The sequence below is a fragment of the Mustela erminea genome, chromosome 20 (assembly GCF_009829155.1).
Source record: "Mustela erminea isolate mMusErm1 chromosome 20, mMusErm1.Pri, whole genome shotgun sequence".
Taxonomy (NCBI): domain Eukaryota; kingdom Metazoa; phylum Chordata; class Mammalia; order Carnivora; family Mustelidae; genus Mustela; species Mustela erminea.
The window spans coordinates 39,639,333-39,781,144 of record NC_045633.1 but is presented as its reverse complement, the minus strand read 5'-3'; the positions used below and the strand labels follow the sequence as shown (position 1 = coordinate 39,781,144).

Sequence of the window (141,812 nt, the reverse complement as noted above, 5' to 3'; positions counted from 1 at the left end):
TTTCTCTCCACAGGACCTTTGCACATGCTCTTCTTTGCATGAAATTAACATCCCATGCCATGGTTAGATCTTTCTCCTCTCTCATGACTCAGCTCAAGCACAAGCTCTATGGAGTCTTTCTCATCCTGTCTAAAGAAGGAACTTATCCTCTTTCCCATCAATCACACTCTTATTTCCCTCAGAACAGAGGGAACTAATCTCATTGAATCACATTTAAAAAATTAGTTTGTTATTTATTTTCTAAACTTCATGTCCCCCCCCCCAGATTAGAACATAAGCACCATATGACAAGAGTTTCATCTTATTCCTTCTCAGAACCTAGCATAGTGGTTGGCATATAGTAAGCATACAATAAATGTCTTTAGAATGAGTGAGTACTGGGGGAAGGAGATTTGGGGATCTGCCACCTTTATATGAGAATCTTACCTACCATTGGAACATTTCATCTGGTGTCATTTCCTACTATTGAATTTAAACTAATTAAAAGGGAATAACCTTTTCCCTTTTTGATAATTGATAACAACTTTTCCTGGTTGTTATCAATTTCTTTCTTTCTTTATCAAGTACAAGATTCCTTCTCCCAGAAGGTAGGGTAAATAAACAATAAGCACTAAAGATATAACGTGGGGTTAGGATACGTAAGTCTATGAAGAAAAATAAAGCAGGGCAAGGGAATAGAGAGTGAGGGGCCCTGTATAAACGGAAGGATTAGGAAAGATCTCTCAGGAGGTGAACTGAGCAGAGACTTGAATGAAGCGAGAAACGGAGTCACGTGAAGATCTGGGTCTTCCAGCACGGAGAGCCGCAAGAGCCCAGTCCCTGAGAAAGGAGCCTGCCTGGCGTGTTTGAGGAATAGCAGGAAGACTAATGTGACCAGAGTTGGAGATATTGGCAGGATATGAGGACTGAGGGATAATGGGGGCCTGTCAGGAAGAGTTTCTGGACCCCTAATAAGGTCTTTGGTTTTTATTCTAAGAATATTGGAGATTGTTGGAGGGTTGAGTAACTAGTCATTGTTTTAAGAACATTCTACCTGCTTGTTGAGAAATTGGACATGGCGGGACGATAGAAGGAGAAGAACAATGGTGAGGAGCCACCCCATCAATTTCCTTTGATCATTCCAGGCCAAGTTTTGAGCAGGGCCTAAGAAAATATGACCCATCCCAAATCCTCTCATCTTCACATTCAGTGCCTGTGAAGGCCCAGTGGGGTCAGGCTCTGGAGGCTTCTTGGGAAATCATTGGCTTCTCAAATGAATATATATATATTTTTTCCATTCAGATGATTTTTATTTAGTCTTTTTAAAAAATTTTATTTCATTTTATCAGTGTTCCAAGGTTCATCGTTGACGCACGACACCCAGTGCTCCATGCAATACGTGCCGTCCTTAATACCCACGGCCAGGCTCACCCATCCCTGCACTCCCCTCCCTTCCAAAACCCCCAGTTTGTTTCTCAGAGTCCACAGTCTGTCACGCTTCATCTCCCCCTCCAATTTCCTCCAATTTCATTTTTCCTTTCCTTCTCCCAATATCCTCCATGTTATTCCTGATGTTCCACAAGTCAGTGGAACCATACGGTAATTGACTATCTCTGCTTGACTTGTTTCACTCAGCATAATCTCTTCCAGTCCTGTCCATGTTGATGCAAAAGTTGGGGATTCATCCTTTCTGATGGAGGCATAATACTCCATAGGTATAAGGACCATATCTTCCTTATCCATTCGTCCGTGGAAGGGCATCTTGGTTCTTTCTACAGTCTGGTGACTGTGGACATTGCTCCTATGAACATTGGGGTACAGATGGCCCTTCTTTTCACTGCATTTGAATCTTTGGGGTAAATACCCAGTAGCACAATCACAGGGTCATAGGGAAGCTCTATTTTCAATTTCTTCAGGAATCTCCACACTGTTTTCCAAAGCCGCTGCACCAACTTGCATTCCCACCAACAGTGTAAGAGGGTTCCCCTTTCTCCACATCCTCTCCAACACATGCTGTTTACTGTGTTGTTGATTTTGGCCATTCTAACTGGTGTAAGGTGTTATCTCAATGTGGTTTTGATTTGAATCTCCCTGATGGCTAGTGATGATGAACATTTTTTCATGTGTCTATTAGCCATTTGTATGTCTTCTTTGGAAAAGTGTCTCTTCATGTCTTTTGCCCATTTTTTAACATGATTATCTGTTTTTTGGTTGTTGAGTTTGAGGAGTTCTTTATAGATTTTGAATACCAGCCCTTTCTCTGTAGTGTCATTTGCTAATATCTTCTCCCATTCTGTGCGTTGCCTCTTTGTTTCGTGGACTGTTTCCTTTGCTGTGCAGAAGTTTTGATCTTGATGAAGTCCCAAAAGTTCATTTTTGCTTTTGTTTCCTTTGCCTTTGGAGACATGTCTTGAAAGAAGTTGCGTGGCTGATGTCGAAGAGATTACTGCCTATGTTCTCCTCTAGGATTTTGATAGATTCCTGCCTCACGTGAAGGTCTTTTATCCATTTCGAGTTTATCTTTGTGTATAGTGTAAGAGAATGGTCGAGTTTCATTCTCCCATATATAGCTGTCCAATTTTCCCAGCACTGTTTATAGACGAGATTGTCTTTTTTCCACAGGATATTTTTTCCTGCTTTGTCAAAGATTATTTGACGATAGAATTGCAGGTCCATATCTGGGCTCTACTCTGTTCTACTGCTCTATGTGTCTGTTTTTGTGCCAGTACCACGCTGTCTTGGTGATCACAGCTTTGTAGTAAAGCTTGAAATCAGGCAACATGATGTCCCCAGGTCTGTTTTTCTTTTTCAGCATTTCCTTAGCAATTCTTTTCTTAGTCTTAGGACTGTTTGTTCCAGCACTTTGAAAAATGTCAGTGGAATTTTGATTGGGATGGCATTGAAAGTGTAGATTGCTCTGGGCAGTATAGACATTTTAACAATGTTTATCCTTCCGATCCATGAGCATGGAGTGGTCTTCCATATTTTTGTGTCTTCTTTAGTTTCTTTCATGAGTGTTCTGTAGTTCCTCGAGTACAGATCCTTTACCTCTTTGGTTAGGGTTATTCCAAGGTATCTTATGGTTCTTGGTGTTATAGTAAATGGGATCAATTCTCTAATTTGCCTTTCTATATTTTCACTGTTCGTGTATAAGAAAGCAACTGGGGGTGCCTGGGTGGCTCAGTGGGTTAAAGCCTCTGCCTTCGGCTCAGGTTATGATCTCAGGGTCCTGGGATCGAGCTCCGCATCAGGCTCTCTGCTCAGAGAGGAGCCTGCTTCCCCCTTTCTCTCTGCCTGCCTCTCTGCCTACTTGTGATCTCTGTCTGTCAAACAAGTAAAATTTATTAAAAATTTAAAAAAAGAAAGAGAGCAACTGATTTCTGTACATTGATTTTGTATCCTGCCACATTGCTGAATTGCTGTATGAATTCTACTAGTTTGGGGGTGGAGTCTTTCAAACAAGACTATCTTCATTCATTCCTTTGATGCTGGAAACAATGGCCTGTCCTCAACACACATCCAATTGCAAACTGACTGGAATGTGTTTTAGCTCAGGAGTGTATGTTGCTCAAGAGTTCACACAAAGAGAAATCATTGTTACAGGCTCCCAGGTGAAGTACATCAATTATGACTCAGAACTCCCCTTGGGCAGCTGTGGGTTTCTAAATAATGAGTGTTCCCCCAACACCTCTTTTCCCAAGTTTGTCAATGAAACCCACACTTTGAGAGGGAGAAAAAAATTGGAAAGAAAGAAGGACAAGAAACCAATCAGACTGATTTGTATGAACACTGAGTTCCTTAAAATTGTTTTCTTACTTTCTCTAATAACTTTGGATTGGACTTTTTCTCAGTTTCTTGGTTATGTGTTTTTTAGAAGTTTCCAAATGAAAAAAGTTTCCAATTAAAGTTTCCACTTTAATTGCCATTACTCTCAGTAGATTTGAACATTGAGTGCCTATTCTGTCACTGAATGAAGCAAATATCGTACACGTGGGAAACCATTTTTAAATTACTGGATTATAGAAAGGGAGGTACCAAGACTGGAGACAACGCAGAGGAGGGTGTCACTCTGGCTGCATCCCTCTGTTCCTGTCACCTCCTTCGGCTCCTATCCTCCGTGTCATCTCCCCCACCCCACCAAGGACCGCTCTCCCAGCACGCTTGTTACGTGGCCTAGTATGTACGGTAAGGGATTACCAAATGGGATACCCAAAAGGCATAATTCTTGGTTTCACAGAGTTCATTTTATGTAACTGGTCTACTCATAAAATCCACGAAGTGTGTGCATCATCTGAGGGCTTCTGAATATCGACACTAACTGCTAAACACAATGATGTTATGAGAATATTGAAACAAGCGTCGTTTTGTAACTGTGAGGATAGGCAGCCAGGATGAGTGAGTTGTCCATAATCCGGCAGGAGTCTGTCACCCAACTGGAGAACACACAGCCCTCTGCAGGTGCGTGGTTAGAGCACCTAACCAGGGTGTCAGTCCACCTAACCGGCTAGGTGCACGGTGGACCAGCTGCACGGTGGCATGAATTCCTCCTCTGTCGCCTGCAAGCTCAGCGACTGATGCCGCGTGTCACACTGGCCATCTAACCTGGGGACCTGGGCCTGCTTTGGCTCTCCTTTCATGCTCCCCACGAGGTCTGCTTGCTCTCCAAGTCCTATTTGATGTACCCCAAGATCACCTCTCCCGTCTGCCTCCCCTCTCCTTCAGCCCATGGCCACTGTATCAATATTGCTATCATTTCTGGGCTAGAGCTCTCCTACTTAGTGTCTTTTAAACTCCTTCTAATCAGAGAGCTCTTTACAAAATAGCTACATTTAGACACTTAGTATTACCATGCACTGCCTCGAAAGTGATCCACATAGCATTTCTGTATGTTTAGAATGTTTAAGCTTTCTAATTACCACATGATCCCAAAAGGACATGATTTGACTCCTAAACTCATTGAGCGGTATGCATTAAATATGCACAGCTTTTTATATGTCATTCACACCTCAACAAAGTGGGGCTAAAAAAAGACACACTTTAAAGAAAACAAACTATGTAGGCACCTTTTTCATTAACTTTAATCATCATTAATGTACTTCAACGGTGATCTCATCAGGCCATCATGAAACTGATCACTTGTAACTCATTGGGTTTTCTTAGACCCCAAAGCTATTGCTAACGTATTTCACTACATCTAGAAGTGGAAAACCATTTTCTCTTTCCACTTCGCTTAAGTTGCTCCCCAGCTTATTTGGTTAAGCTTCATTCTGGTTCACCAGAACAGAGGCATCCCTGGAGTGAATGCTTGCATTGTCTGACTTTATTGTGTCCTATTTCTGTGGGGAAAATTCCAGAGGTGGTGGGGGACCAGATTTTACTAGCTCACAGCTCTCCTTCCTAACTAAATACTTGAGGAACAGGCATGGATTTAAGGATATAAGAGATAAGCCAAAGTGGGCCTTGGAATCCTTTCTTGTGCTAATTATAGAATTGGAAGGGAGAGCAGAGAACCAAAAGCACGGGCTTTCCCCCCAACTTTCTTGGGGGTTTCTCCAGTTCTCACCCAAGTCCATTTCCTCTCGTTCATCTCCTTTCTTCCTTTCCCCTCCTTTTTTGGTGTTCTGTGAACCAAAGAGACAAAATGTTGATCTTACTTCCATAGACAATATTTTAATGGATGGGAGTCCAATAAACACTATTTAGGATTTAAAAACAAACAAACCTGCTCAGCTTTCAGCATGTTGCTTTCTTCACACTCTGTGTTTTCCTTTCTTTATCTCTTAGCATCCGACTTCATGGAACACCTCTGGATACACCTTTCCTCCTTTGACTCTTGGGTCTTTTTAATGTGCTGTCTTGCATTTCTATGTTGTTTATTTTGCATTTGGAATGAAAAGCTAAGTTTCAGGGACACCCGGGTAACTGCTGGATGAACATCCAAGTGTTGGTTTTAGCTTAGGTCATGATCTTGAGGGTCCTGGGACCAAGGCCCGAGTCAGGCTCCACACCCAGTGCAGAGTCTGCTTGAGATTTTCTCTTTCCCTTTTCCTCTGCCCTTCCCCTGTGCTCTCTCTCTCTAAAACAGACAAATAAATCTTTTTAAAAAGAGAGTAAAGCATCTTGGGAAAATGCAGGATGCTTACTCTGAAATTAATAAATAAATAAATAAATAAATAAAAGGTAAATTTAATTTGGGCTGAGAGAAAGCAGATAGAAAAGCAGATGTTGCAACTGATGAATCACTAAACACTACCTCTGAAACTTAAAAGAAGGAAGAAAAGAAAAGAAAGAAAAGCAGTTGAATTACTTCCATCTCCGCTAGCATAGACATGAAATACATTTCCAGGTTTCTCCTTTGTCCCACCTGTTCCCTGACAGTCTACCAGTTGTAAAGTCTCACCACGCGGAACCGTGGATGCTCTCCTCCAGTCTGAATGCTTTTCTTTACTTCCTAAAGTAACTCTCACTCTTACTTGATGAGCCTGGTCTTTATTCACCTAACTGGGAAAAATACATGTGTTTTTTCTGTCCCCTCAGGCCTCTGTGGAAGGAGTTTGGAGCAGCGCCAAGCCTTCCCAGCCTTTGCCCTCAATTGCACACCAAGTGGAGAGTCTCTTAGTCCAGGAGTCTGTGCTGCTCAAGAGTTTGCATAAGCACAACGTTGAGAAATAACTCTTGCTGGAGTGACTGCACAAGGCAAAGGACGAACTGTTCCTCTGGGATGGAGACATTACCAAGTTGGCTGTAGCTGTTCCACTGGAGCCCTAGTGGGAATAGCTTGTCTAAGTGTCAGTCTTCTCCCACTACTTGGTGTGTTACTCAGCCTCTTTGGGACCCAACTTCCTCATCTTCAAAATTAGGGGTGAGACCACATGTTCCCTAAAATCTTTTCATCTTGGCTGTTTTATGAGTTAATTAGTGAGATTTGTTTTGCAATAAACACTCACCCAAAATAGTTCTGTGGTCCTCAATATAGGCCGTATGTATGTTCCCATAATCTTGTAATCACCCAAAATAAGAGGGGTTATTCGAAGCAAAGTTCTTCCTTCTTTCCTCCCTCCCACCTCCTTTCCAACCTGACTTTATTGCTTTCTGATAAGCTTAATTGTCTTTTGAGACTAGAGTTGACATTTACAAATAGCCATTTGAGGTAGGTCTTGTAGATAAGTGAGTGGTCAAGCCTGATGTCCCCACCTTGGCTACAGTAGTTTCCCAAAACCCACGCCGTGAACTCTGAAGTGCTCCCTGCCAGTCATGGGGCCACAGTTCACACTTCTTGCCAAATTCAGAATTCCATATGAAAAAATATTCCTAATGTCAAATGATTAAAGCACTAGGGCCTTCTCTTTTGTTTGATCTGTTTATTTTCTTGGTTCTGGAATTTTTAACTGCTGACTTTGGTTTTGGTAATACTAGATACTCCCACTACTTTTTTCTTTAAAACGTGCTGATTCATTCAGTTTCTTAGAGAGATCTTTTGTGTTTCATATGTCAAATTATGTAAACTAATGGTTGCAGAAACATTCTACATTCCAGGTTACTTTAAAAATTAGACCAAAAAAAATTTTTTTTTCAAAGTAAGGATCCATGCCCTGTATAGAGCCCAATGCAGGGCTTGAACTCACAATCCTCAGATCAAGACCTGAGCTGAGACCAAGAGTGGACACCTCACTGTGGCCACCCAGGCACCCTGAGAACCAATCTTTACTTACAATTTACTTTTTAGCTTTCATCAAAGCAGTTGGCCATCACTGAAAGAGAATAAACACTTCTGAGCTTTCTACCATTCTCACAGGTTATAGGATGCCTTCATGGGCATGAATGAATGTTACAGGCAGGTGGTTCCTAGCCAGGTATAACAAGGATACCACTTCTAACCACATCATTGTACAGATGTAGAATAAAAAGCTACTTGGCATGGAGCTGTATTAGGAATTCAGGCAGCACATGGATGGCTAGATCTAAAGAGCCTTTTCAATTCAGTCAGAAAATTCTACATTTCTATCATGCTGATCCCTTTCTTACCGTCTAGATATGTCTGTTGCAGGCAGCTGTCGATAAGGCTCCCAATAATCTTGCCTCTGGGTATTCACTCCTTCATATAATGCCTTCCTCTTAAGTGTGGGTTGGACCTGGTGACCTGCTTCTAAGAAATGGAATACACGAAGCGATGGGATATCATTTCCATGACTCGGTTACAAAAGATTGGGACTTCCGTCTCACCAGCATGCTGTCACTCTTTCTGCTTCTCACTCTGATAAAACAAGTTGCCATATGGATGGCAAGGAACAGAGGTAGCCTGTGGGCCGTCAGAGAATGGAGGCCTCACAACCAGTGAGGAAGTGAACCTGCCAAAACCACGTAAGGGAGCTTTGAGGCAGATCCTTCCGCAGTCAAGCCTTCGGATAAGACTGCAGCCTTGGCTGACAACTAGATGCAGTCTTGTAAGAACCCGGAGAAAGAGGACTTAGCCAGGCTGTGGATTCCTGGAAGCCTGACTCTTGGCTGAGAGAAAGTGTGAGATGATAAGTATTGTCATTTTAAGACACTGAAGAGTCTAAGGATGGGGGGTAATTTGTGCCGCAGTAAATAATCAACACATCACCCAAGATGGTCAAGAATCCTCACTCTCTTAACACTGTTTCCTCTTCCAGAACTCCTTCACATGTGTCAAGTGTTTCGTTTACAGATTTAATTTTACTGAATTTGCTATTAAATGGGTTGGACTCAGTCCTTTCAAAGTCCCCCTCAACTGTAAATCTCAGAGTCAAATTCTTTGCTCCTCCCACCAAAAAATCACTCACCTTTTCACCCTCATGAAATAAGAAGGGTGAACTGGCCACAGTTGCAGGTATGAGACCATCTGGCTGTGCAGGGGCTGCTGCTGTGAGCTGATTCAAGAGCAGGGTGTGCCACCTGATCCCTGCAAGCTCCTTTCCCCTCTCCACTCTGGAGAAGCTCGGGGTCCTCACTGCCAGCCTCCCATCTGGGAGGGCTCTGACTCAAACACTTACTATTTGTTCCTATTGTGGCTCCTGTCTTGTAGCATTAGTTTATATATATCTGTGATGCCTTTCTTGCTTCTTTTGAAAGAGCATTTGAACTTATAGTAAAAGAGTGCCTGAATTCTCCCTTCTGTTCTTCTTTTGAGGGCATTGAGACAAAGACACGTTAAGTGGTGGCCAAACCCTGGACTTCCTTCCTTCAAATGGTAGGGCGTCCTTAACCCTGAACTAGCTTCATTGGCAAATGAACTTTAGGCCTCCTAAGCTTAGGAAGGTGGCGCTCAGACAGACCCCATGCTAAGCATGGAGCCTGACTTGGGGCTTGAGGCTGGACCCCAAGACCCTGAGATCATGACCTGAGCTGAAATCAAGAGTTGGCCACTTAACTGACTGTGCCACCCAGGCACTCCAACTTGGGCTAATTTAAAAAGGACAGGAGCTTCTTATTAAAATGATATTAGATATTGGATAGTTTTCAACATTCCGGAATGGCCAGGGAAAACATAATGGGAAGCTCTGTAGATAGCAACAAATGTCCAGGTCCTATCTGGGAGCTATTATAATGAAGAAACTGCTCTCCAGGATGGCCTGGCAGAACACCTGGCCTGTCCCCACTGACGCTAGAACCCTGTCACTGTCACCTCCAGGAGAAACTAGATGGAGATGCTGCCACGCATCTACCCTCCCTGATACGAGGCCTGTGGGTCTCCCTATACCTCACCCCCAGCAACGCTGGGGAAAGCAAGTGTCTGATGTTTTCAGCTCTTTCAGTGGGAGGTGAGCTCTGCCTCCTTAGGTGGGAGATTGCCCACTGTAGGAGCAGTTTAGATCCTGGGTACCTGCGAGAGAACCAGCCGTCCACGCAGTGAGACCAGACCCCCTGCCCCACTTGACACCCCAGCCTTCTCTGAGCCACGCGACACTTGGGCACCCAAGTGCATGGTGTGGACCCCAGAGCCCATAGGATCATGTGTGAGAACTGCCCCTTCAGCCTGAGCTGTGGCCCCTCATTCGCCAGGACAAAGTCGGACTCTTGTTGCTGTCTTCATGCCTCCTTCCTGACCTCCTCCAAGACACCTGCTGAAGATCTGCTCCTGGGGCAGCCATCTCAGCCACCCAGGCAACAACTCCTCCACCATCCCGGAAGTCAAGGAAAGCATGAAAACTTTTGCCTACATGGAGCATTTCCCCTGTTTTCTGAACAAGCAAGTGGACGAGGGGGTCCTCGCAGGTGTGACAGAGGGTAGAGGGAGGCAGAGCTTGTACTGAAATGTCTTCTGGGTCTGGGTTGAAATGGCTCTCTCCCTCCCAAGTTTCCATCTGCATCTACTGACGTATACAGGGGGGCTCCGGGGAAAAAGCAACTTCAGTTTTGTTCACAACTTAGACTATATAAATCTGTAGGAAGGGCTTGTTGGGACCAGTAGAAGCAGACTATGGAAACTATCAAATTCTTAATGGCTCCGGTATGATAACCAGATGTTTAAATGGGTTCACGCTAAAGAGGAAAGAGCAGGTGGACTTGGGAAACAGACTTGCCTCTGATGTAAGAAACCATCGTAGGACTGTTTCTGCTCCAGGGGAACAATCATGTCTGTCAGTTAAGAAGACAGTTTTACTACTACCCATCAGTTTGGGGCCCAAATAATAGTGTCCCAGCCTCCACAAGTGAGCATGGTATCAAGGGGGAGTTGTTTGCTTATTTGATTCTGTGACTTGCTTTTCCTTGGGCATTTGTGGCTGGGGGAATCAGCAGGTACCCTCAGGGATGGGGTGACAGCAGGAGACAGGCAGCAGGTCAACTCAGAGGTGACTCCTCTGTTGGGCTGCCTGCTAGAATTTGGGATTGGTGGCAATAATTATGCTGAGGCAGCAGCAGCAAGTTGCAGCCAGTCGGTGTGGGGTCTGCACACGGGCATCTCTGCGAAGGTGTGGGGAGCAGTGGCTGCAGGGTCTTAGCTCAGCCAGCATGCCACTAGCAATGGTGGAAGAGTTACAGATAGCGAAGGTGACTCAGGGAAAGAGGGGCCAGAGGCAGTTGTGTACTTGGCCTCAGAGAGGGACTTCTGAGGACCCATGGGGATCACGACAGCATGGTTCCTTGTTCAGTGCGTGATGACAGTAACGGTGATGATAACAGCACGCCAGAGTCTACTCTAAGCGCCTTCCACGGGTTTATTCACGTTGTTCTCACAACCCTATTTTTAAAAAAGATTTTATTTATTTATTTGAGAGAGAGAGAACATGCACAAGAGTGAGGGGGAGTGGGAGAGGGAGAGGGAGAAGCAAGCGGAGAGTCTGGCTGGGACTCCACCCCAGGACCCAGATCAGGACTGGAGCTGAAATCAAGAGTTGGTGGCTTAGCTGACAGAGCCACCCAGGCGCCCCCTCACAACCCTACTAAGTAGGTATTATTATCATCTTCCTTCTACGGCTCGGCCTCGGACAGGACATGTGGCAGGTTGTGTTTTCCAAAGATGGCCACAACCACACGTCCTAACCCACATGTTATTCTGCAGTGTGACTGAAAGATGGGGTCTGGGCCCCTCCACTGGCATCGGAGCAGACTTCTCAATCTGTTGTAGTCTAGAGAATGCCGCAGCAATGAGGCGATGTGACGTCCAAGGCTAGGTCAGAAAGGGGATGAACTTTCCACCTTGCTAAAGAAATACTTGTCCTGCAGCCTTGAGCTGCCATGAGGCCGCCATGCTGTGAGGAAGCTCAAACTAATCCACATGCAGTGACCACATGGAGAGGTCCCCAAACCACAGGAAGAAGGAGGAAGAGGTACCCCGCGAACCCAGCTGCTCCATTCCAAGCCCTGTCTGACTGCAACCACATGAAGGACACTGAGCCAACCAAGCCCTTCTGAAAGTCGCAACCACAGAAACCATGAGAAATAATACACTGATCATTGTTGCTTTAAACCACCAAGTTTGGGGATAATTTATAATGCAGCAACAGAAAAGTAACAACTTGCCCAAGGCTTGTAGGTGGTAAGGCTGAAATTTGAACCATCAGTCTGGCGAACAAAAAGGTAACACATACATACACGAAAGCACTTTTTTTTTGAGATCTCCAGATACACCTGGGGAGGGAAACTGATTCTTGCATAACCATCTGGTGTTCAAAATTCACAAGACCCAGTTATAATTTTATTGTGACCTTATTTGTACCTACAAGTTGATGAGGTCTGAGATATTCAAATTACATGGGAAAGTCAGACCTTTTTCAGAAAAAAAAGTATGCCTGGCTTCTCTCTAGCATGTGAACAGCAAGAGTCAAAACTGCTTTTCTGGGGCACCTGAGTGGCTCAGTTCGCAGGACACTGTCTTGGGGTCATGGGATCTGTGCTCAGCAAACGAGCCTGGGGATTTTCTCTTTTCCTCTCCCTCTGCCCCTCCACTCACCCCTTCCTCTGCGTACTCGCTCACACCCGTGCTCATGACCTCTGTCTCTCAAATAAATAAATACACCTTTAAAAAAGTGCTTCTCAATGACTCACCCTAGAGGGGAAGGGCTGGTTGAAAATTGCAGATTCCCAAGTGTCACTTGAATCTCTGAATCTGCATCTCTTAGAGGTCGGACCTGGAATCTGGATTTTTAGCAACTCTCTTAAGCACCATTAGAATTTGAAAACAACTGCTCTGTGACCATTATTATTTAACCTAGAGAATATTCAAGGTAGGGCTTGTAAAACTGAGCTCCCCAGGGAAATCGTGCACTCACCAGCCCTTCCATCCATGTTGCTGTCTGAATTTGCCTGATCAGAAGGATCACCTGGAGGCTTGACAAAAGTTTACCTTCCTAATAAAAGTGCGCCTTCCTGGGCTCCTGCTCTGCTGGGAATCAGTATGAAGCAAAGCCCAGGAATCTGCATTTTACATTAGGTTGTTAAATGTTCTTTAAGGAACTACACAATCTGATGTGTTTCATGTAGTTACTGGAATACAGATCAGTTCAATTTGGGATAGCATTTACTCAATATGATAATCTTCGCCTTCAAATAGCAGCTTATTTTAGGCCATTGCTTTTGGAAAAACTTAAGTTCACGGAATGCTGCATTTTTCTTTTCTCTGTAGAGGCCAAGATTAAGGTAACAGTAGTCCACATTTGCTGAGCACATACTATATGCCTGGCATGGTGTATTTAACCCTCCTCCAACCTTCCGAGGCAGGTACTCTCCCCATTTGACAGATGCAGATTCTGAGGCGGAGGGAGGCCGACCACCTTCCCGGGTGAACGCAAGTAGTGAAGAGGTGGAGACGCAACCTGCGCTCTTCACCGCCACAACCGGCCTCTCCGCCCTGCTCCAGACCGACCCTCTGATGCCAGCCTGTGCCTTCGTTCAGCGTGCTTTCGTGCAGTGCGTTTCTAGTATCAAAGAGGTTTATCTCGTGCTGTGTGCAACTCACGACCAAAAGGTTACGAGGAGGGGCCTCATTCCTTCTAAAACATACGTTCTATACCAGCAAGGAAAGATCACCAACAAAATTGCTAAAGACAATAAAGCCTTTTGTTAATGATTTTTGAATTATTTATTCTGGGGCTTCCTGTGAATTATGGAGAAGTTCATCGAGTAACAAATAAACAAAATGATAAAATTGCACAGGAGTTGGGTTTGCAGACAACTGCTTTCAACACATGGCCCCACTAGGAAGTCAGCATTGTGCAGGGGGTTGTTTATTTCGTGTTTTGCTTTAAACAGAAAGTACACACATTGATTAACTCGAAAGTGTCCTTGTCTTCACAGAGTGAGGAAAGTGCACGCAGGAAAAGAAAGTGACAAGCAGGGACAGCCGGTGGGCATATGGCTTCCTGCTGGCTGGGATATGGACTGTGGGCAAACTAACTCACCTCTTTGGGAGGCGTATGAGCCTCCTCAGTCTCAGAAATCCTCAGGGAGAAAACCCTCTAAAAACAGGGCTTGTGCACCGCACCACTGTGCAGCCACACAGATTGAATATTCTTGGTGGTAGAATGCGGGAGAAGGCACAGACATTTAGGTAGCTCAGCAGGATGAAAAATGGTCTGGAAACGGCCCGGAAGAGCAAAAAGATGCCCCAACCTACCTCCTGCTGGGACTGTGGGGGAAACACTGATTAGGTCACAGCAGGTCTCCAGCAAGAGACCAGTCTGGCGAGAGTGAGAACCGGGGAACTGGACGCAGGAGTGTGTCTCAGTTACTGTTGTGGCACAGTGTATAACCCCAAGCCTCAGAGGCTTAAAAAACAATTTTTTTTTCCCCATGGTTCTGGGAGTTGACTGGATTCAGCACAGTGGTTTTCACTTGGGTTCCTCAGGCTGTTGCTATGGCTGGGGCTGGAGTTACCGCAAAGCTTTCTTCAGTCCCTGTCTGGTGACTAATGTCGGTTCTCGGTGAGACCTGGGGCTGTTGGCTGAGGGATCTAAACACAGCCTCTCTGTGCTGGCTTCCTCACTGCCCGGTGGCTGGGTTCGGACAGCTAACGTCCCAAGACCATGAGGAAGGAGTATCACCTTTTATGATCTAGCTTCAGAAGGTACAGAGGGTCACTTCTGCCACGGCCACATGGCAGAAGTAACCCTCTTGGACTCACGGACCCTCTTGGACTCAAAGGCACACAGACACCCCTCTTACCCCGACAGGAGCAGGGTCAGCACCGCAGTGTAGAAGAGCCCATGGCCTGGGGGATCTCGTCGCCCCCATCTTAGAAAATGCAATGTGCCATAGAGGGTGAGTACAAAATGCAGAGTATTGGATCGTAAGAATTCAGAGATCTGGCCATTCAAAAGGATTACAAGGGCCGCCCCCATGGGCAACTCCAGTGGAATGAAAGTAAAGGTCATCAGACATGAGGAAGATATGGGGCAATGAGTCAGGGACATTGCACGGCCGTCACGTGGACGCTCAGGAAAGCTGAGGACTTGAGAGAGGTGTGGGGAAGGCAGAGAGGGCAAACACGATTGTAAAAGCTGCAAGTTTTGCCTTTGGTTCTGGGGTGGTAAAAAAAGGAATCCCTGTGGGGAGGGCTTCTCTTTTATTTAGGAAAAGATATTGCTGTAGGCTATTGTTTGTGCAAAGATACTAATATTTAACATTTTTTAGAGTGCTCATTCATTCGTTCAAAATGTATTTGCTAGGTGCCTGCTCTGGCCAGGTCTGTTCTATTTTTTAATTTAATCAATTAATTTATTATTATTATTATTTTTAAAGATTGTGTTTATTTATTTGACAGAGAGAGAGCGAACACAAAAGGGGGAGCAGCAGGCAGCGGGAGAGGGAGAGGGAGAAGCAGGCTGCTTGCTAAGCTGGGAGCCCGATGCCGGGCTCGATCCCAGGACCCAGGGTAATTTACTTATTTATTATTTTTTTAAAAGATTTTATTTACTTATTTTGAGAAAGAATGATAGAGCAGGAGCAGGGCCGAGGGGCCGAGGGTGAGGGAGAAGCAGACTCCCCACTGAGCAGGGAGCCTGATCTCACAACCCTGAGATCTTGACCTGAGCCAAAATCAAGTGTCGGAAGGTTAGCCGGGGCCTCCCAGGGGCCCCTGGGCAGGTCTGGCCTAGATGCTGATCTAGATGTTGATACAGTAGTGAACAAAGCAGACAAGTATCTCTATCCCTGGGAGGTGCATATTTAAATGGAAGAGACACACATAAAAGAGGTGGTTTTTTTCAAGTATAATGCCTATTGTGTTATATGATGGTAAATACTAAGGGAAAAAATCCAGATTCTCTCTGCATTTTAGATCACAGCCCAGGAGCTGAGAGCATGGGAGCCAGACTGCTAGAGCTCGCGTCTCCGTTCTGCAGCTTCATAGCTGTGCGGTGTTTGGCGTCTCTGAGCCTCAGTTTGCTAATCTGTAAACCGTAGAAAACAATAGTTCTTACATCACCAGGTGTTGTCTGGATTAAATGAGTTAATACAGGTAAAGAATTTACAACAGGATGACAGAGACATGAGGCCTGGTGGGGGACGTCACGGGCTTTGGAGTTCCTACTGCCCCTTTGGGATCAAGCTTAGGCTATCCGTTAGGATTCCTGTGCAGGGGTTCATGGGTCTTGGGAGGAAAGGCTCTCTGTGAAGACATATCAAAGGGTCCTCAGGCTGCCCCAGGCTAGTATCTGGGATGGCAGTGTGCAGATGAATTCTCAGCAGACTTCGGGTTTTTGTTTTTTTTTTTTTTTAAGATTTTTTTTTCTTTATTTATCTGACAGAGATCACAAGTAGGCAGAGAGGCAGGCAGAGAGAGAGGAGGAAGCAGGCTCCCTGCAGCGCAGAGAGCCCAATGTGGGGCTCGATCCCAGGACCCTGGGATCATGACCTGAGCCAAAGGCAGAGGCTTAACCCACTGAGCCACCCAGGTGCCCCCAGACTTCGAGGTTTAACCCTGGCTTCAGCCTACTGCAAACCACACGAAAACTATCTGCTTTTACCTTGACACAGGAACAGGACCTTGATACTTACCTTATACAGATCTTAGGAAGTTTAAGTACACCATATCAAGACACTGACACCGTGCCTAGCATTTAGATGTGTGCTCAGTGGATGGCCTCTTCTCCTGGTGGGTCCGCGGGTTGTGAACGTAGGACGTATACTGGCCCACTCCTCATCAGTATTTATAAACGAGCATTTCCTCTGTACTGGTAGTTATGAAATGATATCAGACTCCACTATCCCTTGACTGAGAAAATGATATGTCATTTACCTTGAGTGGTATTTTACTGAAGGGCCCTGGGAGACCTGGGCTTTCACAGAGTCTGCTGTAGAGAGATCTGGCCAGCTGCTTCCCAGACTGTCCTGCTGTATCCTTGCTGTGACCTTTCCCCAAACAAAAAATGTAGAGGATAGCATTCTAACTCAGCAAAGGAAGTCTGGGGTCATGAACAAGCTTATGGAAACATTTTTGGATTTCTGGTTCCGGCATGGTAGATTAAGCCAACACAGAAAATACAAAAATACGAATATAGAAATCTGGGATAAAATGTTTTTGGAAAGAAAAAAAGAAACTTTGCCGTAGAGCCAAGCTTGGCAGAAGAAAGGCACCTCTCCAGATGTTGATGAAAGTTAGACCTTAAAGCCAGCACAGGGAACGGATAGAGTTATAGCTGCACGGCCCAGGGGGACGTGGCCATGGCTGCCGGCCCCGGAAACCAAGGCGATGGGCTAGAGCAGAGATCCCTGCCAGAGTGAACCTGGCCCTCCAATGAATGGGAGTGGGGGGGGGTCTTGGGGAGCACAGAGTGGGGGGTTTCCTGAATGAGGTGGCATTCAAGCTGGTCTCATGCATCCATTCTCCCATTCACTCAGTGCTGTGCCAGGCACTGCACCAGCCACTGGGAATACAAAAGACCCAGCCGCTGGCCTCACGGAGACAGACATTAAGTGAGCAATTACAATGCAGAAGCTCTCTGTGCACACTTTTTAAACAGCTTTATTGAGATACGATTCAAATATGGTAAAATACTTTTTAAAGTGGTTTCAGTATATTCATATAGTTGTGCTTCTACCACCACTATTAAATTCCAGAACATTAAATGACCTCCAAAAGAAAGTCCATACCCATTAGCAGTCACTCCACATTTCCCGTCACCCCAGCCCCTGGTTACCACTAACTTGTCTCTCTCTCTAGCGGTCTGCCTATTCTGGACATCTCATTTAGAGGGACTCGTACAATAGGTAGCCTTTCATGTCTACTCTCACCATGTTTTCAAGGTTCTTCTATGTTGTGAAGCGTGTCAGTATTTAGCTCCTCCCTACGGCTGACCAGTAACATTCCTCTGTATACATACACCACATCTTCTTTATCCATTTGTCAGTTAATGGACGTTTTTGGCCATTAGGAATAATGCTCCTGTGAACACTCATGTGTAAATTTTTGTGTGGACACATGTTTTCAATTCTTTTAGATGCAAACCTAGAAGTGGAATTGCTGGGTCATATGGTAATTCTGTGTTTAACATTTTGAGGAATTGCCAAATTGTTTTCCAAGTGACTGCACCATTTTACATTCCCCATCAGCAATGTATGAAGTTTCCATCTGTGCATAAATTTTGATGTTTACATTCTTGAATTGGAAATCAACCTCCCAGAGTTGTGACCACTAGCAGAAGACCTTGGTTCCCTGTTGAGAGGAAGAAAGGCTGATGAGCGGCTCTGTCCGTCTGGGAGCAGAGTGGCTTCTCTACAACAGGGGTTCTCCTCTGTGAGCCCCCGGCAGGCACAGCCTCCCCTAGCTTCTCCCACAATGAGAGCTCTGTGAGGCAAGGGCTGTTGTTTGTCTTCTCCACTATGGCTCCAACTTTTAAAGTTGTTCCTGCACATAGTAGGTGCTCAATAAATATTTGTGGAATAAATAAATGGACGAGCCTCCTGCTTTGTCTGCACAATCACCTCTTCCTCCTTCTGGGAATAGCAATTTTTTTGTTTGGGAGGACTGCTCCTTCGTAGACTCTCCTATGCGTGTGTGAGGCTGCCATCCCTAGCACTCTTTCTAGCTACAGGGCCCATGAGTGACCTAAGGCTGGTCAACCCGGAATTCTTAATCAGGACTTTAAAAAAATTGGATTGAAGGGACGATAGGCAGTTCCTTTCTGGTAGGAGAAAATGGAGATGCAAGATGGAGGAACTATAGCGGTTACTTTTGCTTCTGGATACACAAAGCTGTCCTGAGAGGACAAAATCAACACACAGAGGTGGGAGATGGGCAGAGAGAGTCCTGATGGGTTTGAGTCCCTGGCCTGGTGAATAGGGTGTGTGTTACCAGAGTCCTCAGTACCACAGATTTTATCTATTTATTTGACGGAGAGATAGAACCAGAGAGCACAAGGTGGGAGGGATGACAGAGGCAGAGAGAGAAGCAGGCTCCTCACTGACCAGGGAACCCCATGCAGGGCTCAGTTTCAGGCCCCTTGGATCATGACCTAAGCAGAAGGCAGATGCCCAACTGACTGAGCCACCCAGGCGGCCCAGAATCCTCACTAGTACAACAGAGGTGGGAAAGCCTTCTAGAAGAACTGGACAGGTAAGCTGTGAATAAGGAGGAGGCTGAAGTCTCCAAGTTGAGAGGTAGTGGAATGAATGTGCAGAATTCAAAGTCTCTTCTGTTGTTCAGCAAAAAACATCAGCAAGAGAGGGAAAAGGCAAGACACAGTGTGGGAGAAGATGTCTGCAATACATGTATTGACAAAGGGTTTGTATCCAGAATATATAAAGAACTTCTATAATCCAATAAGACAGACAACCTGTACCACAAAGCATTGTTGAGGATTTAGAGTATGAGGAAATCTCATACATTGCTAGTGGGAGTTTAAATCGGTATAAGCACTTTGGAAAGCTGCTTGGTGGTATGGTGGACCTGGTGGTACACCACGCAGATCTCCCTTCAAGACAGCCAGCTGCAAGGGGCTGCCAGTCAGCCAGTAGCCTCCAGCTGCCAGTAACCCTCCAGTTGCCATACCTTTGGGCCCACTCCAGTGTTCATGCTGAGGCCATGCCATTTCGAGGCTGCTCCCAGTCAGAACTGCGCATGGCAGACCTACTAGTTCCAGGCTGTCGTGCAGACAGCTCCTGTGACAGACACCTGTAGCCTGGGCCCCCTGTCAGCCTGGCTGAAATCGCAGAGCTTTCACAGTGGTCAGACCCGCACTGTGGTCTGGAGGTTCCCCATGTCCCCATGCTCCCTCTCTCCTTTATCCTTCCCAGACGTCGCCCCCTGTAAAGCTCTTGCCATCCAGTTCCATCTGCTTTGTGGAAGACCTGAACCCACAGAGGGAATATCTGTCTATTCCCACTCCTGAATGTGTTTCCCAATAGAAATGAGTGCTTATGTCCACCAAAAGACATTTATAGGATGTTCATAGCAACGTCATTCATAATAGCTAAAACGGATCAATGTCTGCCAAAAGTGAAGAGAACGGAGAGATAAAATTGTGGTTATGGCCAGGAATGAGACAGGGATATCCACCATTGTTATTTAACATAGTACCGGAAGTCTTAGCCTAAGCAATCAGACAACAAAAAGAAACAAAAGGCATCTAAATCAGCAAAGGAGAAGTTACACTTTCACTATCTGCAGATGACATGATGCTGTATGTTGAAAACCTGAAAGACTCCACCCCAAAATTGCTAGAACTAATACATGAATTCAGCAAATTCGCAAGATACAAAATCAACATATAGAAATCTGTTGCATTTCTGTACACTAATAATGAAGCAGCAAAAAAAGGAATCAAGGAATCAGGATCAGTTCCATTCACAGTTGCACCAAAATAATAACATACCTAGGAATAAACCTAACCAAAGATAGTAAAAGAACTGTACCCTGAAAATTTAGGAATGAAACTGAAGAAGACACAAAGAAATGGAAAAACGTTCATGCTAATGGATTGGAAGAATAAACATTGGTAAAATGTCTATACTACCCAAAGCAATCTATACATTTGATGCAATTCCTGTTAAAATACCACCAGCATTTTTCACAGAGCTAGAACAAACAATCTAAAAATTTGTATGGAACCAAAAAAGACCCCAAATAGAGCAATCCTGAAAACGAAAAAAAAAGTAAGAAGCATCACAGTTTCAGACTTCAAGCTTTAATACAAAGCTGTAGTCATCAAGACAGTATGGTACTGGCATAAAAACAGACACATAGGTCAATGGAACAGAATAGAGAACCAGAAATGGACCCACGGCTATGTGGAGAATTAATCTTTGACAAAGCAGGGAGGAATATCCTACAGAAAAAAGACAGTCTCTTCAACAAATGGTTCTGGGAAAACTGGACAGCAACATTCAGAAGAGTAAAACTGGGCCACTTTCTTACACCACACACAAAAATAAATTCAAAATGGATTAAATACCTAGATGTAAGGCTTGAATCTATAAAAATCCTAGAGGAAAACACAGATGGCAACCTCTTCGACCTCAGCGGTAGCAACTTTTTACTAGACACATCTCTAGAGGAGAAGGAAACAAAAGCAAAAATGAACTAGGGGGGGGGGGGGGCGCCTGGGTGGCTCAGTGGGTTAAGCCTCTGCCTCCGGCTCAGGTCATGATCTCAGGGTCCTGGGACTGAGCCCCGCATCGGGCTCTCTGCTCGGCAGCGAGCCTGCTTCCTCCTCTCTCTGCCTGCCTGTCTGCTTACTTGTGATCTCTGTCAAATAAATAAATAAAACCTTTTAAAAAAATGAACTATGGACACTTCATCAAGATAGGAAACTTCTGCACAATGAAAGAAACAAACAAGACTAAAAGGCAGCCTCTGGGATGGGAGAAGATATTCACAAATGACAGATCTGATAAAGGGTTAATATCCAAAATGTATAAAGAGTTTCTTAAACTCAACACCCCCAAAACAAATAATCCAGTCAAGAAATGGGCAGAAGACATGAATAGTTATTTTGTTCAAAGAAGACATCCAGATGGCCAACAGACACATAAAAAAGTGCTCCCCATCACTCGGCATCAGGGAAACACAAATCAAAACCACAGTGAGATGCCACCTCGCACCTGTCAGAATGGCTAAAACTAACAAGTCAGGAAACAACAGATGCTGGTGAGGATGTGGAGAAAGGGGAACCCTCCTACACTGTTGGTGGGAATGCCAGCTGGTGCAGCCACTCTGGAAAACAGCATGGAGGTTCCTCAAAAAGTTGAAAATAGAGCTACCCTATGACCCAACAACCCTATTACTAGATATTTACCCAAAGGATACAAAAATACTGATTCAAAGGGACCCATGCACCATGACGTTTACAGCAGTATTATCCCAACAGCCAAATTATGGGAAAAGCCCAAATGTTCCTCAACTGATGAATGGATGAAGAAGGTGTGGTACACACACACACACACACACAGAATGGAATATTATTCAATGATTAAGAGGAATGAAATCTTGCCATTTGCAATGATGTGGATGGAATTAGAGTGTGTTATACTGAGTGAAATAAGTTAGTCAGAGAAAGACACCATGTGATTTCACTCATTATGTGGAATTTAAGAAACAAAACAGATAAACATTTGGGAAGGGGTAAGAAAAGAAAAGAGGAGAGAAGGAAGCAAACCATGTAAGACTCTTAACTACAGAGAACAAACTGAGGGTTGATGGAGGGAGGTGGGTAGGGGGATGGGCTGGTGGGTGATGAGTATTGAGGAGGACACTTGTTATCATGGGCACTGGGTGTTATACAAGTGATGAATCACTACATTCTATTCTTTTTTTTTTTTTTTAAAGATTTTATTTATTTATTTGACAGAGAGAGATCACAAGTAGGCAGAGAAGCAGGCAGAGAGAGAGAGAGGAGGAAGCAGGCTCCCTGCTGAGCAGAGAGCCCCATGCGGGACTCGATCCCAGGACCCTGAGATCATGACCTGAGCCGAAGGCAGCGGCTTAACCCACTGAGCCACCCAGGCGCCCAGTACATTCTATTCTTGAAACTATATGTCAACTAACTAGAATTTAATAAAAATTGAAACAAAAAATAAGATAAAAGTATAATAGTGGTTATGCATATAATGGATTATAACACAGCAATGAAAAGTAACAACTGCTGTGTACAATAGCATGGATCAACCTTACAGACATAGTGATAAGTGCAAGAAGCCAGATGATCAATGGCTCTGTCAATATGGAAGGAGGGGGTTGCAGGAGAATGACCTCACTCGGATTTATGGCAACCACTAGAGAATTAGAGTGGTGATCTTTCGAGGACTTTAAGATAACTCCGGGTGATCCCCTCTCCTGGTTTCCATGCTTTTGTGTAATCCCTTCCCTTTCAGTGCAAACTGGACCCAGAGACTAGCTTCTTTTTTCCCCTCTGGCTTTATTGAGAAATAATTCTTATGGAGAGGTCCCAGGGGCCAGAACTAATGAAGGACCTGAGGGCTTGCAGTGGTGTTTGAGTGAGCCTGGAAGAGGCCTCCTGCCTTGAGATGCCTGGCCTGGCTGAGTTGAATGCAGCTTTGTAAGAGACCCTGAGCCAGAGGACCCAGCAGAATGACACCCACATCCCGGACCCACAGAAACTGTGAGAAAATAAGGGATTTTTGTTTTAAGCTGCTGAAGTTGGGGTAATCTGTTACCCAACAATAGATAATGCAAGGACATTGCTTCTTACTCAGAATCACTATATAAAGCTCCTGAAATCTCTGTGAGAGCTGCAACCAGGGAAAAGCTGGCCATCTCCAAGAATGGTGTGTTTCTTTCTTCTCAGAGATGGTGACAATCACACGTTTTGTTGTTGTTGTTGTTGTTTTTAAATCGTGACCATCAGGAAACTCAGAGCCAAATTTATGGTTGAATTTTAATAATTATGCAAGACCTTATGATCTGCTTATCTGTATTCTTACTCCCGGTGTTTCCTTTTATTCTGACTTGTCGTTTTCTTTGTCCTGGTTTTTCAGTTCATTTTTACATTTTTCTGTATCACATTAATTATGTTAAGCCATCTCAAGTTCACCTTACAGAGAAGCAAGGCATTATAAATAATTTTTTTGTCTTCTCATAAATAATTTTTAAGAATATTTAAGTTTGGGGGCGCCTGGGTGGCTCAGTGGGTTAAAGCCGCTGCCTTCGGCTCGGGTCATGATCCCAGGGTCCTAGGATCGAGCCCCGCATTGGGCTCTCTGCTCAGTGGGGAGCCTGCTTCCTCCTCTCTCTCTCTGCCTGCCTCTCTCCCTACTTGTGATCTGTCAAATAAATAAATAAAAATCTTAAAAAAAAAAAAAAAGAATATTTAAGTTTGCACCTGTTGAACGCGGAGGTGTTGGAGGTCGTGGTGGGGCGTATCCGGTAATGAGCTCTGGCGTTGCCAGGGTTAATTTGGATTGGGTCAAAAATATCAAATGATAATGACAAAAAAGGAAAATACGGTGGCAATTGATCGCCATCCCCAGGGGAAGGGGCCAAGGGCTCACTTAGTCACACAGGGTGGTATTTTGGAAATTTATTATTCATCGCACCCAGGCCCCGAAGGCCCTTAGGCGCCGCCCCGCCCCTCCGTTCCCTTCCCCGCCCCTTACTCCCAGAGCCCCGCCCCGCCCCCGGCCACGCCCCTCCTCTCGGTGCCGCCCGCTGCGTGCGCCGCGCCGCCTCCGTCTCCGCCTGGCGGCCCCGCCTCCCGGCCCCGCCTCCCGACGGTTGCGCGCTCCGCCCCCTCCCTCCGCGCCCGCGCGCGCCTTCCCCGCCCCGCCGGGCGCTCTCCTTTCGGGGCGGTTGGGCCGCGCGCCTGTGGGGGCGGGGCCCGGAGCAGGCGGGGGAGCCAATGGGGCGCGGCGGCGGCGGCGGCGGTGGCGGCGGCGGCGGAGGCGGCGGCGGCGGCGGCGGCGGCGGCTGGGTCGGACCCCGACGGGCGGCGGCGGCTGAGGTGGAGGCGGAGGGCGGCGGCGGCGGCGGCGAAGGCGGCGGCGGCGGGGGGAAGATGGCGGCGCCCGTCCTGCTGAGAGTGTCGGTGCCGCGGTGGGAGCGGGTGGCCCGGTATGCAGTGTGCGCCGCCGGGATCCTGCTCTCCATTTACGCCTACCACGTGGAGCGGGAGAAGGAGCGGGACCCCGAGCACCGGGCCCTCTGCGACCTGGGGCCCTGGGTGAAGTGCTCCGCCGCCCTTGCCTCCAGGTAGCCCGGCGCGGGGGAGCGGGGCCGGGAGCGGCCGCGCTGGGTGAGGGCGGGGGCTGGGGGCGGGGAGCGCGGCGGGAGCTCGGGCCTGGGGGCCGGCGGGGACCGGGCCGCGGAGGGACCGACGGCCGCCGCGAGCGCGGCCGGGCGTGGGGAGGCGGCCGGCGGCCCCGGCCCGAGGGGCGGCCCGAGCGCAGGCCGCCGGGGCGGGGGCGGCGGGGCCGCGAGGCCGGCGAGGAGGGATGAGGTGGCAGAGCGCCGCGGGGAGGCCGGCGCGGACCGGGAGCGGGCGGGCGGGCGGGCGGGCTGCGGCCGGGCCGGGCGGGGGCTCGCGGGCTCGCCGCGGGCGGGGGGGCGGCGGGCGCGACCGGTTTCCTGGTGGGCGCCGGGGGGCGGGTCGGGGTGCGGGACCCCGCGCCGGGCGCCGCGAGGGCACGGGGCTCGGCGGGCGCCGGGGGCGGTGCGGCCCGCGCGGACTCGGGGCGCGCAGTCCCAGGCGCCCCGGCCCGGACAGGTGCTCCGCGGTCGGCCGCCTTTGTGCTCCGGCGCCGCGCACACCCGGGCTCCCGGACCCGGTCCTCGGCGCCGGCCGGACGCCGCGTCCGGGGGGAGCCCCGGGTGCCCGAGACGGGTGCGGGGACGGCGCGGGGCCGCCTCGCGCAGGTCGCCGGTGGCCGGGGCGCCCCGAGGAGACCGAGAGCGCGCGGCTCCCGGAGCGGGGCGGTTCGGGGCTCGCGGGCCGGGGGTGCGTCTGCCGGCAGCCGCTGCCCCGGCCGTCCTGGGCGAGGTACTTTGGGGAAAGAGGAATTCGCGTCCTGAAGCGGCTCCTCTTAAAGATGCGGGGGGGGGGGGGGGCGTTGACAGTGGCCGGAGCGGGGACGCGGCTTCGGAGCTGCCGGGCGACGGCTCTCAGGCTCTACCCGCCCGCTGTGCCGCGTGTCTCAGCGGGAGCTGCTTCGGCCGCTCTCCCCCGCCGACCTGCGGCTCGCTGCGTAGACAGGAACGTGTCGCTTGCCAGTTTGTTTTGACCCGCACGTTGGGGACTGCGGGAGCGGGCCGGGCCCGGGCTGGTCGGGTGACGCTCGCGGGCTCCGGCCGCCGACTCCGCTCTCGACAGTCTGTCCCCTGGCCCCAAGGCCAGACCCTGTTGCTGCCGCGGGAGGGTAGGCGGCGATCTTGCCGCAGGCGGCCCGGGGTTCAGGGCGGTGTTACCGGTGTTACCGAGCCGCCGTGCGCGCCGGTGTCAGCCACGTTCTGGGCTGAGTGAGCCTCGTCGCAGACCTCACAGCCGAGCATCCCTGCGGGACGCGCGGAGCCACTTCTGTGGACACCTGCGTGCTGTGCGCGGCCGGCGGACTTGGAAGCGCCTGTACCCGAACTTAGTTGTGCGAATGCGCGGTGAGAAGTGTGAGGTGAAAAGACTGCCCAGCAGTTGAGTTCAGGTAATCTTTTAAAAAAGGAAATAGAAATAACTTTGATACTAGATGAGTAAGGAATTTAGGCAGAATTAGTACCAGTGTTAGAGTTGCGAACTCTGTGGTCCGTAATAGGTTTCACTGGACCTTGTACCTTGTAGGCGTGGAAGAGTGCTTTATGTTACCCAGACTGTCGGGCTCCGGTTTTAAAGTCGATTTGCCTTTAAAAAGGAGTGTTTTTGAACCGTGCAATAAGTATAGACTATAAATATTTTCAGTTGCATATCCTCTAAGATCCAGGTTTTTGTGCTCTTTTAAACATTTCTAATAAAGTACCAGAAAATAATATAAATAACATCACGTAGAATATTAGAAGTGTATATAAGTATGTAAGACTAAGAGTACCTGGATGTCTTTATAGTTTTAAATGTGAATTTAGTATGTTGTGACAGGAACTAATGTTTAAGTCTGTAGCTGTGTACATAAAATATTTTAAAATCGATGCTCTCTAAAGGAGGATAGGTAAGAAGTAAGACATGGCTAACGAGGAGTAAATAGCTTATTTGCTGTAAACACAATAACATTATTTTCAAGACACTTACTCAGTTTGATCAGCCTGTTTATAAACTACTTGCCAAGCTCCATGTATGTATATACCATATACGTGTTTATGTGTGTGTATATATACGAATATATTTACTGGAGGTACAGAAATTTGGAAATTAACATGGCTTGAGTCTGATTTATAGACCAATTTTTTCCTCTGAGTTGGTAGGATAAACATCATTAAAAGTTTTTATTTTGTCAGACTGGCTTTAAATAAAATCAGGTTAGTCGAGACCTCAAGTAATTCTTTTTATTTGACTTAAGTATTGATTGCTACTTAGCACAAGTATTAAAAAATGTGACTATCATAAGAAAAGAAAGTCTGAGCCCAGGTTAGAGTGAGTAGAATTGCAGAGGAAGTATCAGGAAAGTTACCCAATAAACAGAATCCTGAGGAAAGTCCACTACCAGAACCCGTTGTTAACTCATGTGACTTTGGGTTGCTAAAACGCACTTTATTCTCATTTCTCAATCCTTAAGTATCTTGATCCAAATAGAATAGAGATGAAAGAGAGAATTTTGAGGGTGGTGCATGTGTGTGTGTGTGTGTGTGTGTGTGTGTGAAGTCCTCTAGTATTTTGGGAGGCATCATTGTCTAAGGGAGCAGTTCCCAGACTTTGGATTTCTTTTTTCTTTTCTTTTTTTTAGATAATTTATTTAATCTCTGCACCCAGTGTGGCTCTTGAACTCACAACCCTGAGATCAGGAGTTGCATGCGTCACTGACTGAACCAGCCATGTGCGCCCCCCCTCCCCCAGACTTTGGATTTCAAAAGAAATGATTACCCCCACCCCATATTGGGAGGGTGCAATGGAGTTGCCAAATTTATTTTATTTATTTATTTATTTTTGCCAGGTATAGCCAGTGAAAACAGCAACAGTAACCCACATCACTAGCTGCTTTCATTTATAAAAAGGATATTTTAACTCAAATGATTTGAGAGGCCAGAATTTCAAAATAAAAGACTTTAAATTGAATCATTTAGCTTTATTAAAAGATTTGCTTTCTTCTCGTTATTTTTCCTCCTTTTTATATAAATCAGTAAATAGTCTGTTGCAAACCTTCACCCGCCTCCCAGCCAACATTAACCCCTGTTCCGTTCAGCGCTCAGAACCATGGATTCTGGGTGGGCGCCTAATCTGCTACTTTTAGACTGTGGCCTCAAGCTAGTCACTTATCTTTGTGGATCTTCGGTTGTTTCTTGGGTTAAACTGGGCTCTTAAAACCTGCTTTGCCAGGTGAGTGGTGGGATTAATGATGATGTAAGGATGGACCTGGATGATACCTGGAATAAATTATATATTCAGAGCTGTTATCATTGATCGGAGGTGTTACCTTTTTTTGCGGTGTCTGATAATAAACATCCTTAAGTAGTATGTTTTTTTAGGTATAGTCATTTATGTATTTTAGATGTAAATTGTTTTAGTGCACTTTATTGCTCCTCCAAGCTGTAGTATAAAGACTTAAAGTGCATTTAAAACAATCTCAGAAGTGTGGCGAGAGAAACAATATAATATGCAGAATATTCTTTTTTTTTCCCTAGAATATTCTTTATAGGAATTTTCTGCAAGTTATATTAGACCCCTTTCTACAAGGGTTCTTATGTTAAGAATAGTACAAGTGACCTTTAAAGATGAATGTAGGCTTGGGGGGCACCTGGGGTGGCTCAGTCATTAAGCATCCTCCTTCTGCTCAAGTCATGATCCCAGGGTCCTGGGATTGAGTGAACCATTGGGCTCCCTGCTCAGCGGGAAACCTGCTTCTCCCTCTCCCACTCCTCCTGCTTGTATTCCCTCTCTCGCTGTGTCTCTCTGTGTCAAATAAATAAATGAAATCTTTAAAAAAAAAAGATGAATAGGCTTGACAGTTCTACAGTTTTAAAAACTGTAAAATGGTATTCGAAAACCATCAGTTCCTCAAAAAATTGCATTCTTTTGCAAAATGTTGAACTAATACCTCTCTCACATCTTAAAAAAAGTAATAGTGCTGTCTACTTACTACTTTTGTTGAGGTTTTTTTTTTTTTTTTTTTTTTTTTTAATTAAGCTCTGCTGCTCAACATGGGGCTTGTACTCATGACCCTGAGATCAAGAGTCACATGCTGTATGGACTGAGCCGTCCAGGGACCCTGGAATCTTCCATTTTTAAAGTAGAACTAGAAATCTTTGCTACTCCTTTCTTTGTCCACCCAGACTCGGAGGTTAAACAGCTTGTCCAAGGTGACACAATTAGTAGCAGACTGGAAACCTGGCTTCTCGAGTACTTGTTTGGGGACCACCCCTGGACATTTCTTTCAGTTGAATTCTAGAGATAATGCATGGGTGTTTCACATTCGAAGATACTAAAGTGTACATGGTGAGTAATCTCTTTCATACCCTTCACCCAGACACACACTTCTCCCACTCCATAGCAGCTGTGAAACTTTGCAGAGCCATTTTATGTACAAGCATAAATATGACCATATTATTCTTCCCATTTTTAAACATAAAATTATCATATTATGTATTCTGATCTATATCCTACTTTTTGCTAGCATTCGTTCCATCACATATTTTTTAAGTGCTTATATTCGTATTTCATGCTATGTTAATACCTGTGAAAGAAAATTTGTTCTAGTAGTTAGTTCTAGTAGTTAGTTTTGACTAATACATAAAGTAAAATATTGGTTCTTATGTTCTGTTGTTTCTTGGTATGGAAATTTCAGAAGCAGTAGGAACTTAGAGTATGAAAGAAGATATCACAATTGTAACTGGACTGCTGTGGTGTTAGAGAGAACTGTTAATACTTAAGATAATGCTTACTGTGTGCAAAGCAGTGTTTTATTTATTTTTTTTAAAGATTTTATTTATTTATTAGACAGAGATCACAAGAAGGTAGAGAGGCAGGCAGAGAGGGGAGGGGGAAGCAGGCTCCCCACTGAGCAGAGAGCCCAATGTGGGACTCGATCCCAGGACCCTGGGATCATGACCTGAGCCGAAGGCAAAGGCTTTAACCCACTGAGCCACGCAGGCACCCCCAAAGCAGTGTTTTAAATGCTTACTTACTTAATTCTCTTAACAGTCCTATGAGGTGCTTTTATCACCATTTTACAGATGAGAAAACTGAGGCACATGGAATGTAAGTGAAACTTGATATAGCTAATACAGGGACAGAGGCTTGGTTCTAACCCAGGCTCTTTACTACTTTGAATTCCATTTAGATCTACTATTGATCGAGTGATGCCCATATTGGCCGAGTTTTTTAAAACTATGCAAACATTGGTGCCATTTTTTTAAGACCTCTGTTTGCCAAAAATTCTTAGAGTTTGCATTATAGCTTTTTCTTGTTTAGAACAATTTGGCGGGGGAAGGCAAGGACACTACTATGAAGGCTTGGTATTCAAGAAACAAGTTTTTGGAGTGTTTGCCTTCTAAGCCTAAACTTGTGAAGATAAGGGATTTGTCACACCTAGTTAGTGAACAGGTATGCAGTGGGATGAGCTATCAGGAAAACGTAACAGAATTGCCAAGGGAAGGAAGATAAAGGGTATCTAGGCACCTGGGGTAGGAGGAGAAAAAGTTAGTTTGAATTTGTACGAGGGTGGGGAAGCTCTTTCCGAGAAAGGTGTTGAGTCATGGATCTACTGTGCAAAGAATCTGGAGAATTGGGCCTGGGGTGTGGTGCCGGCTAAATCACCACCCGGAAGGAGGAATTTAAGAGGGATTCATTTCCTTGATGATTCGGAAGACTCCAGGGAACAGCATGAGGAAAGGCAGAAGTTGGTGGCCGTTTGGGGGGAATAGCAAGTGATCATATTTGAATGTAACTCAGACCCACCCAGGTTGGAAAAGGACTGGAATCTAGAGCTTGTCCAGAAAAATGCAAAAGCAGGCATTCTTGTAAACCACATGTTCTAGCTATGGACAAGACTTACAAGCACTGAGCTTTGGGTTTCTCTTCTATGTAGTATTTGTACTCAGTTGCACTGCACTGGTATTAGATTATCAGTTTTCAGAATTTGTTCCCCCAACTCCTAGTTGTGTGGCAGGGATTTCACAAGCATTTGACTCACATTTTAACATGTTAAACTTTAAAACATTTATAAACATTTGTATATACTCAAATGCATACCATGATAAATTTTAACACAGTAGAGACCACTGATTTATACTGCCAGGTTGTCTCAAAGGAGTTATGCCAGGTGGAAAAAAGTGCCAGTCTTAAGTTGACATCCTGTATGATTGCTTTTATATAGCATTTTTGAAATAACAAGATTATAGTAATTTATAGCCACCCAGGTACCTCCATAGGATGTTACCTTTGAGGAGGTTTGGTGAAGTGTGCTAGGGGCCATCCTGTGCATTTTTTGCAAATTCCTGTGATTTATAGTTATTTAAAGATTAAAAAGTAAAAAAGAGGGGTGCTGGGGTTGTTCAGTGGGTTAGGCCTCTGCTTTCGGCTCAGGTCATGACCCCAGGGTCCTGAGATTGAGGCCGGCCCCCCCCCCCCCCCCCCCCCCCCCCCCGCCGCCAATTGGGCTCTCTGCTCAGCGGGGAGCCTGCTTCCCAGGACCCTCACCCCCACCCCCCGCTGCTCTGCCTACTTGTGATCTCTTTCTGTTAAATAAATAAATAAAATCTTAAAAAAAGATTAAAAAGTCAAAAAGGAAAAAAATCACTGTATTTAGAGTATTTGAGGGAAAATAAAAGGAAAAAATTAAAATCACCCATAATGCCAATACTCAGGATAAAAATCCTTATAATAGAGTTTCTTTCTTTCTTTGTGTTTATACTTGAATTTTTAATTGATTAGGAATACAGCTTTATATTGGTATTTTAAAAATTCAGGTCAGTGCTTGTTTGCTTATCTAAAATGATATCAGCAAATTCACTACTGTAGAACTCTCATTGTATTACGCTATATGTGACTGCCTTGTGCATCATGTTCTAATGTCATGATTATTATATATTTTAAGATTTATTATTAGGGATTTAACTTAGAAATGTGCTTCTACATAGACTTGGGACAGGTATAATAAAGTCCTTAAATAGCATTAATGTGTTATTGAAAAAAACAACAAAACTCATCATTTGCAACTCTGTATCCGGTTGTTCTTGATGCTGCGCAATCAAAACAGAATAAGTCTGACTGCCCCAATCATCCGTAGTTTATAAAGTTTGTGTTGATCAGAAGACCTTTGTTGTAAATGTCATTGAGCTTTTAAAATACACTGATAGAGTGAAATATAGCTTAAATCTGTTTTTCATTATAGATCCACATACAATTTCATTTGGAAAAAAATTTTTTGCTAAAAAATTTTTTTAAACCATTGGATTATAAGCTATACAGTTTCTTTGGCTACTAGCATCTGTAATTTCGGGGAATTTCAAGGATGCTATTATCCTGTTGTAGGACTATTGACCTTTTTAAAAACAATCATTGTTTTTGAGAAGTAAAATGGTGGAAGATTCGTGACAAAATAAGAAAAGGGAGTATAATCAACTCCACTGTTCTTTAAAAGTTTGATTTATTTCCGCTTGCATGTTGTGCTGATAGTTAAGGTGACGTAGTATAGACCAAAGGGTACCTGCTTTGAAATTTTGGCTGCATAACTTGATCTCTCCTTTATCTGTTTCCTCCTCATAAAGGGAGGGTAACAGTAGTGTCTAGCTCAGGGTTATCTGAAGATGAATACACCAGTGCACTCGTGTCTGTACACAGCTGGAGCACAGCACCTGGCACAACAGCGAGTGCTCATAAAATGTACCTATTATTTTAAAACATGGTTGGGATAATACTGTATGTATTTTATATCTTTTTTCCTCATTTAACATGTCACAACTATTTTCTCTTGTTCTTAGAAATTCCACCAGTAATGTAAGAGAATGTCAGGAGTCCTGTACCCTTGTTGTTGAATGTTGTGTCATTATTTAGACCTTTATGAATTTGTTTTATGAAAAATGTCACATCATTTTTTTTTTTTAAGATTTTATTTATTTATTTGACAGAGAGAGATCACAAGTAGACAGAGAGGCAGGCAGAGAGAGAGAGGGAAGCAGGCTCCCCGCTGAGCAGAGAGCCCGATGCGGGACTCGATCCCAGGACCCCGAGATCACGACCTGAGCCGAAGGCAGTGGCTTAACCCACTGAGCCACCCAGGCGCCCCCACATCATTGTTTTGATGTGCATTTCCCCCAAGCGTAAACAAATTTTAGTGGGTTTTCACATTTTTATTAATTGTTTGCATTTCTTCTTTTTTTGAAAAAAAATTTTTAAAAGATTTTTATTTATTTATTTGAGAGAGAATGAGTGAGAGAGAGCATCAGAGAGGAGAAGGTCACAGGGAGAAGCAGGCTCCCCAAGGAGCTGGGAGCCTGATGCAGAACTCGAACCGGGAAGTCCGGCATCATGACCTGAACCGAAGGCAGTTGCTCAACCCACTGAACCACCCAGGCGCCCCTGCATTTCTTCTCTTGAGTCTTGCCTGTATACATCTTAGGTTTTGGTTTTTGGTTTTTTTAGATTTTATTTATTTATTTGACAGATATCACAAGTAGGCAGAGAGGCAGGCGGCGGGGGCGGGGAGCAGCCTCCCTGCTGAGCAGAGAGCCCGATGTGGGGCTCCATCCCAGGACCCTAAGATCATGACCTGAGCTGAAGGCAGAGGCTTTAATCCACTGAGCCACCCAGGCACCCCTGTTTTTTTGTTTTTTTAAGATTTTATTTATTTGACAGAGACACAGCAAGAGAGAGAACAAGCAAGCAGGGGAAGTGGGAGAGGGAGAAGCAATCTTCCTGCCAAACAGGGAGCCCGATGCAGGGGCTCAATCCCAGGACCCTGGGATCATGACCTGAGTTGGAGGCAGATGCTTAATGACAGCCATCCAAGTGTCCCTACATCTTAGGATTTTTTATGTTGATTAGGTAAATGCCTTATATATTTAAAGGATATGGATGTTTTATCATTTGTTAATATTTTTGCCATTTTCTGTTTCATTAGTTTTTATAGTACATTGCTTTTTTTGAAAGTGTATGAAAAATTAATTATTTTTCTTTGTATTTTTTTTCTATAGGTTTGAATTTAGAAGGGCATATCTCATTCTGATATCAGATGAATGGGTATTTATGGTTTCTTTCCGTTTTGAAAAAAAATCATTTATCAAGTAGAATGTAGCTTATAGGTTGGATGAATCTGTAACCTAATTTTTATATAGACGTATGTCGAATGTTTGCTTAAATTTCTTCTGGAGATTACCTTTTTATACGTTTGCCCATTTATTTCTCTTCTAGGTGTCTTTTTTTTTTTCTTACTGGATAGTGGGAGTTCTTCAGGTATCACAGAAATTTTTTGTTATATGTATTACAGGTCTTTTCTCTTTGTTTCTCTTTGTCTTTTAATCTTATTAGTGGTATCTTTATTCAGTAGAAGTTCAAACTTTTTTTTTTTAATATTTTATTTATTTATTTGACAGAGAGCACAAGCAGGCAGAGAGGCAGGCAGAGAGAGAGAGGAGGAAGCAGACTCCCTGCTGAGCAGAGAGCCCGATGCGGGGCTGGATCCCAGGACCCTGAGATCATGACCTGAGCCGAAGGCAGAGGCTTTAACCCACTGAGCCACCCAGGCGCCCTGAACTTTTTTATGTGGTCCCATCTTTGACTTCTTGGTAGCTTTTGGGCTTGGGGTTTTTTTTCTTTCTTTAATCTTGTTTAACAAAATCTCTAGCATCCCAAGATTTTTTTTTTTAACTTCCATGTATTTTGTTTGAATTTTTTTCATATTTAGCTCCTTTAGTTTGAGTGGAATTTACTTTCATGTATGGTGTGAGGTAGGGATCAAACCTCCTTCTTAGTTGGTAGGTTTTGCCTAACCCCATGTATTGACTTGACCGTGTTTGAAATGCAACAAGAATTTCCTTGTATACCAAGGGCCTCTTTCTGGATTCTCCATTCTGTTCCAGTAGTATGTTGTTTGTGTGTCCATTCATTTCCATTACTGCAGTTCCTCTCTCCCCTGTGGCTTTAAATAGTACATTTGATATCTGATAGGGCAGATACGATTTTTTTTTTTTTTTTTTTTAAGATTTTATTTATTTATTTGACAGAGAGAAATCACAAGTAGTCGGAGAGGCAGGCAGAGAGAGAGAGAGAGGGAAGCAGGCTCCCTGCTGAGCAGAGAGCCCGATGCGGGACTCGATCCCAGGACCCTGAGATCATGACCTGAGCCGAAGGCAGCGGCTTAACCCACTGAGCCACCCAGGCGCCCCAGATACGATCATTTTAAGACATTTCTTGGCTATTCTCATGCATTTACTGTTTCAGGTGAATTTTAGAATTTATTTTGAAACAATTGTTAAAAAAACAATCCCATTGAGATCTTGATTGGAATTGTACTCAATTTATAGGTGAATTTGGGAAAGAGTCAATCTTTACTCAAACTTTCCCATCAAGAAACAAACATATCTATTGATCCTGGAGTTGCTGTTGTTATGAATTTAACCTAGATGCCCACTGTAGTTTTGTTTTATATGTGATTAATGTGGTCCTGGAAATTGAGAAATCTTGTGATAGTATCCTGGACAGGGATCCCAGTAACAGAATTCTCTCCAGTTCACAGCCACTATAGGGCCCCGAGGAAGAAATCTGTATTAAATATTTGGACTTGCAAATGAAAAACTAAGATACTTTGCATTTTATTCATAACTAGGACTTGGGCATCAAACTCCCAAGGCAGAAGACTGGAATGAACCCAGCTGGGTTCACAAGGGAATGCTTCCCGCCACCATCCCAGTCCAGTTAAGCTTAAATTGTTTCAAACTAAAACAGGCTCTGAGTTGGACCCCTTTCATCTCCTCATTTCTCAAATGTGACTAGATTTTCCCCATATGATGTGAGCAAAGCCTGCCCTATCTAACTCCTTCCCATCAGTGCTTCGGGCCATGTAACCAGAGAGCACATTTGCTTTGGCTGACTGCTGATCTGGCCTTGGCCACATGCCTTAGGCCTTCTCTCCCCAGGTAGTAGGTTTGTCCCTGGCTCTCACTTAGAGAAGAGAAGGCCCTCTTGAGGTCACATGGAAGAGGCGGGAGAGTGAACCTGTACTCGTGTACTGACCTTTTAACGGTGTAGACTCAATCAGTGCTTTGAAATCTTGTCTTCTTCCTTCCTGAGAGGGAGAAAGAACAGTGAGGGGGGCCTTAATTCCTCATTTCTAAAGATAATACAAAAGCTTTTTAGCCATTCTCAGAAGTATTGGTTTTTCCTTTGGGTTTTTGCTTGTCTCAAGTCAGCCAGAAAGAGGTGGAGTGAAACTGGCTTGCTGGGTATTGCGCATAACCCAGAACCTTTCCCCTAACTGCATCAGCCTGCAGCGGTGAAGTTTCTCAGGAGACGTTCTCTTCCCCTGCTTAATGGCTCATGACACGTTCTTGATTTTCCTCCTACCGCTGGGTTCCTTGCAGCTTTCTTGACTGCCTTCATCTTCCTGCACCTTCCCATTAAGTGTGGACATACCAGGCATCAGCCCTACACCCTCTTGTCAGTCTTCTTTCCCTAAACAGTCACATCCATGTCCATGGCTTCACTCACGGATGAACCTAACACTTCTATCTCTAACCAGGAAATGTGTGTCGCCAGCCTCAAAATTTCTCTCTCTCCTTCGGTCGTCCAGATGTGCCTGTCTAATCCCTGCTGGACATCTCTACTTGGATGTCTCCAAAGTACTATAAATATAATATGTCCAAGATTTAATTAATGTTCCTCCCCTGAAAATGCTCTTTCTGATCCCAGTGAAAGGCATCGCCACCCAAGCGGTTGTGCAAGTCAGAAACCTAGGAGTTGTCCTCTTTGGTGGTTTCCCCACCCGCCTCTCTCCCCACCAAATCCAGTCAGCCACCAGGCCCAGTTGCTTTTTTCAGCCTTTTTTGTTCTGATTTGTAACCTAGATATGGAAGAGTCATTGAGCTGTGCATCTTTTTTGATGTAATAATCACAAAGCATAACCCTTGTGACCAGCATTCAGGTCATTAAATAGACTGTTGCCAGCACTGCGGAAAGCCTCTCGTTAACTCCCTCCTTGTAAAATACACTCTTCTTCCTTCTCGAGATTAACTAAAGTCTGTCCTTCCTTTTTCCTGCTGCTTTCATTCAACATTATCTTGTGAGATTCATCCGTGTTTTATGGAGCTGAAGTTTGTCATATTACTGAGTACTCTGTTACACAAGTATGTCACAGTTAACTCCCTCTTTTTTTGAATGGGCATTTAAATTGTTTTCATTTGGGGCACCTGGGTGGCTCAGTGGGTTAAAGCCTCTGCCTTGGGCTCAGGTCATGATCTCAGGGTCCTGGGGTCGAGCCCCGCATCAGGCTCTCTGTTTGGCAGGGAGCCTGCTTCCTCCTCTCTGCCTACTTGTGATCTGTCTCTGCCAAAAAAATAAATAAAATCTTTAAAAAAAAGTTGTTTTCACTCTGTAGCAATTATGAATAATGCTGCTATGAACATTTTTGTGTATTTCAATTTTTATATATATATATATATTTTAAAGATTTTATTTATTTGAGAGAGACAGAGTGAGAGAGAGCATGAGCAGGAGGGAGAGGGAGAAGCAGGCTCTCCACTAGCCGGGAGCCGGACGTGGGGCTCGATCCCAGGTTTATGACCTGAGCCCAAGGCAGACACTTAACTGACTGAGTCACGCAGGTGTCCCTGTGTCTTTTCAAAATTAGTTGGTAATGCCAGACTGTTTTCCAAAGTGATTGCAATAACTTCGATTCCTACCAACAATGTGTGAGATTTCCTGTTCTTCCACCTGTTTGCCTTGGAGTTGTCAGTCTGTTACGTGTTACTAACCGTTCGAGTATGTGCAGTGGATTTTTATGGGTAGTTGAGGTGTGTTTCATATATAATAAAATACATAAAATTTTTTAAATGTACAGCTTAGACATTTTTTTGCATTTGCATGTGCCACTCCTCAGATGAACATTCCCATCACCCCAGAAAGCTCACCTGTACTCATTTTCAGTCAGAAGCTGTTACTCTGACAACCTGGTGTTGACTTCTAGCACTATAAATTTGCTTTGCTTGTTCTCGAACTTGGTGTGAGTGGACTGATGACAGTGTGCACTCCCTTGTGTCTGGCTTCTTTTGCCCAGCATAATAATGCTTTTTGCAGTTCATCCAAGTTGTTGGTTTTATCAATTAATTCTTTTTTTATTGCTTATTGCCATTGTATGATTTTATACACACGCACACACATACAGTCATTTCTCTGGGGTGTATATTGAAGAGTGGATTTTTGGGTCCTCGGGTTGGTGTTTAATTTTATTAGAAACCATAGAACAGGGACGCCTGGGTGGCTCAGTTGGTTAAGCGGCTGCCTTCGGCTCAGGTCATGATCCCAGCGTCCTGGGATCGAGTCCCACATCGGGCTCCTTGCTTGGCAGGGAGCCTGCTTCTCCCTCTGCCTCTGCCTTCCACTCTGTCTGCCTGTGCTTGCTCTCACTTCTCTCTCTATGACAAATAAATAAAATAAAATCTTTAAAAAAAAAAAAAAAAAAAAAAAAGAAACCATAGAACAGTTTCCCAAAGTGGTGGTTCTAGTTAGTATTCCTGTTTGGTTTTAATTTGCATTTTGCTGATTACTAATGAGATTAAGCAGCCTTTTACATGTTTATTGGCCATTTGGATTATCTTCTCTTTATCTTCTCTTTGAGAAGCTCATTAAACTCTCATTGAAATCTTTTGCCCATTTTTCTGCCTGGTGTTCATCTTCATCTTACTCGCTTTAAGATATTTTAAGATATATTTGTGTATGTGTATATATGTATGTGTGTATGTATGTATATATAAGATACGTATATACCTGTATATTTTCAGATAATCTGTATCACATATATCCCCTTCCACTCTGGCGTGCCTTGCCTTTTCATTCTTTTAAAGGTGTGTTTTGATTAACAAATTATTAATTAAGAAATGATTAATTTTAACATAGTTAACCTTTATAATTAGAGCTTTTTGTCTTTGGGTGTTGAAGAGCTGTTCTGCATGAAAATATTTTCTGTTTTGCTTTTCACATCTAGATGAACAGTCTTAAGTGGAATTTTTTTAATGCTCTGAGTTGGGGTCAATTTAATTTTTTCCTGTGTGACTGTCCAATTATTATTGTGGCACCAATTTAAGATCATTTTCCCTTGCTCTGTAGAGTTATTTTTTCGTAAATCAGCTGATTGTGTACAAAAGGATTTTTCTGGGCTCTTCTATACCATTCTTTTATTTGTTTGTCCTTGTGCTAGGGCGCCGCTATCTTTACTGCCATATTTCAGCAGTTCTCCAGGGACCAGGTGGGTCCAGACCTTTTCAGAGGGTCTTTGAGGTCAAAAATATTTTCATAGTAATAATAAGATGTTATTAGCCTTATTTACTCTTACTCCCTCACAGTGGTACAGTAGGTTTTCTAGAGGCTGCATGACATGTGGTACTGAAATAGATTGAATACAGATGCAGGTATGAGAATCCAGGTGTCTCCTGTTATGCCAGATATTAAGGAGATGTATAGAAACGTAAAACACTGCCTTTCTTGGGGCGCCTGGGTGACTCGGTCATTAAGTCTGCCTTCGGCTCAGGTCATGATCCCAGGGTCTTGGGATCGAGTCCCACATCGGGCTCCCTGCTCTGCAGGAACCCTGTTTCTCCTCCCACTTCCCCTGCTTGTGTTCCCTCTCTCGCTGTGTCTCTCTGTCAAATAAGTAAATAAAATCTTTAAAAACAAAAACACTGCCTTTCTTTTCACTAAATTTTTATGTTTTAGAGAACAGTTATTTTTCATAAAGAATTTATTTCTGTTAATATATAATTGGTTTCTTGTTATTTTTATTATTTTTTCAAATTTTTATTTAAACTCTAGCTAACATACAATGTTGTTATTTTTAAGTGAACAAATATTTCACAGTTTTATTTTAATTTCAAATGCAATAAATAGACAAAATCACATAAGCCAGAGCTCTTTAGTCTCGTGTGAGAATTACTGAATAGTTTTATAAACCCTTATAACCAGTAGGTAATAAGTCTTGGTTACTTTTGTCCCCTTCCACTTAGTGTGTAAGGTTCTTAAGGAATACTCATTAGGGTTTTGATTGGAATTAGCACTGAATAAGTTTAGGGAGAGGTTTTGCACATCTTCCTAATAGAATTTTTAAGGGGGGAAAAAGGGCACATAGAAATACATTAAAAAAATTTAACAAGAAAACAAAGGGTATCTCTGAAAAACGTGAAACTTTAACAAAGGACAGAAAAGAATGAAAGCTGAAACATAACTTGTTCTTGGATAGGGTAACTCACATTGGAAAGGTGTCAGTATCCCCGCTAAATTGTTGTATTGAATATTGCTAGATACACTTTGGCATTTTGTCATTTCTAAAATTGAGATACACCTTAAAATTGAGGATATCTTCCAGGGGTGCCTGGGTGGCTTAGTTAAACGTCTGACTCTTGATTTTGGCTCAGGTCATGATCTCATGGTCTTGGGAGGGAGTCCCAGAGCCCGGCTTCGTGCTCAGCAGGGAGTCCGCTGGGGATTCTCTCTGTCTCTTGCCCAGCTTGCACGAGTGCATGCTCTTTTGGTCTCTTTCTCTCTCAAATAAATAAATAAATCTTTAAAACAAAACAAATTTAAGATACCTTCCAGTCACTTCTAGCCTTGTAGTAGTGGTGAAGGAGTTTTATTTATGAACATCTTAACAAATTTATGGTATTTCTTTTCCTTACTGTCATTATAAGCACAACTCACATGTGATATAAAGACAAAACAGTATGTAAGTCTGAAAGATCTATTTTAATAAGCCTAAAAGAATAACCCTCAATCTCCAGGCAGCATTCTGTCAGTGTGGCAATGTCCTTTTTTTTTTTTTTAAAGATTTTATTTATTTAACAGACAGAGATCACAAATAGGCAGAAAGGCAGGCAGATAGAGAGAGAGAGAGAAGGAAGCAGGCTCCGTGCTGAGCAGAGAGCCCGATGTGGGACTCGATCCCAGGACCCTGAGATCATGACCTGAGCCGAAGGCAGCGGCTTAACCCACTGAGCCACCCAGGCGCCCCGGCAATGTCCTTTTTTAAGTGCTACACAAAATTGTACATCTTACATTGGAGCTATTTTGGAGTTGATAAAATATAATTTGTAAATTCAGTGTGAATCCCAGTTAATATTTCCATAGGCTTCTCAAACTGTGATTTTAAAGTTTATATGAAAGAATAAAAATGGAATTTTTCATAAAAAATGAGAAAATATTCATGAGGAGGGAATTATTGCTGTTAAAGTCAGTTTTAAAGCTAAAGTAACTAAGAGCATCAGAGCAAAAAGGTTATGCCTGGAACAGAGTTGAGAGTAGTGACATAACCTCATTTATAGAAATGTTATAGGTAATAAAAATGAAAGCAGTGAATTCTTCAGTAAGTAGTATTGGGTCAACTGAGTTAGCCATTTGAGAAGAAGAGAAAGCTGGCTTGTCGTCTCACACACAGAAGAAAGAAAAACTTCTATTGAGATACGATTCACAGATAGGAAAGTACACATTTTAAGGAACCAGTAATACATATCACCTAGATGAAGATATAGACTATCTCCGGCACCCCCCCCAAATTTCCTTTATATGCCTCCCAGTCAGTACCAAGCCCCCTTATTGGTAGCCCCTTTTCTGACTTCTGTCCATAGTTTTGCCTGTTTTTTAACTTCAGATCAAATCAAATCATACAGTAAGTCTTCTTTTGTGTTGAGCTTTGTTTGCTTAACATTGTGTCTATGAGATTTATCTCTGCTACATGTAGCAGTTCTTTGTTTTATTGTTGTGTAGTATTGTGTTAATATACCACGCTTTATTCTACTGTTAGAAATCTTGGTTGTTTACATTTTCTTTTTCTTTCTTTCTTTCTTTTTTTTTTTTTTTGGCTAACATGAATAAAACTGCTTAGAACATTTTTGTATGTGTTTGATGGGTGTTACGTACTCATTTGTTATTGGAATTGGATTGAACTACTGGGTGCTAGGAGATAATATATGTATATGTATATACATATATATATTTAATTTTTTTAAATATTTTTATTTATTTATTTGAGAGATCACAAGTAGGCAGAGAGGCACAGAGAGGGGAAAGCAGGCCTCCCTGGTGAGCTGAGAGCCTGATGCGGGGCTCAATCCCAGGACCCTGAGGTCATGCATTACCTGAGCTGAAGGCAGAGGCTTAACCACTGAGCCACCCAGGCACCCTATATATTTAATTTTAGTATATACTGCAAACAGTTTTTTAGAGTAAGTGTACTGGGTTACACTCCCACCAGCAACATATGAGAGTTCCATTTGCTCTAAGTTTTATAAAATCCCAGAAACCATAAAGAGATATGAATTTGCATAAAGACAGACAAAATCTATGCATGCAAAAACTAGCATAAACAGAGTTGGCACTCCAAAGATAAACTGGGAAAAAAATATTTGTCATGCATCATGTTCAAGGAGCTAATTTCCTTAAAAAACACAAAAAAACCAGGAATCCTTTTAAGTAAATAGAGGAAAGATCAACAACTCAGTAGATAAGTGGGCACAGGACATTCAAAGACAGTTGAAAATAAACACAAATATCCGTAAACAGGACCTTCCAGTCATAATAAGAGAAGAGCAAATTGAAACTATATTGAAAGTGTTTTTAATATATTAGATTGGCAAAGATCAAAAATTTTGCATTGATTGATTTGACCTTGGCTAAGCTGTAGAGAAATGGTGACTTCCATAAAGTAACAGTCAGGTTCTCAACTCTGGAGAGCAGTTTGACGATATCCATTAAAACTAAGAATGTGTGTACCTCAGGAATAGTAAGGATAAATAATTTGTGTGTTTGCACAACAGTATATTATAGAGAGAAAGAATGAATGAGTTAGAATTTACACATAAAATAAATAAAATCTTTAAAAAGATGGGGAGGGTGGCTCAGTTGGTTAAGCATCCAACTCTTGGTTTCACCTCAGGTCATGATCTCAGGATCATGAGATCGAGCCACATGGGCTCGATAAATCAATAAAATCTTATAAAAAATTTACGCAAAAGAATAGTGATTTCTTATAACCATAGTGTGAGTGAAAGAGCTGGCACAAAAATACAAAGTTTGAAAACACACAAAATTGTTCTGTTCTGTTAGAAGTCGGGATAGTGTTACCTCACTGAAAAGGAACACAAGAAGAACTTTTGGGGAATTGTGATGTTCTGTATCTTAATGTGGGTCCTGGTTACACATTGTGTTTATATTGGGAAAATTCATTAAGCTATAAACTGAGGATCTGTGTACTTCTCTGAAAATATGCTATAATTCAATAACATTTTAAATAAAAATAGCAGTCATAAGGAATGCACATGCTTTGTTTAGCAATTCTTTGCTGTGCTTGTAAACACACACATACATATACTTACTCACTCTTACATGTGGGAGTTACATTGTATGAAGACATTTCTGTGCTTGTCTTAACAAAAGTTTGGACAAAACCTAGTTACCTGTCTGTGGGAAACTGATAAAATAATGGTATTGTTATATAGTGAATTATTAGTATCTCTTAAAAGGAGGGTGTTCTTTGTGAACTAATTAGAAACATCTCTTAAGATGTTTTAAATAAGAACGCCAAGCAAGGTGCATGAGTTGTGCATGCAGTGTGCTAATAGAGTTGACCCTGAACAACATGGGGGTTAGGGGCACTGACTACCTGTGTAGTCCCGTCTCGGTACAGTTGACATGCAGAGTCGTACTTAAGTCGTCCGACGTTGTGTATCCGCGACCTGTCACCATGCATTTCTGCAGTATTACTGACTATATCCCTTTTGCTGTATTTTTCATCCCTGTCTTACTTTATAACTGAAAGTTTGTACCTCTTAATTCCCTTCGCCTACTTCACCCATCGCCCCCACCAGCGACCACAAGTTTGTTCTCTGTATTTGTGGGAACTTTTCTGCTTTTGTTTGTTCATTTGTTTTATTTTTTAGATTCTACATATAAATGAAATCATGTGGTGTTTGCTTTTTCTGACTAATTTCACTTGGCATGATAACCTCTAGGTATGTCCATGTTGTTGCAAATGGCGAGATTTCATTCGTTTCTGTGGCCAAGTGATGCTGCAGTGTGTCTCTGAACCACATCTTTTTGATCCACCCATCGCTGGGCACTTACGGTGCTTCCATTTCTTGGCCCGCCGTGGTAAATTACTGCAGTAAACGGGGGTGCATACATCTTTTCAAATTACTGTTTTCATTTGGGTAGATAACTAGCAGTGGAATGGAATTACTGGATCCCTTAATATTTATAGTTTTTTAAGGAACTCCACACTTTTCCACAGTGGCTGCGCTAGTGCACGTTGTTCCCCGATCGGTGCACGGGGTTCCGTTTTCCCCACATCCTCGCCAGCACTTGTTACTCCTTGTCTTTTTGATACTAGCCATTCTGACTCGTATCAGGTCATTGTGGTTTTGATTCGCATTTCCCCATGTGTAACTTTGGTTCCCCAAAACTTAGCTGCTAATAGCCCATGTTGACTGGAAGCCTTACCGATAACATAAAGCCGTTTAACACATATTTTGTGTGTTATATGTGTACAGTATTCTTAGAATAAAGTAAGCTAGAGAAAAGATGTTAAAAAGGAAGAGAAGATACATTTACAATACTGTACTATTTTTGTAAAAAAAAAAAGTGCATATAACTAGACCTACGAAGTTCAAGCCTTTGTTCAAGGATCAACTGTATTTCCATGTTTGTGTGTTTTTTAAGTCATTTATGTAAAAAAATATAAATAGAATATTTTGGGAAAGATGGAAAAATATATTAAGAGGTGCCTGGGTGGCTCAGTCCATTAAGCATCTGCCTTTGGTTCAGGTCATGATCCCAATATCCTGGGAAAGAGCCCCATTTAGACCTCTCTGCTCAGTGGGGAGTCTGCTTTGCCCTCTCCCTCTGCCCCTTCCCCTCCTTGCACTCACTATCTTGCTCTCATAAATAAATAAAATCTTTAAAAAATATATATAAATGCTGGCTCTCTCTGAGGAGAAGTTGGTGGCTGGGGGACAAAATGATGCCCATTAAACAACTCTTAAACTTTTTTTTTTTTTAAAGATTTATTTACTTGACGGAGGGAGACAGAGCACAAGCAGACAGAGGAGCAGACAGAGGGAGAAGGAGAAGCAGACTCCCCACCAAGCAGAGAAGCCCCATGTGGGACTCGATCCCAGGACTCTGGGGTCATGACCTGAGCCAAAGGCAGACACCCAACTGACTGAGCCACCCAGGAACCCCACCGACTCTTAAACTTAAAAAAAATTTTTTTCAGAGTGACAAAAAGTACATAACAAAATTTACCATATTAAGCACTTTAAGTTTATAATTCAGTCCTGTTAAGTTTATTCACATCATTGTGTAAACCAGTGTCCAAAACTTTTTCATGCCCATGAAACAACTCCTTATTTCCTCCTCCCCTTTACCCCTGGAAGTCAGCATTCTACTTGTGTTTCTGTGAATCTGACTACTCTAGATGCCTCGTAAAAGTGGAGTCATACAGGGCGCCTGGGTGGATCAGTCCGTTACGAGTTTGCCTTCGGCTCAGGTCATGATCTCAGGGTCCTGGGATTGAACCCTGAATTGAGCCCTCTGCTCAGAGGCGAGACTGTTTCTCCCTCTGTGATCTCTCTCACTCTTTCTCAAATAAATAAAATCTTTTTTAAAAAAGTAGAGTCATACAATATTCATACGTATCCTATGTATTTTTGTGACTGACTTAATTTAATTTAGCATAATGTCCTCAAGGCTCATCCATAGTATTTTGTGATCTTTGACTCCTGTTCCTTGTTCATTTATTACTTATTTTTAAAAGAGCATTAAAATGAAACCTTTATGACCTTATTCAGAGCTGGTTAATTATACAGTAAAAAGTTAGTAGTGTGTATTAGTCACGTCAGCCACCGTTTTGCCAGTTTTAGCAACAAAACATCTTTATGCCAAAGAGCAATTTGAGGCTTTATTTTACTATGTGTTTCTCCTTGTTTTCTTGTAAAGGTGCCAGTCAGAATGGAGGGTCATTAAGTCCCCAGCTTCTTTTTTTTTTTTTTTTAAGATTTTATTTATTTATTTGACAGACAGAGATCACAGGTAGGCAGAGAGGCAGGCAGAGAGAGAGGAGGAAGCAGGCTCCCCACTGAGCAGAGAGCCCAATGCGGGGCTCGATTCCAGGACTCTGAGATCATGACCTGAGCTGAAGGCAGAGGCTTTAGCCCACTGAGCCACCCAGGCGCCGCAAGTCCCCAGCTTCTTGACCCTCAGTCTGCTCACTAGTTTTTTCCCTGCGCTTACTGTCTGACTTTGGCCCTCCTCAAAGTCCGCCTCTGGTTCTAAGCCAAGGGCATTGCTTCCTCTTTGCAGATTTCTCCTGTATCTCTGACCCGGGGGAAGGAAAACAAGGTTTTTCATTCTCTAGCTATTCACTGCTGATTGAGGTCATTATTCTGTAGCTTTCTTCATTAATATTGTTTTCCACAAATGGAAACTCATTGTTTCCATTAGGATTGTTGACTGGACGTGGGGACAGAGGAGTAAGTTGCAATGACTTGGAAATTTAGGAGTGGACTTTGTGCCATTAAATAGAATGGGACAGAGAGGGACAGGCAGACTCTAGGCTGAAGATATGTGACTGGTCTTTGAATATATTGGCTTGAGATGCTGGCCTATGAAATAGCTGAAACAGTGAGCTGGAAGTGGGGATTTAGAAAATAATTTCTTATTGTAAATTTAATGTATGACTGTGTTTGTGTAGAACATACAGAAAAGTATATAGAAGAAAAAAATTCTAAAACAATAATTCTTTTTTTTTTTTTTACGATTTTATTTATTTATTTGACAGAGATCACAAGTACGCAGAGAGGAAGGCAGAGTGGGGCGGGGAGGAGCAGGCTCCCTGCTGAGCGGAGAGCCCAATGCGGGGCTCGATCCCAGGACCTTGAGATCATGACCTGAGCCAAAGGCAGAGGCTTTAACCCACTGAGCCACCCAGACGCCCCTAAAACAATAATTCTTAACATTTTATTTGAATTAACTTGTGGGTTTGTCCATTTTGGTTACATGTTATGAAAGTACATATATAAACTATTTATTTATTTATTTTGAAGATTTAGAATGTGCAAGTGAGGGGAGGGTTTGGGGGAAGGAAGCAGACTGCCGAGCATGGACCCTGATGTGCGCTTGATCTCATGACCCTGAGATCATGACCTGAGCCGAAATAAAGAGTTGGCCACTTAACCAACTGAACCACCCAAGTTCCCCTAAACTCTCACATTTTAAAATGGAGTTGAGATTTCACATTTTGTATTCTTTTCTTCTTTGTATTCTATTCATGAATGAAAAAGTCCAAGAACCAGTTACGTATGATGCTTCTGTTGTGTTCAGAGTCAGTAGCAAAAGGGTCATAAATGACATTGTAGGGCTTATTGAAATCACACATGGTGAGATCCTGCACAGATGGAGAAGAAAATGTGGCAAGAACAGTCCTTTGGAAACGTGCCTATATTTGAGGATTCAAGAATAAGGATTCGTAGAGAATTTAGAGAGGAGAATTTAGAGTTTAGTGTCGGGGCTGGCTGGCCCCTGGATGGCTCATTGGGTTAAGCCTCTGCCTTTGGTTCAGGTCAAGAACTCAGGGTCCTGGGATTGAGCCCCGCATCAGGCTCTCTGCTCAGTGGGGATCCTGCCCCCCGCCCTGCTGCTGGGCTCTCTGCCTACATGTGATCTCTCTGTCAAATAAATAAATAAAATTTTTAAAAAAGAGTTTAGTGTCAAACTAAGAATGTAGCAAATTCCAAGAGAGAAAGAAGTAGTTAGTATTGTTAGATAGATAGATAGTGAGATGAGTACTTTGGATAGGAAATTGTGAAGTCGCTGATTGACTTACAAAATATATTCTGTGGAACAATGACGGAATAACAGGGACTGAATTTTCCTTGCTACCTTAAACTAGAAAATTAGTATATGAGATAACAATTGAGAGACATTGGGTAATGGGCAACGCAGGACTGTGACAATGAAAGAAGAGAAATGAACCTACAGGACTCAATGGTTACCCCCAATTTCTTGTCTGGAGGTAGTTTTTAGGCTGCAGAGAAAAGCAGGGAACCCAAATAGAGCCCAGTGGTTCCATTAAGAAGACAGAGATGGGGGCTTGTGGGGGCAAAGGCAGCTATAATTTGTGGGGTACAACATAAGAGAGAAGTTGCACAGAGAACTCAGAGATATGCAGGTGTGTACTCTTGAGGCTGAGAGGAAGAAACCACCTGAAGCCAGAGAAAGAGCTCCACGAGAAAATAGGCTGGAGCTTACACAATGTTAGAAATAATCTGTGTTCTCCCTCGCCAGGGTAGAGACAGGACATCAAAAAAGTATTGCCTTGATAATAGGGCTAAATTAGCCCTAATGTAAACGCTGTTCTGGACCTGCCCTAAGAAAACATAAAAGCAAGCCTTGGAGGATCCAGGTGATTCCAAGAAACTTAATTGTATGCCAGAACAAAATGATACATTATTTAAGGGAATATAGCAAAATCCAGCACCCCAAACATAAAATTCACAATGTCTCTGGCATCCAGTTAAAAAATCACTGGGCATGCAAAGAACCAGGAAAATATGACCTGTAATTAGAAAGTAATCTGAAAAATATAAAATGGAAATAGACCCAGAGATGATGGGATTAACAAATAAGTTCATTAAAGCAGCTCTTTTAAATATGCTTTATATGTTCAGGCAGGTAGAGGAAATGGTTAACATAATGGAAAGAGAAATGGAAGATACAAAAAGGACCCCAGGGTTCTTTTAAGCATGCCTTTGGTGAGGTCATGATCTCTGGGTCTTGGGATTGAGCCCTGCATCTGGCTCCCTGCCCAGTGGGGAGTCTGCTTCTCCTTCTCTCTCTGCCTCTCTGCTCATGCTCACTCTCTCTCAAATAAATAAATAAAATCTTAAAAAAAAAAAAAAAAGATCTCAATATAACTTCCAGAGATGGAAATGAAGTGGAAAAATATACTCAAGGTATTAGCAGGTGAGGCATAGCAAATCAGTGAACTTGAAGATACAACAATAGAAACTGTTCAAAATGTGGGAGATGTGAGGAAAATAAATCATCAATGTCTAGAACAGGGACCATAGTCAGGACCAAGAACAGTCTAACATACGTGTATTGGAGCCCAGAAAAGAGAGAGGAGAGCAAAAGACATTTTTAAGAATAATGACCAGAAAATTTCCAAATCTGATGAAAATTGCAAACCCAGAGATTCAAGAAGCGCAACAGATCCAAGGAGAATATATATATATAACTACATCAAGATACATCATAATCAGAGTGCTGACCACCAGTGATAGAGCAAAATCTCAAAAGCAGGCAGAGAAAAAAGACAAATGATGTAGAGTAACAAGAATGTCAGCAGATTTATCAGAAATACAACAAATCAAAAGACAATGGAGAGACATCTTTAAAGTGCTTAAAAAAAATAAAACTGTCCGCCTAGTATTATCTTGGAAAATGCTTTCCAGAAATGAGAGTGAGATAGACTTTTTTTAAAGATTTTTATTTATTTGACAGAGAGCACAAGCAAGCAGAGAGGCAGGCAGAGAGAGAGGAGGAAGCAGGCTCCCCGCTGAGCAGAGAGCCCGATGCGGGGCTCGATCCCAGGACCCTGAGATCACGACCTGAGCCAAAGGCAGAGGCTTTAACCCACTGAGCCACCCAGGCGCCCCTGAAATAGACTTTTTGTACAAACTCATGCTGAGAGGATGAGTTGCCAGCAGACGTATACAAGAATTGGTAAAGGAAGTTATTCCAGCAAAAGGAAGATTGTTTAAGATGGCTATCTGGATCTTTATAAAGGATTGAAAAGTGCTGAACGTGGTAAATGTGGGGGTAAATATTCAGGACATTCTTATTTCTTAATTCCTTTACAAGACAGTTGAATTTGATGACTATTAACAGGTATGGTGTTTCTTTTTGGAGTGATGGAAATGTTCTGGAATTAGTAGCTTAAGAAGATACTTGATTTTTAAAACAATAATGTATTGTGGGTTTCATTTATTTATTTATTTTTCAAAGATTTTATTTATTTATTTGACAGACGGAGATCACAAGCAGGCAGAGAGGCAGGCAAAGAGAGAGGAAGGGAAGCAGGCTCCCCGCTGAGCAGAGAGCCCTCCCAGGACCCTGGGATTGTGACCTGAGCCGAAGGCAGAGGCTTTAACCCACTGAGCCACCCAGGTGCCCCATAAGATTTATTTATTTGAGGGTGGGGAGAGGGAGAATCTCAAGCAGACGCTGCACTGAGCATGGTGCCTGTCACAGGCTCAATCTCATAACCCTGAGATTATAGCCTGAATGGAAACCCAAGAGTCGGCTGCTTAAGTAACTGTGTTCCCCCAATCTGTATAATTTAACATTTTTTTCATCTTATTAATATGTTTTGTCCTTTTTATCATAATTGTGGTATCACTTATCCATTTATTGTTTTACATCACTTTTTGTTTGGTAATATTTCATCTGCTGCACACTTTTTTTTTTTTAAGATTTATTTAGAGAGTGTGTGAGTGGGGGGAGGGGCAGAGGGAGAGGGAGAGCATCTCGGGCAGACTCCGTGCTGAGTAGGGAGTACTGATCTGATTATGGAGCCCACTGCAGGGCTCTCTCTCATGACCTGAGATCATGACTTGAAATCAAGAGTCGGTCGCTTAACCAACTGAGCCATCCAGGCACCCCTCTTTTCAAATATTTTATTACATGTCAAAATGCTTCCATTGTTGTTTTAAATTTGGCAAATCAGGAGTGCCTGGATAGCTTGGTCATTAAGTGTCTGCCTTTGACTCAGGTCATGATCCCAGGGTCCTGGGATCCAGCCCTGTGTCAGGCTCCCTGCTCATGGGAAGCCTGCTTCTCCCTTTAACACTCCTCTTGCTTATGTTCCCTTTCTCTCTCTCCCTCTCTCTGTCAAATAAGTAAATAAAATCTTAAAAATTTTTTTTGGTAAATCATATTTTCATCTCTGAAAATCTTTTCATCTCTGTTACTCCTTTCCTTATATGCAGAATTCTCTGAGATTCTTTTAAAACATTAAATACTATGCATTTTATTATTTTTATGTATTTATTTATTTTATTTTTATTTAATATTTTTATTCAATATTTTATTATTTTCCCCTCAATTTATACTAGCTATTTAAGGCTATCAGATTTTTATATCTGTTTTCCAGCTCTAGGGTATTTAAACCTAACTACGTAATACATTTTGAAACACATTAGGACCAGGAAATAAGAAAAAATGGAATGTTCATTTGTTTATTAGTATTGACATATGTTTCCTTACTTCACTTTGACAAAAAATGTGGTATCACAGGGTTTTTTGTAGTACAAAGTTAATTTTTATTCACAAAGATTGTTATGTGGGAGTATTATAAACATCATCTACTTCTTGACCTATTTTTTTGAGAACTCCCCCAAAGGTAGAGAACTGGATCAAGAAACAAGTATCAGGGGCGCCTGGGTGGCTCCGTGGGTTAAGCCGCTGCCTTCGGCTCAGGTCATGATCTCAGGGTCCTGGGATCGAGCCCCGCGTCGGGCTCTCTGCTCAGCGGGGAGCCTGCTTCCTGCTCTCTCTCTGCCTGCCTCTCTGCCTACTTGTGATCTCTGTCAAATAAATGAATAAAATCTTTTTTTTTTTTTAATTTGTCAGAGAGAGAGAGGGAGAGAGAGCGAGCACAGGCAGACAGAGCGGCAGGCAGAGACAGAGGGAGAAGCAGGCCCCCTGCCGAGCAAGGAGCCCGATGTGGGGCTCCATCCCAGGGCCCTGGGATCATGACCTGTGCCGAAGGCAGCTGCTTAACCAACTGAGCCACCCAGGCATCCCAATGAATAAAATCTTAAAAAAAAAAAAAAAGTAATCAAAGAAAGTTTGAATAGAAAATGCCTATTCTTTTTTTTTAATTCAATTAGCCACTATATAGTACTTCATTAGTTTTTACCATAATCCAATATATAGTACTTCATTAGTTTTTAACATAATGTTTAATGATCCTTTAGGTGCATATAGCACCCAGTGCTCATCTCATCCTTAAGTTAAAATGGAGATTTAAAATTTTTTGAGAACCCTTTATGGTAGCAGTAATTGTGATGGCCTCAGGCATCATCTTCCCATCACTGACCACTGTCGTAAAAGAGTGCTTAGGTTTGCTTTCACGAGTGACCCACACAGTACACCTCCCAGGGTTCCGTCTTGATTATTGGCAATATATGCCACTATTAATGCTACCGTTATTTTACTTTTAATTTTTTATTTAAATTCAATTTAGTTAACATATTTAAATTTTAATTTAAATTCAATTTAGTTAACATAGAGTGTACTATTAGTTTCAGGGGTAGAATTTAGTGATTCATCAATTGCTTATAACACCCAGTGTTCACTACCTCACATGCCCTCCTTAATACCCGTTACCCAGTTACCCCATCTCCCCACCCCAGGAACCTCAGTTTGTTTTCTAGAATTAAGAGTCTCTCATGGTTTGCCTCCCTCTCTTATTTCATCTCATTTTATTTTTCCTTCCCTAATTTTTTTTAAAAAGATTTTATTTACCCTTTTTGATAGAGACACAGTGAGAGAGGAAACACAAGCAGGGGGAGTGGGAGAGGGAGAACAGGCTCCCGTGGAGCAGAGAGCCCGATGCGGGGCTCCATCCCAGGACCCTGGGATCAGGACCTGAGCCAAAGGCAGATGCCTAACAACTGAGCCACCCAGGCACCCCTTTCCTTCCCCTGTTTTAAAATCATGGGGGGATGGTTAACATTTTCATTGATATTAGCTAGTATAATGATGTACAGATCTCTGAGCCAGGTGCTTAATTATTTTTCAAGTTCAAATTTACTTGAGCTTCAGGGAGTCTGAGATTACAATCAGAACATTTTGATATTTCCAAAGACAGTTTTCAGTTTATTACTCTCAGCTGGATAGGTTTGTTGTTAAGAGGATCTTCATCAGTTTCTTTTTTCCATAAAGACAATAGTTTGAATGGCTAAAATGCTGGGTTAAATATGAAAATATGTTCTAGTCCAGGTTCTCTTTATTTACTGTGAAAACAAGCAAGTAGTGGACCAGACCTGTGAACTCCTTTGATAAACGGAGTTCTGCTTTGCATATGAATACCAGCAACTGGTTAAGACCTTTTTCGCCACCCTTCAAATTTGCAAATACTTAAAAATTTAAGTTTACTCCAGGTGTTCACAATATCTCAATTAATAGAGATTTATTCAGGATTCATGTGGATTTACTCTTCCCAAATTCTCAAGATACAAGTAGCTACTTAAGGCTACCCTGTGTTTTTCAAATTGTAGTGAAAGATGAATTTTTAAAATTTCCAATCCATTATGGACTGATGGGTTTACAAAATGAATTATTAAAAAATAAATAACACAAGCTAAATACAAGCTCAAGTAGTTTACTCAAATGACAAAAATCACATTTTAATATAATCAGTAAAATAATACGAAGAATTGTAAAAACTATGCATGTATAGTCGATTATTATGGTAAATTTCTCTATTACACTCTTTTTATATGTTTTGTAATCGTAATCTTAAGCTATGAAATAGTGGGGCACCTCAGTCAGTGGAGCATGTGACTCTTGATCTTGGGGTTTGTGAATTCAAGCCTCACATTGGATGTAGAGATTACTTTTTAAATAATAAAGTTATGGGGCACCTGGGAGGCTTAGTGGGTTAAGCCTCTGCCTTTGGCTCAAGTCATGATCTCAGGGTCCTGGGATGGAGCCCCGCATCAGGCGCTCTGCTCAGGGGAGCCTGCTTCCCTCTCTCTCTCTCTGTCTGACTCTCTGCCTACTGGTGATCTCTCTGTCAAATAAAATCTTAAAAAAAAAAAAAAGTTATGAAATAGCAATTGAGTATTTTAAATACCTAGCTTACACCTTGAAAAAACATTGTCTTAATATTTAAAGTTTTAATGTGACAGATGAGCTTACATCTTGGTTATTAATTTATCTAGGTTGGGTTGAAGACAGCACTACTTTCAGATGATGACATTATAGTTAAACTCGTTATGCTTTGATTCGGTAATACTGTAGAGAAAATGTTGAGTTATATTGGTGGGACTCTAGAAGAAGAAATCTTAAAGGCAGTTTCATCAAGCTCAGGATATTTGTTTAGAATTTAACCAAAAACAAGTGGTGCCGGAGTCCCAAATGTGTCCTTTATCTTTCCGCGGTAGCCACTTCCAACAGTTTAAGCTGTAAATGGTCAAATTATCTTCAAATGAAAGAAGTGGATTCAGTTCTTTTACATTTCCTATCTGTGGTTCTCATTTGGTTGGAAAATTAAATTTGAAGGAGTTCTATTATATTTATGAATTGTATGGTGATAACTGTAGAAACTGTTCTTCCAAGCAAAGTTTTGTTTTTCCCTCTAATCTTACTCGCCTTTGAAAAACATGTTGCATTTCTTCCCTGTAAGGAAATCTTAAGAACATTAAGGTACTGAAGATATTACAGAACCTGGTTATCCAGTTAACATCTTTGAAAAGTTGGACCAAACTTGTTTTTTATCTCACAGAAGCGCTAAGAGTTTGTAATTTCGACTTCCCCTCAGGAGCCATTGTTTTAACATTAACCCACTAATAATCATTTATAAGATACGGCTTTATTATTACATAATAAAGAGAACAAACTTTACTTTTTAAACGTTTATATTTTCATGATTTTTATTGGGATACTAAACATGCTCTTGAGTTCAGCTGACTCTTTCTAACAAGAGTTTGTTAACAGCAGGAGCTGCGTGTTGATTTACTTTCGGATGCTCCTTCATCTGGGAAATTTGGTCCAGAGTATTTTCTTGTTCTGTCAGTTGTGCTGTCGGAATAGTTTTCTCCGTAAAACTCCAGACCACTGTTGTTGACAGTGCCGTTCTTCATAGTTTTATCCAGTTCAAAGCTGCTTGTTTGTTAGCTCTAAAACTGAGAACAAGAATTCTTTCTTTATATCACTATCATATTCAAATAACACATTGGCAGTATCTGTGCACTTGTCCAGGTGCAATGAAAAATACTTTGCAAGTACGGTTTTGTAAACTGGTTCTTCCGGGCCATGAGTTTCTACATGTGGAGAGTGGTGTTAGCTTTGAAAAGTACAGGTTTACCCACTATTTCTAAGCAAGTATTTTTGATGTAGTTATTCTCTTGTTTCTTAACAGTTGTATTTACCATTTTAGTATTAGCAGTACAAAATGTAAGATAGGAAGATGGATAGCTTAGCTTAGGAGGCTAAAATAGGAAGCCTGTAAAACAAATATTTAAGGGTAAAATACTGCATAGCTGTTTCTTCTAGCCTTTTAAATTCAGTGTTCTTTTTTTTTTCTAAGTAATTCTTTTGGTTTTGAACTTATTTTTGTATATATTTTGTGTATAAATACTCCTGAAATTTAGGTGGTTTTGTTGCTCCATTAACCAGTATATTCTGCAGCTGATACTGTGACGTTAGCACTTGACCATCAGTTAATGGCTGCGAAATGAACTCATTATACAGGGATCATACTGCCAAGTGAACACAGGCCTCTGTGTCCTCATGGGTTCCAAATCAGTCACACCCGCCATCCTCATCTGGTTTCCTGCTATTGTTGATTCAGAAAAGGTGTGTCTTCTCCAACAAAAAGATGCTGAAAAACCCACTGAAGCGTGTTTGTCCACGTGTAAATTAGTTTAAGTAGCATAAATTTCACTTCTCTAATTTAGTGAATTATGTTAATTTATAAAATAATAAGCAGGCTTAAGAGGAAAATGTTCATAAAATTAACTAGTTATAAAAATGAATAAGCCTGCGCGTTTTCTCAGATTCCTGTACACCTTTACGTAGCTGACAAGATAACCGTGAAATATCACATGTAACTTGATTCTGTGCCGCATGCACGGTGCACTTTGATGTCATGTTCGTGTCAGCCTTCTGTGAAAGTTTCCGAGTGCTTCCTTTCGGTCTCTGAACTGAGCGCAGCATGGATCCGTGAGAGTTCGTAGACCATCACTGCTGGAGATCCATGCTATGGATGTCGGACGATCGCGTCACCCCCATTAAAGGTGTAGGCTTTATACGCACGTACTTAAGTCTGTAGGAAATAACCAGTTTCACTGAGTCTTTAAAAGATGAATTTAAAAGGATTTGATACCTATTATATGACACAACAGAGCATATTACACACTATTGAGCTATAGTTATATAATAAGTTAATACTGAGGTTAAAAAAATGCTTTGTTAGAAAAAAGAAATATCATAACCTATATTTAATTATAACTAATTTTACTTTTCAAATGTTTGACCATGCATTCATGAAATGATGTGCAGGCATTTAGTTCTAACTAAATATCAGAATATTTGAAGTGTTCGTAAATGTTTATGAGGCGTGAATTTGCTAATGTAACTTATGAGTGGTTGTGGGGCTGTAGAGCACTGTTTCTTCGTCAAGAAGCCATCAAGAACCACACACCATGTGGTATGACTTGTGACTTCTTTCCAAGATCACAGTGCTTAGAGCTGATACTTTCCAATGCACAAGTATCCCCAGGTTTCTGAACTGACTCCACTTGGGGCTTGATTCATGTAATGGGTTGATGAGAATAACCCAACATTTTATTAGGAAAATTTGCAAACATACAAAAAAGTTCAGAGAATCATATAGAGTTCCTCTATATCTGCTACCTAGATTCTACCATTAACATTTTGCTATTTGGGCAGTATTGCATCACTATACAAATATATCCACCTCTCTATCCAACAGTCACTAAAAAAGCCCTAAATACTTTAACATGCATATCAGTAACTGGAGTTCATTATGTGTTTACAGTTTGTTTTCTTTTGAGCTAAAATGCACATACACTGGCACACACAGATAGTAAGTGTATGTTCTCTGATTTTGATATGAATGCATACACCTCTGTAAGCCACAACTCTGTGAAGATGTAGGGCAGTAGTACTCAATGAGGGGCGATTTTGCCTCCCAGGGGACATTTGATTGTTTTTGGCTATGCCAACTGGGTTTGGTAAGGGTAGGGTTGTACTGACACCTAGTGGGTAGAGTCTGGTCACAATTTTTTGTTAGTAGTGTTGTTTCCAAGAAAGTCTAATGTGGAACATTACTATAACCTCAGGAAGCTTCATGCTGCTTCTTGCCAGTCTCCCAACCTTCCAGAGGTGACCATTGTTGGGATTTTTTTTCCTACTGTAATTTTACTTGTTCTAGTGTATCATATAAATGGGATCAGACATCATGTACTTCAAGGCAGTCTTACCTAAAAAAGAAACACTGCATATAACTCTCCAGGGAAGGCAAAATTTTTCTCATTAATTATCAAAGAAAAGTCTTGTAAGTTCACACGTGAAAGGACACAGATATATAGACAATGTTTTCAGCGACACTCCTGTAGCAGACAATGTAAAGGAGCTCATACGATTGTTTCCTTTAGAAATTATCAGGATGTGGGGCGCCTGGGTGGCTCGGTTGAGCAGCCGACTCTTTTTCTTTTCTTTTTTAAGATTTTATTTATTTATTTGACAGAGAGAAAGACAGCAAGAGAGGGAACACAAGCAGGGGGAACACAAAGCAGCCACTTAACGACTGAGCCACCCAGGTGCCCAGAGCAGCTGACTCTTGATTTCAGCTCAAGCTGGGATCTCAGGGCTGTGGTACTGAGCCCCGCATCTGGCTTCCGTGCTCAGTGTGGGGTCTGCTTGAGATTCTCTCTCTTCCTCTTCCTCCACCCTACCCCCCGACTCGCACATGCTCGCTCTCTCTTAAATGAATAAATAAATAAAATCTTTAAAAAAAATTACCAAGATGTAATGCCAACATGAAACTCAGTGCAAGCAATTCTACATAGGAGAGATAGTATCCAAAGGCATAGATTTCTGATGGTCCAGGTTGATTTCCAGTTAATACCCATCAGAATGAATGGTTGGGATGATCTTCAAATACTCAACAAAGGGTACGTTTTCCCCAGGATTTCATAAGATGAGTACAGCATCCATTTCACGGTGTATATATATATATATAGAGAGAGAGAGAGAGCAGGTAACATGGTGCCAGCTAGGAAATCTACCAATTTTGGAGAAAAATAAGAGGAAACTGAGGAAACTTGCTATCCCTTAATGTTGGCTATGCATTTTTTTGCCCTTGGAGGTGCTCTTTGAGAAGATTCTTCTTTAAAAACTGAAACAAACATAGTTGTGGTTTCACTCCAACTAAAGTTCAGGTCCCCAGATCTCAACAACCCTTTTTCATCCATGACAGCTCGGATGGCTAGCAGTCCTATGTTTATTCGTCATTGATTAATGAATTGATGCATTTGTCAAAGGTTTCTTGGTGACACCATTCAACCTCATGATTTTAAATACCACCGATATGCTGACAACTCGCCAATTTCTATCTCTAGCTTACACGGAAAACTCAATCCAGTTGCCTACCTGACACCTCCACTTGGATACATAAAGGGCAGGTGAAATGATGGGTCCCAAACTGAATTCTCCGTGAATTCTCCGCCTCCCCAGAGCCTTCTCTTTCCCAGCTCAGAAAGTAACTTCTTTTTAGCTGCTCAAGTTGAAACCTTGGTATCATCTTAGACCATCTTCTTCGTCTCACACAGCACATCCAGTTTGTGCGCAAGTCCTGCATGGCTCTACCTTCAGAATTGATGCTGGGTCTAACCACTTCTCACCACCTCCACGTCTGTCATCTGGTCCAGGCCACCATTATCTTTTTCTGGGATTACCACAGTAGCCTCATAACTGGACTCCTGGTTCCCACCTTTCGCCCTCATAGACCGTTTTCAACACTAAAGCCAGAGCGATCCTTCTAGAATGGAAACCGTGGCCACACCGACAAATGAGCTTCCTATTTCATTCCGAGTAAAAGCCAAAGTCCTAATAATGGCCTAAACACCCCGTATGATCTGCTGAGACCCTAGCCCTGAGGTTTTCTGACTTTGTCTTCTGTTTCTCTCCCCTCCCTTGATCCCCTCACTTTGCTCCATCCCTGCTTTCTGATCGTTCTTCCGGCCTGCCAGGTGGGCACGGTTAACTTTCTTAGCTCAGCAGAGCCTCCCTGACCACCTGACTTTGAATTTTAAACATACAGTTTAGGTTGCAGTTTTTCGGTTCTACACTCACTTTCCTGCTTTGTCTGCTTGTCCCCATCCGACATAGTATGTATTTTGCTTGCTGGTCTCTCCTTCCATAAGAACGTAGGCTCCACGAGGCCAGAGGATTTTGTCTGTTTTGCTTATTGTATTCTGAGCACCTAGAACAGTACCAGATACATGGTGGGCGCTCAGTATTTGTTGAGTGAGTGCTTACTGAGTCCCTGCCCTCCCACATGCTGTACATTGTGCTAGACTGTGGGTAGTGACGGAGCGATTCCTCTCCTCACGGAACATAGACTCCTACTGGGAGACACAGAAGCAGGTACAGAATCAGAGAAAAGCTGGCTGACGGGAGGGGTGGGGAGGCTCTTCCTGGTCAAGGGTCAAAAGCTGGGATCTGAAAAATGAATGTTAGGGTAGCTTCTTCAGTGGAGCGCCTTTTATCGTTGTAGTTTCCCTCTTATTTAAATTAAAGATGGGTCTGAATAGGAATTGATTCTTTTTATTAATGTCTGGTTTCTGCTGTTATGCTTGTTTCTATTTCATTATTTGTATTTGTTTATTTTACTCTGGGGAGGTTTAATTTGCTGTTATTCTTCTAACTTGAGATTGATAAACAGATCACTAATGCATGTGATAATGGTTAGAAAGTACCTCCCCATAGAGTGTTAGCTAAATCCCACAAGTATTGATGGTAGAATTTTAACAGATATTTTAGTAGACCTTTCACATGGTTAGTCTAATTACTGATATATTTGGATTTAAAAAAACACCTCACAGTTTCTGTTTCTCCCACAAGTTCAGTGTTCATTTTTCTTTCTCTTCTTGCATTAATCAAACAATTACAGTTTTCGTTTTTTTAGGGTTTTTTGGCCTGGTCTATGGAATGAAACCTCCATTAAAAACCTGGGACTGGGTTAGGAGAGCTGTTGGGGCTTGCAGCTGGCCTCTGAGGCAGTCTTGTAGGACTGAGCCCTTAACCCGTGGAATCTGATGCTATCTCCAGGTAGATAGTGATGGAATTGAGTTGAATTCTCAGCTTGATGGTGTCCAAGAATTGCTTGGTTTTGTGGGGGATGGGAACCCTCTGCCCTATATTGGAATTAGGAAGACCAACATCAAAAAGACCTGCCCATTCTTTTAAGTCATGGTTCATCGCTAGCCTAACTGCCAGATCTAGAAGGTACTTTCTACTTGGCACTTTACTAATCTTTTCCTCAGGATTCGATATTGCACACTGTTCTTTCCTTGAATCTTTCTCATCCACTCCTCTTCTGCTCCCTCCTTGTTCTACTGCTCTAGCCAGTTATTAGTCACCTCCGTGGATTCCTTCTCTATAATCTTTTTTCTTAAAACTCTTCTGGAGCTGGGGTGCCTGGGAGGCTCAGTTGGTTAAGCAACTGCCTTCAGCTCAGGTCATGATCTGGAGTCCTGGGATTGAGTCCCACATCGGGCTCCCTGCTCAGCAGGGCATCTGCTTCTCCCTCTGACCTCTCCCCTCTCATGCTCTCTCTCTCAAATAAATAAGTAAAATCTTAAAAACTTCCGGAGCCATCATATTCGTGGCTGTAGTTTTTAGAATCACACTGCTGAATCCATGTTTTAGACCCATTTATAAATTTTTAGATTTTTATTTTGGGCTGCTTATTAAACATAACTATCGTTGTGGCTCCGAGATCTCTGTAAACTCCATATGTCAGAGCAACTTGGTCATCCACTCTTCTTCCTCTCAGGGGGTCTCATGAACGCTCTCACCATTTATCCCGTCACTGTCCCTTCATAATTCAGCTACCAAATCTGTTGATTTTTCTTCCTGAATATCTTTTGAGTCCATGTTTTGTGCTCTTAGCCCCAGTTCGGACCTTCACAGTTCAGCTGAACTATTACTGAGCAGCCTCCTAACTCCTATTCCTCCGATTCTGAGCGCCTCGCGCAGTCTCGGCTGTGTGCCAATACTACTGTCACTTGCTAACCCTCTGAGGCAGAAGGAAGTTCTCCACTCAGACTCCTAGGTACTTCACACCGTTTATTACTTAGTGTTTCTGAATGTGGCTTTTCCCTGTTCTTTAAAGAGGAAGTGTCTTGGGGTCGACACTCTGACCGGTGCGTTCTTAGGGCCGACTTCACAATTCCTATCTCCTGCTTCAGACACCATCAGTTTGGCACATGGGTACTTGATAAAATTTGAGAAAGTAAATTTTAGATTTCCAGATAAACATCATAGCTTTTATGCATTTGTTTATCTCTACATCCTCAGGGAACCCTAAGGAAATGAAAATAAAGGAACAAAAGAATTGTATAGAACCACAAGGTCAGAAAGAATAGAAAAGTAGACACAGCTGTAAGAACACTAGCTGGTGGCCTCTTCATGCCTATCCCTACCTCTAGCAGTGGGGGACTGGTGGCTTCTTTTTTTCTACCGAAATTTTATTTTCTAGATCAAATATGTACGGATACTGACATTCAGGGACCCTTACTGATATGATTAGCTCTCTGCCTAATTATCTACCTCTGATAACATTTAGTGTTGACAAAACTACATCCAGTAATAGAACATCCATTCTGCTTTTTGAATTTAATTGATCTAAACTTGCCTATAATGAAATTCACTATTTGGTTTACAGACTGTTGAGTTTAAACAGAGGTGCCCAGCCAGGTGACCACCAGTCCTGTCAGCGCGAGGAGAGTCCCTTCTTGATCAGCTTCCATCCGCAGTGCCTGGCAGGCACTTACCTGTCCTGTCTTTATACTCCTGCCTTTTCCAGAATGTCATTTAGGTGGGTTTTCTAGTATCCAGTCTTTGAGTCTGGCTTTGTTAACTTTTTCTAATGTGTGTGTCGTCTTGCCCGCGCTGCTGTGTGCTTCGGTGGTCTTTCCATTTTATTATTGAGTGAGGCTGCTTGGCATGTACAAGTTCGTTCATCCTTTGACCTGTTGAAGGACAATTGAGTTGTTTCCTATTTCCAGCAATAACAGATAAAGTTACTATAAACACTTGCAAACAGATTTTTGAATGAGTGTGTTTATTTCTCATGGGTAAACGGGGGATTGCTGGGTCACATAACCCATGTATTTAGTGTCATAGGAAACTGGCACTTCGTTTCCCAAACTAACTGCACCATTTTGCAGGAGCATCAATGATGTGTGAGTCCCAGTTGCTCCGCATCCTCACCAGCACTTAGATGTGCAGGTCTGGTCTTGTTCTGTTCTGCTTATTTGCCATTCTGGTAGGTACGCAGTTGTATGTCATGGGTTTTTAATTCGCATTTCTCTAATTACTGAACATCTTTCCATGTACTTAATGTACCATCTCTGTATGTGTTTATAGAAATCATTGGCTTTGTCTTTTTAAATTGAGTTTTGTTTCTTATGCTTGAGTTTTTAGTGATCTTATATATTCTGGATAAAAGTTCTTCACCTGATATGTTTTCATTTTCTTAACAATGTCTTCACAGAGCAAATATTTTAAGTTTTGAAGTCCACTTTGCTAATCTTCTCTGTTGTGAATCATGTTTGAGGTATGAGGTATGGGTCAAGTTCTTTCTTTCTTCCTTTCTTTCTTGCATATCCATGTTTAATTATTCCAATACCGTTTTGTTGAAGATGTTTTTCTTCAGTAAGTTGTTTTTGTACTTTTGTTAAAAACATCATTTGTGTCTGAGCTCTGTATTCTACTCAGGTGATCTATGGTCTGTCCTTTTGCCAATACTGTCTTGTGTACTGTAGCTCTAGAATAACTTTTTTTCCTCTTATTTTATTGTTTTTTTAGGATTTTTTTTATTTATCTGAGAGAGAGAGATCAAGTGGGGAGAAGGGGCAGAGTGAGAGAGAAACTCAGGCAGACTCTGAGCTGATTGGGGAGCCCGATGTAGGGCTCCATCTCATGGTCCTGGGGTCATGACCTGAGCCAAAACCAAGAGTCAGATGCTTAACTGACTGTACCACCCCAGTACCCCATAGAATATCTTAAAATTAGTGTGTATTTTCCAACTATATACTTTTTCAAAACTGCTTTGGCGTTTCTAGTTCCTTTACTTTTCTATATAAATTTTGTCATTATCTACAAAAAAATCCCACTGGTATTTTGATTAGAATTGCACTGAATGAGGGATGCCCGAATGGCTCCATTGGTTAAGCACTGCCCTTGCCTCAGGTCATGATCCCAGGGTCCCGGGATTGAGTCCTGCATCAGGCTCCCTGTTCAGTGAGGAGCCTGCTTCTCCCTTTGCCTCCACTCCCACTGCTTGTGCTCATGCTTCCTCTCTCTCTCTCTCTTTCTCTCTCTTTTTCTCATCTCTCTGACAAATAAACAAATAAAATCTTAAAAAAAAAAAAAGAGTTGAAGGAATCTGTAGATCAGTCTGAGGAGAGTTAATATTGTATCCATACTGAATCTTCCAGTCTATGAACACAGTATCTTTCTCCAAGTAGGTCTTCTTTGACTAATTTTGTCAATGTTTCATAATTTTCAGCATATAGATACTACATTATTTTGTTAGATTTATATCTGTTTATTTTCTTTTTGTCTGTATACATTATTATAAATGATGCTCCAGAATTTTTATTGCCAGTAATTCATTGCATGTATATGGGAATATAGGTGATTTTTATATATTGACCTTGTGTTGTGTGACCTCACTTACCTATTAATTCTAGCTTTTTTTGTAGATTTCTTGTATGGAAATTAATGAAGACCACCTAAATGAGAATAAGTAAGGCATCAGCCACCATTACATGGATTTGGCAAGGACTCAGAAGGGAATCTAAAAGGAGAATATAAAAGCTTTTTCATGAAAAAAGGGAAAGCTTCAGGTTGTCCTAATTGGAAGTTGTTGGCTTGGGGAAACTAGAAGCTGGCCTGACTAGAAGTGGGGCATCCTATGTGATTGGTTAAGGGAGCTTATTTAACTTCCTCCTGTTGGTTCTGAATTGGGAGTGGGGGCAAAAATTAAGGAAGCTGGCAGTCACTGATCAAGTCCTAGCTGTTTGGAACCAACGATCACTACAGAGGTTGTGGTTTGGCTTCCTGAGCTAGTTGCTACAGAGGTGGTAGGTTTTTGTGTATGAATTGGCTCTTGTCTCTTTGTGTATCTGTCCTCTCACTTAGGATTCTAGGTCATGTGGCCTACAGATAGAATTTTATGTCTTCCTTTCTAATCTGCATGACTTTGGTTTATTTTCTTCTTGTATTGTACTGGCTAGGACTTCTGTACTGTGTCAAATAGGAGGGGTGAGAGCAGACATCTTTGTTAAGAACTAAGGTCTTTTGTTGAATGTGATGTTAGCTGTAGGGTTTTTGTAAATAACTTTTATCAGATCAGAGAAAATCCCTTCTCTAACTAGTCTGATGAGCATTTTCAAAATCACGAGTGAGCGGTCTGTGTTAGTACATGTGCTATCTGCGTCTGTTGAGATCATCACTGAGTTGTTCTTCTTTAGTCTGTTAAAATGGTGAATCACACTGACAGACTTTTGAATGTTGAACTAGCCTTGCATTTTCAGAATTACTCCCACTTGGTCATGATACATTATCCCTTATGTATATTGCTGGATTTTATTTATAATATTTCATTGAGGATTTCTGTGTCCCTTTCCTGAGTGATTCTGGCCCATAGTGTTTTTCTTGTTCCTTTTTGTTTTTGTTTGTCTGGTAATGTTTTTATCTGGTTTTGATGTCCGGGTAATGCTTGCCTTACAAATTAATTGAGTTGAGAAGTGTTCTGTGTTCTTCTGTTTTCTGGAAGTGAATTGTGTAAAATGGATATTATTCTTTCCTTCTGTATTTGGTAGAATTTGCCAGTGAAATCATGTGGACCTGGAATTTTTGTTTTGGGGAAAGATTTTAAACTACTAGTAGGACCGTTCAGATTCTCTATTTCTTCTTGAGTAAATTTTAGTATTTGTGAATTTCTGAGTATTTAACTATTTGTAGATTGTCAAATTTATGGGCATAGAGTTGTTTGTAGTATTCTCATCCTTTTAATGTCTATGCCTGTCTGTAATAACATCCTCTCTTCCATATCTGATATTGATACTTTGTGTCTTCTCTCTCTGTGTGTGTCTCTCTCCCCCTGTCAACTGTAGCTAGTGGTTTATCAGTTTTTTTGATCAGAGAATCAGCTTTTGATTTCATTTAGTTTTTCTGTTTTAAATTTCATTGATTTTGCTCTAATCTTAGTTTTTCCCTTTCTTCTTTTAACCCTATAAATTTCCCTGTAAGCATGAGTTTAGCAGGATACCATTACATATATTTACATATGATCTCTTTCCTTTGGTCTAAAGTATTTTCTAATTTCCTTGAGACTTCTTCAATCTGCGGATTTTATGTTTTTTAGAAGTGTGTTGATTTCCAAATAATTGACATTTTTCAGGTGTTTTTCTGTACTGATTTCTACTCTAACTCCTGCTATGGTCAGAGGATATACTTTGTATGGATTCAGTTGTTTTAAATTTGTTAAGGTTTGTTTTAACATATTTATGTTTTGCTTACGATTTGGTGTATCTTGGTGAATGTTCTATGTGTATTTGAGAAGAATGTGTATTCTGTTATTGCTGGGTGGAGTGTTCTATAAATGTCAGATTAGGTTGGTTGGTTGTTCTGTTCAGATCTTCTCTACCCTTTCTCATTCTCTGTTCAATCAGTTACTGAGAGATTTGTGGAAGTCTCTATTTATGGGTTATATATCTCTCATTACAGTTCTCTGCCTCATTTGTTTTGGAGTTCTCTCTCTTTAGATGCTTACACATTGAGGGTTGATTTGTCATCTTGGCTAATTGACCCGTATATCATTATATAATGTCTCTTTTTATATCCAGATAAATTCCCTTGTTCTGAAGACTACTTTTTATCAGGTTAATACAGCCACTCGAGTTTTTCTTATTTTTCTCCCTTATGGTAAAATATACATAACACAAACTTCAACATTTTAACCATTTTCTAGCTTTCTTTTGATTAGTGTTTTTCTGATATATCTTTTTTCATCTCTTTAGTTTTAACCTATGTTATATTTAAATGGTTTTCTTGTAGGCAGCATATACTGCATCCTTTTCTGTTCTTCAGTTCACTTTGACACTGTCTGTCTTTTAATTTGGGAGGGATTTTTTTATTGAGGTATAACTGACACATACAATATTATATTAGTTCCAGATGTACAGCATAGTGACCTGTCTTTTAATTGTTGTGTTCAGGCTGTTTACTTTTAATGGAATTACTGATATGTTTAAATTTAGGTTTATCTTTTCATTTTCTTTTGTTTTTGTTTTCTTTTGTACTCTCTCCATTTTGCTCATCCATTCCCTGTTTCATATCTTATTTTGGATATATGGATTTAAAAAAAAATTTTTTTAAGACTTTTATTTATTTATTTGACAGGCAGAGAGAGAGATCACAAGTAGGCAGAGAGGCAGGGGGCGGGCAAGTGGGGGGGGGTAGCAGACTCCCTGCTGAGCAGAGAGCCTGATGCAGGGCTTGATCCCAGGACCCTGAGATCATGACCTGAGCTGAAGGCAGAGTCTTAATCCACTGAGCCACCCAGGCACCCTGGATTTTTTTTTTTTTTTTTTTTTTTTGACAGAGAGACACAGCGAGAGAAGGAACGCAAGCAGGGGGAGTGGGAGAGGAAGAAACAAGCTCCCTGCTCCCTGCTTGGGGCGCAATCCCAGGACCTTGGGATCATGACCTGAGGTGAAGGCTGCCGCTTAACAGAATGAACCACCCAGGCGCCCCTGATATCTGGATGTTTTTGTATTTCATTTTAACTTATCTATATAGACTTTATATCTCTGAGTTTTTAAAGATTTTTATTTATTTATTTATTTGACAGAGATCAGGAGCAGGCAGAGAGGCAGAGAGAGAGGGGGAAGCAGGCTCCCTGCTGAGCAGAGAGCCTGATGCGGGACTCGATCCCAGGACCCTGAGATCATGACCCGAGCTGAAGGCAGCAGCTTAACCCACTGAGCCACCCAGGCGCCCCAGTCTATATCTCTGAATTTTTAAATTTGAACTATTTTAGTGGTTCTTCTAAAGATTATGATATTCATACATAACTTTCGTTTTCTATTTAGACTTAGTATTTAATAACTTAAAGGAGAATGTGGAAATTTTACAACTATAAAGGTCCCATGTTTTAACTGCGTATGTTGAACATGTATAATATATAGTATGTCTAATATATAATTCATACTTCACCGCGTCTTCCTTTGCCTGTCTGCTCTGCCATTTGACTTCACCTGGACTTTTACCGTCAGGTGTTGTAATGTCTGGTTCTGTAATTTCCCTTTTGTTCCTTTTTAATAGTTCTTCTTTCTTTGCTGAGAACTTTCATCTGGTTACCCTCACCTTCTGGAGCGTAGATGTAAGCGTTTTCCACGTAGACTGGTAATATCGATGTCATTTTAGGATTGACATGTGTTAATTATTTTCCCCTCGAGAGTCCCTTTTTTTGGTTCTATGTATTTTGTAATTTTGGAGCGTATCTTCGATGGATTTTGAATATCAGGTTGTCAGACTCTGGGTCCAGTTAAGCGTCTCCCGGCGAATGTTCCTTTTCGTCCCGCAGTGACCTCGGTGCGACGGAGGGTTCTGTCCCCGCCGCGGGTGGTGGCTGCGGGGTCGCCCGGGTCCCGGCGCCTGGGCCGCGCCCGCAGTCGGTTCTCGGGCTCGTGGCGGGTCCTTCCCCGCATGCGCAGGGCGGGCCGACCCAGGGGCCCCTCGGGTCAGGTCAGGGTCCCTCGGGGTCAAGGTCCCTCGGAGTCAGGGTCCCTTGGAGTCAGGGTCCCTCGGGGTCAGGGTCCCCTCGGAGTCAGGGTCCTTCGGAGTCAGGGTCCCGCTCGGAGTCAGGGTCCCCTCGGAGTCAGGGTCCCTCGGAGTCAGGGTCCCTCGGAGTCAGGGTCCTTCGGGGTCAGGGTCCTTCGGGGTCAGGGTCCTTCGGGGTCAGGGTCCTTCGGATCAGGTCAGGGTCCCTCGGGGTCAGGGTCCTTCGGGGTCAGGGTCCTTCGGAGTCAGGGTCCCGCTCGGAGTCAGGGTCCTTCGGAGTCAGGGTCCCTCGGAGTCAGGGTCCCTCAGATCAGGTCAGGGTCCCTCGGAGTCAGGGTCCTTCGGAGTCAGGGTCCCGCTTGGAGTCAGGGTCCTTCGGAGTCAGGGTCCTTCGGGGTCAGGGTCCTTCGGAGTCAGGGTCCCGCTCGGAGTCAGGGTCCTTCGGAGTCAGGGTCCTTCGGGGTCAGGGTCCTTCGGAGTCAGGGTCCTTCGGAGTCAGGGTCCCTCGGAGTCAGGGTCCCGCTCGGAGTCAGGGTCCTTCGGGGTCAGGGTCCTTCGGAGTCAGGGTCCCTCGGAGTCAGGGTCCCGCTCGGAGTCAGGGTCCCTCGGAGTCAGGGTCCCTCGGGGTCAGGGTCCTTCGGGGTCAGGGTCCTTCGGAGTCAGGGTCCCGCTCGGAGTCAGGGTCCCTCGGAGTCAGGGTCCCTCGGGGTCAGGGTCCTTCGGGGTCAGGGTCCTTCGGGGTCAGGGTCCCTCGGGGTCAGGGTCCCTCGGGGTCAGGGTCCTTCGGAGTCAGGGTCCCCTCGGAGTCAGGGTCCTTCGGGGTCAGGGTCCTTCGGGGTCAGGGTCCCTCGGAGTCAGGGTCCTTAGGGGTCAGGGTCCTTCGGAGTCAGGGTCCCTCGGAGTCAGGGTCCTTCGGAGTCAGGGTCCCCTCGGAGTCAGGGTCCCTCGGGGTCAGGGTCCTTCGGGGTCAGGGTCCCCTCGGGGTCAGGGCCCTTCCCGGCTCGGGCTGGGGTTTCGCGCTCATCCCCGCGCCGGCGGCCCCTTGGCAGGTGCTCCGGAGAGAGGACGGGTCCCGGGCGGGTCCGTGGGGAGCGGGGAGATGCCCGGGGGTCCTGCCCGGGGTCGCCGCGGGGTCGCCCGCTCTTCCTGCCGCGGACGGAGCCCCGGAGGTGCGGTTCCCGCTCGCGCGCGGCCGGGCCGGGCAGACGTGACCTGGGAGGCCGCCGCCGAGGGGACTCCCACGGTCTCCGCTTCCCGAGGTCGGGGTCGGGCTTGTCAATGCCCCCGCCCCGCCCCAGGCTCTCCCCGGCTCCACCGCAGAAGCTGAAGGAGGGAAAAGCCTCAGAAAATCCCACGGGGCTGGTTTCTGTCCCAGCTCTGGCCCCGCTCCTCTGTCCACCTGCTCTTTGTACTTCCGTAGGCCCTTCGGTGGCCGCTGTCTGGTTCGGTTCGGTTCGGTTCTGTGTGCGGTCCGCGGGGGAGGGACAGGCCGCGGCCGCCGTCCAGCCTGTCTGCAGCCGGAGCGGGCGTCCCAGTGTCCAGGGCCCTGGTCTTGCAGAGGAGCGGACAGGGCGCGACCCTCAGTGATGGAGCACTCTCCCGTATGAGACACAAACACATGCAGACGCACACCCGGGAACCCGAGGAACAAAATGAAGTAACCCTAAAATAAACATCCATAGCTGCGTCTCCTAGGTCCAAGAAGAGAGCGGCTCTCCGTAAATGAAAGTAAGATGTATTTATGTAGAAAGAACAATCCTGACGTAGGAGAGAATGCTTACAAATTAAATACATGGTAGCCGTAAGCTTAATAAATGGATTTAATAGAAGCCTTGGAAGAGTACATCATGTCAGTCTCCCAAGAAAATGGAACAAAAGGAAAACGAGGAGAAAAGGGTAAAAAAAAAAGTTCAGTTTAAGAGTTTGAGAACTCTAACATTTGGCTAAGTTCTAGAACATGATAAATTTCTAATATTGGAAAACGTGAATTTCTACATTGAAAGGACCCACCACAGACCCTTCACAATAAATAACTTAAGACCTATACCAAGGCACATCCTTTGTGAAATTTTAGACCACCAGGATTAAAAAGAATGGGTTAAAATTAACAGCTCAGGAAATGAGGTGTTGGCAAAGATGCGGAGAAAAGGGAACGCTCCTACACCTTTGGTGGGAATGCCAGCTGGTGCAGCCACTCTGGAAAACAGCATGGAGGTTCCTCAAAAAGTTAAAAATTGAACTATCCCATGACCCAGAAATTACACTCCTGGGTATTTATCCTAAGGATACACACAGTGATTGGAAGGGATACATGCATCCTAATGGTTATAGTAGCAGCATCCAAAACAGCCAAATTTCGGAAGGAGCCCCGATATCTGTTGATAAATGAATGGATAAAGAAGATGTGGTGTATGTGTGTGTATGCATGTGTGTAAATACACACACATATACATACAGTGGAATATTAACTCACCCATCAAAAAGAATGAACGCTTGCTGTTTGCGACCACATGGATGGAACTGGAGGGAATTACGCTGAGTGAGATAAGTCAGTCAGAGAAAGACAAATACCATGTGATCTCACTCATATGTAGAATGTAAGAAACAAAGCTCATGAACATAAGGGAAGGAAGAAAATAAGATAAAAACAGAAAGGAAGGCAAACCATAAAATACTCTTTAACTATAGGGGACAAACTGAAGGTTGCTGGAAAGGTGGTGAGTGGGGGATGGGGTAACTGGGTGACGGGCATCAAGGAGGGCACGGGACGGAATGAGCACTGGGTGTTCTCTCCAGCTAGTAAGTCATCGAATTCTACCTCTGAAATAGTAACACACTCTATGTTAACTAACTTCAGTATAAATGAAATCTGAAAATAGTATTAAAGTTTCTTAAAGCCTCATAATGGAACGAAAACAGGTCATATTCAAGGGTCAGAGTCAGGTCATATTCAAGGGTCAGAGTTGTATTAGATTTTCAAGGACACTGACTTTAAAAATTCTGAGGGGAAGCTATTTTTAATTTATAATTATATACCCCCAAAACTGCCATTCCAGTGAGGGTAGAAGAAAGATATGTTTAGACTCTCAGTATCTCAGAAGTGTTACCTCCAGTCTGTATTTTCTCAAGGAACCTGTTAGAAGATTGTTTCACCAAAACCAAGTGGGTCAGCAAGGGGGAAAAGAAGATACTAAATCTAGGAAACAGAATGTTTGGTGTAGAGAAGAGACTGGAAATCAGGAGGACGGCTGTGCAGCAGGCCCAGACAGCAGCCCGAGGCCAACCATGGTACGGACTGTATTTCTCCGTGACCTGCTGCATCCAATGATCTAATCTGAAAATGATGAAGAATTTATGTAAAATAAATACCAAAAAAACCCACAAAAATGAGCTGAAAGTGCTCACCTCTGAGGAGGGTGACTCCAAGATCAGAGAACTTCAAGGTGTTGTGCTAAGTCTTATAGTAATATCTGGCTTTGAAAAATAAGTATGTATAACTTTAACAAAATTTAGTATCATGAAAAGAAAAAATATTATCAAGTTGAGTATACAGGTCTTAACACGAAGTTCCTCAGAAATTTTTATAGTCACAAGTATTTTTTGAACATAGAGCATTACCAGCTACCATGCTAGGCCCAACACAAGTATTACTCCACTTCTGTGCACTTTCCAGGATCCATTTTTCCTTTTAAGTGGTTATGACCCTTTTGGGTTCTTGAGCTGATGTGAAAAAATAGAACTTTCATCTTGAAAACATTTTAAGTTTTATTTAACATCTACTGTCCACAGTGGCCTGAGAATGAGGCACTTTCCTGGTACGAGGTGGTCATTTCCACAAAAGAAACTTTAAGAAAGATTTTATAGAACCAAATATTAACTTCTTTATTTCTGTGATTTTTGTGTCCGTTGTTACTTAACTTTACCATCTGGATCAATGTACATATTTATATGGTAATTTTTTTCTCTAAAAAGTTCTTACTAAATTGATGCTGTATCATAACCCTTGAGTTTAGAACGAGAGAAATATATATTACTTCTTCACCTTCGCCCAGGGCATTACCGCCTGTGAACCGGGCTGTTTGATCTCACGACAAAGTGGTAGGAGAGGACCTTCTAGCACCTCGTCTTTGACTTGTCTTGATGTTGGGTTTTATCTGAAATTTTACTGTCAAGGGTGCTTGCTCCTGTCACAGGATTGGGTAAAAAATTACCAGAACATGGCAGTTGTTTGGGGCAACAGAAAAAATATATACAGCAAACAAGCTTTATGTGCCAAGAGGTGCAAGCAGTCAGCGCCAGTGAGTAGATGAACAAAACATAGTGTGTGCATAAAATGGCATATTAGCCAACTTTTTATTAAAAAGGGAGGAAATCCTGTCACGTGCCCCGACGTATATGAACCTTTCAAGGTGCTAAGTGAAAGAAGCCAGTACATAAAGAGAGATATACTGTGTGGTTCTCCTAAAGTAGAGTGGTCAGACGCATAGAAACAGAATGAAAGTGTGGTTTCCAGGGTAGGGGCAGAGAGAAAAGCAGAGTTGTTTGATAGTGTTTCGGTTTGCAAGGTGAAGAGGTTCCGGAGATCTGTTTCCCAGCAATGCAAACATATTCAACATTCCTGACCTGTACACTAAAAATGGTTAGATTGGTAAATTTTATGTTTTGTGGATTTTTTTAGACCACATTTTTTTAAAGAAAGTTTAGTCTTGAATGCATCTTTGTTCAGGTGGATAAATCCCCAGGAAGGAATCCGGAAGGTCTTATCCACAGATGCTCAGTCCCTTGTTGGAAACTGATCAGTCGAGGTAGTTCGCTACTGGCCCAGCAGGAGGCAGGAGGCGTCGCTAAAAGGGAGGTCTCTCCAGGAGTGAATTTGAGGAATGTAATTCAAATACCTGTGTGTGGGTATATAAAGAAAAATTTTGAATTACTGTTATTAAATTGTATAATGATAAAAACAGGATAATGGCACACTTACTATAAAATTTAAATACCAAAGAAAAAAGCAAATGATTTCCGATATATAAATAAGCAATTAAAAAAGGTAATCAGAAATTTAAACTTGGGAATATATTTTTCTATTTAACTTTGTAAAAGCATGTTTACCATTTGTTCTGTTGTAGTTATTATTAAAAAGGACATTTCGGCACTGATGCTGGAGGTATAAGTCGGCATAAAATTGAATACAACCTCTTGCACCATAGTACAGTAATTTTTTTTTATAAACATATAATGTATTTTTATCCCCAGGGGTACAGGTCTGTGAATCGCCAGGTTTATACACTTCACAGCACTCACCATAGCACACACCCTCCCCAATGTCCATAATCCCACCCCCCTCTCCCTCCCCCGCCTCCCCCCAGCAACCCTCAGTTTGTTTTGTGAGATTAAGAGTCACTTATGGTTTGTCTCCCTCCCAATCCCATCTTGTTTCATTTTTTCTTCTCCTACCCCCTTAACCCCCCCATGTTGCATCTCCACTTCCTCATATCAGGGAGATCATATGATAGTTGTCTTTCTCCGACTGACTTATTTCACTAAGCATAATACCCTCTAGTTCCAGCCACGTCGTCGCAAATGGCAAGATTTCATTTCTTTTGATGGCTGCATAGTATTCCATTGTGTATATATACCACATCTTCTTTATCCATTCATCTGTTGAGGGACATCTAGATTCTTTCCATAGTTTGGCTATTGTGGACATTGCTGCTATAAACATTCGGGTGCACGTGCCCCTTCGGATCACTACGTTTGTACCTTTAGGGTAAATGCCCAATAGTGCAATTGCTGGGTCATAGGGCAGTTCTATTTTCAACATTTTGAGGAACCTCCAAGCTTTTTTCCAGAGTGGCTGCACCAGCTTGCATTCCCACCAACAGTGTAGGAGGGTTCCCCTTTCTCCGCATCCTCGCCAGCATCTGTCATTTCTTGACTTATTAATTTTAGCCATTCTGACTGCTGTGAGGTGGTATCTCATTGTGGTTTTGATTTGTATTTCCCTGATGCCGAGGGACAGGGAGCACTTTTTCATGTGTCTGTTGGCCATCTGGATGTCTTCTTTGCAGAAATGTCTGTTCATGTCCTCTGCCCATTTCTTGATTGGATTATTTGTTCTTTGGGTGTTGAGTTGGATAAGTTCTTTATAGATTTTGGATACTAGCCCTTTATCTGATATGTCATTTGCAAATATCTTCTCCCATTCTGTCATTTGTCTTTTGGTTTTGTTAACTGTTTCCTTTGCTGTGCAAAAGCTTTTGATCCTGATGAAGTCCCAGTAGTGCATTTTTGTCCTTGCTTCCCTTGCCTTTTGTGATGTTCCTAGGAAGATGTTGCTGCAGCTGAGGTCGAAGAGGTTGCTTCCTATAATACAGTAATTTTTAAGAGGGACATCTGGGTGGCTCAGTAAGCTGAGTGCCTGCCTTTGGCTTGGGTCATGATCGTAGGGTCCTGGGATCGAGTGCCATGTCTGGTTCTCTTCTCAGCAGAGCCTGCTTTTCCCACTCCCCCCATTTGTGGTCCCTCTCTCGCTGTGTCTCTCTCTGTCAAATGAATAAAATCGTAAAAAAACCCAGTAATTTTTAAGATGATTATGCTACTTAAATCACTTCTTTCTTTTTAGTTTATGTTCTGGAAATAATGTAACGTACAGACCTATGCTTTGCATGATGTATCTGTTTAATGTTGTATAATCGTGAGGAGTAGAAATAGCCTGATGTTCACCAGCAGTGATCTGCACCATTAATTACAGTATATCTATAAAATATCAAACCAAATGTTTAAGATCAAATGTAAAATGTTTTAATAAAGCATGCCAGTGTTTGTGGAAGAAAAAAAAAGCTTTATATAAAGGCATGCTATATCAAAACCATTGGGCCTAGAAGATACAATGCTAGAGAGCAGAATGTTTTGTGTATACATATCTACTTATATTTTTTGACATTAAGCCACCATGTAATTTTTCGATTTTCTTTCTTTTTAATTTAAATTCAGTTAACCAACATATGGTACGTCATTAGTTTCAGATGTAGAGTTCATTTAATCATCAGTTGCATAGAACACCCAGTGTTCATCACATCACATGCCCTCCTTAATGACCGTCACCCAGTTACCCCATCCCACACCTCCTCCCCTCCAGTAACCCTCAGTTTCCTAGAGTTGAGTCTCTCGTGGTTTGTCACCCTCTCTAATTCCTTCCCATTTAGTTTTCCTCCCTTCCCTTATGATCCTCTGCACTGTGTCTTACATTCCACATATGAGTGAAACCATATGGTAATTATCTTTCTCTAATTGACTGACTTCACTCAGCGCAATATCCGCCATTTCCATCCACATTGATGTAAATGGTAGGACTTCATCCTTTTTTTTTTTTTTTAAGGATTTTATTTACTTATTTTACAGACAGAGATCACAAGTAGGCAGAAAGGCAGGCAGAGAGAGAGGGGGAAGCAGGCTCCCTGCTGAGCAGAGAGCCCGATGTGGGGCTCGATCCCAGGACCCGGAGAGCATGACCTGAGCCGAAGGCAGAGGCTTAACCCACTGAGCCACCCAGGCGCCCCGACTTCATCCTTTTGATGGCTGAGTAGTATTCTACTGTGTGTGTGTGTGCGTGTGTGCGTGTGTGTGTGTGTGTGTGTGCACACGCACACATGCGCACACACGCACGCATTCTATCTTCTTTATCCATTCATCTGTTGAGGGACATCTGAAGCCACTATAGAATTATTCTTAACACACTTATTTCCCACAGCAGTATCATGAATTGAGTACCTAATCATCTCCATTTTACAAAGGAGGGGCTTCAGAGTCCAAGTTAAGTAACTTACCCAAAGTCACACAGCCTGTTAATGACAGAATCGAGTTTGTCTGACTCCAGAGCCCACACTCCCAGCACTGGGGCTTTGGGTTATCTGACAGGAAGCTGGTCCACAGTGGGTAGACCTTTCCTTTGTAGAAATTACATCCTTAGTATTTTTCTTGAATGTATCAAACTTTTTGTCATACCTGGTGCCTAACGCATCCAAACTCTTTTGGAAACCAACTGAATTTTTATTTCTGTTTGTTGCCGCTTATTTAGATTGGTTTGTTTGTTTTCCATAAAATGGACTTCTCAGGGTTTTAGAACCATCAAGCACAATGCAGTTTTAAAGATTTTTATTTATTTATTTGACAGAGATCACAAGTAGGCAGATAGGCAGAGAGAGAGAGAGGGGGGAAACAGGCTTCCCGCTGAGCAGGGGAGTCCAACTCGGGGCTCGATCCCAGGACCCTGGGGTCATGACCCGATCCGAAGGCAGAGGCTCACAATGCAATTTTAAATGTTTGAATAGAGTTTTTATGCCAGTAGGCCATTACAAAAATGCTCATACAACCTAAAATGAGAAAATTATTGAGGCACCAGCGTGGCTCAGTTGGTTAAGTGTCTGACTCTTGATTTTGGCTCAGGTCATGATCTCAGGGTCCTGAGATTGTGCACCCCTGTTGGCCTCCTTGCTCAACAGGGAGTCTAATCATCTCCCACTCCCTCTGCCCCCGCCCCCAGCTTGCATGAGTGCTCTCTCCCCCCACTTCAAGTCAGTCAATCTTTAAAAAAATTTTTTTAATAGAATTAGAGAATTACAGGCAAAATATATGTTATAGATATTCCTTTCACTTACACATGAATTTAAATTTTAAAAAGAAAGAAAAGGAAAAAATTGTGCATAAGCAAGTAGTCAAAGATCATAAATATATTTTTTTAAGATTTTATTTATTTATTTGACAGAGATCACAAGTAGGCAGAGAGTCAGGTAGAGGGAGAGAGGGGGAAGCAGGCTCCCTCCTGAGCAGAGCCCGATGTGGGGCTCGATCCCAGGACCCTGGGATCATGACCTGAGCTGAAGGCAGAGGCTTTAACCCACTGAGCCACCCAGGCACCCCCGTAAATATTTTTAAGTGAAAGGAATATGTATAAGTGGTATGTACAAGCCAGCATCTCAACAGATTCTCCCCCAGAGTAAGGAAGATATCAGGGAGACTCATACTGTTAATTTAGTTCCTTTCTTATTAATTTTGTATTCCTGAATGTTTTAGTCATTATATTAGGGTCTTGTATTTATTCCATGAGGAAAGAAATTGCAGTAAAATTTAAATCTGGTTGAGTGGGAGAGAGTGGAGTTGGAATGACATTAAAATTTGTCATCAATTTAAATGTGATTAATGAACTTGATACAGCATCTTTTTTGGCTGCTGTCGTAAAAGTAGTATTTGGTCATTAAAGAAAATTTAGAAAATACAACACAGTAGATGGGGGAATAAAGTACCCTTATTAAACTCGAAAGAAACTGTTGATATTTGTGGTATTTATTTTCTTCCTGAAAATAATTTGTTCTTTTTCTTCTTTTTTTTTTTTTTTAAGATTTTATTTATTTATTTGTCAGACAGACACAGAGAGAGCACAGGCAGGGGGAGCAGCAGGCAGAGAGAGAAGCAGGCTCCCCACTGAGCAAGGAGCCCAATACGGGACTCGATCCTAGGACCCTGGGATCATGACCTGAGCCGAAGGCGGACACCTAACCAACTGGACCACCCAGGTGCCCCCACAAAGCTTCTTTTTAACTGAGGTGAAATCTGTTTGAAATTAACCATTTTAAAGTGTACGTTCAGCCCATTTAGTACACTTGCAGTGCTGTGCAGCTGTCACCTCTATCCGGTTCCAAAGCATTTTCTTTTCTTTTCTTTTTTTTAAGAGAGCATGAATTGGGGGAAGGGTAGAGGAAGAGGAGGAGAAGCCGATTCCCCACTGGGTGTGGAGCCAGACACAGGGCTCAATGCCAGAACCCTGAGATCATGACCTGAGCCTAAATCAAGAGTCAGACACTTAACTGACTCAGCCACCCAGGTACCCCTCGAAGCATTTTCATCACCCGCAAGGGAGATACTGGATGCATTAAGCTGTCACTCCTCACTGCTCCCTCCCTAACCCCTGGCAACCACTAGCCTATTTTCTGTCTCTGTGGCTTTGCCTGTTCTAGATTGATACAATATGTGACCTTTTGTGTTTGGCTTATTCCACTGAGCACAAAGCTTTTGAGGTTCAGCCACATTATAGCATGTGTCGTGCTTCATTCCTTTTTACGAATGAGTAATGTTCCACTGTAGGCACATGCCATGTTTTGTTTGCCGTCAGTTGGTGGACATTGAATTGTCTCCACCTTTCGGCCGTTGGGACTAATGCTGCTTTGAACAAGTACTTGTACTTGCTTGAATATCTGTTTTCAGATCTTTGGAATCTGTACCTAGGAGTGGAATTGCTAGCTTGTATAGTAATTTTGTGTTTAACTTTTTGAGGAACCTCCAAATTGCTTTCCACAGGGGCTGCATCATTTTACCCACCAGTAGTGTACAAGGGTTCCAAAGTCTCCATATCCTTACCACCATTTCTTACTTTACTTTTTTCTAATGTTATGGCCATGAAATCTTTTAAAAATATAATTTACTAAAATGCACGTTATTTAATTATTTTTTTAAGTTCCTCCTACTTTACCGCACCCCAATTTTTTAAAATTTTGTCTGAACTGTGATGTATTTTACTGGGAAATTGGTTGAAAGCAGTGATTTTCAAACAATTTGATCTCAGGACTCCCTCATACTTTAATAGTTATTGAGAACCCCAAGTTTGTATTTATGTGTGTTATATCTTTGGTATTTACTGTACTAGAAATTAAAAACTGCAAAATTACTTATGTTATTTAAATCATTCACTTAAAAGTTATAGTAAACTCCATTATATGTTCACAAAATAGTTTTATAAAAAATAGCTTTCCCCAAACAAGCACACATGCACACACATACAGTAGTGAATTGAACGGCATTGTTTCTCTTGCCACAGATCTCTTTAATGTCTGTTGAAATTGAAGACGGTTGGGTTCTCATATCAACCCTTGCATTTCAGTCTGTTGCATTATAACATGTCACACCTGTAGCCTTTGGAAAACTTCCTTGGACACTTAGGAGGGAATGGGTGAAAGAGGCAAATAATGTCTTAGATTTATCCTCAGCGACCTACGAGAGTTGGAAAACTATTGACTCGTATTTGTTGTTTCTGGCAAAAATAGGAGTGTTTAGAAACTTTTGAGTGATTTCTCATTCATACCATAGGAAAGTGGTGCTTGTTGTTTATGCCCCCAAATACAAAATATTCAAGGACGTCATTATTTGGGTCAAAAATGAACCTTTCTTAGAATCAAAGATGAAAGAAATTCTCTTCTGCATAATCATCTCATTAATGTCTGAAGCAAAATGAACATCTATATAAATATTACTTTAAGAAAATATTTCCTTACATCATCCATTCATGATATAAACCCTCAACAAAGTAGGTCTAGAGGGAACATACCTCAGTGAAGTCGAAGCCATCTCTGAAAAGCCCACAGCTATTATCAGCCTCAGTGGGGAAAAACTTGAGGCTTTACAATCAGGAACACGACAGGGATGTCTACTCTCACCACCTTTTCAGCATAGTGCTGGAAGTCCCAGCCACAGCAATCAGACAAGAAAAAGGGAAAAAAAAAGGCATCCGTATCAGAAAGGAAGAGGTAAAACTTCCACTATTTGCGGATGACATGATACTATATAGAGAAAACCTGAAAAATTTCAACAAAATCTGCTAGAAATGATACACAAATTCAGTAAAGTTGCAGGATACAAAATCAGTGTACACAAATCTGTCACATTTCTATACACCAATAATGAAGCAGCAGAAAGAGCAATGAAAGAATCAGTCCCATTTACAGTTGCACCAAAAGTAAGATACATAGGAATAAACCTAACCAAAGAGGTGAATGACCTGTACTTTGAAAACTGCAAAACACTGATGAAAGATATGAAAGAGAACACAAAGAGATGGAAATACATTCACTGCTTATGGACTGGAAGACTGAATATTGTTACAATGTCTGTACTACCCAAAGCATTCTACAGATTTAATGCAGTCCCTGCCAAGATACCCAGAAATAGAACAGACAATCCTAGGGGCACCTGGGTGGCTCAGTCAGTTTAGCGTCCCAACACTTGGTTTCAGCTCAGGTCATGATCTCAAGGTCGTGAAATTGAGCTCCACATTGGGCTCCACGCTCCGCAGGGAATCTGGGAGTCTTTGTCCCTTTCCCCCACTTCCCTACTCGTGCTCTCTCTCTCTCAAGTAAAAAATCTTTTTTTAAAAAATCCTAAAATTTGTATGGAACCACAAAAGACCCCACATAGCTAAAGCAATCTTGAAAAAGAAAAAACAGGAGCTATCACAATTCCAGACTTGAAGTTACAATATGAAGCTGTAGTAACCAAAACAGTATGGTACTAGATTAGACACACAGATCAACAGAACAGAATAGAAAACCCAGAAATAAACCCAGAATTATACGGTCAGTCTTTGACAAAGGAAGAAAGAACATAAAATGGGGAAAAGTTTCCTCAACAAATGGTGTTGGGAAAACTGGACAGCTACCTGCAAAAGAATGAAACTGGACCACTTTGTTTTTCATTTTTCCCCCCAAGATTTTATTTATTTATTTGCAGAAAGAGACATAGCGAGAGAGGGAACACAAGTAGGGGGAGTGGGAGAGGGAGAAGCAGGCTTCCCCCTGAGCAGAGAGCCTGATGTGGGTCTCGATCCCAGGACACTGGGATCATGACCTGAGCCGAAGGCAGACGCTTAACAACTGAGCCACCCAGGCGCCCCAAAACTGGACCACTTTCTAACACCTACATGAATAAAAATCAGTTCAAAATGGTTAAAGACCCAAATGTAAGACCTGAAACCATAACCTTAGAAGAGACCACAGGTAATAATTTCTCTGACATTAGCTGTAGCAACATTTTTCTAGATTATGTCTCCTGGGGCAAGGGAAATAAAAGCAAAAAATGAACTATTTGGCCTTCATCCAAATATAAAGCAAAGCAGTCAACAAAACTAAATAAAAGGCAACCTACAGAAGGAGAGAAGATATTGCCAATTATGTATCCAAAGAATGGTTGGTGTCCAAAATAGATAATGAACTTGTAAAATTCAACAGTCACAGAACAAATAATCCAAGTAAAAACTGGGCGGAAGACATGAAAAGACATTTCTCCAAAGAAGGCATTCAGATGGCCAACAGTCACAGAGAGGGTGCTCAACATCATGGCTCATCAGGGAGATGCAAATCAGAACTACAATGAGACCTGTCAAAACGGCTAAAACAAACAACACGAGAAACAACTTTTGGTGAGGATGCGGGGAAAAGGGAACCCTCTTGCACTGCTGCTGGGAATGCAAACTGGTGTAGCCTCTGTGGAAAACAGTATGGAGGTTCCTCGAAAAGTTAAAAATAGAGCTACCCTGGGGCCCCTCGGTGGCTCGCTAGGTTGAGCATCCGACTCTTGGTTTCAGCTCAGGTTATGATCCTGGGGTCGTGGGATCCAGCCCTGCACCTGGCTCCGCACTCAGCACATAGTCTGCTTCCTCTGCTCCTTCCCCCACTCACGGGAGTACACACTCTTTAAAAACAAATCTTAAAAATCTTTATGTTTAAAAAGATTTTACTTATTTTGAGCAGAGGGAAGGACAGAGGGAGAAACAGTCTCCTGGCTGAGCATGGACCTTGACATGGGGCTCAATCCCAGGACCCCAGGATCATGACCTGAGCTGAAGGCAGATACTTAACTGACTGAGCCACCTAGCACCCCTAAAAATCTTTAAAAAAAAAAACAAAAAACAAAAAACTATTCTGTGATCCAGCAATCACACTACTGGGTATTTAGCCAAAGACTGTGAAAACACAGGGTCTGGGTGGCTCAGTCAGTTAAGCGTCTGCCTTCGGCTCGGGTCATGGTCTCAGAGGCCTGGGATTGGGCCCCACATCAGGCTCCCTGCTCACCAGGGAGCCTGCTTCTCCCTCTCTCTCAGTCAAATAAATAAAATCTTTTTAAAAAAAGAACACAAAACACTAATTTAAAGGGATACATGCACCTCAATGTTTATAAGAGCATTATTTACAATAACCAAATTATGGAAATAGCCCAAACCATACATGACTAGATAAAGAAGATGTGGTATATATATACAAGGGACTATTGCTCAGCCATAAAAAAGAATGAAATTTTGCCATTTATAACAACATGGATGGAACTAGAGAGTACAGTCTCAGCAGAATAAGTCAGAGAAAGACAAATACCATATGATTTCACTCATACATGGAATTTAAGAAGCAAAACATATGGGCAAAAGGGAGAAAGAGGGAGAAAAACAAACCAAGACACAGACTCTTCATTATAAGGAGCAAACTGATGGTTACCGGAGGGGAGGTGGGTGAGTGAAGTGTCGGAGTAGAGGGTGGGCTTCCGATGAGCACTGCGTGATGTACAGAATTGTCGATCCCTGTGTTGTCCACCGGAAACCGGTATCCCATTGTGTGTTAACTATACTGGAATTTAAAAAAAACAAAAACAAAAAAAAAAAACTTTAAAAAATGACCAACAAAAATCATCATTAAAAATTTTTTTCTTTTGGCTCAATTGGTTAATATCCCATTCCTTCTATAAATTACTTGGGGCAGCTCTGGGATAATTAATATAATAGAATTGTGAGTATAGACAGAACAAGGAAAAAATGGTTAGAAGCTAAGATAGAGCCAGGAATAAAGTTAGTGCATAAAATATGTTTCATAGAGTATAGCTTTTAGAAGTAGGGGGAAACTACGGTATTTTCAAATGTCCCATCTTGAAAAAAAATTCACTAAGGTTTTTAAATTACAGCACCCTTAGGAGTTTTAAAGTATAGTGTCGTTTATGAAAATCTGTTTTTCGTCCCCTTTCCAAGGAAGATAATCTTACGTAAATCCAGTCTACCTCACTTGTGACTTGGCTTGCTGACAGTTTTAACATCAAGTTTATCAAAATTTATTAAATGTTATTGCTTGTATTCATTGAGGAATTAAGTGATTGTTCTGTGTGGTTGTAAACGTTAGGATGGTAATTGTATTTTATAACTTTGAATGTGACCTAAGGGAAATAGTGCCGTGATCCAGGACACCCAAGATGTAACTTGGGTTTTGAAGTTGGGTTCCTGTAAGCCTCGCTAGCCCAGTATTTGATGCTAAAGGTGAAGAAGAGTGTGGGTTGATGAGGATCTAACAATGTACTTGGGGAGATGGAAGCACTCTCATGGTTTTGGAGTGTTCATTCGTTCGATGTTTAGGAAAGGTACTTAAATTGTCCTTTCACACCAGTGGGTAAGTATTCCAGAATTAGTCCACCAGGACAATTCAGGTGTTCCACTCATCAGAATTACAGAAGAGTTAAGATTTGTGCATTAAATGTATGTAAATTTTGCCTTAAAGAGTAACAAATTGATCTTCGAGTGGTAAGTTGGGTAGAGGTGGAAATAAAACAGGGAAGGTGCGGTTTCGGTTTCGCAGCTGGGCGACAGCTGCATGAGGTTATTACACTGTTCTGTTAACTTTGTGTATATACATTTAAAGCTCTCCACAGTGGTGTTGTTTGTTTGTTTATTTTGGGGCAGCAAAGCAAGGTTTATTGAGCAGTAGCAAAGTGATAATACAAAGCTCCCAAGGAGGGAGGGGACCCAAAGGGTTACCCCACAATGTTTTGTTTTGTTTAAGATTTTATTTATTTGACAGAGTGAGAGAGATCACAAGTAGGCAGAGAGGCAGGCAGAGGGGGAAGCAGGCCCCCACACAGCAGACAGCCCGACTTGGGGCCGATCCCAGAACCCCAAGATCATGACCCGAGCTGAAGGCAGAGGTTCAACCCACTGAGCCACCCCGGTGCCCCCACAGTGTTTTTTTAAAGTGACATTCTAGTGTACCATATTAGAAAAGCATAAGATACTAGAATTTAGAAATCACCCCTGGAACTAATAATACACTATATGTTAACTAAATTGAATTAAAATTTTTAAAAAATTCAAAAATCAAGAAATAGCCATGTAAGCATATTATTTAAAAATGTGGAATTAATGGGCGCCTGGGTGACTCAGGTTAAGTGTCTGTCTTCGGCTCAGATCATGATCCCAGGGTCCTGGGATTGAGCCCCGAATCAGGCTCCCTGCTGAGCGAGGAGTCTGCTTCTCCCTCTCGTTCTACCCCTCTTCTCCTGGTTGGGCTCTCTTTCTCTTGCTCTCTCTCTCAAATAACAAATAAAATCTTTTAAAAATGTGGAATTAAATAGGGAAAAAGGTTTAAAGAGCATAGTGGTTGTCTCTGGGGAGTCAGAACTGTGTGTAGAGAGGGCGGGAGCATGGGAAGTCTATTTTGTAAGACTTTCGGTATTATTTAATTTTTAAACCGTATGCATGTATTACTTTGATAAAATGATACATTCTGTGGGTTTCTGCATTTTTTCAAGGAAAATACCAACATGATCCTGTGTAAATAATTAGACATAGACCAGTGCTTGGAATATATAAAAATGCTGTTTGCCCGTGATGATTTGGGCGGCATGCTCAATTATTTCCATTGCCAAAGGTGTGGTGGTTTACATTTGAATTACTACTTCAGATGAGCAGAGCTGAGAAGTCTGATTGCATAGTTTCTTCCTGTTGCTCGGGCCCTCCTGTAGTTTGTTTCTTACACAGTAGTTAAGAGTGATCATAAAGGGGCACCTGGGTGGCTCAGTGGGTTAAGCCTCTGCCTTCGGCTCAGGTCATGATCCCAACATCGGGCTCTCTGCTCTGCAGGGAGCCTGCTTCCTCCTCTCTCTCTGCCTGCCTCTCTGCCTACTTGTGATCTCTGTCAGATAAATAAATAAAAAATCTTTAAAAAAAAAATGATCATAAATAAGCCTGTATTAGTCTCCTATTTAAAAGCCACCAAATGTCTTCCCATTGCAATTAGAATAAAATTCGGACTCTTTATCATGGCCTGCAAACAGCCATAAGTGCTGTCAGTGATTGGGTGCCTCATTGTCTTGCCGCTCTTCCCGCATCACTGTCAGCCTTGAGGCCTTCTCGCACACTTCTTGGACACGAGCAGCTCTTCCCTGCCACAAGGCCTCTGCACTTGCCATTCCTCAAGAGACTGGCTGCCTTTCATCATACAGGCTTTAGTTCAAAACGTGGTTCCTGAAAAAGGCCGTCTCGGATCGTCTGCTAGAGTAGCTCCCTCCACCCCTTCCCTTCCAGAGTGTGGTCCTCCGCCAGAAGCACGAGCTGGGAGCGTTGGGTTTGGTTTGGAAATGCAGTCTTGGTCCTACCACAGACCTGCTAAAGGAAAACCTGGATTTTAATGAGACCCCAAGATGATTGTGTGCGTTTCTAAATTTTTAGAATTACCACTTCTGGTCTGGAATGACTCTGCCCTCACTTTTCCTGCAGGTCTGTTAGTAGTTTCATCCGTTTCTGAAGGAGACTTTGTCATTTGTTTCTGTGTGTCTCCTCCCCCAATGGAATCAAAGCCCCACAAGGGAATCACCTTCTCCGACTTGTTCACTCTGGTATCCCAGCACCTGGCCCGGGACCTGCACCTAGATTGCGCACAAGAATGTGCAGGTGGATGACTCTGGATGATAAAAATCCTCAGGGCTCTCACTTGCTTGTAAAATCAGGGTCGCTCTTCCCTCCCAATATCATTATGAAGCGGTTTCACCCTTTCTTGGACACTATTAAGCTCGTGTGAAAAATAAAGAATTACTTACTTTTCCTTGTTTTCAGGTAGTTTGTATTCCAAAGCAAAGTTCAGGTTTCATTCAGTGCTTTGCTACAGACTTGAAACCATGACTGCTGTTTTCTTTCTTATTTTCGAAAAGCATTCTCGTTCAGAGTTAAAGTTATCTTCAAAGGTTTTCATCCAAAGTAAATGTTAGTTTGATATTTGAGTCAAATTTTATTAAATCAGAAATAATCTTTCTTAAAAACAGGAAAATACGATTCTGAAAACATTAAGTGCAAAATTTGAAGTTAAACTGCAGATAAAAAGTGACAGAGCAAATTGTGTATCAGGTTTTTTAGTCTTGAGGTATGATTCTAGAAAGGACCCGTAGTTTCTGATACTGTTTTGTGTTTACAAATATGTTCCCAAGATATGTTTCCTGTTGCATATCCTGGTGAAATTTGTCAGGAAGCAACATTCAGTCCTCATACTTTGTGATTTTATTTATTCATTTATTTATTTACTTATTTGTGGGCAGAGAATTCCAAGCAGACTCTGTGCTGAGTGTGGAGCCCGATGCAGGGCTTGATCCCACGACCCAGGAGATCATGACCTGAGCCAAAACCAAGAGTTGTGTGCTTAACCGACTGAGCCACCCAGGTGCCTCTGCGCTCCATATACTTTGAATGAAGAAATAAGGAAACTTAAGTCAGCAGCTTTCATTTGAGGGAGATTTTGCCCCCCTGCCCCTGGGGACATCTGGCAATGGCTGGAGACATTTTGCTTGTCCAGCTGGTGGCAGAATACTACTGGCACCTCGTGGGGAGAGCCCCGGGATGCTGCTGCTAACACCCAATAATGCACTGAACAGCCCCCAAGTGCAAAGAGTTCTTCAGCCCAAAATGTCAGTGGTGCTGCTGCGAAGGGACTGGCTTAAATTGATGGAGCCCTTCCTCTGCAAATACTAATGCCATCAGAAAAAGCATACTTCCATCCTACCTTTTGGATAAGAGAATATGTAGAAATAGGCAACTTAGAGATTCAGATGGGTATATTGGCATGGCATTCTCAGACAATTTTACATTTTTTAAAATAGGAAGACTCAAAATGGGGTTACTGGTTTTCCTTATTTTACAGATGGGGTCGAGGATTTGGTCTTTTGGGTTCCATTTTTGGAAAGGATGGTGTATTAAACCAGCCAAACAGTGTCTTTGGACTTATATTTTATATACTACAGTTATTACTTGGTAAGTATTTATACAGCAATACAAAAATAAGTTTGTTTGTTATATTCCCTTTAGTACTTTGTGTCTTTGCCCTGAAATGTCTTTATATTAAATAAAAGCATGTTAATGATAGAACCGCTAGTTTGCAGCACACTTTTCTGCTGTGAAAATTTGGTTCCCTGAGACTTTGATGATGCTAACGCTGAATTTGGTATCTGTTGGTCTTTAATCAAGGACAGCAGCGTCCCATAATGTCCGGAAAAACCATCCTCACTCAGGGAACTTACTCTTCCAGTCTCCCCCAGAAACTTGTTTATTAGTTTATATACTGTGCAGATTCCTGAAACATGTCACACCCCGAGAGAGCATTACTGCAAGCACTAGACGTAACTCATCACCCTTACACACCTGCTGTGTCCATCGTCTTCTGCTGTTTCCACTTCACTGTACGTGAAGGCTTCCATGCTATTTGTTATTGTTGACATCAAGCTTTCAAGTTTCTTGTGTTCTAAGTAACCCTGTGCTGATCCACTTTGTTTAAAGTGCCCCTCACACACACCTCCCCGTTTGAATTAGTTCTGCAAAATAAATTTCCAAACCTTGGGCGAATGAGCCAAAACACACAAAGTATTTAACGGACTTTAATATGGATTACCAAACTACTTTTCCCTCAATTGTCTGTCTTCATCCATCCTCATTTTTACAAGTGCTTTCTATAAAATTTCTAATTTAATAGTTACAAATCCCCATCATTTTATTTTAATTTTTCTGGCATTGTCACTTTTGTTGTTGGGGTTCTGATAATAGTCCATTTTCATATTTGTTACATTTTATCCATTCTTTGTCCTTTTTGTGTTAGTTTGGTGAATTTTGATTGTACAGTGTTTTATACTTTCAGAGTTAAATCCAGCCAATTTTGACCTTTGGTTTCCATCGTTAATATTTCACCCCATTACCTGCCACCTCTGCGGTGCTCTCCTGCCTAGTTGAGGTTGATTTCTTATGAGGGAAATTGTGAATCTAAATTTTTCTGAATACTTCTATCAGGTTTACCCAGTTCCATATCCTATAGAAATATAAAAATATGCACAAGGATATTCATAGCAGTATAAAATAGCAAAAGACTGGAAGTAGCTTAGCAAAATGTAATGGTTGAATAAATTAGGTTACACCTGTACTAGAAAATACTATGTAGCCATTAAAGGAAAAAGTAGGTCTTACATGAATATTCTGGAAAGATCAAGACATAGTTTGGTGAAAAAAGCAAATTGTAGTATAACAGATATGAGAGAAGTGCTATGTTTATATATATGCATAGGAATGCATATAAAAAGGGTCAGTGGTTGGGGGCCCGGGTGAGACTTTTATTTTTTATTCCATTTATTTGTTCATTTGGATTTCTAAAGAAGAATATAACGTATAGGCCAAAATTAAAATAGCATAAGAAACACTTTTGACTTTGTTAATTTTTGGAGATAGAGATAGAACAAATTTCCATTTGTCATATTTAATTTCTGAATTTCCTTATATATATGTTTTTTAAATCGTGTATCCTATGTGTTTTTTTCTGGTCACATTCTGTGTGTTCACACGAAGCATTTATAAAGTCAGGCACACGGAAGGCACACGCGGACTCCTCTGACACGATTTTCCAGAGCACGTCATCTTCACTCCCTTCTTCTAAGTTGTTTGAGATACAGCATTTTCAATCTAATTTTCCATAGGGAATACTTCCACGAGTCCGAAAGTACAAACATGTAAAATGCCGTCCAGTGAGAAGCCTGCCCGTGACCGTTGCCCCTCTGCCCACTTCGTAGCCTTTCAACCCCAGCTGGTAGCTGCGTGTTGTTGCTGTACTTCCTTGAGGCCTGTGCAAGAAGACACAAACCTATCATCTTCATTTTCTCCTCTCTCAGACGTAAAAGACAGATGCTGTACATAATGTTCTACATACTCCTTTTTCTTTTTTGCTCAACTAATTCATCGTGGTGGTATTTCCACACCAATCCATGAGTGTCTCTACTCTTCTTCCCAGCTGCAGAATGTTCCGCTGCTCGATGGGACCTTCATTATTTAGAGGCACAGCACGTTGTAAATTCCACTGGGAATTGTATCCCAAGCCACCAGCTTCATCACATCAGGACAGGTTGGGTAAAAAATGGTATTTCACTAATAGCCAGTGTTTATGGAGCATTCGAAGTGCTTTATACCCTTTAGCTCATTCATTTGGTCATTGGTTCATTCATTCATCAAGTAAGCTCTAGGCCCAACGTGGGGCTTGAGCTCACGACCTTGAGATCAAGAGTCCCACGCTTTACTGGCTGAGCCAGCTGGGCGCCCGCCCAACAGCTCTTTTAATTCACACATCGGTATTAGGAGGTGAGAAAGTAAGTAACTTGTCCCTCATGTTGAAACCAACTCTCTTGGTAAAATTAAGGTGACAGCATTAATTTTGGAGCTTTAAATAACTAGTAAAAGGCCAGACAGAAGAAACGGTGTAGGCTTTGCTGTCTGTTGAGCTACTCAGTCTGTCCTAAATGTTACATACAAGTGAGCGCGGCTCGGTTGGTCAGTCTGTAGGTGTAAGAGCGGGGGCCGGTCAGATTGGCCAGTCCCCGGCATCAGGAATCCGGCAGTACATTAGCCGTGAAGAGCCTTATAAAGGGTCACACTCTAGCACGACCGGGACTGGGGGCACGGCCGGCCTTTGTGGTCTGAGCCCACAGGCAGCTTCTGGTCAGCAGGCAGTGGGGATGTCAGCCACTTCATTAGCCTCTTCCAGCCTCCTACCACTGATCATTTCTTCCTGTTTCTGTTCTCCTTGTCCATTAGTTGTTGGGAGGGATGGTAGCTTAATACACCGCTGTCTCCTGTGTCCCTGGGAATAAATGCTCACGTTCCCACGACCGTTGGCTGCAGGAAATTACAGAACAGAACATATGAAGATGTCAGACAGCATCAGAGAGCCCCAGTTCAGTGCACCGAACCGCCTTTTTTCTTGGTCTGGTTTGATCCACATGTGACCAACTGGCCAAACATGGCTTGTTACCTCCTAGCCCAAGCCCTTTCTGAAATGTTTATTACAAGTTTTTCCTTCTTTAGCAGCATATTGGTACAATCATCTTTGTATGGTTTTTGAAAAATTTGACCTAAACATTAACAGATTTTTTAAAAACTTTGACCTAAACATGGGAAGCCAGGTTTTAAGCACCCACAGATGGAAAGCCTGCAGGGCCAAGGCCGGGGCAGCGTGTTCTGCTTGGGAGAGAAGTTGTGGTCCTCACGTTCCTTTCTCCGTTAGGGGCCTCAGCGACGGGGCTGCCGATTTCACAGGTGAGCTTCAGGCAGACTGTGGACTCGGAGCCTGCATGTGCTCTTGGCAGGGCTTAACTAAGGCCCGTTCACGGTCCAAGTAATGATACTTCGCCTAGAATGCTGACAAGTGAGAAACACTGCGGCTGTAAGACTGGTGCTGTGTGCAGAGTCAGCCTGCAGAATCTCACCAGACCAGTCGTTTTCGCTCCCCAATTCCATCACATGTTTCAGTAAAATCAGCATTCCAGCACTGCAGCAGGTCGCAGAAGGCTTGCTTTTGACTCCGAGACTTTCTCCGTCGTCAAGGCCTGACTGAGCCGTGTCTCTCCCCTTGCAGGCATGACCGCAAGCGCAGTGGCAGCTTTAGTCCTAATGACATCCTCCATCGTGTCCGTGGTGGGCTCCCTGTACCTGGCCTACATCCTGTACTTTGTGCTGAAGGAGTTCTGCCTCATCTGTGTCGTCACGTATGTGCTGAACTTCGTTCTTCTCATCATCAACTACAAGCGACTGGTCTACTTGAATGAGGCCTGGAAGCGGCAGCTGCAGCCTAAGCAGGACTGACCGCAGACAGACAAACTCCGAACTGGCCGCCGAGCCCCCTTTCCCATTAGGGTTCTTTTGCAGCAGTTTTGTTTTGTTTTGTTTTTTTAATTCTTCACAACAGACACTCTCCCTAAGAATCTCAAACTGATTTTTTAAAATCCTGTAAATTAGAAGGGGCCCTAGCTATTTTCTGTGTCAATCTTCATTTTGAATATGGATACAAAAAAAAAAAGAAAAGAAAAAAGGATATGCCGAGCCAATCAAAGACAAGCTTTAACTTTACTTTGAAGATATTTCCGAAATAATAAAATATAGCCCTAGCCCCCTGCCCTTGATTGTAAAGTGAGCGACCATTGCTAGTAATTCTCTAACGTGTATAAATTCAATTTCAGGTATAACAAATGTGATCATGACATGAAAATATTTTAGAATAGATACTGTATTAAATATTGCCATGTTTACAATATGTAATATGTTTTTAGCCGATGGATTTAAACATGTAGATTCAACTAGAATCCATTTATGTGATATTTGTAAATAAAGGTAGAAATATTGGATCCATCCCTGCAGAACTTACTGTACAGTTTAGTTGAAGTGTAGCGATGAAGAATTGTCAGCCCAATGTTGACTGAAGAAATAGTGAAAATAGTAAGTCTGAACGGAGCATCTTGTGAGGAGTACTGACAGCAAAATCATAGGGTAGTTGGTTCCCTTTCATCTCCTTCCTTGGAAAGGAAGAAGCTAAATTTGGACATTCAAGTCAAGCTTGTGTCTAGTCATAAAACTGGATCAATTATAACCTTACAAAATGAGTCCTGTGACCAGACCTTCACATCCAAAGTCTTCAGGACACTAAAGATGGGGAAGTGGGTAGAATTCTTTGGAGAAAAGCTGGGAACATTGATATGGCATTTCTAGGTAAAGCCTCTTACGGTAGCTGAATTGTCATGCAGAAGTTTTCCCTTCACATTGGTGCCAGCCAACCAAACAGTATTAGGACCTTGAAATAGAAGCCCCGTTGCTCCAGAGCAGGATCGCTCTTGGGTCACCCTGTGGTATTTCCCATTTCATCCTGCACTAATTGGATGTCTGACTTAATTGTTTTAGAGTCAGCATTAGATTGGTAAATCTTAGGGCTGACATGCTTCTCAGTTTGCTCCATTGGGAGTAGTGCAGGTAGAAACATCTGAAGGTGAAGTACACTAACGGTGTCACTGCTCTTTCTAGAAACTACGCAAATGCCTAGATTTGAAAGGTGATGTGAATAAACGCAAATGAAATTGGGACAGTATGCTTCTATGATTAACACCTTCTATCAGAATGTTAAAAGTGCCTTCTGTCTTAAACCTCAAACCAAATATTTTGTGTGTTGAACTTGGGCAGAAGTGTCCTTCCTTCCTCTTACCATGAAGTAGAAAACCTGCATTATTCTCTAGAAAGGTTCTGTATGATCATTTTATTCCTTAGATGGAGAAGTAGTAGCAATGTTTTTGCTTCCAGTTAGTCTCATCATTATGTTAAAAACAGACCGGTAACTTTTGAGTGCTTTCATGAATGAGCCTTCTTTTTGAAGGGAGGGGACAGGTTCTGCTCTGTAACCCATAATATGTGGAGTCAGCAGCTGTTCAGCAGTTTCCGCCTAACTGTCCTAATTGATGCAGTGTATCTTTCTGGCCCAAGGCAGGTGTAACATCTGAATTGTAATGAACTTTCAACCAGTTTTACCCAGTTTTGTAAAAGCCGAACTCAGATTTCCAGGCTTGTGTTTTCCCATAAATGTGAATATTCCAATGCCTGTTTTATTATGTATGTATTGTTCTTGTTTCTGTAGTGAATGAACTCCAGAAAGCATTGAATTGGATGTCTGGTGTCTATGGAGAAACAAGTCCTAGCGCTGAAGACCTTGTCCAGTCATGATGTCCAGAGGTCATCTTTGTAGAGTGCTTCCAGTCCTGCCACGCAGCTCACAGTTCTGTCTTCTAAGCTAGAGTGGAAATGGTTAACAGTGAAGACTTCTGTGGTATATATAACACTGGTTGTCCTAAATAAGTTCCTCGTGTCCCAATTTAAAATGGTTTTTCATCATATTTTGTATCAATCAGCAGAGTATAGTTAAAGCTTGTCTTGATGCAGCATTCTTGCAAATGTCTTGAACTCTCATATGATAAAATGTAAAAATGTTCAGCCAGACCCTTCCAGGTTTTCCTTTGCTTTCCTAATAAGCCTTGGGGAAAACACCACTGTTTTAGAGGTACAAAAATTTCTGCGACGTTCCTGTGACCCCAGTAGAATTCATACCCTTTTTCTCACTGAGCGATGACGGTGTGCTGCCTCAAATAACAGCATCGTAATGCCAGCATCTCTGTAAGCAACAGGACCCCGATGGAAGCATTTAGGCTCCTTTCTCCATCCTCTCTTTCACCCAAAGGAGAAAACACCATGCTATAAACTACGAGGCCTATTAGGACTATTTTAGACTCAATATTTAAAACACTGCAACATTACTAGCCACCAACACTGAAGAACAAATTTGGGCGGGTGGAGGGTGGGGATTGGATTTCTGGGCTTTGCAGTAATTCCACGCTTCTTGATTTAGGGAATCTGTCATAACAAATGAAGCCCCTTACTTACTTGGTAATCGTATCATTTGAAGAAATAAGAGAAACTGGGGTTAGATGACAAATTCTAGGCAATCTAGGTGGTTTGGAGGATTTCATTGTTTTTCACTGCAGCTAGGTGCTTTCCACGAAGGTAAACTGGTGAAATAACTCAGGTTTAACCAGCTGTGTGCCAGGAATTACTTCTACTTGATGTATGTCACCTCACTCTAAATCTGTTACTTTTAAAGATGTTGAAAGCATTGACTATTTTCATACAGAGACGAAGATCTGTCGTTTGGTACAAGAGATCTTTGGACCCTACTCAGTAGGATATAGGACCGAGACTCCAGTGAAATTAAAACCATTTCTTGGGTTTACTTTGCTTGTATTTCATTTATAAGATTATCAGAAGTGCAGTTATCTTCAGTGACTACTTGTGAACTGCGATTGGAACCAATACTTGACATGAGTGAAAGGTGACAAATCTTGTCTTGAAAATTCGTGTTAGACAAACGCCAACAAGAAATCCACTATCATTTTTGGTAACCTATTTGGGAAGGAATACCTAACGTGCAACCTTTGTCCTCCTGTATTTTCCCCCAACGTGCAAGCATTGGTGGAACATTTCTATTCAGACATTTTAGGCAGCACTTATGATTCCTAATCTGTGAGAACTCTCCCCTTCAATAAAATAGGAGGGGCAGGGGTGGGAATCCAGGCTACTTGGTTAATTTTTTTCCCCCACAAATGAGCCCAGAAAAGGTAAAATGTTTTGTTATAAAACTGTATTAAGCATGGCCTAAGTATTAGGTGTCTGATCTGTATAGTACGTTCCATCAAAAATATTTATTACTCATGCTTTAAGCTCCAGAACAAACACTCATTTAAAGTGGAGTTCACTGGGCAGACGTCCCCCTTTACTATAGATAGAAGTATTCTTTATCAGAGATTTAGGACAGTTTTGCTAACTGGTTAAAAAAAAAAAAACATGTAAATATGTAAGAATGTTTATTTGTTGCACATAACTTTTTTGGTATAAAATAAATGTAGCCGTTACCCATGTTAGCTGTGCTGCCGTCCTTCTTCTACTAGTGTTCTAGTCCAAACAAGGCGCTGGAACCCAGCTGGTCTTCCCATCAACACATCCTGAGGCTGACACTCTAACTTCCTTTCCACAGGTGTACTGACCTCTTTTTCCCTTAAATTATTTGTTATTTATGGAAGACACATGCAGAATTCTTAGTGATTCTGGTTACTGGAATCTGCGTGGGCTTGTGATGTATGTGGCTGTCAGGAATGAATGAAAAAGGAGGTACTGCCCGGAGGCCAGTAAGCCCACAGACGGCGCAGATGAGCTCTGGCGACGGCTGTACATCGGCTCCCCCTGAAGGCGCCACTCCGTCTCCCCGAAAGGCAACATCTGCAAGGATGAATCTGTTTAAAATGCGACTCGGCTGGATTTTACTGAATACGACAAAGGACCTGAGGACTTAGGATATGGAACTTACCCCTAACCTGGAAAACACTTAAGTGTGTCTGTTACGTTCCATTTGTTTCATGTTTCAAGAAGAGAATTATATGTCATTCCCAGACGTTACATGGAACCTGGAACTTGCGACCTTCAAGGAACTGAATGAAGTTCAGTGGCCCCAGGAAACGTGGGACCCCGAGAATCCCTAACTTCCTGTCTGAACCTACCACGCTCACGTTCCTTAAAAGTGGTCTGAAGAGGGCCACGAGGAGGAGATGACATTACCGCCCCTCGCGGAGCTCGGAAAGGGAGGGTAAGAACGGGGATGTGCTGAGAAGCGAAGTACCACCCACGAGTGAGTGACAAGTTCCGCATTAAGACCCACACTGGGTCACGGTCCCCCATCTGACGGGACACCCACAGGAATCCTGTCGCAGAGCGCGGCGCTTTCGGCCGGGGTTGATCTGAAACCCCGGGAGCGCTGTGCGGGACTCGGCGCGATGGGGCCGGCGGACGAGGCGGCGGCGTGATTCCAGAAGGAAGACCCAAGACCGTCCGGCCGGCGCAGGGCAGGTGGCCTCACGCCGAGGCACAGAGGCCTGGAGGGCTTGTCTGCCGGCCCAGCGGGTTGGAAAAGGTCCCGTCACGTTCGCTGGAGCCAGAGGGGACGGGGCCGTGGGCCTTTGATCCCCGCGTGTCCTCTTCCGTGCCGACCGGACTGTGGCGGAGGCCGGAGCCCTGTGCTGAGGAACGGGGAACCTCTCCGCTCCCTCCGGCCCGGGCTTCCTTCCGCTTGTCTGTCAGCTTCACGGGCGAAGCGGGCCGCGGCCCTGCTGCTCCCCGGGAGGAGCCTCCCCGCAGACTCACTGGACGGAGCCGGTCTGCGAACCCGGGCGCCGCCTCTCCCGCAGGCTCCCGGCCGCTCCCCGAGCGCGGGCGGCCCGAGGACGCGGGTGCGGGTGTGGAGGCGCCGCAGCCCGGCCTGGGACGGAACAAGCCCGACCCGGCACAGAGTCGCCAGCGCTTTCCGGCACGAGCGAGCGCTCGGGGCGCTTCCTCAGGCTCGCGCGGTGATTCCGCTCAGGGCCCGACGGCCGCCTCCAGAGACAACTCTTGGCTCACGTACAACAAAAGCCTTTATTTTCGCCGCTGACGGACCGTCACCGTCGAGGGTCGGCCGCCCACGGCCCGGGAGGCGCTCGGTCTCTTCCTCGCGGGGCGCGGCCCCGGCCGGGCGGGAGCGGAGGCGCGAGCTTCAGACGTGGAACAGGCCGCTCTCCAGGCACTGCGAGCCGCCGGCGGCCGGGGGGCGCCGCGTGTCGTTGGCGAGTTGCCAGTACCGCTCCCGCAGCAGGAACGCCGCCGCCTTGGGCTGTCTCTGGCGGGTGAAGATCCCCTTTTTGTTCCCCATCACTCGCTGCGGGGCTGAAAACAAGGCAAAGGCGTCTCAGGCGACTCGTGCGGGGCCACGCGGGGCGCCAGCGGAAGGGCCCTGTCGCGGTTCAGGCCGCTCGGGAGGCGGCCTCGGAGGCGGGCGGCGGCACCACCGCTGCCCCGACCCCCTCGGCTCCCCGCGGCGCTGCGTCTGCGTCTGCGTCTGTGGGGGCCCAACAGCCCGAGTGACGTCTCCTCTCTGGGAAACGGGCGTCCCCGCGGCTCACTGGCGGGGGGCGGGGCGGCTCGGCAGCGGCCGTCGGGACCGGGCCGGCCGGGGCTCCCGCTGCTGGGGCCCAGCCGGGGAGGAGCCGAGCGGCGACAGGCTCCGGGCACGTCCCCTCGGGCCCCGCTGCGCGCAGCCTCTGCCGAACGGAAGGTCCGTCCGCGACAAGCCTTGTCTCAGATGGATTCCCGGGTCGCCCGCGCCGCCGTGCGCACTTGCCGGCCTCCCAGAGCCACTGATCCCCTCTGCCGAACACGGAGAGGCTCACGTTCTCCTTCCTTTTCCTCTTTACCCCCTTCTCCATTCCAGTTTTTAATGAAACTGTCCCCTTCCGCAGACTTGTCTTCCCCTATTGGGTGACACGTTCTAATTCCCACCAGAGCCAAACCCTTCCTCACCTCCCCAGATGGCTGGGCTGCAGGCTGGAACACCTGGAGGCACAGGAGGAAACGGGGTCCCTTCGTTCGCGACTTAGCTGAAGGGGCCCTCCTGTCGCCCCACTTCGGAGCATGCGGACTTAGAGCCTCCCACGTGCACAACACTGCGACGCCTGCTTGTGCTGGGTGAAGCTCCCTCTTCCCGGGGAACGACGGAAAACACATGAAATACCCTGTTTCCCAGGCTCTGCACCCGACTCTGGAATAAGGGGTGCGTTCCACAGGGAAATCCAATACAAGGTCTGATATTTCCTCACCCTGTTGTGAACAGACTAAGGTTCAGCTGGTCATTTTTGCCTCAAGACAACAGGCTCTTCTGTTGGCTTTTTTTTCTTACCATAAAATGATCTGCGAAGTAGGCAATTGACTGCTGCTTGCTAAACACAACTTGCTTCTCCCAGGAAATTCTCATGTCGCCAGACCCAATGAGCACTTCTTACAACCAACTGCCCCGAACTAACAGGCCAACCGGATTGAATGAGATACGGTCCATTCCTTAACCCCAACTGCCACTCACCCTGGTCAGTCATAAAGTCGGCAAAATTCCAGACGAGCTCTCCAACCACGTAGTTTTTGCGTTTCTCATCCAGAACCATGTGGTACTGCTGCAACAGAGCCTTCTGGTACTCCTCACTGAACATCGCAGGTGGATCCTGGAATTCAAGGCACAGGGAGAACGGAAGAGACAAACTGATGCAACTGTAAATGTTAGAAAAAATGAAGACCCATGTGACAGTAACCAAAACACCCAACTTCCCAGTGGCTGTAGTGACTGCAGGACATGCTGGTGCAGACACAGCCAGGGCGGAGGTAGCCGGGAGTAAAGACCAGGGATTTTTAGTAAAGAACCTGAGATAGTAAGTGCTTTACTTATCAACAGAATTTGGTCTTTTCTTGCTCTTACCCTAACATCTCTATTCACCAGTGTAGTCTGAAAGCTGAGCTACATGGAAACTAAAAATAAGTCTTCACATGATAAATTTATTTATATTATTATTATTATTTTTAAAGATTTTATTTGCCAGAGGGTAAGCACAAGTAGGGGGACGGGCAGGCAGAGGGAGAAGCAGGCTCCCTGCTGACCAACGAGCCCAATGTGGGACTTGATCCCAGGACCCTGGGACCATGACCTGAGCCGAAGGCAGAGACTTAATGACTGACTCCCCCAAATAATAAATTTAAGCCTCAAGTTTTAAGTAGCTGCCAGTGTATAACTGGAGAACCAGGGTGACTCACTGCCCTCATGTCACATTCAGCTGGTCTGGTCCAGGTGAGTGGCTGCTACTCAGCACCCACCCATTCCACAAGTCACCACTTAGTGTCTGCTTCCCTGGCAGTTTTGGCCTCGAGGCGGGAAAGGTGGGAGCATCCCCGCTCCTGCAGCTCGGCCCTCTGGCTCTAAGTGAAACGAGGGTCAACAGGAGAGAGTGGAGCCGAGGCTGGGGCCCGGGGGGACGGTTAGTAGGGGGGCTGCGCAGCGCCCCACAAAGCTCCCCAGGAGACACTGGAGCTCCCACTACTCAATGACAAGGGTCCAACCAAGGCAGAGGGGGTGGGGGCTCATTCAGTGTTCTGTGGAGAGCGCCTCCGTGTGGTGTACTGAGACATAACAATGTTCAGATGCCTTCCTCCCATGGGAACCTGGGGGCACTGCAAGTTCAAGGTTCAAGGAGGCAGTGTCTCCCTCCTTTCGCAAGAGAACAAAACGCTGTAGGCTCTGGCTTTCTGTTCCAATGAGAAGGATTAAAACGCTACATAGGATGCACTGATGTAGCGTCACGTTACTACAGAACCATGTTTTGTTCTGGTTCGAGCGAATGTGAGGGCAGGGCCACACGCAGGTTTTCTTACCAACACTGCCTGGCCTAACACTCGCCACGCGTGGCTAAATAAACCTAAGACTGAATTAAACTAAATCGACTCGGCCAAACCGGTTGCACTGCAAAAAAATTCCATCCCGCAAACAGTCCCATCAGCGCTATATGCAGACTGAGCTCCTTAAACATTCCGAGTTCGTGACCTTTTCAGGACGAAGGGCTGGTACGAATATATATTGTTCTCATAAGCTACTTCCCCTCGCCCACCTGTCTTCACAACGGCCTCCCGTGTAAGCAAGATGAATTTAAGGGTCTGAGTGGAGAAATACAGTGGGGGGGGGGGGCTGCCCGACCCAGCAAGGATAAGCATATTGTGCGTCAACACAGAATCTGACATCTGTGACAGGTGAGTGTGAGGGGGCTGAGGGGGCTGGGGGCTGGCTGTGGCTCCAGAAATCACAGGAGAAAATCCCCGCAGGAGCATCTCATCTTTGGTGAGGAAATTTAATAAAAAAGCAGAGAAAGAGGGAGGGAAAACGCTAGTGATTAAACCTCGCTCCGAGATTTCATTCATTTCCCTACTGAGTATTATTTAGCATCCTCCCAGCGCTGGAGGCTGCCGAGGGCTTGGGAAGCAACGGTAACTAGGAATCCGCCACTCTCTTGGAGCCTGCACTCTGGCCAAGGAGAGAGTCCAAGCAATAATGACGGTACGCGGTGACAAAGGCTGAGACAGAGCCCAAGCAGAGGGGACAGCTTGGACATCTCACCAAAGAGGGGACATCGGACCTGAGACCTGAACACAGAGTGGGAACCCAGGAGTCGGCGAATGTGGTGCTAACACGGGCGTCCCTGGAGAAGGGACAGCCCACACCAGAGCAGGAGCCGACCAGCACAGTGAGAACAGTCCAGTGGCCAAGAGCGAAGGCAGAGGAAGATGACGACCTGGGGGAGGGCAGAGAGCGAAGGGCGCGACTGCTCTGGCCCGGGACTGGGACTTTAACGTGGGGGCCATGGGATGCCAATGACGGGACCCCCAAGGTTTGGATTTGCTCAGGAGATGACTCGGGCAGTCACTGGGCAGCTCTCTGGGAACCAGGCCAGAAGGACCAAGCGAGGGAGGCAGAGGCCCGAGCCCTGGAGGACGGCGTGAGCCTGAAGAACCGCAGGGAGGTCATCAGCACCAGTGAGGGCTGGGAGAGGCGCAGCGTGCTGGCCTGGGGGAACGGCAGACACCTCTGTCCCGGAGAGGGAGGAAATAACGGAACACCCCTCACTGCTTACCTGGTGAAACCCTGGGATGGCCCCGGCTCCGTACTCGCTCTGGATTATGGGTTTCTGGTAAGTCCTGTACCAGTTCTCAAACTGCGTGGCCAGCTGCAGCGGAATCACCTCCAAGTGCCCGTAGTCATGATACCAAGAGTAGTAGCTATTCACACAGATGACGTCCACATACGGCGCCTAGGAGGAGAGCACGGCACCTGCTCAGAGACCAGAAGGCTGTAAAGAGCTCTAAGGCTCACAGCCTGGGGGGCAGTTCCGGCAGGGAGGTGGGAGGAGCTCCCGTGTGCGGCAAATGTAGGCGGGAGTGACAATCAGGCAAGGCGCGGATTCTGGACAGGCGCTCCTGAGCCCCGCAGCTGGACTCTGGAGAGGCACAGAGGTGCCCCACCAGCCAGCCCCACTGCAGCCCAGGGCCCGTAGCATCGGATTTTGTTCCTCTCTCTGTAGCACTCCTGTTTCACCAGCCTTCCCTTACCTGGCCCTAGGGAAAAGTTCCCAACCGAAGGACAGACGCACTCTTTCCCCTCGCAAAGACCTTGGTTAACCGTGCTGTTTGTGAGACGGTGGTATGGGCCGTGGGCTGGCTGGAAAACTCTCTCCTGGCAGGGAGCAGAGAGGACGGGCAGGACCGCCTCGCGTCCACACGGGGCGGTGCCCAGGACCATGCGGCGAACACTAGGCAGCCAGTGTCCAGGCCCTCCCGTCACTTGAACCAACGCCCATCTCCAGAGCCTGCCCTGGGACTGATGCAGTCTGACTTTCCCAGGTGACAGAGCCCCTTCCCAAGAGTGGTGGCAGACAGTGCCTGGTGGGGGAGGGAGGAGCTACTGGCATTTAGGGAACAGGATCGGTCCTGCCCAACAGTGTCACTTGAGAGCAGGTACAGTATGTATGTCACTGAAAGCAGCAGGCGGGACAAGGAAGCCTGTGGGAGACACATGCGCCCAGATGGCATATCCCACCAGGAGTCTGGCGACCCTCGGAGGCTCAGGCACTGGCTGCCCTGTCTGCGCGGCAGACCAGAACAAGAAGAGATGCCACTTGGGCTCTGAGAACGTCCACACCTGCCTGTGCCACGCTGGCGTCTGCCAGTCTCCTGAAGGCGTGCTCCCGAGAGATGGCGAGGAAGCACCAGGGATACAAACCTCTCCCATCCGTGTTAAAATGAGAGCTCCCAACTTATATTCGTGTGTTGCATTTTCTCCTCCGTTCTTTCCATGAGATGTTTGCTCCCTCTGCACTTCCCTCCTAAGTACTGGCCTTGAGTGCTCTCGTGAAGAAGCGTTTTCTTGCTCCCATGTCTTCCAGCTTCATGCAACGGCGCACGTCGTTTCCAAGGAGCCGCTGCTCACGTCATGTGGGAGCCCGGCTTTCCCTTCCATCCCAGCCTGTGGTCCCCAGAGCAAGGTGACGACTGCAGTCGCTGAGGAACTTTCTAAAAACTCAGAGCCGCCTCAGACACAACAACCCGGAATCTCAGAATCCAGGCATTCCCCGTGGGAGTTCTGACAATGGGCCAGGTTTGAGAAACCCTGGACGGCAACAACTGTGGTGCTCCCCAACTGAGCAGCATCAGATGCGGGGTCTGCACTGACAACAACCGAAAGCTGCCTGTGCCCTGCCTGCCTGGATTCGGAATCACTGCCCGGCAGGTCAGCAGCTGGCTCTCCCTCACCCGGACACTGTGAGGAAAGCGCGTGGACCGGGTGCTCAGGGCTCTTCCCAGCAGCCCATGTTAGCAAGCACCAGAGATGGCGAGAGGACAGGCGGGGGGCCCCCCAGGCTCACCCCCAGGTCTGCTTCATAGTTGGAGTTGGTCACAAAGGTCACGGGCCGGGAGGGGTCCAAGGCTTTGGTGTGAGCAATCAGCGTCCTGTCCACGGAGGGCAGAAGACACAGGCTCGTCAGTCCGGCAAGGACCCTGGACAGCCATCTCTCTCTCTCTCTCTCCATCCCATCTCCCAGCCAAAACCCTGCTCTCCTTCTGACCCTGAAGAGGACCTGAGGGGAGCAGACACGTCCTTCCAGCCTTAGATCACATTCCCCAGCATCTTTCTCCACCCCCAAGTCCCCCCCTCCCCAGAGAGAGGGCCGCCGTCACAGGGGTGTGCAGGCACCCGAAGCTGGGACTTGGTGTGGCTAAAAGCTGCATTCCCAATCTCTGGAAGAGCTCTTGAAAGCAAGAACGCGCGGGGTGAGGGGCGCCTGGGGCCTCAGTCAGTGAAACGTCTGCCTTCGGCTCAGGTCATGATCCCAGGGTCCTGGAATGGAGTCCCACATCAGCCTCCTTGCTCAGCGGGGAAGCTGCTTCTCCCTCTGCCCACTCTGCCCGCTCTGCCTGCTGCTCCCCCTGCTTGAGCTCGAGCTCTCTCTGACAAATAAATAAATAAAATCCTTAAAAAAAAAAAAAAAAAGAAGAAGAAGAAGAGGAGGAGGAGGAGGAGGAAGAATGCGCGGGTGTAACCGGGAGGGGCACAAACTCCACAAGGCAGGGGGTCTGTGCCAGGAGGCAGGCTGTGCCCAGGGCCCTGGCTGGAGAACAGCCCCGGCCGTCCGCAGCTCGGTGGAGCAGGGGAAGCAGACACTTGCACAGGGAGACACTATGAATGGTGACAAGGGGCGGGAGGACCATGGCGGGGAGGCGCAGAGTTCTGGGAGGCAGTGACAGGGCACTTAACGGGCACGGGCAAGTCAGCCCAGACTCAGAAGAAACAACATTGATGCTGAGACGCGTTCATCAGGGAGGGACCCTAAGAAAAGGCTTCCCAACAGAGGACCCAGCCTGTGGTCAGGGCTCAGCCCGGGGACCTGGCAGAGGCCACCCCAGTGCCGGTCACCCCATTCACAGCGTAAGCCTGCTTCTCTCTTCTCGTGGCTAGTGTCCTTCTCCTCGAAGCCCTCCCCACACTGCCCTCCTCTTTCAAGGGCTGTGGTTTCCCCAAGCCAGAACGCCATCCCTCACCTCGAGTCCCAGAGCCACACTCTGAAACAGCCTGTGTGTCACTGGGAAGCCTCGAAGCCTCGCTGAGCTCCTCAGGCCCAGGCAGCCTTAGCCACAGCCCGGCTGCCTGCCCCCTGCCCTGGCCATCATGCACCTCCCCGAACAGCTGGTAGGAACCTCAGGCACCTGTTCCCGGGCGCCTGCACTCCTTCCCGCTCCACAACAAACGTCTGTCCCCCAACCCTGGCTCAGCACGGCCTGAGGCCCCAAGGCTCCGGGCTGTGTGTGCCAGGCAGTCCTTTGCCCAGGTGGACCTGCGGCTCAGAGCTGCGCATCTTCTACCCACAGCTCAGCTCACAGTGCTCCGTGACACTGGGACGGTCTCTGCTGCCCCCAGAAGCAAGTGACCCCCCTTGCAGGCTTAGTTACAGCTGTGACCCTGACCCTAAGAAAGACAAGGAACCAAGGAAGCCTCCCCGCAGGGCAGCAAACCGGGCGGTTGTTGCCAGCACTGCCCTACGGGGGCTCTGTCCCGGCCATGCCTGGTGGGGGACGGAGGAGCTACTGGCACTTAGGGCAACGGTGTCACTTGAGAGCAGTCGGAGCGCGCACGTCACGGACAGGCCTGCGCAGGGTCATCTGCCGGGAAAACGCGGTCTTACAGAGCCGAACTGCACGGACAAGTGAACCCGAAGCAACACCCGGCGGTTTTCTGCACCTTCAACGTACACGAGCCTTCCCAGGAGTGGGGACAACGGAGACACTGAGACGGTGGAGACGGGGGTGGCTTGGAACTTCGCCTCGCGCGGCTCACGCCTCCGAAGCGCCGAGGGCGGACGCTGCACCTGCCCGGCGCCCCTCCCCCACCCCACCCCATTCCCCTCGCCCCCTCGCACCCCCGTTCCCCATCCCCCCATCCCGCCGCCCGCATCCCCCCACCGCACTCGCACCCCCCACCCCCACCGCACTCGCACCCCTCCCATCCCCCCCACCCGCGCTCTCAGCCCCGGCCCGGCCCAGGGCGGCCGCACTCACTTGAAGTAGTAACCGGCGGGCGGCAGGAAGGAGGCGGGCTCGTTGGCCACGGACCACATGACCACCGCGGGGTGGTTCTTGTCCCTGCGCACCAGCTCCCCCATCACCTCCAGGTGGTGCTGCAGAGACCGGTTCCCGTAGCTCTGGCTGCGGCACACGGAGCGGAGGGTCGGGAGGGGGCGGGGCGGGGCCTGGTGGGGCGGGGCGGGGCCTGGTGGGGCGGGGCGGAGCGGGCCGGGGTGGGGTGGGGCGGGGCGGGGCCGGGGCGGGCACTCACGCCAGCACGATGCCCACGCCGGGGCTCTCGTCGATGACCACGATCCCGTAGCGGTCGCAGAGCTGCAGCACCTCCTCCGCGTAGGGGTAGTGGCTGGTGCGGAAGGCGTTGGCCCCGAGCCAGCGCAGCAGGTTGAAGTCCTTCACCAGCAGGGCCCAGTCAAAGCCCCTTCCCCGGATCTGGGGCAGAGCACGGCGGGGTGAGCCCGAACCCCGGCCCCGCGCACTGCTTTCTGAAGCCAGGCCGCCCAGGGGTCACCGCCTTAGCCCTCTGTGCGGCCCCAGCACAGCCCGTCGGGCAGCGGTTTCCAGCACTATGCTCAACTGCTCCGAGCCACCTCGACTGCTGCAGGGGCCGTGGGGGCGGTGAGACAGGAAATGGCCCTCCGAGGGGTCCAGAGGCCACAACTCACATCTGCATCCTCGTGTTTGTTGACGCCATGGAAATAGAAAGGTTTCCCGTTGATGAGGAACTGGCGCTCTGTGACCTCGACAGTGCGAATCCCCACGGGGAGAGTGTAGAAGTCAGACACAGGCCCAGCTGCTGTCTGCGTGGTCACCCTCACCTGCCAGCGCAGAGAACCGGGTGTGGGGCTTCCTTGCAGGCCTGAGCCCCACACAGCCCTCCCTTCAGCAGGAAGGGCCCGCACATGCACCGCGGGGCCCACAAGCTGAGAGATGCGGAAATTCCCGACTTCTGCCGCCAGCAAGGAGGAGACTCTCCTCACCCTGCCCCACGCCTGCTCTTCAAAGCCGGGCTCCTCACCAAGCGCTGAGACGGCCGGGCAGAGTACACTGCGATCCAACTGACTGGGAAGCTCAGGAGACCTGGTGTGCCTGACCGACTACCTGTCCTGTACCCCCCGCCCCACCACCGGGAGCCGCAGCTGCTGGGTGGGGGCAAAAGGCCTTCTGCAGCCCCAGGTCATTACCTCCAAAGAGTACAGGTAGGCGGGGTGCTCATGCATCAGGTAGGGCCACCAGAGGTGGGCATTGGGAACCTGCAGCTGACCGCGGCACCCTGTCCCCTGGGCCACGACTTTGCCTTCCTGGTCCAGAAGACGCACTTCCAACTGGAAGTGTTCACTGCCCTGCACGAAAATCTGGTAATCCACCAGCCCTGCAAGGGACAAGACAGATCAGACAAAAGAGGGGAAGGAAACAGCCTGGGTCATACAGAGGACGGTTCCCTGGGGCCACCACCCTGAGTCTCAGTCTGCAGGGAGGGCAGCACAGGGGGAAGAGACATGATTCTCCTGAACCCTGAGCTATCCACCCGGAGCTATGGTTTTAGGCAAGCCCCGCATCTCTTTGAGCTTCCTTTCTTCACAAAATGAGGTCAGACCAGCTGGGTGATTTCTGCTGCCCGTGCCTATTCCGACAGGCTGGGCCGCAGCTCCCCTTAGGTGGATGGGAAGCCTGCGGGTGAAGAGATGCTGGGAGAGCGTCTCCCCTAGAGGATCTTTCTATACAGGGAGCAGAGCCACTTGGGGCCTGGCCGAGGGAAGTTCCTGCCAGGAGCCCTTACCGGTGCCCTGGTCCACGCTGGTGGTGACGGTGATGTCATCGATGTAGGTGGTAGGTGTAGTGTAGAGAAGCACGGGCCGATGCAGTCCCGCGTAGTTGAAGAAGTCAAAGTTTGTGTTCTGCACAAAGTAACCCTTAGGGTACCTAGGATGGGAGAGAATGCCTAACTGCAGACTTGCTCTGGTCCTTCGACCTCAGCTGGAACATCTGCCTGGCCTCCCAGAGCCAGGGCCTCACCTCTGCCAAGACCACCCAGCCCCTAGTGGGAAGACCAGTGGGCGGGGTGGGGAGTGGGGTGGAGCGGGGAGCAGGGTGCTGCTCACTTGGAGGTATCCGTCCTGTGGAGGATGGTCCCTGGCGGCAGCGTGTGGGGGGTGAGTGTGTTGTTGATGGCAATGGTAATGCGGCAGGAGGACAGGGGCCCACTCTGGACCAGCTTGCTGATGTCAGCTTCGAAGGGGAGATGCCCCCCCTCATGCTCCACCACATGCACCCCATTCACCCACTGCAGACACAGGGAGATATGGGAGGGAGGAACAAGTCGGTCCTGCCATCTCCGGCACCGCCCCGCACGATGGGCAGTATGTGGGGCCTGAGGGCCCTGCCGACTGCCGCCTGACTCACAGAGGGAGGAACCAAGCTCCAGAACAGATCGGGCAACCCTCCCCTGACCCCCGCCACGAACCCCAGAGTAGGGCCTGAGTGTGCCCCCCATCCACCCCAGAGGGCAGGCTGTCAGGTGACCCCTGTGAATCAGGCAGTCCCAAGCTGCTCAGCAACTGCGCCTGACCGCTCGCCCTGCCTGATGCTGGTGGTACTGACCACAATGGCATAGTAGTGGGCACTGCCAATCCTCAGCACCACCCTCGTGCCCAGGTCCTGGGTCCATCGCTGGGGCAGGGTCACCTCCCGCTCATACCACACCCAGCCGACAAAGCTGCGCAGCTGCCTATCCTGGCCCACATCGTTGAAGCTGGAGGGAACCGGCATGTCCAGTGTGGGGCCCGACTGAGGAGAGAAGGGCTGGGGTTAGGCCCAGAGCACCTTGGACTCTAAGACCAGGACCCAGGCAGCCCCCGTCCCTAGAGGCCAGGTCCTCCCACAAGCCTGCCTGCAGGAAGAAAGCGGGACAAGATGACTTCTCCCAGGCCCTGGGATTCCAGGCCGTCGCGTCATTGTCATTCTTCCTCTTTTTTTTTTTTAAAGATTTTATTTATTTGAGAGAAAGAGTGAGAGAGATCACGAGCAGGGGGGAGGGGTAGAGGAAGAAGCAGACTCCCTGCTGAGCAGGGAGCCTGATGTGGGACTCCATCCTGGGATGCTGGGATCATGACCTGAGCCAAAGGCAGGCGCTTAACGGACGCAGCCACCCGGGCGCCCCACCACTGTCCTTCTCTGCCAGCACCTGACTGATGATCATTTAAGCGGATGCTGGTCGCTCAGACACGTAATGGACAGTGTGCCCCGAACCTACAAGGCCGCTGTAGGTGCCAGGAATAAAACGAGGCCTCCGCAGGCAGGTGGTCAGCTCTGTGAAGAGTCTGGAGGGTGGCGGGAACTATCGTGGGGTCAGGGAAGGCCTTCTGGGGCCCACGGGATACTGCCTGAGCGCAAGTTGGCCCAACTGGGTGAACCTGAACCTGGCAGGGAACCCCCTGATCCCCTCGGGTACAAGGCCAGGCACGAAGGGGACAGACAGCTCAGTGGGCCTGGAAGCAGCCTGGGGAAGAGCGTCCGCGATTTCCAGAGACTCAATGAACAGTGGCTGGACGGGTGTGGGACTTGGGGAGAAACGTCTGCGGGGCTGGTGCGCCAGGCTGGGGGAGGGGCAGGCTGTGCCCCGGGTGAGCCGGCCGCAAGCCTGCCGGGGACAAGCGGACCCGTGAGCGGACCCTAAGAGGAAGACGGTCAACTGACCGCCCGCGGGAGGAAGGCGGGGGGCAGGGACCGCTCTGCAGGGGAAGCTCGCAGTGCGCGCGCCGGCCCCGGCCCCCGGTCTTCCTCCCCGTGAACGCCGAGCGGAGGGCGGAAGGGGGTCTAGGAGAGACGCGCGCCCGGGAGCGCGAAGGCCGACTGCGCCCCCAAAGTCGGACGGGAGGCCGGGGGGGGGGTCCCCGGCTGGGCGGGGGTCGAGCCCCGTCCTCTCTCCGAACCCTGCGATGGCTCCTCCGCGCCGCGGCGGGGCTGGGGACCCGGCGCCGAGGGCTCCCCGCTCCCGCGCTCCAGCTCGGGGCCCGGCCGCGGCGCCTGTCCCAGCGGGCCGGGTCGCGCAGGGGCCGCCCCCGCCCGGCAGGCCGCCGCCCGCCCGCGGCCCCCCAGCCCGCCCTTCGCGCTGCTCCGCCGGCCGCCCCCGCCCGCGGGCCCGCACCTCGCGCAGCGGCGACCGGTACCACCGCTGCTCGAAGCCGCGCTGCCGGTTCTCGGAGAAGTCGGCGCGGAAGCTCCAGAGGCCGTGCAGCTCCTTGCGCTCCCGCGACGGGCTCTCCCGCGGGTACAGCATCCCGCCCCGCAGCGCCAGCCCGCAGGCCCAGAGCAGCGGGCCGAGCGCCGCCCAGGCCGCCGGGTGCATGCCTGCCTCCGGCCGCTCGCTCGCAGGCGACTGCGGCCGCGCCGCGCTCCGAGCCGCGCGGGAGGGGCCGGGAGGGGCCGGAGGGGGCGGAGGGGGCGGAGGGGGCGGGGGGCCGGGAGGGGCGGGGCGCGGCCACGTGACCCGCCGCCGCCGCCCGCGCCATCTTGGTGGAAGGCGGGTGCCGGGGGCGGAGGAGCGCGAGGCCGGAAGGTCCCCGGGAAATGCGCTCCCCGCTGCCCCGCGGCGACGGCGGGGAGGGCCCGCGCGGGGCCCGAACCATCTCCGGTTCCCCCCCCGCCCGCGTCCCGCCCCAGCTCCGGAAGGCAGCGAGGTCCCTGGCCAGGGGGACCGCCGGCCCTCCCCGGCTGGGGCGTCTGGGGCCGCCGGCCAGCGGGAGGCCCAGGGTCGGACGCCTCGTGAGCCCAGGCAAAGCCTCGGCCGTGCCTGGCGGTGCCCCCGCCGCGGCCGTAGCTTGGCCCTGGGCCTCCCCCTACGGCCGCCTTAATGTGGTTCTGGAATAGAGGTGGGGTGAGGGGCCGAGCCCATGGTCGTCCCGAGGTGGCTTTGGCGCAAAAAGGTGGTTTTACTAGAGCTTGGGGACAGGACCCGTGGGCAGCAAGGGCCGCCGCGCCGGGGTCCCCAGGGGTGACGCATGCTGCGCTTGGGAGTCGGGGGAGCAAAGGAAAAGGGAGATTTTCAGAACTTTCCTGTGCTGAAGAGGACCGGGGACACGCCCGAGGCCTTGCCGTGGTCACGTTCCCGTGGTTTTCCCTCCACTGAGGCATTAGCATGAACGTCCACCGTGTCCCACCCAGCGAACGGGAGGGGCGGGGGCAGCGGTGCAGGGAGGGGCGGGGGCAGCGGTGCAGGGGGCCAGCCGGCGCGCTGTCCTCAGCCAGCCTTCTGCTGCCTCATGGCTGCGGCCCAGGCCTCCAAGCGGGGCCCCACGCTCCCCTTTGACAGGCCGGGGCCGCAAAGAGAGAAGCAAGTGGTGGGGGAACAGAAGGCTCACTGAGGACGGGCGGGGGCTGACACCCCTCAACACCCCACCGTGGGACAGTGACCTGAGGACGGGCGGGGGCTGACACCCCTCAACACCCCGCCGTGGGACAGTGACCTGAGGACGGGCGGGGGCTGACACCCCTCAACACCCCACCGTGGGACAGTGACGCTGAGGACGGGCAGGGGCTTACACCCCCACAACACCCCGCCGTGGGACAGTGACCTGAGGACGGGCGGGGGCTGACACCCCACAACACCCCGCCGTGGGACACAGTGACCTGAGGACGGGCGGGGGCTGACACCCCTCAACACCCCGCCCTGGGACACAGTGACCTGAGGACGGGCGGGGGCTGACACCCCACAACACCCCGCCGTGGGACACAGTGACCTGAGGACGGGCGGGGGCTGACACCCCCACAACACCCTGCCGTGGGACAGTGACCTGAGGACGGGCGGGGGCTGACACCCCACAACACCCCGCCGTGGGACACAGTGACCTGAGGACGGGCGGGGGCTGACACCCCTCAACACCCCGCCGTGGGACACAGTGGGGTTCCTGACGCGCCCCTGGCTGCCCTAAAGGAAAAGCAGTTCACTTACAGAGGTTCCAATCCTGCACCGCACGAGTCTCCCTCAGTTTACAGCAGCTCGAGCACTGCGCAAGAACAGCGTCTCCGCGGCCAGCCGGCTTCCAGGACGGAGTGTAGACACGAGTAAATGTCCTTAGAACCCGCGGCCGGTTGACAGACACTTGAAGCTGAGGGGCTTTAAATTTAGGTGAGGTTCAGAGGGGCGGACGGGGACAGGACCCATGGGCAGAAGGAGCAGCCGCACGGGGTTCTGAGGGGAGGCTGATTCACTGAGGGGTTGGGGGAGATAAGGAAAGGGAAGTTTCAAAAGGATTTTCACGTGTTAAAGACGCATAGGATACCAGAGGCCTTGCCACTGTCCCGTTAGGGTGGTTTTCCCTCCAGCAAGGCAGTAACAGTAGGACAGCCGGGAGTTTCCGGAGGAGCCCTACACCCTGCCGCGTCCAGTGTCGGTCAGTGGGCTGTCCGCCGCAGGTCGTAAGGACATTTTCTTGGATCTACATTTCCCTCCGGTAGCTGCGGTATTGCTAGACATGCCTTGTTCCTGTAGATTGCTAACACACCTGTTAACGGGGGCAGGCACCTGTCTTGCAGGATTGTGATCTATACAATTGTGTTTACTCCTTGCTTTTCCTGTCCTTAGCTTTAGGGCAGCCAGGAGTGTGCAAGGAACGTCACACATATCCCATCTGGGTTGGGGGGGAGGGTTGGGGGTGTCAGCTTCTGCTATGTCCTCAGTGTGCCTTTTGTTTCCTCATCAAAACAGTCCAAGTGTAATGTTCCTCCCAGATATCGTACTGTTAATGCCTTTCCTCCAGAAAAAATCAACTCTGCTAATACCCTGATTTCAGACGTCTGGCCTCCAGATCCGTGAGATAATAAATTTCTGTTGTTTTAAGTCAAGGAAAGAAGGAAGGAAGAAATGAAGGGAGGGAGGGTAGGGAAAGGAAGAAATAAAATAATAAAATAAAACCTTTCTAAGAGAATCCCTCACTTTCCACCACCAAATCTACCCACCCCCTTGCAACTACCCCCACATTCTCTGCCTGCGTCCCTATTACCCTAGATGAATTGTCCCTGTTCCCCTCAAAGTCCAGCCCCTCCGTGTGGGCTCAGAATCCCGTCTCTTCGTGCCTGCTCAAGGACCTCCTCTCAGTGACCCCTCCCAGGCATCTTGACATTGACAGTGTTTGTCCTGCTTCTGGACAGCATTCAAACATGTTCTAGATCTCCTATCGTGAAAAGTGTTCTTCCTTGATCCTGAGGTCCTCTCCATAGCAAAATTCATCAGAAGGATTTTCTGTGCTCAATGTTGCCAGATTTTTCCATTCTCTTTACCCTCAACCTATTCCAATCAGGGTAACACTCCTTGTGCTCTTGGCATAATCACCAATTATTTTTGTGTTGTTTGATCCAAACTGCTTTGCAGTCTGCTTACTCTCCATGACAGAGATCTAAAAATAGTCTCTAAAGTCCAACTTCTTAAAAAGTTCTTCCCCCACATTTTGGAAATACTCCCGAGGACTTTTTTTTTTTTTTTTTTAAGACAAATTCTGGAGTCATAGTTCCCATGTAATAAAATGCATGCGCATTCCAAGTGCACAGTTTGATATGACTTGGCAAATGTACACCTGAGTGCCCAGCACCACTGTCAAAATGTAGAACTTTCCCACTACTCCAGGCAGGACCCTCTGATCCTTCCCCGTCAGCCCTGTCCTCACCCCTGGCCCCAAGCAATGACCAATCTGCGTTTTGTTGCTATAGGTTAGATCTGGCTTCTCTAGAGTTTCACACAAACAGAATTACACAGGATGAGTTTCGTGTCTAGCTTCTCTCACTCAGCACAGTGTTTTTGGGATTCCCCGTGTTGCTGTGTAAAGCAGCGTCTCCTTTCCAAGGACAGTGTTTAGTAACAGAAAATAAAACAAGCGTCAGTTCTGGATGGAACTTTCATGAGTATTCTCAGTTCCACACTTCATTCAGGCAAGATTCTTTGAACCAACTTATGACACGGAATGACGTCTTGCATCTGCGGTTGCCGAAAAGAGGAGACATGCCCTTCCTGAAACTCTTTTTCTCCTGCAGCATTCTTCAAACCCAGTGTTTGGAGCTTTCCAAACACTTTCCACCCCCACCTACAGAAAAGAGCTCAAAATCCACCATATGGGAAGGAGAAAAGCAGAGGATTTTAAACGAGGGGAATAAGGGGCACGTGATGTTCTTCTCTGACACGACTGATACAGATTAGCCCCCTGTCGGGTCACCTCCCATCTCCCTGACTTATCCCTGACACTGGCCGCCGTCGAGTGACCTTGCTCCTTCGAGTACCTGTGGCAGATGAAGAGCCGGTCACCGGCAGCGGCATCCCTCCCTGGGAGACCATGCGCTCTCCCACCCCAGGAAGCCCCACGTGGCCACGAGTCGCGCTTTGGCCGGATCTGAAGTCCTGGCTAGAGGCAGCTCCAGCTCATACACTGAATTGCTGGGGACGAGTCCCCTGCGTGAACACGCCGCCACCGACTGTGCCCTCAGCCTACTCAGCATTTAGGCTGTTTCCATTTTTCACGTTCACCGTCGACACCTCAGCACGCAGTCCCCAGGCGGCCCCTGAGCCCGTGCTCTCCTGGGAGACGTTGCCCGGGTGTGTGCTGGGCCGGGGGCGGCAGGCTGGAGGGTCGGTTCTTCTTCCCCTTTCCGGGGCATCTTGAGGGCTCTCCGGGGATTGTGCCAGTGGCGCTTTTACTTCCTGCCACCCCAGGGGAGGGAAAACGGAGCCCTTCAGACAGGACCTCTGCCCGTGAGCCAGAGGCAGGCCCTATGGCTCCCCAATCCCACTTTCTGCTTGTGTCTGGTTCACAAAGAGGTCTCCCTCACTCGGATCTTGACGAGATCTTTTGGGGCCTGTCTCCTTTTGTGTTTCATTCGCGGCTATTGTACATCTGAAGCTTGGAGTCACTTTGCCGTCGGACTGTGCGTCTGTCTGTCTTAAGCTACTTTTCCGGGCTTCCCTTCCATCCTCCCGCTGTGCACTTCTGTTCGTACACCTGCCTCTTGGGCCCAGAAATACTTTCCCAGGCTTGTCTTGGAGGCTGTAGCGTTCTTTGTTCTGTTCTCCGGGTCATCTTTCCAAGCTCGGTTCAGACGCCAGCTCTTTTGTTTCTTCGGTCGGAAGGAACCTCTCCCTTTTCCTTCTTCCTGGGACAGTCGCTGTGACTACGTTTGTACTCGGGGTCTGCACTGTCTGGTGTTAGCCGGACTGTGACTTTCTGGCAGCTGATCCCCCTCCTTGTTGCATGACCATCCCATGGGCCCTGCTCCCCCCCACCCGCAAATGAGAGCATACAGAGCATCACTGAGGCAAAGGTGACCTGGGCTGTGTGGGGTGCCCTCTGGATTCCTATTGCCGGATGGCCATAGTGCTAGCAATCCCCATGAGTGGGCATTCTGTGAAGAGACCCTTACAGCTCTGAAAACTATGAAATGGTTCTGCTGTGTCTGTCACAGATGAGGAAATTAAGGCTCAGAGAGGTAAAATGACTTATTCAAGGTAATACACCCCAAACTGCATTTACCATTGTCGATGGCCCCTTCATTCCTTTTCCCAAATTACCCTACAACCACAGGACTTTCTGATGTCTAGGACAGGAAGTGCTCGTAGAGCATGCTTCCCCTTGTGGTGGGGTGTCCCTGCAAAGTTGTCTGGTCACAGCCTTGAGCTTAACAAGCAAGTCACAGGATACTCCGTTGATCAGAGAGAAGTTTGAGACTTCCTATTTTTTAAAAAGATGTTATTTATTTATCTGAGAGAGTGAATGAACAAGAGAGAAGGAGCAGGGGAAGGAGCAGAGGGAGAGGGAGAAGCAGACTCCCCACTGAGCAGGGAGCCCAACACGGGGCTTGATCCCAGGACTCTGGGATCATGACCCACGCCAAAGGCAGATCTCAACTGAGTGAGCCACCCAGGAGCGCAAGACTTCCTATTTTTTTTCCCCCGACTGATAAATTTCATTGCATTTAAACAATATCTCAAATAGGTCTTGGAACTCATTTGGCATCTTGTTACTCTAGTGGAAAACCTCAGATCTTCTTGAGTTCCTTTTTCAGAGACAGACAGCATCTAAAATTTTCTCATGTCCTTGTGATTAACTGTTGTAGCTTGCTGAATCAAAGAAGGTGAATTTGTACAAGTTCAATGCCAGTTACTTTCTGGGCTTGGGACAGGCACCGAGCAACAGCTGGCCTCATTTGAACCAGCAAATGGATTTTTTTTCATCCAAGAATTTTCAGATTTTAACAAAAGATCTGCTCTCCATAATAAAGGCATAAATGGGGAAATGAGCACACACTGACCTCACCCGAACGGAAACCCAGTGGAACACTCTTGCTCATGTGCTGTATTTGACTACCGACCACATGAACGGTCGCCAGTTCCTCTCTGTTTGTCAATCCAAAGCCTCTCACTTTCCTTCCAAGGAGGCTGATTTCCACACTGATGACATCCCTCCGCAGGAGTCTTCTGGGCTTTTCACGATAACTGTCCCATCAGAGGGATACATTTTCTAAAAGGTGGACAGTCTGGTTACTGAAAATGTCTTCATTCTCACAGTGGATTCAGCAGAGAGCACCCTAATGTTTATTTTTTTAAAAAACGCTTTCATTGAGCTATAATTAAAATACCTCATAATTCATCCACTTACAGTGTACAATGCAAAAGTTTTTAGTATATTCCCAGGTGTGTGTGACCATTATTGCGATTAAGTTTGGAACATTTTCATCACCTCAAAAGGAAACTCTGTGCTCTTTGCTTTCTACCCTTCTGTCCCACCAATCTAGTCCTAAGCAACTACTAATCTAGTTTTTGTCTCCATAATTCAGGGGTTTTATGTAAATGGAATTATGAATGTGGTCTTTTGCCTCTTAATGTTTTAAAATATGTGTGTTTATACTGTAATTCTGCTTTGAGAAAATCAAAATTTAAAATCAAAGTTTAAAATTAAAAGCTCTGTGACATTATACATTTTTTTTTCCAAGATTAGCAGAACATTACAGCAAATACAGAATTAAATTTTCTCTTCCCATCCTTGAAAAAGTGCCCAGAGGCATTTTTTTTTTCTTTGAGTTCACTCCAGCTGGGGGGAGTTGGGCGCCTGGGTGGCTGAGTCAGTTAAGCCTCTGCCTTTGGTTCAGGTCATGATCTCAGGGTCCTGAGATCAGGTCCTCTGTTGGTCTCCACACTCACTGTGAAGTCTGCTTCTCCCTCTCCCTCTGCCCCTCCCTCTGCTTGTGCTCTCATGCTTGCTCTCTCTCATATAAATAAAATCTCTTAAAAATATGTTACTATTGGGGGGGCGCCTAGGTGGCTCAGTGGGTTAAAGCCTCTGCCTTTGGCTCGGGTCATGATCTCAGAGTCCTGGGATCAAGCCCCACATCAGGCTCTCTGCTCAGCACAGAGCCTGCTTCCTCCTCTCTCTCTGCCTGCCCCCCTGCCTACTTGTGCCCTCTCTCTGTCAAATAAATAAATAAAATCTTTTAAAAAATGTGTTACTATTACTTTTAAAACTGTGGGATATTGTATTTAATTTTTTAAAACGGATTCCTGGGGCACCTGAGTGGCTTAGTCATTAAGCGTTTGCCTTCAGCTCAGGTCATGATCCCGGGGTCCTGGGATTGAGCCACACTTCAGGCTCCCTGCTCAGCAGGAAGTCTGCTTCTCCCTCTGCCCCTCCCCTCTGCTCATGCTCTCTCTCTCTCAACTAAATAAATAAAATTTTAAAAATAAGGGATTTCTTGAAGGAATGGTCAGCACTGTCAAGAACATCAGAGAGGTCAAGTAAGACTTAAGGGAATTTAGTTATTAAGAGGTTTTTATTAAACTTGTACATTCTTTGTGGCACCATCCATAAAAGTGGAAACTATCAAAATATCAATCACTAATCATTAAACAAAATATGGTATGTGCATATAATTGAGTATTATTCAGCCATAAAAAGGAATGAAATTCTGATACATGCTACAATGCGGATGAACCTTGAAAACATTATGCCGAGTGAAAGAAGCCAGGCACGAAAGGCCGCATATTATTTGATTCCATGTATATGAAATATCAAGTAGACAAGCCCACAGAGACAGAAAGTAGAATAGTGGTTTCCAGGGTCTTGGGGGAGATGTTCACATCAGGTTGGGAGGTTGAAGAAGATGTGAAAGCTTCAGTTTAGTTGTCATGGAGAAGGTAAGGGAAAGCTGAACAAGGACAAGTGAAAAACTGAATGTTTGGCAAACTAAAATTATAGGCCCAGTCTTGCACGTTCAGACAGCCACAGGAGTTGGTAAGATATTGGGGTTACCGAGAATAGGATGATAAGTGTGTAGAATTTCTGTATGTAATGTGGTGGCTGGTGGTGAGCAAAATGCTGGTGAGCCTACTGGTGAGGCTGGAATAATGAGAAAGTTATCAAGAAAGGGAAGAAGATGAATCCCACAAAATCTTGGTAAACTTAAAGCATTCAGCAGAACATTTGACCCATGTAGAAAGCTCTTATTTGTTTAAAATAATACTCATTTGAGCACTAGTGGTGTAAGTGATGAATCATTGAATTCTACTCTTGAAACCAAGATTGTACTGTATGTTAACTAACTAGAATTTAAATAAAAACTTAAAAAGTAAAATATGATAATAGTGGATTGTTTTAGAGGCATATCAGGGTTTTGTTTTGTTTTTTTTTTTTTTTGAGGTATAATCCACATATCATGCAATTCCTCCCTCTATATTGGTCAACTACTTTTTGACAAGGGTGCCAAGATGACTTAATAGGGTACAAACAATCTTTTCAACAAATGGTACTGAGACAAACAGATTTTCTTATGGGAAGAATGAAGTTGGACCTTTTCCTTACACTATATACAAAAATTAACTCACATCCTAGTGGGAATGAAGTGATATTTCATTTTGATTTTGATTTGCATTTCCCTAATGATCAATAATGTTGAACATTGTTTAGTGTGCCAATTGGCCATTTTTATATGTTTTTTGGAGAAATATTTATCCAGATATTTTGCCCATTTTCAATTTAATTAAATAAAATATAAAATAGTATACAATTCATTGTTTAGTTGTAAAAGTTCATTTTATATTCTGGATACTAGACCTTTATCAGGTAGATGATTTACAAATATTTTCTCCCATTCTATGAATGTCTTTTACTTCCTTTGAAACACAAAAGTTTCTTGTGGGCTTCTTTTTGGATGACGAAGTGTTCTTAAAATTTGTTGTGGTGATGACCATACAATTCTGTGAACACACTAAAAGTCACTAAACTGAACCCATAAAAGGATATGTCTTGAGGTGCCTAGTTAAGCGTCCAATTCTTGGTTTCAGCTCAGGTCATGATCTCATGATTTTCTCCTTCTGCCCCTCCCCACAAGCATCCACACATGTGCTCTCTTTCTAAAATAATTTTTTAAAAAGGGTGTATCTTGTGGCATGTGAATTCCATCTCAATAAAACTATTATTTTTTTAAAAAAAGGAATGAGGGGCACCTGGGTGGCTCAGTCATTAAGTGTCTGCCTTCAGCTCAGGTCATGATCCTGGGGTCCTGGGATGGAGCCCCACAAGGGGCTCCCAGAGCTTGTTTCTCCCTCTCTCTGTGTCCCTCCACCCTGCTTGTGCTCTCTCTCACTATCTCTCTTTCAAATAAATAAAATCTTAAAAAAAACAACAACAAGAGCAGACCTCTGGAGTTTTGTTGACTTTGAGTCTACCAGTTCTGCGGTAGGTGTCCGTGCAATTTTGGTTATTCAACAGGACAGCAATCAAATATTCTGGATTCAACAGGACAGTAATCAAATATTCTGGACATAATTGGCCGCTAACTCACAACCGTCCGTCCCCCCACCCCCACCCCCAGTTTACAGACCCTGATCTTGCTCAGATGACAGCAGGCCCGGCGAGGCGAGGCCCGCCCCAAGCCCAGGGGATGAGGAAGTTTAGTACAAAAGCCGGCAAGACAGGCTCGTTCCTCTCGCCAGGAGCCAGCTTTCTCCTCATCCCGTGAAGCGGAGAGTATGGAACAGAGGCCGACTGAGGTAAGGACTGGGAAGCAAAAGGAAACCAGGACTTGATGATTTGGGAAATTCTCAGCCTGTGCAGATTTCCGAAGACGTTAAGAGGAGGAGCAGCAGCGTCAGAAAGCGCGGGCTGGAGAGAGGCAGGCGGCGCCCGCACAACCTGCTGCCTGAGGGGATCAAAGCTCCGGCCGCTCTGTTGTTGGGGGCGCTCGGTGCGGGCCCCGGGCTCCCCTCCGCCCTCGCAGCAGAAGCAGGAAGGGGCGCGGCACGATCTCGAAGGCTCCGTGGAGGCACCTCTGGTCCCCGACGGGACCCGTGACATGCCCAGGAGACCGGCCACGCTCTCGAGGGCGTGACGGCAGCGAAACGCCGGCGCGGACACGCGGAGCGCGACGAGGACCCCGAGGAAGGCTCTCCGGGCCTCCGCAGAGCTGGACGAGCAGGAAACGGGCCGACAGGACCCGGTGTCCCTCGGCGGTGAAGATGAGCCGCCCTGGGGGGTGGGGGAGGGGCCCGTGGCTCGGCGGGGGGCGGGGGGCGGGGCAGGGCCGGAGGGCGGAGGGCGGGGGGCGGGGCAGGGCCGGAGGGCGGGGGGCGGGAATCCCTTATTTTCCGGAAGTTCGCCTTACGCCACTCCCCTGTACGAGAGCTCGACCCCAGCGCCCGTCCTCACTCACCAGAAGAAATCCGAAGATTTTTGCTCAGCGAAACGGGCGTCGTTCAGCCGTGAGCCTTCCTGGCGGCGAGGGCGGCGCCCCCTAGCGTCCTGCCCGGGAACCACACCGGCCCCGGCGTCCCGCCGCCGACAGCTTCAGCTTCAGTTATTTGTGCATCTAAGCCAGGCGCGTCCGAAGGCCCCAGGAAAGCCCAAGAGAGGTTCTGGGAAGGCTCAAATGTTCCCATATTAAAATAACGGTAATTCGCGGTAATAATTTTTACTTTATACCATTTTGGCTTATAAAAACTTTCAAAGGAACACTACTTTCAGACACCAGGGAAACCTGTATTCCCAGGCCTTGAAAACTAGTGGAATTTTCTGGGTTGGATTTCCAAATTGCTTGGAACCAGGGATTCCTTTTTCCCTTCCGTTTTCTTCTTTTAAAACGGAAATGGCTTGGGGCGCCTGGGTGGCTCAGTCTGTTAAATGTCCTACTCTTGATTTTGGCTCAGGTCACGACCTCGAGATTCTGGGATCGAGGCCCGTATGGGACTCTATGGTCAGGGCAGAGTCCGCTTGTCCCTCTCCCTTTGCTCCTCACCGCCCCCCACCCCACTTGTCCTGTCTAAAATAAATACATAAAATCTTTAAAAAGACATAAATTGAAATGCCTCTAAGTGTCAAACGATCGTTCGTTTGGGCAAACCCTAATCCCCACCACAGTCACATGAGATTCTCAGGTTCATGGATAAGGAGGAACTTTGCCCCTGGAGGATCATATCCGTCTCTCAGACCTAATTCAGATGACTTAGATAATGAGATGTGGGACTTCCAAGCTGATGAGATTTAGAACTTGTGCTGATGTTTAAGGGGCTAAAACTTTGGGCGGCGCATGGGATGGAGTGAATGTGTGGCCCGTGGATAGATAGTGGTCTTTGAGAGCCAGACAACAAAATACAGTAAACTGAACAATGATCCCCCAATATGATCCCCCAAACTTGTGAATATGTTACCTAACATGGTAAAAGGAACTTTGCAGATGTGATTAAGTCAAGGATCTTGAGATGAAACGATTTTCTTGCTTTATCTGGGTGAATCCAGTGTAATCACAAGGGTCTTTATAAGAGGGGGGCAGAAAGGTCAGTCAGAGGATGTGACAAAGGAAGCAGAAGGATTTGAAGATTTGTACCACTGGCCTCAGAGATGAAGGAAAGAGCCACAAGCCAAGAAATGCAGATCGCTTCTAGAAACTGGAAGAGGCAAAGACATAGATTCTCCCAAGTGCTTCTTGTCACTTGATTCTGTCTCAGTATAAACGCATTTCAGACTCTGACCTCAACAATTATTAGATAATGTTTATGCTGTTTTATTCCACTATGAGGGGTAATTTGTTACAGCAGCAATGGGAAACCAGTCCGAAGTCCTACAGAACTTTGGTGTAAATTGTTGGCAGAATGGAAAGAGGCAGACAAGGGGAGTAACTCGATCACGTATGGGCAGTCTGGAGAAAAGCCACACAAACTCGTGCTCTCCCTGACCCAGGAGAGGCCCCTTCCTCTGGTCAGGTCAGAGGGCATGTGGTGGGAAGCCCTGGGGGGCTGATTCCAGTTAAGGAGAAACTTTTGATAGGATTGTCTGAGAACAGAGTTCCCACTCAGGTTGTGGTGTGTCCTACTGATCGAGGTGTCGGGCAGGAACTGCTCCCTGTGTCGTCTGCGTTACGTATGCATTCCAGTCATTATTTTAATCCTGTCTGTTGTTTGATGTACATTAGTCCCTCCTTCATTTCTGAGACTAGATATTAAACCTTCTCAGGTCTAATTAGATCAGCACTTTGACTCTAATGTGTACAACCAGTACCTGGGGAGTTTGTTAAAATGCAGATTCTAGATCAGGTCAAGCTGGGACCTGGGAGAGGTGGTGACCTGTGGTTACTTTAGGTAACAAGATTCTAGATAGAGATCAGTGATTCTCAAACCTGAACGTGCATCAGAATCACCTGAAGGCCTAGCTGCACCCCCACCTAGAATCTGATTTTGTAGGTCTCAGGCCTGAGAGTTTGCATTTTTTAACAAACTCCCAAATGAGGAGGAGGAAGTGAAAGAGGAACCACACTTGGGGAGCCAACATTCTGTGAGCCATGGCTTTGGCCCCTTTTGGAATGTGGTTGAGGTGTCCGCACTGCTGAAGTTTTAACTGCTCAGTTTACAAAGTGTTTCCATTGCTCCCAAGAAACACTTGGGAGGGGTAATTCATTCTTCCTTGGGGTTAGCTCTGTTGTTAATGAAACATAAATGTCAGACATTTCTTATGAGGACTTTGGTGACACCCGTGTAGAAGAGGTCTCTGCTGGCCTCTTCTGGGACCCACTGCTATTGAACATTTACTGTGTGCCAGACCTGGCCTCGGGCCCTTGCAGAGTAAAGGTAAGTCCTTGACCGCAACGGGGGAGCAGCCCCCGACCCCTTGCACTGCCTGTCTGTGGACCTCGTGATCTGCGCCGGGACCATCATTACCCTCCAGGGTGAAGGAGACGCCTCGCACGTATATGAAGCTCACCCAGCGCCTGGCATCGCACGCCAGCTGGCCGAGTGACTCTACCTCCAAATGTACCATCCCCCCCCCACCCCGGAGCCCCACGACAGGTGCCGCTGACTGTTAGGGAGGGGTGGGTCAAGCAGGAGAAGGCGAGCAGGGGAGCCAGGAGGACACTGGAAGGAAGGATAATGAACAGGGGCTGGCTGAGTTCCCCAAGCCCATCAGGCACCATCAAGGCTCCAAGGAGGCCAGTGCCTCCCGGGAGCTCGGGAGGCAGGAAGTTACTGTGGCCGCCCGCGGCGCAGGGTGGAGGCTCCCATGAAGGCCGCCCCCTCTGCTCCTTCCCCATCTGTGCCTCCTGCCATCCTCGTCCATTTTCCCCGCTGCCTTGATGGCCCCACTGTCCACCCAAGAGACCCCCGAGAGCCCGTGGCTGAGGGAGTCAGGCAGGGCAGGGAACAAGCAGCAGCCTCCCCTCAGGCCAGCTTTATTGAGGGGCACAGCGGGGGGCTCTAGGCCTGCTGGGAGGGCTTGGCGGTGGGGGGGTGGGGTGGCTAGGCCAGCTGGGGGGGCGCGGCAGGGGGCTAGGCCTGCTGGGCCCGCAGCAGCGCCCGCACCTGGCCGATCTGCCAGTCGACGCTGGAGCGCGCTGTGCCCCCCAGGGCCGCGTACTGCTCCACGCTGTGGCCGTAGTCCCACACGCGGCTCACGTCGCCCGAGAACAGGGGGCTGCGGGACAGAGGACCAGGTGGGCCAGGACCCAGCGGGGGTCCCCGGGGACCCTACTGGCCCAGGCGCACCCCCCGGGGGGGCCGCAGTGGGGAGGCAGGGGCCGCACCTGATGGCCTGCAGATCCTTGAGCGACAGCTGGTTGAGGGCGACCCCCTTGGTCTCGGCCATGAACACGGCTTTCCCGGAGGCCTCGTGCGCCTGGCGGAACGGCATCTGGGGCGGCCGGCGCGGGGGGCTCCGACTCAGCCTTCCTCGGCCCCCTGTTCTGCCCGCACCGTCCCTCACGCCCCCACCCTCGGCCCAGGACGTCCCCATCTCCTCCCGCTGCACCCCAGCCACCCCACACTCACCCCTTTGCGGACCAGGTAGTAGGCGAGGTCAGTGGCCAGCATGTCAGGACTAAGAGCCCGTGCCATGTTGTCGCGGTGAATCTGGGGGACGCCAGGAGGGGAGCGGTGAATGCTGGGCCCCTGGTGGTGAAGCCGCCAGCCTTCCACCCGCAGCCCAGGCAGATCTACTCTGACCCAGCCTGGTCCGCCCTCTCCGCCGTTTGCCATCATCCCCGATAGTGTTTAGGGGTGCTATCGCGGCTGCCGGCACTTTCTCTCGGGGTCCCCAGCTTTGGCTGCATCAGAACCGCGGGGGCAGGGCGGGTGGTGGGTAAAGAACCGAAGCGAGAAATGCCACAAGTTGCTCGTTGTTGAAGTTGAGCTAGTCCACAGGGGTTCATTGTGCGGTCTCAGCTGTGTGTGCGGAGATCTCCCGTCATCAGTGACCAAAAGGAGATCCGGTCAGGCCAGTTGATGGGACGCGCAGCGTCTAACCTGCTTCCATTCTACTGTGGCTTTCGACTCCCCGCTGTTCCTAGGGCCAGGAGCAAACACCCACCCTCCTCCCCCTGCCCCAGATCTTTTGAATGTACCCACCCTCCCCTCCTGGCATGTAGGGGCCTGGGGGAGAGGACGGGGGCTTGCCTGCAGCGTGGAGATGACGCCCGTGGCCACCTGCAGGACGGCACTCATGGTGTCTGACACTTCAAAGACGGCTTCCTTGTCCTCCTGGGGGCCGCGTGGCAGGAGGTGAGAGCCCAGCAGCCCTGCCCCCCACGGAGGCATCCCACTGCCCTCTGTGAGGAACGCTCAGCACCTCGTACAACCCACATTGACAGAGAGGAGAGAGTTCTCAAGGACTGTCAAGGGCTGGGTGCACAGGATGGGAGGCGACAATTCGCGGGGCCCCGAGGAATGGGATACGGTGTACGTGCAGGTGGGGCCCTCACCCATGGCCCCAGCCTCGCACCTGTAAGTCCTTGTTGTAGGTGCTTGGGAGCCCCTTGAGCGTCATCAGGAGCCCAGAACACTGAGAAAAGAGTGAGAATGAGGAGGCTGGACCTCAGAGCCCATCCTGCACGTTCCCTCGGGACCCTCAGGGTCAGCCCAGAGCCTTGCCCCCACTCCCTGCCCCGCTCACCCGCCCAAACACGCGCCCCGCCTTGCTCCGGATTAGCTCCAGGCTGTCTGGGTTTTTCTTCTGGGGCATCAGGCTGCTTCCGGTGCTAGGGACAGAGAGGCTAGGGCTGAAAGGGCTCCCCTGCCCCTTGGCTGGTCTGCTGGCTGGGTCAGGGGAGGTCTAGCGGCATGCAGTTCCGGTCTGGCCCGGGCCAGGGCCAGGGGGGCGGGTGTCGGGGCAGGGAGGGTATGGGGAGGAAGGATGCCACGCTGGCAGGTGCAGAGCCGGGTAGGGCAGGGCCCAGCCTTACCTGTAGGCATCTGAGAGCTGCACAAAGCTGAATTCCTTGGTGCCGTAGAGGATGAGATCCTCGGCCATCCTGCTGAGGTGGGTCATGCACAGCGAAGCCCAGAACAGGAACTCAGCTAGCGGGGGAAGGGAGAGCAGGCCTTCCGGTCCCCAGGCTTCTCCTGCTCCCCACTCATTCTGGAGAAGCCCCGGGCGACCAGACTTGGGAGGTGGGAGGGGTGGGAGGCAGCGGGAGGAGGGCCAGGGCTAGATGAGAGCCAGACAGAGCTAAATTAGGGCACAGTGGGGAGTGGCCCTAGAGGACAAGCGGGCAGTCCGAGGACTCACCCACGAAGTCTCGCTCACTGGTGGCGTCCATGCTGTTGAGAGTGATGGCCCCAAAGTTCAGTTCTGGAGAAGGACGTGGGGAAGGCAACAGGGCTGGGCTGGAGGGCAAGGACGGCCTTCCTCTACCCCTAATCAGGTTGCCCAGCCACCTCCTCCTTGAGGCCCTTTTAGGGAGGAGAGTAGGGAGCGGCACGAATGGGGGAGGGTCTCCTGTACAGGTCCCGGGCACGAAGCAGGAGCCCTGAGTGTCCCCAGCGCCATGCACCGCTGCTACAGGCCTTCTCGTGCCGCTCTAGCCTCACTGTCCGTAGGTAATAAATGAGGGTCTCAGCCAGCCCCCTGCCCCCTCCAAGTGTGTGTCTGTGGCACCTGGCAGGTGTTGCGGGGGATCACCGGGGGAGGGGCAGGGCGCCTCACCTGCTCGGAGCAGCTCCCGGTCCACACCCAGAGGGTTGCCCGCAATGGCCCCGCTGCAGGAACAGGGGATCCCAGGTGAGCAGGGCTCCTGGCGCGTGCACACACACACACACACACACACACCCAGAGCCAAGCCCCGATGGTCAGGGCGGCCACCCAGACAGCGTGGCTGACGGAACGCTTGTCCCCACAGAGCCGAAACGGCAGGCTGAGGGCAACCGCCGGCTCTCTAACCTCTCTGCAGAGCTCTGGCCCCGCTCTGGCATCCTTGCTAGCCCGGTCAGCCCCATCTCCGAGACCGCCGCGGGTCTGCGCGGAAGAACCCCAGACGGAGAGGCCTGTCACCTGGCCGGCTGCCTCCTCTGTCCTTCCTAGCACCTCCTCTTCCGTTGATCCCCAAGGACCAGCTAACCAAGTGGGACAGCCCCCCACCCCGCCCCGCCACGAGGCCCTCGGGACACTGGGGGCTGACTCACCTCCCCAGGGGCAGGACGTTGACCCGCTTCTGGACCTCCAACAGCCTCTCCGAGTCTCTGGTCAGCGCCACGGCATGGCTGTAGGAAGCCAGAGGGCAGAGGTCAGGGCCTCCGGGGCCCTCCCCTCTGTCACAGCCCCTCCACAACACCCCTGCACGATGCCCTGCCCGACTCGCCTCAGTATCCAGTGGCTCCAGCGGATGGGCTGAGCCCTTTGCAGGTGTGTGTACCCCGGGAAGAGGACGTCGCGTTCCCTGTGTGGGGAGAAGAGCCGCAGGGTCTGAGGGGCTGCGCAGCTGCCGCAAGGCCGGCCTGTGTCGCCCGCGCCCCGCAGGCCCCAGCGGGGAAGAGCGAGGCCAGCCTTGCAAGGACCTGCCTGCGCAAGAAACCAAGCGACCTCCTGGGGACAAACACATCCTAAAGGAAGAGACCAGAAGCGGGGCAGCGTGACCCAGGGACGGGGCCAGGGCCCGGGGCCTCCCCAGAGCAGGATGGGAGCCGGGACGCGAGGCAGTGCCGTCCTCAGCTCTAAGCAGAGGTGACAGGGAAGGAGGGGACGCCGAGGGGTACTACTTGGCGGGGGAGTTGCCATCTGTGAGCCCGTGAGACGCACCCAAGGACCTCAGAAGAGCAGGGGGCACTTTCAAAGAGACAAGGTGCTGCAGGTGATGGTTTTGGTTTGTTTGTTTTAATAAACAGCTTTACTGAGACATCATTCGCCCACTTAAGCTGTACACTTTTGTGTGCCTGTCACCCCGTCAATTTTAGAATGTTTTCATCCCCCCAAAGAAGCAACTCGTAGTCATTAGCTCGCTCCCCATTTCTCCCAGCACCCCCGGGACGACGGGTCTTAGGCTGTTGCTCTCCCCAACGTGGTAAGGTCTGTGAACAAGAGGTCACAGGGAGCTGGGGTCACCCTATCTCTGACACCAGACAGGGACTCCTCAGCAGCAAATTGGCCAGGTCTGGAAGGAGCCAAGTCACCTCCAAAGATGTGAGGTCAAAAGAGCCAGAACTTGGGATGAGGCCAGTGGGAGGCAGCTTTGGCCATCCTGTGCCAGCCATGCTGGGTGGGGACCGGGGCGTGGAGTGGCTGAGCAGTGACCTGGGCTGTCCCTGGCACAGGCAGCCCCTTTCCTCAGGCTTCAGGCGTCTGCCTAGTGCCTTAGTCTCCTACTTACGAAGCCTCAGAGGGTGAGCTCGCCCTACCTGCTGAGTTCAGCTGGCACGGGAGTAGGAAACATGGCAAGAAATGCCCCCATTCCTGGCTGCTTTACCTCATTAGTCCAGGAGTTCCAGGACATCCCTGAGCTCCAGGGCCTGGCTCCCCAACCCCCTTCACCCTTGCCACGTAGATCTGGCATTCAGGTTGCCTGTCCTAGGGCAGAGGAGACCCTGGCTGCCCTCATGCCCCTCTCTGCCACCTGGGTGTCCATGGGAAACTCACGCCTCGGCCCGGTCCACCATCGTTCTGATGAGCTCCCACAGGAGGGCGGAGAGTTTAGAGCAGTTCTGCCGCATCCACAACCTGAGGTCTGTGACTACCTGTGGGAGGAGAGGGTGGCACTCAGGGGCACAGATGTATTGCTTCGCTGGGGAGCCAGGACCACTGCAGCGCCCTACATCTGCCACCTGGGCTCCCCAGGATCCGGAATGCACAAGGCCCAAGGTCAGGTGGGGCGGAGTGTGGGAGCAGCACCTGGTCATTCCGACTTCGGCCTGTGTGCAGCTTCCCCGCAGTTTCGCCGATGAGCTCCTGGGGGCGGAGGGAGGCAGGGGGTCATGGTCAGCCCAGGCAGGGCCTGGTTCCTCCCAGCCCTGTCACCTTCCCTCCCTACCCGTGGGCCCTGCCATCTCTGCAGAGGCCACCTGCTCTGAGATCCAGCCAGCAGGGAACAGAAGGATGGTGCTTATGCTCCAAGGGGCCATGGTGAGGGAGAAGGGGGAGGCCAGGTGGACAGCAGCGGGTCACACCTTCAGACGTCGCTCGTTGGCTGTGTGAATGTCTTCATCATTGGGGTTTAGTTTGAAGGTGCCCTGGGCCCACTCCTCAGCCACCTGCAGCAGATGCCAACAACCCAGGGGTCAGGGGTCAGCCATCCACAGCCTTGGTCCCACCCAGCTCTGATCACTGACTGTCTCTGCGTAAGAGCTGCGTCCTCGGGGTGCTCCCCAGGAAGCGTGAGTGCTCCCTGGGGGGTTGTAGCCCCCACACCCAGGGGAGCACCTCGGGCCCAGGTCTCCTTCCCCTATGAGCCACGGAGGCATTGAGGGAGAAGAGAGACACAGCACAGCACATGGTTTACACGGCACCTCGACGGGGGCACCCGGGGGCTCAGTAGGTTAAGCAGCCGACTCCTGATTTCGGCTCAGGTCATAATCTCAGGGTTGTGGGAACGAACCCTGCGTTGGCTCCCCGCTCAGTGAGGAGTCCGCTGGAGTTTCTCTTTCTTCCTCGCCCTCTGCCCCCCACCCCCTGCTTTCTCTCAAGATAAATAAATAAAGCTTTTAAAAATTAAAAAAAAAAAAATGAAGAGCACCTTGACAGACATTTAGTCCCAAGGGAACAACATGTGCCTGGAGAGCACATCCTCCACAACCCGTTTGGGACTTGGTGGAAGCTGGGACCCCAGGGTGGGGCTCTAGAGGGGGCTGTCAGGTGTACAGAATACCTTGTCCAGTCCATGAAGTATCTGGTCCATCTCGGCCTTGGTGAGGAGCCCTGCCTTCTCCAGGCCCCGGCTGTAGGCCTTGCTGCCCTGCACGTCCACCTCCCACAGGTGCCGGTCGTAGGCAATGGATGAGTTGAACTTCTCCATGATGGGGTCCACTGCGCCCACAAAGCGGCCACCCCATAGCTTCCCACTCTGGTCAGGAGAGCAGGAACAGTTAATCTCCTTCCCACCCTGAGAACAGCGCCTCTCACCAAGGGCCCGCGGGAGAGCTAGCAAGTCTGACGGCAGTGAGAACCAGCAGGCAGGGCCATTCTCACTGCACAGATGAGGAAACGGGGGCTCAGAGAGGATCAGGAACTTGCTCGAAGCCACCTGGGGAGTCAGTGTGGGAACGTGGCTGGACACTGAAGTTAGGTTCTCTCCCACCTGTGACACTTCTCTAAGGAAATGATGGCAGGGGACGAGGCACCCCTGAGAGTAGAGCAGAACTTCTGGGACCTTTTGTGCCACTGACCAAGGGGAGAAGTCACTCCGAATGCAGTCTGAGTCCAGCTCTGCCACTCTGACGGTAATGACAACCGTCCTCGCTAGCGTACTCCGCACTCCCACCGCGTGCCAGGCACGACTGCCATCGCTTGGCCCGCGCCAACAGAGACTCTGATGTGGCTACCAATTCTATCCCGCTGCAGAGAGGGGGAAACCAAGGCACAGAGCCCTTGCTGGGTGACAGAGCCCGGATCACAGCCCAGCTAACTGAAGCAGAGCCCGCACGCCTCCCTCCATGCTCCCCTCTGCTGGCTCTGAAATCCTGAACTTTTGCAGCAGGGACAGGTGAGGAAGCACCTGAGGGGCCCCGTCAGGCTCAAATGGCCTGCATTTCTCTCCCACAGCTTGGGGCAGGGCCTGACATCCCGACCTCCACCACTCCTCTGGAGAGTGCCTCTGGCACATCTCTTATCTTTGGCCTTCCAGAAGGTCACCAGCTGACCCTATGCCCCCCAGGAGCTAAGGACAGAGGGGTGGGACAGAGACACCTCTGTTTTGAAAGAGTACAGAGGCCACAGCATGTGACAGATGGGGGAGGGGTACAGAACACAAGGGAGCCGTCCTAGCTCCCAGAAAGCCAAGGATTGGGAGAGTGTTCCCTGGGTGGACGGAGGCATTTTACTTCACTGCCGACTTTCCTGCGGAGGGGGAGTTTATAACGGCTGCTGGGGACATATGTCCTCCTCTGTCACCCTGCAATGTCCCAGACCCCTCCTAGCCACCTGACTGTGGGCATATTCCACAACCTTTCCAAGCTGCAGGGTTACCCCCGATAAACGAGGACAATGGTAGTACCTATCTGCTCGAGCTGTTGTGACATTCAGTTAGGTGAAATTTCTAAGTGCATACATAGCACAGTGCCTGACACTCAGTAAATTCTCAGTAAGGGAGGGGCCGAGGGCTGCCGGAGGCTGGCGGCGTCTTAACAGCGCTCCCGGCTGCTGTGTGCACCATGGGGGCCTCCACTGCGCTCGCGCCACAGGCTGTGACCTGACCCCTCGTTGCCCAGCAGCCTTGGCTGTCTGAGGACTCTGCCCCGCAGAAGCGGCCTCCGCCCCCCTCAACCTTTTGAGCTAGATCCTCCTCTTACCCGCCAAGCCTTGATCTCCCGCAAAGCACCACGTGGGCCCCTCTCCTGACCGCTGGGGCCAGAGGACCAGGGCAGGCCAATGCCAGTCAGGACTGGGAGCCAGTGGGCCCCTCCGCCCGGAACCTGGCGCTGCTCCTCCAGCAGGCCCTGGACTCCCAGCCTGGGTTGTTAGTAATAACAACTACTTAACAAGTGGGGAGGCAGCCAAACCAATTAGCACCAACCCACAAGACGGCCTGGGGCAAGCAGAAGTCACCTGATGCGCTGGTCTCCTGAAGGCAGCCCACTTTGCATTGGGACCAAGCTCCCGCCGCATTGGCAGGCTTAAAAAGACCCCAGAAAGAGGGGGCCTAGTGGCTCAGTCCACTGAGTGTCCGACTGTTGCTTTGGGCTCAGTTCTAAGTCCTGAGATAGAGAGAGCTGCGCAGCTGGGCTCCCTGCTCCGTGGGGAGTCTGCTTGAGATTCTCTCTCCCTGTCCCTGCCCCTGTCTCTTCTCTCCCCGCCCAAACTCTCAATCTCTCTCTCTCTCAAATAAATAAATAAAATCTTTTTTTTTTAATTTTTAAAAAAGATTTTATTTATTTGACAGACAGAGATCACAAATAGGCAGAGAAGCAGGCAGGGCTTGGGGGGGAAGCAGGCTCCCCGCTGAGCAGAGAGCCCGATGCGGGACTCGATCCCAGGACTCTGAGATCATGACCTGAGCGGAAGGCAGAGGCTTAACCCACTGAGCCACCCAGGTGCCCCATAAAATCTTTTTTTAAAAAAAGATCCCAGATGGATGTCAGAATGAGGTGCTACCATTTGGGCTCTGAAGAGAGGGGGAGTCCCAACAAGGCAGAAAGGGCCCTCCTCTAGCCTTGAGCACATCTGGGCCAGAATGACACCTTTGGGGCAAGGGTGCAGGAGTACTGGTTTGGGTGGGAATGAATAAGCAATAACCAATTTAGAAGGCACAGGGAAATACCGTGTTGTTACTGTCGGTATCCTTAGCCAGCATTTACCGAGCACCTACTGTATGGACGACAGCTCAGCCCTGGGCTAGGCATTCTACATATGTTATTACACCCTCTCGGGAGGTGGGCACTGTTACCCTGGGGGGTCGAGGAATTGCTTCAGAAACCGACTCTGTTTGCCTTCTAAGTCCAAGCCCTACTGTCGCCCCTGACACCATGACCCAAAACCAGCAGGACAGACATTCTCATCCCATTTATGCAGATGAACAAACTGAGGGCCAGAGAGAGGAAGTGCTTTGCTAGCTAATGAGGACGAGATAGGACTGGAACCCCGACCTCGTGCTTCCTGGCCACAGGCTCCCTTCGCTGGCACCAAGCAAACAGCCCCCTTTACCTGAAAGGTTCAAAGCAATGACCTCAGGACCCAGTACCTTCCAGAAGGAGGCAGAGAATTATCCAACTGAGGTCCCAGAAAAGGAACCTGTGCCTAGGACTCCTGCCAGGAGTGTTCAGGAGGAGAACCCAGGCGCCCTGTGGCTCTAAGGAAGAGTGGCCAGTGAGAGAGCAAGCCACCAGGCCCTGGGGCCACTAGGGCCCCAGGGCATGGTCCCTGAACCTCCTGGTTTTGTCCACCAGCCAGAGTCACGTGGCCTCTGTTTGCTACAGCGGGAGCAGGGGCGCCGGGTGGGGACCGACAGGAAGGGCATCGGGAGGTGAGGGAGCTGAATGAGGGGGCAGCTCGCTCCCTGCGCCCTGGCTGGGAGCACTGTCCGGTCGGGTCGGTCAGGGCCACCCCCCCTCGCCTCGCGGGTTGGGAGCGCCACAAGGCTCCTGGGGCGCGGAGCGGGCCGAGAGCCGACGGTGATGCGCGCTGGGAAGTCCAAGCACAGGCCTCCCAGGCTCCGGCAGGTGCACCGGAGGTTCCGTCGCCCGCAGCCGGCGAAGACCCGGAGGGTGGCCGGCGGCGGGTGCGGCACGCGGGATCCCGCGCGCAGGTCAGGGCCCCCGCGGCTCCCAGAGCGCCCCTCCCCCCCGTCCGGCGTCCCCGAGGTCCACTCACCTCCGAAGCCATGCCGGCGGGTCCTCGCCTCCAGGGGCTCGGCGGTCCGGGTCTGGAAGACAAGCCGGGACTGAATGTCCTGCGTCCCCCGGGAGGGGCGGGCTCCGGGCTCCGGGCTCCGGCGCTGCGCTTGGCCCCGCGCGGCCTGCGGGGAGGCGGACGTGGGCAGCGCCCAGCGCGCGCCACGGTCGTCGGCGTCCTCCGCTCCGCCCGCCGCGCGTCCCTCCTGGCCCGCCCGTCCCGCCCGTCGGACACTCACCGCTCCGGGCCGCGCCGTCAGTCCCTCGTCCGCCCCCTGGCCGGGCTTTTCTGGCCGCGAGCGCGTCACAGCTGCCCCGCCCCGGGCCCGCCCCTGGCGGCGGCCGCACCAATCCCAGGCGGCCTGCAGGGGGGGCGTTGCCTCCTCCCTCCAACCCCGGCTGTGGGCGGAGCCTCCGGGGGCGGGGCTTCGGATCCCGGGACCCAGGGCGGGCGAGGGGGCGGTGAGGGCGGGGCCAGAGCGACAGCGCCGAAGGCGGCGACAGCGCGGGACCCTGAAAACAGCGGCCAGGCCTGGGGGGGGGGGAGCAGATACAGAAGGTGATGATGGCGAAGGCCCCATCATCCGTCCGTCCACCCATCCAACCGTCCATCCATCCGTCCACCCACCCATCCAACCGTCCATCCACCACCCATCCAACCGTCCATCCGTCTGTCCATCCATCAATCCATCCACCCATCCAACCATCCATCCATCCATCCATCCAACCGTCCATCCGTCCGTCCATCCATCCGTCCGTCCACCCATCCAACCATCCATCCGTCCATCCACCACCCATCCAACCGTCCATCCGTCTGTCCATCCGTCCACCCACCCATCCGTCCGTCCATCCACCCAACAGAAGGCACCGGCCCCTCCTCTGTGCCTGCTGGACTTGACGTGAAGAAGAGAAATGGCACCTGCCCCAGGAAGCCCTGACAGCGCAGACGGTGCCTGGAAGCCGGAGGGCAGTGCGCAGGGCCAGCGTGGACCGGGTACTCAGGGCAGATTTCCCTCACGAGATTCACTCTTCAACAAAAGTGACAAGCATCTGACTCAGGCCCCAAAGGGGCTTCTGGTGGGCACGTCCCCACGATGAGAGGGAGTTGGCTCTGCGAAGACGAGGATTAAGATTTTCCCTGCAAAGGGAGCCGCCTGGGCAAGGCCCGGAGGCCAGAATGCAAAAGGCCTGCTTGGAGAGCAGGAGCCGGTTACAGCGGCGGCAACACACCGACCGGAGAGGGCCGGGCGGGACTGCTGGACGGAGGTGGGGGCAAGATTAGGAAGGGCTTTGAGTGTCGAGGGACAGGGTCCTGGCTCGGTCCTGTAGACCACAGGGACCAACAGACCGGGCTTACTCGCAGTTCCTGGAATGCATCAGGCTGTTTCGAGTCTCCTTAAACGCTCTTCCCGCACTGGGAATGCCCTTCCTTCGCGGTCTGTCTCGCTGCTCCCACCGCCGGTCAGTGTTCCAGCTAAGCATCATCAGTGTGGGGGAGACTACAGGTGTCCGTCCCTGGGCTCCCACCGGATCTACAGGAGCATCCAGTAGTCTTTCCCTGAATTGAGAGTGCTGTAGTTTTCTTTTGTTTCGTTTTTTATTGGCATGAGAGAGAATGTGCAGGGAGAGAGGCCTAGGGAGAGGGAGAAGCAGAGTCCCCCCGGAGCAGGGAGCCTGACCACAATGCTGGGATGATGACCCGAGTGGAAGGCAGATGCTTAACCACTGAGCCACCCGGGCGCCCCAAGAGCCCCGTAGTTGTAGCTTCCAGGTCCTCTCCCCTACCCAGGCCTCCTCCACGTTATCTTCAGGACTCCCAGCCCTTTCTTGTCTTCCCCCACGGAAGCCCCAGAACTGGGCTGCATCAGGCCACAGGCAGACAGAGTTCGGGAAGCCCATGAACCCAGCTGTGAGTCATGTGCTCCTCTAACCTGAGAGAACATTGTGGCAAGGGATCTACCTGTTAGGGTCTGAAGCCCGACATCCCTTCCGGGGGGGCCAAGAGGGAGAACCAGCGCTGCTCTGCAAACAAGAGTTCACAGCCCTGAACATACAGCAACCTCCAGGCTCCAACCCTCGGGAGGGTTACTTGAGGCTGGAAAAAGTCCGGAAAGATGTTTGAGAGCAGAGCTCTAACCACGATGCAGAACACAGGCAGGGCTCTAGATAACAACACCTAACGCAGTGGCTCACCGGGTACCTCCTGTGCTAAAGCCTTTACACAATTGATCTTTCATCTTCACAACAGTCTTCTCTACAGATGGAGAGGCTGAGGCCACAAAGAGTTAGAGGTTATGGACATGCCTGTGGGCAGCCAGTTCCAAGGAGACAGTCAGGCTGACCACAGTGTGCCACATGATAGAAGAGAGACGGTCACCTCAGACTGGCTTGCAGCAAACAGCAAGCCTCTTCAGTGCGGAGGCCCCTGCAGGGCTGGGGAAAGGAACTCAGGAGCATGAGGAAGACAAGGAGGCAGAATGAAGGCTTGTGAAAAAACAAAACAAAACAAAGCAAAAACAGACAAATCAACAGAACCTGCAGTTAAGGCCCTGACAGTAGACACTAAAGTGGGCATGACCTTAATCGTAAGGAAATGTCCTTGGCATTAAAGACTCATGGAAGCACAGTAACCAAGTTCTCTCTGAAAAAGCTGACATCTCTGAGCAAAACCTCAGGGAGGCTGAGAGAGCTTTGGAGAAGGGTGCCTGCCAGTGGCCAGTCTGTTACCAGCACAGGCAAGATGGAAAGGAAGGACAGGTCCTCTGTAACCATCAGAGGCCACCCTCTGCTACCTGTAGTCTATACACAGGTCAGACAAGGGATCTGAAGACATGTACAAGTCTTTCTATGCACATATGCTTTCATTTCCCTTGCTTAAATACCTATGAATTGAATGGCCAGACCACATGGTAGATGTATATTTAATTTTTCAGGAAATTAGCAAATAATTTTGCAAATTGTTATACAAATTTGCTTTTCCCACCAGCAGTATAGGAGAGTCTCAGTTCTGCACATCCTTGTCAACACTTAAAATGGTCTTAACTCTAGTCACTCCTATAGGTGCAGAGTGTGTTTCATTTATTGGTTTAATTTGCATTTCCCTAATGACTAATGCTGAGCATTTTTCCATATGATTATTTGCCATCTTCTTTATCTTCTTTGGGGAGGGGTCCATTCGAATTTTTGTCCTTTTTAAATAAGATTCTTTGCTTATTATTGTATTTTGAGGGTTCTTTATATGTTCTGGATACAAGTCATTCACCCAGATATACACTTAGCAAAGATTTTCGTCCAGTCTGTGGTTTGTCTTTTCTTTGTCTGAATAGCATTTTTCTTAGAGGAAAAGGGTTTTTTTTTTTTTTTTAAAAAGAGATTTTATTTATTTATTTGAGAGTAGAGTGAGAGAGAGATATGAGAGGGGAGAAGGTCAGAGAGAGAAGCAGATTCCCCACGGAGCAGGGACCCCGATGTGGGACTCAGTCCTCGGACTCCAGGATCATGACCTGAGCCAAAGGCAGTTGCTTAACCAACTGAGCCACCCAGGTGCCCTTTAGAGGAAAAGTTTTTAATTTTGATGATACAAGCCCTTTATCAGGTACATGATGTATGATCTGCAAATATTTTTTTTCCTATACTGTGGATTGTCTTTTCACTTTCTTGTTTGTATTGTTTGTAGCACAAATGTTTTTAATCTTGGTGAAGTACAGTTTATCCATTTTTTGTTGTTGCTTGTTTTGGTCATTCTGCCATTCTGGGTCCCTTGTATCCTCACATGAATTTACAACTAACATGTCAATTTCTGCAAAAAGGACAGTTGGAATTTTGACAAGGATGTATTGAGATCAGTTTGGAGAGTACTGACATTTTAACAATATTAAGTCTTCCAGTCACGAACATGGAATGTTTCTAATTTAATAAGATCTTACTTAATTTCCTTCAATAATATGTTATCATTTTCAGGACACAAGTTTCAGATTACTTTTGATAAATTTATTCCTGAGTATTTTATTCTTTTTGATGCTATTATAAATGGAATTGTTTTTCTAGATTTCGTTTTCCAACTGTTCACTGTTAATGTATAGAAATGAGATTGATTTCTATATATTGACCTTTTGTCTTGCAATCTAGTTGAATCTATTTACTCAGCAGTTTTTTTAGCAGGCTCTTTGTGATTTCCTACATACATGTCATCTGCTAATATAATATTGCTTCTTCCTTTCCCATCTCAATGCCTTTTTTTCCCCCTTGCCTAATTGCTCTGGCCAGTACTTCCAGTAAATTTTGCATAGCAGTGGTGAGAGTGGACATCTTTGTGTTGTTCCTTATCTTAGGGGGAAAACATCCATTCTTTTACCATTAAGTATGGTGTTAGATGTAGGTATATTATTTTCCTGGACTGCCCAAAAGAAACTACCACAAGGTGTGGTGGCTTAAAACATGGAGGTTTATTCTCTCACAGTTCTGAAAGCTGTTTGGCTAATTTTGTCAAGTGCTTTGGGATTATTGATATACTTGGAAAGCTTTGTATTCACTCTTTATAAAAATTTTTATGTGTTTTTTTAAAATTTTATTTATTTATTTGACACACACACAGAGAGAACACAGCGGGGTGGGGGGCAGCAGGCGGGAGAGGGAGAAGGCGGCTTCCGCTGAACACAATTCAATCCACTACAGTCAGATTTTCATAGATGCCCTTTATCAGATCGAGAAAGTTCCCTTCTATCCTTATTTTGTTATTTTTGTTTAAACCATCAATATGTTTATAGAAATTTAAATAGTAGGAAAAAAATCTTTCCTATTTGCCTACGTAGTTAGCATTTCCTGTGCTTCTTATTCCTTTGTGCGGATCCAGATTTCCCTCCGCTATTAGCTGCCTTTCATCTGAGGCGTTCCCTTATTTTTCTATAGCACCAATGATGAATCTTCTCAGCTTTCGTAGACCTGAAAACGTCTTCCTGTCATCTGGTTGTTGTTTTGAGGGACATTGCTTCCACATACTGAATTCCAAGTTGACTCTTTTCCCCATTAGTTCCCCCACACGTCTCATTTGCATTGTTTCCAACTACACATCTTTCAGGATTGTCTTTGTACCTCTATACATAACATGTCTTTTTTTCCCCCGCTAGCTGCTTTTAAGATTTTTTTTTTCTTTATCACTGATTTTGAGAAATTGATGCAGTTTTCTTCATTTTCCTTGTTGAGTATCTTAGGTCTGTGGATTTATAATTTTTAATATTAAACTATCTTTCTATTTTCTTCCTGCTCCCCTTTTTAGAGACCCCAGTTATTTTTTCATGGGCTTGAAGTGTCCCACGGCTCCTTGATGTGCTTTTATTCTTGTTGATTCTTTTTCTTTCTGTGTTTCATTTTGGACGATGCCTATTTTTATGCCTTTAATTCACCAATCTTTTTCTCTATAATGTCTAATCTGCTATCCATCCAATCCAGTGTCTTGAATCTTGTCGTTTTCTTGCCTTTTCTTTTTTAACATACAGCTGTTAGTGCCTCTCTAAAATATCGCAAAGAAGTCTGAAAAATCATCTGGTATCTTGCTGTTTCTGTAGATGAACAGCTTAGATCCTACTCATTAGCCTGCTGGACTTTTCCTTTTTCAGCAACGGATGCCCTCCAAAAATTTTCCAATATCCTTATTTTTAACTCTTGTGGCTTCCTGAATCAAAGCAGCTGAATTTGGTACAAGTTCAATGTCATTTCCTTCAAGAATTAACTCATCTCCCTGGGCCTGTGATACTGAACAGGCAACCCTTGGCCTCAGCTGAACCCAGCAGATGTATTTGTTTGCCCAAGAAATTTCAGATTTCAACAAGAGAACCGTTCTTCTGAGTCACAACATTGATGGGAAGTGAACGCACAGAGTCTTCATCTTCTACTGGAAGCCCAGCGTGACACTCTCGCCCACGTTCTGTCCATGACTACAGATAGTGTGGATGGTAGTCCATTCCTTTATACGGCTCCACCACCTGGGAACGTGGAGCCTCTTCCTCTGCCTTTCAAGGAAACGGAGTTCTACACCGATGCGGCTGGGGTCCTCCTCAGGTTTCTTCTGGGGGACGTCACAGTAACGGTGTAACCCTCCACAGCGATGTAAGCATTTTCTGGAATGCCGACAGTCTGATTGCAGAGAATGATCTTTATTCCCATGGTAGGTGGGGCAAAAAAAAAGAAAAAAAAGCTCAAATCTTTTAGTTTTCAACTCTAGAACTTTGGGCCTTTTTTATATTTTTCGTCTCTCCTTAACTTTTTTTTTTTTTTTTTTTTTTGGCACGAAGTGATAATTTTATTATCAGTTTCATAATATTTTAAATCATTTTGACATCATACAGAAATGCTATTGTATATTAACTTTTTGTTGTGGTAGAAAACATGTATCATAGAGACGCCTGGGTGGCTCAGTTGTTAAGCGTCTGCCTTCAGCTCGGGTCTTGATCTCAGGGTCCTGGGTTTGAGTCCAGCATCGGGCTCCCTGCTGGGTGGGAAACCTGCTTCTGCCTCCCCATTCTCCCTGCTTGTGTTCCTTCTTTCACTGTCCCTCTCTCTGTCAAAGAAATAAATAAATCTTAAAAAAAAAAAAGAAAACATGTATCATAAAATTTATCTTCTTGCCATTTTTATGTTTTTTATTTTTTTAAAGATTTTATTTATCTGTTTGACAGAGAGATCACAAGCAGACAGAGAGGCGGGCGGGGGAAGTGGGAGGGAAGCTGACTCTCCATTGAGCAGAGAGCCCCATGCGGGGCTTGATCCCAGAACCCAGAGACCATGACCCGAGCCAAAGGCAGAGGCCCACTGAGCCACCCAGGCGCCCCTTCTTGCCATTTCTAAGTGTACAGTTCAGTAGGGTTAAGTATATTAACACTGTTGTGAGACAGGTCTCCACAACTTTTTCATCTTGCAGAAGTGAAATTATATCCACTGAACAACAACTCCCCTTTGCCCAGTGCCCCTAATCCCAATAACTACCATTTTACTTTCTCTATATATGAATTTGACTGCTTTCTGTATCTCATATAAGTGGAATCATACATTATTTTAACTTTTTAAAAAAGATTTTATTTATTTGACAGAGAGAGACACAACGAGAGAGGGAATGCAAGCAGGGGGGAGGAGAGAGGGAGAAGCAGGCTTCCCACCCAGCAGGGAGGGGAGCCCGATGTGGGGCTTGAACCCAGGACCCTGGGATCAAGACCTGAGCCGAAGGCAGACACTTAACGACTGAGACATCCAGGCCCCCATTATTTTAACTTTTGTGACTGGCTTATTTCACTTAGCATGATGTCCTCAAAGTTCACGTCATATCATGTGGCAGGATTTCCTTCCCTTTTAAGGCTGCATATTATTCCACTATGATAGTTAATTTTCTGTGTCACCTTGACAGAGCTAAGAGATGGCCAGATAGCTGATGAAATATTTTTTTTGGGTGTGTCTGTGAGGGTGATTTCAGAAAAGATTTGTATTTGAATTGGTGAACTAAGTAAAACTGATGACCATTTCCAGTGCGAGTGGACACCACAGAGTCTGTCAAATGCCCAAATAGAACAAAAAGATGGACAAGAGTGAATTTGCTCTACCTCTGCCTGAGCTGAGACACCCATCTTCTCTTGGCATCCCCGGTTCTCAGGCTCTCAGGTTCAGACTGGGTCTTACACCATCAGCCCCCTGGTTCCCAGGTCTTGGACCCAATTATATCACTGACTTTCCTGTCTCCAGTTTGCATATCTTCATGACCCAATTACTATAATAAATCTTTTTTTAAAGTTTTATTTTTAAGTTATCTCTACAGCCAACATGGGGCTCAAACTCAAACCTGAGTTCAAGAGTGACATGCTCCATCCACTGAGCCACCCAGGTGCCCAGCCTATAATAAATCTTCATATATATATATCCTATTTGGTTCTGATTTTTTCTTTTTGAGAACCTTGATTAATATACCTGTATTAATGCATTGTGAATTGTGATGCTATGAACATGGGTGTGCAAATATTTCCTCAAGACCCTAGAATTTCGTGTGTGATACCTTCAGTTCTTGAATATTTACCCAGAAGTGATATGCCTCTATCATATGTTAGTTCTATTTTTAATTCTTTGAGGAACTGCTACACTGTTTTCCAGTTGTACCATTTTACAATTCCACCAAGTGTGCAAAAAGATTCTAACTGCTCTACATCCTCACTAAACTTATTTTCTGGTTGTTTTTCTTTTTAGTAGTAGTTGTTTTCATGGGTGTGAGGTAATAGCTCCTTGTGGTTTTCATCTGCATTGCTCTTATGGTTGGTGACCTTGAACATCTTTTCAAATGCTTCTTGGCCATTTCTATGTCATCTTTGGAGAAATGTCCATTCAAGTTCTCGACTTAACTTTCTGAGCATATGGAATACAGTTGTAATAACTGTTTCAAAATATTTTTTTTTATCAAAGATTTTATTTATATATTTGAGAGAGCACGAGCGGGTAAAGGGCAGAGGGGTAGAGGGAGAAGCAGAGGGAGAAGCCGGCTCCCTGCAGAGGACGCTGGGATCATCACCTGATCCAAAGGGAGACGCTTAACTGACTGAGCCACACAGGTGTCCCCAGTTATAACTGTTTTAATATCCTTCTCTGATTGGTTAATCTACTCATTATCGTTTGCATTTTCCTTGCTTCTTAATACACTCACAGTCTTTGGATGCTAGACAATGGATCTTGTTGGATATTTTTGTATTGCTATAAATCTTCTTGGATTTTGCTCTGGGGTGCAGTTAGGTTACTTAGAAGCAGTTTGATCTTTTGGGGTTTTGCTTTCATTGTTTGTGAGGCAGGTCCGTAGCCTTGCCCAGTGCTCGGTCTAGAGCTAATCACTTCCCATTAATGAGGGAAGAGTTTCCTCAATACTCCACCTGATGAATTACAAGTTTTCCAAGTCCGACTGGCAGAAACAGGCATTATTTCCTTTACTCGTTTTGGATTGTTCTATCCCCCGTACTCCGTTTCCTCACAGCCAAGCACTGATTCGGGAATCCACTGACCGCTGGAGGAGGACCCTCTGTAGATCTTCAGAATCCCTCCCTGTGTGGTTCTCTTCTCTCTGCTACTCTGTTTTATGAACTCCGGAGGCCTCCGTCTTGGCTCTCCAACTGAGGGAGTCTGCCAGACTCTGCCTCAGTTCTGCCTCCCTGCATCCTGTCTGACATCTTGCGCAAAACAATAAGCTGGATTATTACTGGGCTCGCTTCTTTTATTTCTGTCCTTCAGAAATCACCACCCTTCACTGAAAATCTTTCTTTCCTGTACTTTGTGTTTAAAAAAATTTTTTTGGTTGTTTCATGCATGATGGTAGATCAGGTCCAAGTGACTCCGTCTGGGTCAGAAGCCAAAAACCGGTGGTAGGTCTTTGACACAGAAGACAAAGGCTGGTGGAGTCAGTTTATCTTGGGTTAAACCCCAGCCCAGCCGTGTCCTGTAAAGAGGAGGAAAAACTTCTAAACCCAAATGCCCAGTTTACTTTTTTAGGTTTATTTTTTAAAAAATAGATTTATTTGAGAGAGAGAGAGAGCGCATGAGCAGGGAGGGAGGGCGAGTTTAGATCAGATTCTGCCACTTCTCTGCTCGAGGCTCCCCCACGGCTCCTCATTTCACTCAGAGTGAGAGCCAGTGGCCTAGAACTCAGTGACCTGCCCTGCTCCCTCCTTCCTTAATACCTCTCTACCCGCTTCTCCCATGACTCCGCTGTCACCCAGTCACAGTGGCTCCCTGTGTTCTTCGGGCATCCAGGCATGTTCCTTTGTGCTTCCTTGTACGTTGGACTTCTCGCTGCTCCCCTTGTCTGGAACGTCGCCCCGCACCTCCTCCTGTCTCGCTGCCCCGCCTTCGTCCTGTCCCTGCCCACATGTCACCTTTTCACGACGGGAGGACCTCACTGAAAGGAGAAATTTACTTCTCCTCTCTTTCTGCTTTCTGACCTTTCTTTTTCTCCCCAGCACTTACTGCTCTGACCTGCTACTTCTGTTACCTTTTGCTTATTTACAATGGTCCCTGCACACTAGAATGTGGGCAGGGATTTTTCTCTGTCTTATTCTTTAATGCATTCCAAGTACCTAGATCACCGGAGGAACTCAATAACTATTTGTTAAATGAAAAAGAAAGTATAAATAAATGAGTGAAAATACCACACCTGTGTGATTGGTTGTGAGATCTGAGTTAGTAATGCACACACACTCTCAAGACTGGCTCTGGCAGCTACAGGATCGGCACTCGGCGCATTGCTGTCTTTGCTATTATTGACAACAACCGAACTCCCCGGAGAGGGGGAAACAAGGAGGAAAGGGTGAGGCTCTTACCTCCCTGTACCTCCTGAGCATCATAGTAGGAAGTTCCAAATTCTGGCTCCTGCCAGAGGCAAGTAGTCAAAGAAACAATTTAGAGGTAGGCTGAGGTGTTTTCTATGTACAAATGAGGCAATGGATACAGAATAACAATGACAGCTACTATTCCTTGAGCTCTGACTGTGAGCCAGGCTCTTGCTAAACAGCTTACAAATCGATTTTCTTCCTTAAATTTTCACAACCACCCCTTGCGGTCAGTGCTGTAATTCCGCCCATCCTACCGATGAGGATACTGAGTCTGGGACGGATTAAAGGATTTGTCCAACAATACCCACCTAGGAAGTGGCTGACCTGGGGCTGGAACCCCAGTAGTCTGGCCCCAAAGCTCTTGTTATATGCAGGACAGCAATGACATTGGTCTAGGGAGCATGCCAAGAGGTTGATTCATCAGAAATTAAATCTAAGCCACATTACTCCTTGGGTGTAGCCTCAGGTCATTATTTAACCCCTTGGAGGTTCAGTAGGAAGGGAAAAATGATACTCACGCACTGAACACTGAGTGGAGAAGAAACCGTATACGGACTGTGCTTGGTTCATACAAGTACTCCAGAAACAGTAGTTGCCATTGTCAATAACTGAATCCCTCTGGGTCAGGATGATGCTGGTTGGGAGTAATAAGAACTGGGACCAGTATTTACTCCGTGCTT

At 46.7% G+C, this 141,812-nt stretch overlaps 3 protein-coding genes, 1 long non-coding RNA gene and 1 pseudogene across 8 annotated transcripts; 2 read left to right on the top strand and 3 right to left on the bottom strand.

Annotated features, from left to right (window-relative positions):
* Positions 1 to 24,306: 24,306 nt before the first annotated feature.
* Positions 24,307 to 93,923, top strand: VKORC1L1 (vitamin K epoxide reductase complex subunit 1 like 1). Of its 2 annotated transcripts, XM_032328725.1 has the most exons (4): positions 24,307 to 24,583; positions 86,309 to 86,418; positions 90,050 to 90,179; positions 92,090 to 93,923. In XM_032328725.1, exons 1-4 carry the CDS (start codon positions 24,390 to 24,392, stop codon positions 92,094 to 92,096), a joined length of 441 nt encoding a protein of 146 aa, XP_032184616.1. In that variant the 5' UTR covers positions 24,307 to 24,389; the 3' UTR covers positions 92,097 to 93,923. The 2 variants fall into 2 exon arrangements, with proteins under 2 accessions (XP_032184616.1, XP_032184615.1); XM_032328724.1 differs by having other exon boundaries at positions 90,050 to 93,919.
* A 1,524-nt stretch (positions 93,924 to 95,447) lies between these two features.
* On the bottom strand, positions 95,448 to 107,900 carry GUSB (glucuronidase beta). 3 transcript variants are annotated; one of them, XM_032328721.1, is made up of 13 exons: positions 107,675 to 107,900; positions 106,129 to 106,314; positions 105,630 to 105,811; positions 105,308 to 105,450; positions 104,712 to 104,899; positions 104,193 to 104,345; positions 103,781 to 103,959; positions 103,504 to 103,650; positions 101,316 to 101,400; positions 99,528 to 99,704; positions 96,944 to 97,079; positions 95,580 to 95,754; positions 95,448 to 95,528 (listed from the first exon to the last, which is right to left on the bottom strand). In XM_032328721.1, exons 1-12 carry the CDS (start codon positions 107,873 to 107,875, stop codon positions 95,585 to 95,587), a joined length of 1,947 nt encoding a protein of 648 aa, XP_032184612.1. In that variant the 5' UTR covers positions 107,876 to 107,900; the 3' UTR covers positions 95,448 to 95,528; positions 95,580 to 95,584. The 3 variants fall into 3 exon arrangements, with proteins under 3 accessions (XP_032184612.1, XP_032184614.1, XP_032184613.1); XM_032328723.1 differs by lacking the exon at positions 107,675 to 107,900 and adding an exon at positions 107,016 to 107,163; XM_032328722.1 differs by lacking the exon at positions 107,675 to 107,900 and adding an exon at positions 106,712 to 106,988.
* Positions 107,901 to 119,249: 11,349 nt separating this feature from the next.
* Positions 119,250 to 131,098, bottom strand: ASL (argininosuccinate lyase). Of its 2 annotated transcripts, none has more exons than XM_032327991.1 (17): positions 131,026 to 131,098; positions 130,767 to 130,818; positions 127,111 to 127,305; positions 126,413 to 126,496; positions 126,138 to 126,194; positions 125,886 to 125,983; positions 124,615 to 124,692; positions 124,439 to 124,516; positions 123,963 to 124,015; positions 123,546 to 123,608; positions 123,220 to 123,334; positions 122,931 to 123,015; positions 122,760 to 122,819; positions 122,435 to 122,518; positions 121,811 to 121,891; positions 121,567 to 121,673; positions 119,250 to 121,457 (listed from the first exon to the last, which is right to left on the bottom strand). In XM_032327991.1, the coding sequence occupies exons 2-17, from the start codon at positions 130,776 to 130,778 to the stop codon at positions 121,313 to 121,315; spliced, it is 1,395 nt and encodes a 464-aa protein (XP_032183882.1). In that variant the 5' UTR covers positions 130,779 to 130,818; positions 131,026 to 131,098; the 3' UTR covers positions 119,250 to 121,312. The 2 variants fall into 2 exon arrangements, with proteins under 2 accessions (XP_032183882.1, XP_032183883.1); XM_032327992.1 differs by having other exon boundaries at positions 121,567 to 121,658.
* Positions 123,667 to 125,148, top strand: LOC116581026. Its single transcript, XR_004281860.1, has 3 exons — positions 123,667 to 124,037; positions 124,207 to 124,658; positions 124,773 to 125,148. It is a non-coding gene; the product is annotated as an uncharacterized LOC116581026 (long non-coding RNA).
* A 5,152-nt stretch (positions 131,099 to 136,250) lies between the features above and the next one.
* Positions 136,251 to 136,948, bottom strand: LOC116580737 (annotated as a pseudogene).
* Positions 136,949 to 141,812: the final 4,864 nt, after the last annotated feature.

Excerpts from the sequence above, each read along its gene's own strand:
- VKORC1L1 (XM_032328724.1), top strand. The coding sequence starts at position 24,390 with ATGGCGGCGCCCGTCCTGCTGAGAGTGTCGGTGCCGCGGTGGGAGCGG. Across the intron at positions 24,584-86,308 it reads TCCGCCGCCCTTGCCTCCAG|ATGGGGTCGAGGATTTGGTC; the intron begins GTAGCCCGGCGC and ends CTTATTTTACAG. Across the intron at positions 86,419-90,049 it reads TATACTACAGTTATTACTTG|GCATGACCGCAAGCGCAGTG; the intron begins GTAAGTATTTAT and ends CTCCCCTTGCAG.
- GUSB (XM_032328721.1), bottom strand. The coding sequence starts at position 107,875 with ATGCACCCGGCGGCCTGGGCGGCGCTCGGCCCGCTGCTCTGGGCCTGC. Across the intron at positions 106,315-107,674 it reads ACCGGTCGCCGCTGCGCGAG|TCGGGCCCCACACTGGACAT; the intron begins GTGCGGGCCCGC and ends TTCTCTCCTCAG. Across the intron at positions 105,812-106,128 it reads CCCACTACTATGCCATTGTG|TGGGTGAATGGGGTGCATGT; the intron begins GTCAGTACCACC and ends CTGTGTCTGCAG.
- ASL (XM_032327991.1), bottom strand. Across the intron at positions 123,016-123,219 it reads CAGCTCTCAGATGCCTACAG|CACCGGAAGCAGCCTGATGC; the intron begins GTAAGGCTGGGC and ends CTCTGTCCCTAG. Across the intron at positions 121,892-122,434 it reads GCGTCATCTCCACGCTGCAG|ATTCACCGCGACAACATGGC; the intron begins GCAAGCCCCCGT and ends GGCGTCCCCCAG.